At 48.6% G+C, this 134,366-nt stretch overlaps 1 protein-coding gene and 1 long non-coding RNA gene across 4 annotated transcripts; both read right to left on the bottom strand.

Moving 5' to 3' along the window:
- Window positions 1-15,574: 15,574 nt before the first annotated feature.
- On the bottom strand, window positions 15,575-16,111 carry LOC142212723 (uncharacterized). The gene is made up of 4 exons (XR_012717211.1): window positions 16,093-16,111; window positions 16,024-16,058; window positions 15,915-15,965; window positions 15,575-15,846 (listed from the first exon to the last, which is right to left on the bottom strand). It is a non-coding gene; the product is annotated as an uncharacterized LOC142212723 (long non-coding RNA).
- A 521-nt stretch (window positions 16,112-16,632) lies between these two features.
- Window positions 16,633-98,130, bottom strand: SPI1 (Spi-1 proto-oncogene). Of its 3 annotated transcripts, none has more exons than XM_075283337.1 (6): window positions 98,095-98,130; window positions 24,118-24,208; window positions 21,181-21,383; window positions 17,688-17,844; window positions 16,832-17,541; window positions 16,633-16,763 (listed from the first exon to the last, which is right to left on the bottom strand). In XM_075283337.1, exons 1-5 carry the CDS (start codon window positions 98,125-98,127, stop codon window positions 17,225-17,227), a joined length of 801 nt encoding a protein of 266 aa, XP_075139438.1. In that variant the 5' UTR covers window positions 98,128-98,130; the 3' UTR covers window positions 16,633-16,763; window positions 16,832-17,224. The 3 variants fall into 3 exon arrangements, with proteins under 3 accessions (XP_075139438.1, XP_075139437.1, XP_075139435.1); XM_075283336.1 differs by lacking the exon at window positions 98,095-98,130 and adding an exon at window positions 60,338-60,478; XM_075283334.1 differs by lacking the exon at window positions 98,095-98,130 and adding an exon at window positions 60,338-60,478 and having other exon boundaries at window positions 21,181-21,371.
- Window positions 98,131-134,366: the final 36,236 nt, after the last annotated feature.

Raw genomic sequence — 134,366 nt, 5'->3', positions numbered from 1 at the left:
GTATATGGTATAATGGTGCAGTGTATACGGTATAATGGTGCAGTGTATACGGTATAATGGTGCACTGCATTTTGTATAATGGTGCAGTGTATACGTTATAATGGTGCAGTATAAAAACAAACCTAGCACATAAGAGGGAAAAACTAAATATAGTTTTGAGACACATAGTATGTTCCCAAAGTAGGGTCCTACATCCAAAATCGTGTCTATACCACAAACTAATAGACAAAACACAGAAATAGGTATACAGACACTGAGAATAGTGAGGTCACAGATAGATCAAAACTCGTAATAGGAGTATACAAACTCTAATAGTGTCACATGAAAAAGTTATACAAAATAGATGATGATGCGAGTAACACACAGATACATGTACAAGACAGAGCAAAGAGTCCAAGACTGCCCCGGAGAGATATTACATGGAGGTACACGGGAGTGGTATACAGGATATATATATATATATATATATATATATATATATATATATATATATATATATATATACCACAGGGACCAGCAAGGTAAGCTACAGCATAAGGCCGGATTATACAAATGTATCCTATAGTATATACAGTGCAATGAGGTAAGAGCGCAATAAGCTAAAAGTATATGAGCATTGAGAACTTATAGACAAGAAAACATGGCCACAAAGTAGATTGTAAGAGACGGAATCAGCGGCAGCAGCAGCGGATACACAGCAGGTCTATCATAGGAATACATGGAAGTACAGCTTACCCATCATATATACCACGTATATAGGAGTAGGGGGGCAATAAGAGGAACCGCCGGCTCGCACCCAACACGCACGTTTCAGCACGCCTGCCTTCATCTGGGGTGAGGGGAAATCAGCAAAAGTGTGGATTTTATGTCCAGGTAACAACAGAACTCCAACCAATGGGAGCCGCATAACACACCAGACGCTCTAAATGAATGGTGATACAATACACCTGTATAGTCGGCGCATGCGCAGTGATGCACCAAACCCAGTCACATGACTACGGCCGAAAGTGAGGCCTGGGGTACCGAGCCGCCATCTGGTCCGGACATGTGATGTGCTGGTCGCTGGTGAATCAGAGGCATGTGCACACACGTGTAATACACCAGAATGGTAACCTCAATGCAAAGAGGAGATTTAAAGGGGCGGTGTGAGAGGTGTGAGAAAAGGGGGAATGTGACGGGTGTGGCAGAGAAGTGATATAGAGGGAAGGATGTGAAACACAGAGTGTGAATTGTTACATAGAAAAAGGGAACATCTAATATGGAATGTATCAGAGTAATAGATGTGGAATAAAAACTTATAGGAAAATACTGCCCATGAGAAGTGATGTGATCAATTACACAGAACAATGTAACGTGAAACATCTCACCAGCCATAATACAATATATACAGTCTAATCATCTAAGAATGCTCCATCATATATCCCATCACCAACAAAGCGGTGCCGGTATAATATGGCAGAAGGCAATCAGAACCCCAAGCAAGGAGGTGGAAAACGTGAGAGATTTTATTAATGAATGATGGAATAAAGAGAAAAAAATAAAATAAAATTAAAAAATAAAAATGGAAAATTGATCGGAGCGGTCTGGGAAAGTTTCATACTGTGTACAATAAGAACAGCTGGCAACCGCTGATTTTTTTTGGATGTCTCTCTCTTTAGGGATATACTGTAAGGAGACATCCATCAATTCACCACTTCTAGCTTCATCGTCACATCCATCTCAAATCATAAGGGCTATCCCTACAGGGCAATTTTTAAGAATGCGCAGAATTTGTTCAACGGAACAGAGTTTCGAAAAATTTTCGGATGACCTAAGGATGCGGTTTGACAATAGGGGATAAAATACTCCCTGGTCTGACGTAATACATATTACTGCTGTCAAAAAACCTAAAAAATCTGAGCAGGTCAGTGCGCGATGTATAACACAATACCATGGCAGATGGAAGGAGATGGATTCTGCTGTTTCTAAATTTGGGCCCATTTTGCAGGGTGATCCTGTTCTTTCCAAATATATCTCCTCAACACCAAGTATCAGTCCTCGCAGATCCAGGAACCTAAAGGATCTCTCAGTGCAAAGTCACTATATGAGAAAAAACAGGTTTGTGTCTGTGGAGCCTCTCACCCTAAACCGGGCGTCTCTCCCTGTGGACACTGTGTGGCTTGTCCAAATCCGTCCAGGGCAGTGGATTTAGTGAATGCGGCAGCTAATAAAACATTCACAATTAGGCAGCGCATTACCTGCAATACTAAATTAGTAGTTTACCATTTACTTGTCCCTGTGGGAAGATCTATGTAGGCCTAACGCCCCGTGAATGTAAGGGACATCACTGTGGCAGCCACCACTGACTTACATCCAAATAGATGGAAACCCCTGGCCAGACATCTCCTCCAGTCTCGTGATTGTGACGCCTCTCAGTGGAGAGCGCTGGGTATGGACTGTGTCTCTTCTAATATTAGGGGAGGCAACTCGGAGCAGAGGTTGAGTCAGAGTCCAGATGGATTTGGACCTTAGGTACACTGACACCAAATGGACCTCATGAGACCCTGGCATTCAATTCCTTTTTGTAATTTGGTTGGCCCTGAATGCCACAGATTTTGCCGGCTGTTCTTAGTAAGTGCGGTGTTTTTTTCTAGTATTGTCCTTTTTTGTTTCCAGTGTTGTTAGTCCGTATTGTATTTTAATCTCCTCTTTCTTGTTTTCATTTAGTTGTACAGAGTATGAAGCTTTTTGTCTGGATGTGGCAGAATTCCCAGACCGCTCCCATCAATTTTCCATTTTTATTTTTTAATTTTATTTTATTTTTTTCTCTTTATTCCATCATTCATTAATAAAATCTCTCACGTTTTCCACCTCCTTGCTTGGGGTTCTGATTGCCTTCTGCCATATTATACCGGCACCGCTTTGTTGGTGATGGGATATATGATGGAGCATTCTTAGATGATTAGACTGTATATATTGTATTATGGCTGGTGAGATGTTTCACGTTACATTGTTCTGTGTAATTGATCACATCACTTCTCATGGGCAGTATTTTCCTATAAGTTTTTATTCCACATCTATTACTCTGATACATTCCATATTAGATGTTCCCTTTTTCTATGTAACAATTCACACTCTGTGTTTCACATCCTTCCCTCTATATCACTTCTCTGCCACACCCGTCACATTCCCCCTTTTCTCACACCTCTCACACCGCCCCTTTAAATCTCCTCTTTGCATTGAGGTTACCATTCTGGTGTATTACACGTGTGTGCACATGCCTCTGATTCACCAGCGACCAGCACATCACATGTCCGGACCAGATGGAGGCTTGGTACCCCAGGCCTCACTTTCGGCCGTAGTCATGTGACTGGGTTTGGTGCATCACTGCGCATGCGCCGACTATACAGGTGTATTGTATCACCATTCATTTAGAGCGTCTGGTGTGTTATGCGGCTCCCATTGGTTGGAGTTCTGTTGTTACCTGGACATAAAATCCACACTTTTGCTGATTTCCCCTCACCCCAGATGAAGGCAGGCGTGCTGAAACGTGCGTGTTGGGTGCGAGCCGGCGGTTCCTCTTATTGCCCCCCTACTCCTATATACGTGGTATATATGATGGGTAAGCTGTACTTCCATGTATTCCTATGATAGACCTGCTGTGTATCCGCTGCTGCTGCCGCTGATTCCGTCTCTTACAATCTACTTTGTGGCCATGTTTTCTTGTCTATAAGTTCTCAATGCTCATATACTTTTAGCTTATTGCGCTCTTACCTCATTGCACTGTATATACTATAGGATACATTTGTATAATCCGGCCTTATGCTGTAGCTTACCTTGCTGGTCCCTGTGGTGTATGTGTATATATATATATATATATATATATATATATATATATATATATATATATATATATATATATATATCCTGTATACCACTCCCGTGTACCTCCATGTAATATCTCTCCGGGGCAGTCTTGGACTCTTTGCTCTTTCTTGTACATGTATCTGTGTGTTACTCGCATCATCATCTATTTTGTATAACTTTTTAATGTGACACTATTAGAGTTTGTATACTCCTATTACGAGTTTTGGCCTATTTTTGACCTCACTATTCTCAGTGTCTGTATACCTATTTCTGTGTTTTGTCTATAATGGTGCAGTGTATATTGTATAATGGTGCACTGTATATTGTATAATGGTGTAGTGTATACGGTATAATGGTGCACGGTATAATGGAGCAGTGTATACGGTATAATGGAGCAGTGTATACGGTATAATGGTGCACGGTATAATGGTGCAGTGTATACGGTATAATGGTGCACGGTATAATGGTACAGTGTATACGGTATAATGGTGCAGTGTATAGGGAATAATGGTGCACTGCATATTGTATAATGGTACAGTGTATACGGTATAATGGTGCAGTGCATACGGTATAATGGTGCAGTGCATACGGTATAATGGTGCAGTGCATACGGTATAATGGTGCAGTGCATACGGTATAATGGTGCAGTGTATACGGTATAATGGTGCAGTGTATACGGTATAATGGTGCAATGTATATTGCATAATGGTGCAGTGTATATTGTATAATAGTACAGTGTATACGGTATAATGGTGCAGTGTATACGGTATAATGGTGCAGTGTATACGGTATAATGGTGCACTGCATATTGTATAATGGTGCAGTGTATATTGTATAATAGTACAGTGTATACGGTATAATGGTGCAGTGTATACGGTATAATGATGCAGTGCATACGGTATAATGGTGCACTGTATACGGTATAATGGTGCACTGCATATTGTATAATGGTGCACTGCATATTGTATAATGGTGCACTGCATATTGTATAATGGTGCAGTGTATACGGTATAATGGTGCACTGTATACGGTATAATGGTGCACTGTATACGGTATAATGGTGCACTGTATACGGTATAATGGTGCACTGCATATTGTATAATGGTGCACTGCATATTGTATAATGGTGCACTGCATATTGTATAATGGTGCAGTGTATACGGTATAATGGTGCACGGTATAATGGTGCAGTGTATACGGTATAATGGTGCACTGCATATTGTATAATGGTGCACTGCATATTGTATAATGGTGCAGTATATACGGTATAATGGTGCAGTGTATACGGTATAATGGTGCACTGTATACGGTATAATGGTGCACTGTATACGGTATAATGGTGCAGTGTATATTGTATAATGGTGCACTGCATATTGTATAATGGTGCAGTGTATACGGTATAATGGTGCAGTGTATACGGTATAATGGTGCAGTGTATATGGTATAATGGTGCAGTGTATATGGTATAATGGTGCAGTGTATACGGTATAATGGTGCAGTGTATACGGTATAATGGTGCAGTGTATACGGTATAATGGTGTAGTGTATATTGTATAACGGTGCAGTGTATACGGTATAATGGTGCAGTGTATATTGTATAATGGTGCAGTGTATACGGTATAATGGTGCAGTGTATACGGTATAATGGTGCACTGTATACGGTATAATGGTGCAGTGTATACGGTATAATGGTGCAGTGTATATTGTATAATGGTGCAGTGTATACGGTATAATGGTGCACTGTATATTGTATAACGGTGCACTGTATATTGTATAATGGTGCAGTGTATACGGTATAATGGTGCAGTGTATACGGTATAATGGTGCAGTGTATATGGTATAATGGTGCAGTGTATACGGTATAATGGTGCAGTGTATACGGTATAATGGTGCAGTGTATACGGTATAATGGTGTAGTGTATATGGTATAATGGTGCACTGCATATTGTATAATGGTGTAGTGTATACGGTATAATGGTGTTCTATATACAGTATTACTGTGCGTTGTGTGCAGTCTAGTAGAGAACTGTATAACCAGACATTCAGTACGAACTTCTTGGACTTGCCTCTACCATTAACATGGAAGGGAAATTACAGTGCGGGGGCCACAAGAAAGGAAAAATCAACTGCCCATTTTTTAAGATATTCTGTTTTGTTTTTTTTTAACTTGTTTTACTGCAGTGTTTAGTTATCATGTCGCCTTCATGTTACATTGTTTACTTGTGTTAGTTTAGAAATGTATACTCACCTCTCATATATATATATATATATATATATATATATATATTCACCTCTCCTATCTATCTATGTATACTCACCTCTACTGTGTTATATATGTATACTCACCTCTCATATCTATATCTATATATACTCACCTCTACTGTTATATATACTGTATATATACTCACCTCTCCCATCTCTGAGAATTATAATTCCAGGAGAAGGGAAGTAAAAGTCGAATCTGAGAGACTTGGAAATGTCTTAAAACTAAAAATAGAAAAGTTTTGACAACAGTCAGGAAACTGGAGAAGCCGAGGCCATAAAGTGAGGGGGGCGCCGGAGAGAGGGGGATCCATTTTAGACCGGACTGGACCATTATTGTGGCCTAGAGTTACATCCAGAATGTCTTCTCCAGATGATGAGGAGTCTCAGGAGGAGAAATCACAACCAAGAAAATCTCTCAAATCCAAGATGTATAGAGTCTAAGAAGCCGATATAATATAAGGAGCCTACAGTATATAATATAAGGAACCTATATAATATAAGGAGCCAATATAATATTAGGAACCTATATCATATAAGGAGCCAATATAATATAAGGAGCCTATATAGTATAAAGAGCCAATATAATATAAGGAACCTATATAATATACTGTAAGGAGCTAATATAATATAAGGAGCCAATATAATGTAAGGAACCTACATAATATAAAGAGCCTATATAATATAAGGAACCTATATAATATAAGGAGACAGTATAATATAAGGAGCCTATATAATATAATGAGCCAATATAATAGAAGGAGCCAATATAAGGAACCTGTATAATATAAGGAGCCAATATAACATAAGGAACCTATATAATATAAGGAACCCACATCATATAAGGAGCCAATATAATATAAGAAACCCGTGTAATACTGTGTGTATTATCTCTGTACTGTGACATCACTGTGTGTATTATCCTGTACTGTGACATCACTGTGTGTATTATCCTGTACTGTGACATCACTGTGTGTATTATCCTGTACTGTGACATCACTGTGTGTATTATCTCTGTACTGTGACATCACTGTGTGTATTATCTCTGTACTATGACATCACTGTGTGTATTATCCTGTACTGTGACATCACTGTGTGTATTATCTCTGTACTGTGACATCACTGTGTGTATTATCCTGTTCTGTGACATCACTGTGTGTATTATCTCTGTACTGTGACATCACTGTGTGTATTATCCTGTTCTGTGACATCACTGTGTGTATTATCCCTGTACTGTGACATCACTGTGTGTATTATCTCTGTACTGTGACATCACTGTGTGTATTATCCTGTACTGTGACATCACTGTGTGTATTATCTCTGTACTGTGACATCACTGTGTGTATTATCCCTGTACTGTGACATCACTGTGTGTATTATCCTGTTCTGTGACATCACTGTGTGTATTATCCTGTACTGTGACATCACTGTGTGTATTATCTCTGTACTGTGACATCACTGTGTGTATTATCCTGTACTGTGACATCACTGTGTGTATTATCCTGTACTGTGACATCACTGTGTGTATTATCTCTGTACTGTGACATCACTGTGTGTATTATCCTGTTCTGTGACATCACTGTGTGTATTATCCTGTTCTGTGACATCACTGTGTGTATTATCCCTGTACTGTGACATCACTGTGTGTATTATCTCTGTACCGTGACATCACTGTGTGTATTATCTCTGTACCGTGACGTCACTGTGTGTATTATCTCTGTACCGTGACGTCACTGTGTGTATTATCTCTGTACCGTGACGTCACTGTGTGTATTATCTCTGTACCGTGACGTCACTGTGTGTATTATCCCTGTACCGTGACGTCACTGTGTGTATTATCCTGTACCGTGACATCACTGTGTGTATTATCCTGTACCGTGACATCACTGTGTGTATTATCCTGTACCGTGACATCACTGTGTGTATTATCCTGTACCGTGACATCACTGTGTGTATTATCTCTGTACCGTGACATCACTGTGTGTATTATCTCTGTACCGTGACATCACTGTGTGTATTATCTCTGTACCGTGACATCACTGTGTGTATTATCCTGTACCGTGACATCACTGTGTGTATTATCCTGTACCGTGACATCACTGTGTGTATTATCCTGTACCGTGACATCACTGTGTGTAAAGTTTTGACTTCGCACATTTTTGGGACATAACCCGTTCGTGGTGTCATCGGCCCAATTCTTATAATGACCTAAAGAACTGAACCATAATAAAAACCTTAATATAAAAGACATAACACATTTCTGTGGATAAATAAGGCCGCAATGTTTATTAAGGGTTAATTAAAATATTTATTAATCAATTTAAAATAACGAATACACATAATCAACCAGGATTAATAATCAATAACCAAACCAATAAAATAAATCAAATAATTCAAACCATTTCTCTCTAATAAAGCGTCGCGACAATCTCTGTCAAATAGTCCAATTACTGGGAGGGGGCGGAGCTTGAATGTTGATTCGCTTCCTTTCGCCGGCGAACACCCGCCTTATATTCTCCCATTTTCCCGCTGTTTAGACTTCGCTGGACCAATCTGAATAGGGCTGCACCATCACCACGCTGCAGGGGACGCCCATGGTAAGTACCATGGCTATACCTGAGGGACAGAAAAAAGGGGGGAAGGGGGGGAACAAAGAGAAAAACAGCCAAGAAACAACAAAATAGAAACCACTAACACAAACTCACAACGAAATACCAGCCTTCATGGACCCTGACACCATGTGTGCCCAGGCTCGGCGCTCTGGGGCCCTTTGTCAGGATTCTTGTGGGTGTTGGATCTTTGCGGCGGTCTGTGGCTCGTTGCGTTTTCTAGCAGGTGATTTCTTCAGGGCGCCGACGACTCCTGGACCGGAAAGGCAGAAGAGACCAAAACAAAAAGGAAATTTCCTCCGCTTTCTGACGTTCGGTGATAAATAACTTATAAAATAACTTCAAACAGAAATCTATTGGAAAAGGAAAATACAAAACAAAAAACCCCATAACGATGTCTGACGCGTTTCCAGACCATAGCGTGTGATATGGAGGAGGGGCGTGTCCTCGTGTCACTGTGCGTCCCTATAATATGGACTTGTCTCCGTCTGTTCATGGTCACATGTACAGGCCGTGACCGCTGTCTGCGATGGGCTCCGTGTCCGATCATGTGTCATTACACGCCAGCTGGACGACACGGATGACATCGCAGCGAGGCTTCCCCTTGTGGTATCTTCATGGACACCGATAGGCCCCCTGTAGTCAATCCACAAGCACCAACGTGGTCGGGGTGCCGATGAATCCTAAATTCCTGGACAGTCCCTAAATATAGGAGTAATAACCCCCCCCCCCCCCCCCGGAGTGTAATAGAGGTCGTGGTCTCCGTGACCCGGGCTGTAGTGTAAGGGACTGTTCACACCTAGGAAACCCATGAAGTCGTGAGGGTTTGCAGTTGGAGAGGAATCTGAGGCAGAAGACCACCCGGAATCCCTGGGTGTGACCCCCGGTCATTGTCTGACCCCTAGAGGTGGTCGCACCCCCGTTACCATAGTGACTATTGACCCCACTGTAGGGCGGCGCGGGGGCCTCACATTGTAAGTCTGGTCAGTGACAATGAGCGCGGTCACCCCCCCCCCCCCCCCCTGCCATCCCCAGGAGCAGAGACGTGTCCGGACATTTTGGCCCGTTCCTCGCCCCCCGTTGATTTATTTTTCATTATTTGCACTGCAGCAGTAAAAGCCGCAGATAAAATAGTCGCCATTTGTGCTGTAGGTGGATCCACTGCAGGAGGGCCCCGTGCAAGGGCCAAATAGGGGCCCCCGCTGTGCAAGAGCTTCTCATACAGAAAGACATCCGTAGGTGATAGATATAAGGGTGCAGCGGGTCCCCAGTGCTATTACACACAGCAGGCAGCCATGTTTTCAGTCATATAGGTGGGACTGCTTAGCAGACTGGCTCCGCCCCATTGACTAGAATAACAATGGTGAGAGCAGTCAGTGTGCCATCACGTTTCTCCTAGATCTGCGGCAGCTGATCCCCGGGGGGGTCTGTCCCCATCAGCCTTGGACACACTCCACACAGGACTCTCCGGAGCTGCCGATGAGGATTAATGTGGCGGAGCAGCTGTCCCTGGCATCCCGGCTACGAGCTGCCATCTTTCAGTGGCTGCACATGGCTCCCTAAGGATTGAGTTATGGCCTCTATATTTAGGCTCCGGCTCTCACAACTCCAACTGCGGCCTGGAATATTATCAGCCTGCCAAGTAGAGCGCGCCCATCCCCCAATGTGATGACACGAGGATGGCGACCAAATCTGAGCAACCCCCGGGACTCTGTAACATAAACTGACCATTGCTGCCTCATATAGGACCCGGCCGCTGACACCCTCGTAGAGTCTATAGAGCCTTTACCATATATTTTACAGTCTGTACCTGCCGGAGATTATAGAAGCTGCACCTATAGATCTGCGGGGCTGTCCTATAGACCCAATGGCTCAGTCTGTACTCACAGGAGATTATAGAAGCTGCACCTATAGATCTGCGGGGCTGTCCTATAAACCCATTGGCTCAGTCCGTACTCGCAGGAGATTATAGAAGCTGCACCTATAGATCTGTGGGGCTGTCCTATAAACCCATTGGCTCAGTCCGTACCCGCAGGAGATTATAGAAGCTGCACCTATAGATCTGTGGGGCTGTCCTATAGACCCAATGGCTCAGTCCGTACTTGCAGGTTTACATGACGTGTTGTAACTAATAGAGGAATTCTGGGGGGGCACAAGGATGTCTCCTATCACAAGCCCTCACTGATCGTATAGGGGCCCCAACCCAAGTGAAAAGCTCCAGGAGGGTCCAGACTGGGTTACCCCTTACAGAAGAGAAGGGAAACCCAATTGTGTTCCCGACTCCCACCTGGGCTCCCCCTCTACAGTAAAAGAGGGGCCTACACACATACGTCACAGGCAAGGTGAACACTGGACGCCAGGACCAGTTATGGTGGATAAACCAGTTGACAAGTTCTCTTTCAATAAGTGGACGTGACCCATCCTCCCACCATTTCCATCCATGGTGATCTCACACCCCCTGCAATGGCTCTCCAGTCCCACCAGGGGAGTGACAACTGTCCACTGGTAAGAGCTGATACCCCAAAGCCTGTCGCCACTACAAAGAGCGCCTCTCGCTGGAGGAGCCAGTGCATTACATAGATGGCTCATTGACATTAATGGTCACCATGCAATACTTCATTCCACCAGGGGTGGTGCTGTAGGGAATCTGAACCCTTCTTACTTAGTCCCCACAATGGCTCCCGCTGGTTATTGGGGCCGCAGCAGGAGACCCCCTGACCCTTTCTGAGGAGTCTTTGTTTACCATATGCTTTTGTAATAAAGTTTTGGCTTTCAATTAGGAGGAAACAAGAGAATGGCCCCCAAAGTTGTGTCCATCTGTTGTGGATGGGATTGTCTCGGCCCGATATGACTTTTCACTGTTAGGTAACAGCTTGGACTGACCCCCGACAGTCACAACCACCATCAGTGAGGAGGGCACTGGGGGTCCGGGAGCGCAACGTCCTTCAATAAACGCCAACCCCCCCAGGAGCTGATAGAAAGCTGGACGGCCATTTTTTATCCTGGACGTTTTGTCCTGAGATGTTTATGAAGCTGTGGCCTCTCCAGTTGTAGTCTCAGATGTCGTCATCTCCATTTTCTTCGTCATCTCCATTTTCTTCGTCATCTTCATCTTCTTTTGTCCTTTGACAAGTTGTCACAACAAGACGTCTACAAGGTCCTGAGGGATCAGCAAAGGGCAGGCGGAGGGTTAATGGCACAGACACGAGAGGTCACAAGGTCACTCACTAGTGCGAGGACACGACTGCTCTGCACTTCTCACCCTGGGGTGCGAAGCCAAAAACTGTTATAGCGTTACATGAATGGCTACTAAAGGGGCTTTCTGGGCCTATAAGATGGATGCCCAACCCTTAGGAGAAGTCATCGATATCACATGGGTGCGGGTACAACACCACAGCATTGCTTCCCAGGACAGCGCCACACCTTGTATAGTGGATGTGTTTGGTACTGCGGCTCATTCATTTCAATAGGCCACAAGACTCCACAAAACCTCGGCCCGTCAAGTGTTGCCCCTCCATGTCCTGTCCCCTTCATACCGATGACCAATCCACGGTATCCTCAGAGTCCTATCATTTACAATGTTCCAAATCTCCTGCATAGACCCAGATCAGCCCCCACTAGAGGACGCCATCAGCTCGTGCTGCACATGAACGCCGTGAGCGCGCACGTGGAGGGGTCTGCGCTAAAATCTCCATCTGCTCAACCACAGAAATCGAGAAAAAGAAATTGGAGTCAAGGAAGGATCGGGACACCAAGCGCGCCTGACAAACCACGCCTGAGAAACCACGCCTGACAATCCGCGCCTGACAAACCGCGCCTGACAATCCACGCCTGACAAACCGCGCCTGACAAACCGCGCCTGACAAACCGCGCCAGACAAACCACGCCTGATAATCCTTGCCTGACAAACCGCGCCTGACAAACCACGCCTGACAAACCGCGCCTGACAAACCGCGCCTGACATATGGTGCCTAATGGTCGCCACACGAAGCGAATAAATGTCACATGTTAGTCACAAGCGCCATCCGAGGTTCCGGCATAAAACTGACGGTTTTCAGGGCTGTGTGAATACGGCCTTTATTAAAGTCTCGGCTTCTGTCCTGAGTCTCCGCTCTGGGCGGCGTTAGGGTTAGAGGGTGCAGCTTTGGGGCGCAGATTTGGTGGCTCCTGACCTGGTCACATGTTTAATGTCAGATTTTCTTGCCGTCAGTCCGTCGTTGACCACAGATGTCGCCCGTTGGGACAACGTCTTCCTCCTGGGCAGTTTTGGTAGATCTGTGACACGTTGACCCGCACTCACTGTTGCCATGGCAGAGGATAAGGACATGGGGGCGGTGGGGAAATTGCTTAACAGGCTCAAAATTTCCAGATGTCTCAAGAAGGATTGTGAAAGAACAGCTGCGGTGCAAAGACTGAAACCTCGAGCTCTGGTGTCTGCAGAACATAATGTAGGGCCAAGGCAAACCCAAGTCTGGGAGACGAGCCAAGACCAAGGCTTCCCTGTCAGATACTGACTATAGTGGCTATAGGAGTCCTGAGGAGTCCCATATAGCAAAGAAACAGAAAGACGTCCTTCTAGGCATGAGCATGTAGGTACATATAGCTATAAGTACTAGCGCCATATTGGATCAGTGTGCTAAGATTCCCCACATAGTCTTCCTCCTCAGGTAGGCCGTGGCTTCCTCCTCCTTATTGCCGCCTATAGAGTGTACTGACACTTCAAGAACCTTACATCCTGGCTCCAGCCAATTTCCTTCACCTATGGGCTATTGGAAGGTGCCTGAGCAAAAAGGTTCCTACTTTGCTGAAATGTTTCTATGCCTGCCTACCCGTGTTCTGACTTTGGACCTTGTGCCACCTGCCCTGACCCATGCCTATATTCAGACTGTGAATCCATACTGCCTGCTTTGACCTCCCTTACTTACCACCGTGCTGAACATACTCTGCCTGACCTCGGCCTGTCCTCTGACCATTTGACTGTCCCTTCAGCCTCTCCGCCTACAGTTGTCACTGTACATAGATTACTTCTAGAGGTAGTCAGAAGCTGCTGGATCCTCGCAGTGATGGCCAGATCTCTATAAAGGGAACCCCTTAGACTAGTGGAGCATCCCCAAGCCAAATCTCCTCCGCTCCACACTCGCACTCTTAAACTCACATGTTGAGGAAGGACAATGAGAATTTTTAGCCACGGGTTGCCATTTTTTTGCCTTTGTGATCCTGACCATTGACGTCTAGTGGTGTATATTATGCACCTTAGCGGGTTCAGGACCCCATAGAGGATCCCATACAGGACCCCATAGAGGACCCCATAGAGGATCCCATACAGGACCCCATAGAGGACACCATACAGGACCCCACACAGGACCCCACAGAGGACCCCACACAGGACCCCACAGAGGACCCCACACAGGACCCCATACAGGACCCCACACAGGACCCCATAGAGGACACCATACAGGACCCCACACAGGACCCCATAGAGGACCCCACACAGGACCCCATAGAGGACCCCACACAGGACCCCACACAGGACCCCATAGAGGACCCCATAGAGGATCCCATACAGGACCCCATAGAGGACCCCACACAGGACCCCATAGAGGACCCCACAGAGGACCCCATAGAGGATCCCATACAGGACCCCACACAGGACCCCATAGAGGACCCCACACAGGATCCCATAGAGGACCCCATTAAGGACGTTGTGTACTCTTTGTGATTTTACATCTTAAAGACTTACCATCAGACGAGTGGCCAGATGTCAGGGGTGCGCGTGTGGTAATTTCCTCTGGCTTTCTCCGAGTGGTGAAACAGCTATTTTTATGTGAAGATGTTGAAATCTTTTGCTTTAAGCCAAAGATGAAATGTTTTATGAGAAACCTCTCCAGTCTACAGAAATAAGACATGAACGGCCATGGAAATGACCTCACTGAATGTAATAAAAGTATAAGAAGTAGAAATATGGTAGTGGAGTCTGGAGACCAAAGTCCGAGGAACCTCCATGGGATCAGGTCACTGGGCATAAGTGAAGAGACCCGCAAAGAACAGGACAAGTGGGAGCGAACACAAAAGGCTAAATGTCCTACAGTCATCAGATAGGAACTGGAGATGACAGCCATAACAACGTCAAGAAGAAAATCTCATCACGATAGGTAGACTGAAGCCATTTCAGAAGATGACAAAGAATGGAACTAGTGGGAGATCCTCAGTCCATGGGCCGCCCTCCAAAATGTCCAAATATCTAGTCTGAGCATATGGTCATAATAGGCTCAATGAGAAGATCAGTAAGCCTGGTGACCATTACCTGGTGCAAAAGAAGACAAAGACCTAGGGGGAGCCACCAGCACTCCAACCATTGTCCACAAACTGGGAATGATGGGCGAGGAGAAGACTATCCCATGAAATATCCACAGTCCTGGTCTGCACCTTAGTCTGTCTCCTCTGGAGCCCTCGTCAGGGTTCCTTCTGGTGTTACCTGAGTTTAGCGATGGATTGTCGAGATGTTGCAGCATTTTCTAGGCCACCTCTGACATTTTGTATCTATGAGGTCACCGGTCTTATAAGATGATGGACAGATCCTGGAGAGATCCTGCCCATCCCAAGGGAAAGTCACCAACTAAGCAGCAGTCCTGCAGGGATTCATCAGATTGGTGCCGCTGTCATAGTCGTACCTCCAGTGTGCCAGAATATCGGCAAGACCCTGAGGGCACCTCTGAAAACTTTTCTCTAATATAATATTGTTGCATTTTTCAGTCTTAAATCACCAGAAACCAACCAGACGTTGCGAGTGACTTCAGTCTAGAACTTTCCACACAATCTGAAACATTTTATTAACATTGATACAAAAACTCCCACATTTTGGATTTCTCAGTTTGTCATATTGTACAAGGTAACATTTGTGTAATAATGCGCGCTCCGGACCCTGAGACGTCTCGCCTTTTTGCCTCCTTACACCCTCGGTCACTTGTCACCTTTTCACCACCTTACACCCTCGGTCACTTGTCACCTTTTTGCCTCCTTACACCCTCGGTCACTTGTCACCTTTTCACCACCTTACACCCTCGGTCACTTGTCCCCTTTCACCGCCTTACACCCTCGGTCACTTGTCACCTTTTCGCCGCCTTACACCCTCGGTCACTTGTCCCCTTTCACCGCCTTACACCCTCGGTCACTTGTCACCTTTTTGCCTCCTTACACCTCGGTCACTTGTCGCCTTTTCGCCGCCTTACACCCTCGGTCACTTGTCCCCTTACACCCTCGGTCACTTGTCACCTTTCATCGCCTTACACCATCGGTCACTTGTCACCTTTTCGCCGCCTTACACCCTCGGTCACTTGTCCCCTTTCACCGCCTTACACCCTCGGTCACTTGTCACCTTTTCACCACCTTATACCCTCGGTCACTTGTCCCCTTTCGCCGCCTTACACCATCGGTCACTTGTCCCCTTTTCGCCTCCTTACACCCTCGGTCACTTGTCACCGTTCGCCGCCTTACACCCTCGGTCACTTGTCCCCTTTCACCGCCTTACACCCTCGGTCACTTGTCACCTTTTCACCACCTTATACCCTCGGTCACTTGTCCCCTTTCACCGCCTTACACCCTCGGTCACTTGTCACCTTTTCGCCTCCTTACACCCTCGGTCACTTGTCCCCTTTCACCGCCTTACACCCTCGGTCACTTGTCACCTTTCATCGCCTTACACCATCGGTCACTTGTCACCTTTCATCGCCTTACACCATCGGTCACTTGTCCCCTTTTTGCCTCCTTACACCTCGGTCACTTGTCGCCTTTTCGCCGCCTTACACCCTCGGTCACTTGTCCCCTTTCATCGCCTTACACCATCGGTCACTTGTCACCTTTCATCGCCTTACACCATCGGTCACTTGTCCCCTTTTCGCCTCCTTACACCCTCAGTCACTTGTCACCTCTTGCCGCCTTACATCCTCGGTCACTTGTCACCGTTCACCGCCTTACACCCTCGGTCACTTGTCACCGTTCGCCGCCTTACACCCTCGGTCACTTGTCGCCTTTTCGCCGCCTTACACCCTCGGTCACTTGTCACGTTTTCGCCGCCTTACATCCTCGGTCACTTGTCACCGTTCACCGCCTTACACCTCGGTCACTTGTCCCCTTTCGCCGCCTTACACCCTCGGTCACTTGTCCCCTTTCGCCGCCTTACACCCTCGGTCACTTGTCCCCTTTCGCCGCCTTACACCCTCGGTCACTTGTCACCGTTCGCCGCCTTACACCCTCGGTCACTTGTCACCGTTCGCCGCCTTACACCCTCGGTCACTTGTCACCGTTCGCCGCCTTACACCCTCGGTCACTTGTCACCGTTCGCCGCCTTACACCCTTGGTCGCTTATCGCTAACCGCACATCTGCCAAATAAAAATAAAAAAATAAATTCCTATAATATTAATATTTACAATGGAATTTTATCTTCTCACACGAAAGTTTTGGAGTCTTTCGTACCGGAGGTCGGGTGAGATCATACCCAGCCGGAATCTCAGTGATGGAAATGTTTCCTGGCATTGTACATCTTGTGCAGAACTTCTCCACTGAACTGATAGGTCAACTTCTTCTTGACCTTCCGGACTTCTCCGGTCTTTCCGTAGTTGCGCAGCGCCCTAGCCATCTTCTGATAGGTCATCTTCTTACGGTTGCCTTTTTGAATACCCCAACGGTGGGCAAGGGCTTCTTTGTGTTTGGACGAGAACTGGAAGGTTCCTTTGTCTTTATCCACCCACCAAATGCTCTCCTTCATGTCTCCATTATGTAGAAGCTCTAGAAGGAACTGGTACAATCGAATCTTCTTCTTATTTCCTGGAAAATAGAAGATGGAAAGTTCTGAGAAGGTGTCGCCCCGACTCCGAGGACACTAATGGCAGAACATGGCACCTTACATGACCATTAGAAGCCGAGCTCATCTCTGATCTTCTGCTAGCTACACATTCAGGAGACTTTCCTACCTGATTCTCCAAGAAGCAACCCATAACCATTGTCTCGTGGATCCAGTTCTCCATCTGACACCTCTAAAGGGGGACTCCGCCTTTCATGGTCATCGTCCTCTGAGCTGGGCGGTGCAGGAGATGGGTATGGCACACAGACACGGGGGACATAGGACACCTTCAATAGAAAGCAATGACACATGTGGCACCAGGTTTATCATAAGCTATACCAAGCCCACTCTCTATTTGGGGAGATGACCCCCCCACCACTGTTCCAATGTACATGGACCGATCCTATAATACATACACTAAGGGCAAAGAGAAGTGTAAGGTGGAGAATTACAAATATGTGGCCAGATGTGGAATATCCAGCAACAGCGCCATACACATCTACAGGTTGGGCCTGGTATTGCAATTAAAGGGGTTATCCCATCACAAGGATCCTATCTATACTGCTTCTTAAAGGGGTTGTCCCATCACAAGGATCCTATCTATACTGCTTCTTAAAGGGGTTGTCCCATCACAAGGATCCTATCTATACTGCTTGTTAATGTGGATGTAAGACTTTTCCTAAATACACTGCTTCAGCAAAACTGCTTTGTTTGTCCACTATCTTACTTTATTCACTTCATTGTTGACACTGCATTTCTATGGCCCTTGGGATTATCTGCTCATTTCCCAAGTGACGTAGCTGCCTGCTCTCAGGAGGGGGGGGGGGGGGGCTAAGTGCAGGGGAGCGAGCCTGTGTCTGTGGCTGTTCCTGTGTCTGCACCACACGAGATCTAGCTTCCTGCTCTCAGATAAAGGATGGGGGAAGTGATTGCTCCGAGCCGCTTGCATTTCTGAACTCTTTGTCTTAGGGAGGCTTTACATGGAGTTCAGCTCCGCTCGTTGTGAATGTAAAACTCGTTGGGAATGAGCGCATAAAAAGCAGCTCCCGTTCATTTCTATGGGTGCCGGCGTATGCGCGTATCACATTGAAAGCAATAGGTAAAAAAGCCTCCCATTCATTTCAATGTGATACGCGCGAATGCCGACACCCGTAGAAATGAACGGGAGCTGCTTTTTATGCGTTTTACATTCACAATGGGCGGAGCTGAAATTTATACTTGGGAGATATATGAAGGCTGGGAGACTTGTCTCATCATCTTATTAAAGAACTGTAAGTCCGATGCCTAGCTGCGTCGGGAGCGTGCAGGCAAGGCCCACCAATTGATGCCGAAAACCAGGAAGAAAGAAGTCTTTACAGCAGTGAAGAGTGGTGAGCAAGAGACATGGGAATACAAGAGTGCGGTGTGGTGCGGTGTGGTGTAGTGCTGTGCGGTGTGGTGCTGTGCGGTGTGGTGCTGTGCGGTGTGGTGCTGTGCGGTGCGGTGCTGTGCGGTGTAGTGCTGTGCGGTGTGGTGTGTTGCGGTGTGGTGCTGTGCGGTGTAGTGTGTTGCGGTGTGGTGCTGTGCGGTGTAGTGTGTTGCGGTGTGGTGCTGTGCGGTGTGGTGCTGTGCGGTGCGGTGCTGTGCGGTGCGGTGCTGTGCGGTGTAGTGTGTTGCGGTGTGGTGCTGTGCGGTGTGGTGCTGTGCGGTGTGGTGCTGTGCGGTGTGGTGCGGTGCGGTGTGGTGCGGTGCTGTGTGGTGTGGTGCTGTGCGGTGTGGTGTGGAGTAGTGTGTTGCGGTGTGATGCTGTGTGGTGCGGTGCTGTGCGGTGTGGTGATGTGCGGTGTGGTGCTGTGCGGTGTGGTGCGGTGCTGTGTGGTGTGGTGCTGTGCGGTGTGGTGTGGAGTAGTGTGTTGCGGTGTGGTGCTGTGTGGTGCGGTGTGGTGCTGTGTGGTGCTGTGCGGTGTGGTGCGGTGCTGTGCGGTGTGGTGATGTGCGGTGTGGTGCTGTGCGGTGTGGTGCGGTGGTGTGTGTGGTGCGGTGCTGTGCGGTGTGGTGCGGTGCTGTGCGGTGTGGTGATGTGCGGTGTGGTGCTGTGCGGTGTGGTGCTGTGCGGTGTGGTGTGGTGGTGTGTGTGGTGTAGTGCGTTGCGGTGTGGTGCGGTGCGGATTGTTCATCTGGTTTTTATGTTATGGATATAATAATTTTTTTTCATGCGTCCGTGTGAATGATTTAAATGTTTTCATTCAATTAAAAGCTGTTTTAGCAATCCCGGGGGCCGGACTGTGTTTGGTCTCCGTCACTGACATGGGAATACCCCTTTAAGCTCCATTAAAGTGAATGTGGCCATACTAGACAAAAGTGGTGGACAAGTGTGGGTCAGTATGTGGAAGAGGCAGCCATGTCAGCTCATGGACAGGGAGGAGCTTATTGCTTCTGGGGGGAGGAGCTTACTGCTCCTGGACAGGGAGGAGCTTATTGTTTCTGGGGGGAGGAGCTTACTGCTCCTGGATGGGGAGGAGCTTATTGTTTCTGGAGGGGGAGGAGCTTACTGCTCATGGACGGGGAGGAGCTTATTGTTTCTGGAGGGGGAGGAGCTTACTGCTCATGGACGGGGAGGAGCTTATTGCTTCAAAGGGAGGAGCTCAATGCTCTGGAGGAGGAGGATCTTGCTGCTCCTGAATGGGGAGGAGCTTATTGCTTCTGGAGGGGGGGGGGGGCTCAATGCTCTGGAGGAGGAGCTTATTGCTTCTGGAGGGAAGGAGCTTATTGCTTCTGGAGGGGGAGGAGCTTAATGCTCCTGGATGGGGAGGAGCTTATTGCTTCTGGAGGGGGAGGAGCTTGCTGCTCCTGGATGGGGAGGAGCTCAATGCTCTGGAGGAGGAGCTTATTGCTTCTGGAGGGGGAGGAGCTTATTGCTTCTGGAGGGGGAGGAGCTTACTGCTCCTGGATGGGGAGGAGCTCAATGCTCTGGAGGAGGAGGAGCTTATTGCTTCTGGAGGGGGGGAGCTTACTTCTTCTGGAGGGGGAGGAGCTTACTGCCTCTGGAGGGGGAGGAGCTTACTGCTCCTGGATGGGGAGGAGCTCAATGCTCTGGAGGAGGAGGAGGAGGAGCTTATTCCCCAGACGTTTTCTGGTTATAGCATCTGAAGGATGTGACAGATTTACATTAGTCAGAGCTAGAGATGAGCGAACACTATTAGAAACAGCCGTAAAGTCTGCGTGCCGGCCACTTCCATTCATTTCTATGGGAGCGTGCTATTCGAAATGGCTGTTACGAATATTGTTCACTCATCTCTAGTCAGAACCTATTCACACACATTAATACACCACTAAAGGGTTGTACAGGATGATGCCACGCTTGTGCACAGGTTGCGTCTGGTATTACAATTCAGTCTCATTCTCTTTAATGGGACTGAGCAAAACTGCAGAGGCAGCAGAGCAATTTGTGGATAGAAGCAGCCACGTTCCTCTAATCCTGCACCATGTGCTACAACCTGTAGGGGGCGCTCTGAGTCTCTCCTGTACATATTGGGGAGAGTCCACTAAGAAACATTTCCGATGTTGCCTAATAGAAGGTTATAGGGTCAGGTTTGGTCCCCCCTGTACTGCCCACCCCTCACAGAACCCTAAAATCCAAATACCTGATGGGCTAGTGGCAGGTGCGGATGCGGCGCAGACATTGCGGGATCCAGAACGTGCATTTGCTCCAGCTCCATGTGCCGATACAGCTGCTGCAGCTGGGGGGGTTGGACACTTTGCAGTTCTGTGAGCTGGGAATCCGGGAAGCCATCGAGGTCTCCGTGTAAATGTGGGGGGTACTCCCAGTAATGTTCTAGGAGAGAAGCTGAAAGAGGATTAGTAGTCGCCGACTGCTCAGGAAGGAAATATCTGCCCCATGTGGCGGCATCTGGACTTCACACATGGCTGAGGCTTTACGGTTGCTGTGACTACTAGTCAGACTATGGCGGGGTCTGGTCACAGGTCAGAGGCGCAACCAGGGTGAAAAACTGTAACCTAAAAGGTTCCTTACTCAGGTGCCCGAAATTATTGTACTTGTCTCACCCGAGGTATCAGGGGTAAGAATCGCTGCACCGATCCCTATAGGAAACCGGATAGAACCGTCATATCACCCCAGCCCTGCAGATAGATAGGTTACTGTCACCAGACCCAGCACATCACCCCAGCCCTGCAGATAGATAGGTTACTGTCACCAGACCCAGCATATCACCCCAGCCCTGCAGATAGATAGGTTACTGTCACCAGAACCAGCATATCACCCCAGCCCTGCAGATAGATAGGTTACTGTCACCAGACCCAGCATATCACCCCAGCCCTGCAGATAGATAGGTTACTGTCACCAGACCCAGCACATCACCCCGGCCCTGCAGATAGATAGGTTACTGTCACCAGACCCAGCATATCACCCCAGCCCTGCAGATAGATAGGTTACTGTCACCAGAACCAGCATATCACCCCAGTCCTGCAGATACATAGGTTACTGTCACCAGACCCAGCATATCACCCCAGCCCTGCAGATAGATAGGTTACTGTCACCAGACCCAGCACATCACCCCGGCCCTGCAGATAGATAGGTTACTGTCACCATACCCCAGCATATCACCCCGGCCCTGCAGATAGATAGGTTACTGTCACCATACCCCAGCATATCACCCCGGTCCTGCAGATAGATAGGTTACTGTCACCAGAACCAGCATATCACCCCAGTCCTGCAGATACATAGGTTACTGTCACCAGAACCAGCATATCACCCCAGCCCTGCAGATAGATAGGTTACTGTCACCAGACCCAGCATATCACCCCAGCCCTGCAGCTAGATAGGTTACTGTCACTAGACCCAGCATATCACCCCAGCCCTGCAGATAGATAGGTTACTGTCACCAGAACCAGCATATCACCCCAGCCCTGCAGATAGATAGGTTACTGTCACTAGACCCAGCATATCACCCCAGTCCTGCAGATACATAGGTTACTGTCACCAGAACCAGCATATCACCCCAGCCCTGCAGATAGATAGGTTACTGTCACCAGACCCAGCACATCACCCCAGCCCTGCAGATAGATAGGTTACTGTCACCAGACCCAGCATATCCCCCCAGCCCTGCAGATAGATAGGTTACTGTCACCACAACCAGCACATCACCCCAGCCCTGCAGATAGATAGGTTACTGTCACCAGACCCAGCACATCACCCCAGCCCTGCAGATAGATAGGTTAGTGTCACCAGACCCAGCATATCACCCCAGCCCTGCAGATAGATAGGTTACTGTCACCAGAACCAGCGTATCACCCCAGCCCTGCAGATAGATAGGTTACTGTCACCAGGACCAGCACATCATCCCAGCCCTGCAGATAGATAGGTTACTGTCACCAGGACCAGCACATCATCCCAGCCCTGCAGATAGATAGGTTACTGTCACCACAACCAGCACATCACCCCAGCCCTGCAGATAGATAGGTTACTGTCACCACAACCAGCGTATCACCCCAGCCCTGCAGATAGATAGGTTACTGTCACCAGACCCAGCGTATCACCCCAACCCTGCAGATAGATAGGGTACTGTCACCAGAACCAGCGTATCACCCCAACCCTGCAGATAGATAGGGTACTGTCACCAGAACCAGCGTATCACCCCAGCCCTGCAGATAGATAGGTTACTGTCACCAGAACCAGTGTATCACCCCAGCCCTGCAGATAGATAGGTTACTGTCACCAGAACCAGCATATCACTCCAGCCCTGCAGATAGATAGGTTACTGTCACCAGAACCAGCATATCACTCCAGCCCTGCAGATAGATAGGTTACTGTCACCAGAACCAGCATATCACCCCAGCCCTGCAGATAGATAGGTTACTGTCACCAGAACCAGCATATCACCCCAGTCCTGCAGATAGATAGGCTACTGTCACCAGAACCAGCATATCACCCCAGTCCTGCAGATAGATAGGTTACTGTCACCAGAACCAGCATATCACCCCAGCCCTGCAGATAGATAGGTTACTGTCACCAGAACCAGCATATCACCCCAGCCCTGCAGATAGATAGGTTACTGTCACCAGAACCAGCATATCACCCCAGCCCTGCAGCTAGATAGGTTACTGTCACCAGACCCAGCACATCACCCCAGCCCTGCAGCTAGATAGGTTACTGTCACCAGACCCAGCACATCACCCCAGCCCTGCAGCTAGATAGGTTACTGTCACCAGACCCAGCACATCACCCCAGCCCTGCAGCTAGATAGGTTACTGTCACCAGACCCAGCACATCACCCCAGCCCTGCAGCTAGATAGGTTACTGTCACCAGACCCAGCACATCACCCCAGCCCTGCAGATAGATAGGTTACTGTCACCAGACCCAGCACATCACCCCAGCCCTGCAGATAGATAGGTTACTGTCACCAGACCCAGCACATCACCCCAGCCCTGCAGATAGATAGGTTACTGTCTCCCCAGCAGGTCTAGGTTTTCCTGACAGACTCCCTCTCACTAGTGAATTCTGATGTGACCATAGTCCGCTGTACTTGTGTTTGCCCTCCATGTTATTGGCTGTGATAATTACCATGGCTTTCACTGTCGCTGAGATACTGGTAATATTCTGGGGGGGGTCGGTATACCTCCGGCTCATAAGGTACCAGCTCCTCCGGATGAGTCTGAAAAAAAGTGTTAAAATCAGACATACATACCAAACCTCAGGTGTAGACACGCACCAATCTGCCCCTCTATGATGTCATACCCACCAGGCCCCAGGTGTAGACACGCACCAATCTGCCCCCCTATGATGTCATACCCACCAGGCCCCCAGTGTAGACACGCACCAATCTGTCCCTCTATGATGTCATACACACCAGGCCCCAGGTGTAGACACGCACCAATCTGCCCCTCTATGATGTCATACCCACCAGGACTCTAGTGTAGACACGCACCAATCTGCCCCTCTATGATGTCATACACACCAGGCCCCCAGTGTAGACACGCACCAATCTGCCCCTCTATGATGTCATACCCACCAGGCCCCCAGTGTAGACACGCACCAATCTGTCCCTCTATGATGTCATACACACCAGGCCCCCAGTGTAGACACGCACCAATCTGCCCCCCTATGATGTCATACCCACCAGGCCCCCAGTGTAGACACGCACCAATCTGCCCCCCTATGATGTCATACACACCAGGCCCCCAGTGTAGACACGCACCAATCTGCCCCCCTATGATGTCATACCCACCAGGCCCCCAGTGTAGACACGCACCAATCTGCCCCTCTATGATGTCATACCCACCAGGCCCCCGGTGTAGACACGCACCAATCTGCCCCCCTATGATGTCATACCCACCAGGCCCCCAGTGTAGACACGCACTAATCTGCCCTTCTATGATGTCATACCCACCAGGCCCCCGGTGTAGACACGCACCAATCTGCCCATCTATGATGTCATACCCACCAGGCCCCCGGTGTAGACACGCACCAATCTGCCCCCCTATGATGTCATACCCACCAGGCCCCCGGTGTAGACACGCACCAATCTGCCCCTCTATGATGTCATACCCACCAGGCCCCCGGTGTAGACACGCACCAATCTGCCCCTCTATGATGTCATACACACCAGGCCCCCGGTGTAGACACGCACCAATCTGCCCCTCTATGATGTCATACCCACCAGGCCTCTAGTGTAGACACGCACCAATCTGCCCCCCTATGATGTCATACCCACCAGGCCCCCAGTGTAGACACGCACCAATCTGCCCCTCTATGATGTCATACCCACCAGGCCTCTAGTGTAGACACACACCAATCTGCCCCCCTATGATGTCATACCCACCAGGCCCCCAGTGTAGACACGCACCAATCTGCCCCTCTATGATGTCATACCCACCAGGCCTCTAGTGTAGACACACACCAATCTGTCCCTCTATGATGTCATACCCACCAGGCCTCTAGTGTAGACACGCACCAATCTGCCCCCCTATGATGTCATACACACCAGGCCCCCAGTGTAGACACGCACCAATCTGTCCCTCTATGATGTCATACCCACCAGGCCCCCAGTGTAGACACGCACCAATCTGTCCCTCTATGATGTCATACCCACCAGGCCCCCGGTGTAGACACGCACCAATCTGCCCCTCTATGATGTCATACCCACCAGGCCCCCGGTGTAGACACGCACCAATCTGCCCCTCTATGATGTCATACCCACCAGGCCCCCAGTGTAGACACGCACCAATCTGCCCATCTATGATGTCATACCCACCAGGCCCCCAGTGTAGACACGCACCAATCTGCCCCTCTATGATGTCATACCCACCAGGCCCCCGGTGTAGACACGCACCAATCTGCCCCTCTATGATGTCATACCCACCAGGCCTCTAGTGTAGACACGCACCAATCTGCCCCCCTATGATGTCATACCCACCAGGCCCCCAGTGTAGACACGCACCAATCTGCCCTTCTATGATGTCATACCCACCAGGCCCCCAGTGTAGACACGCACCAATCTGCCGCTCTATGATGTCATACCCACCAGGCCCCCAGTGTAGACACGCACCAATCTGCCCCTCTATGATGTCATACCCACCAGGCCTCTAGTGTAGACACGCACCAATCTGCCCCTCTATGATGTCATACCCACCAGGCCTCTAGTGTAGACACGCACCAATCTGCCCCCCTATGATGTCATACCCACCAGGCCCCCAGTGTAGACACGCACCAATCTGCCCCTCTATGATGTCATACCCACCAGGCCCCAGGTGTAGACACGCACCAATCTGCCCCTCTATGATGTCATACCCACCAGGCCTCTAGTGTAGACACGCACCAATCTGCCCTTCTATGATGTCATACCCACCAGGCCCCCAGTGTAGACATGCACCAATTTGCCCCCCTATGATGTCATACCCACCAGGCCCCCAGTGTAGACACGCACCAATCTGCCCCCCTATGATGTCATACCCACCAGGCCCCCAGTGTAGACACGCACCAATCTGCCCCTCTATGATGTCATACCCACCAGGCCCCCGGTGTAGACACGCACCAATCTGCCCCTCTATGATGTCATACCCACCAGGCCTCTAGTGTAGACACGCACCAATCTGCCCCCCTATGATGTCATACCCACCAGGCCCCCAGTGTAGACACGCACCAATCTGTCCCTCTATGATGTCATACCCACCAGGCCCCCGGTGTAGACACGCACCAATCTGCCCCTCTATGATGTCATACCCACCAGGCCTCTAGTGTAGACACACACCAATCTGTCCCTCTATGATGTCATACCCACCAGGCCCCCAGTGTAGACACGCACCAATCTGTCCCTCTATGATGTCATACCCACCAGGCCCCCGGTGTAGACATGCACCAATCTGCCCCTCTATGATGTCATACCCACCAGGCCCCCGGTGTAGACACGCACCAATCTGCCCCTCTATGATGTCATACCCACCAGGCCTCTAGTGTAGACACGCACCAATCTGCCCCTCTATGATGTCATACCCACCAGGCCTCTAGTGTAGACACGCACCAATCTGCCCCCCTATGATGTCATACCCACCAGGCCCCCAGTGTAGACACGCACCAATCTGCCCCTCTATGATGTCATACCCACCAGGCCCCCAGTGTAGACACGCACCAATTTGCCCCCCTATGATGTCATACCCACCAGGCCCCCAGTGTAGACACGCACCAATCTGCCCCCCTATGATGTCATACACACCAGGCCCCCAGTGTAGACACGCACCAATCTGCCCCTCTATGATGTCATACCCACCAGGCCCCCAGTGTAGACACGCACCAATTTGCCCCCCTATGATGTCATACCCACCAGGCCCCCAGTGTAGACACGCACCAATCTGCCCCTCTATGATGTCATACCCACCAGGCCTCTAGTGTAGACACACACCAATCAGTCCCTCTATGATGTCATACCCACCAGGCCCCCGGTGTAGACACGCCCCAATCTGCCCCTCTATGATGTCATACCCACCAGGCCTCTAGTGTAGACACGCACCAATCTCCCCCTCTATGATGTCATACCCACCAGGCCCCCAGTGTAGACACGCACCAATCTGCCCCCCTATGATGTCATACCCACCAGGCCTCTAGTGTAGACACACACCAATCTGTCCCTCTATGATGTCATACCCACCAGGCCTCTAGTGTAGACACGCACCAATCTGCCCCCCTATGATGTCATACCCACCAGGCCCCCAGTGTAGACACGCACCAATCTGCCCCCCTATGATGTCATACCCACCAGGCCCCAGGTGTAGACACGCACCAATCTGCCCCTCTATGATGTCATACCCACCAGGCCCCCAGTGTAGACACGCACCAATCTGCCCCCCTATGATGTCATACCCACCAGGCCCCCAGTGTAGACACGCACCAATCTGCCCCCCTATGATGTCATACCCACCAGGCCTCTAGTGTAGACACGCACCAATCTGCCCCCCTATGATGTCATACCCACCAGGCCTCTAGTGTAGACACGCACCAATCTGCCCCCCTATGATGTCATACCCACCAGGCCTCTAGTGTAGACACGCACCAATCTGTCCCTCTATGATGTCATACCCACCAGGCCTCTAGTGTAGACACGCACCAATCTGCCCCTCTATGATGTCATACCCACCAGGCCTCTAGTGTAGACACGCACCAATCTGTCCCTCTATGATGTCATACCCACCAGGCCCCCAGTGTAGACACGCACCAATCTGCCCCTCTATGATGTCATACCCACCAGGCCTCTAGTGTAGACACGCACCAATCTGTCCCTCTATGATGTCATACCCACCAGGCCCCCAGTGTAGACACGCACCAATCTGCCCCTCTATGATGTCATACCCACCAGGCCTCTAGTGTAGACACACACCAATCTGTCCCTCTATGATGTCATACACACCAGGCCCCCGGTGTAGACACGCACCAATCTGCCCCCCTATGATGTCATACCCACCAGGCCTCTAGTGTAGACACGCACCAATCTGCCCCCCTATGATGTCATACACACCAGGCCCCCGGTGTAGACACGCACCAATCTGCCCCCCTATGATGTCATACCCACCAGGCCCCCAGTGTAGACACGCACCAATCTGCCCCTCTATGATGTCATACCCACCAGGCCCCCAGTGTAGACACGCACCAATCTGCCCCCCTATGATGTCATACCCACCAGGCCCCCGGTGTAGACACGCACCAATCTGCCCCTCTATGATGTCATACCCACCAGGCCCCAGGTGTAGACACGCACCAATCTGCCCCCCTATGATGTCATACCCACCAGGCCTCTAGTGTAGACACGCACCAATCTGCCCCTCTATGATGTCATACCCACCAGGCCCCCGGTGTAGACACGCACCAATCTGCCCATCTATGATGTCAGAATTTGTTATGGAGGTGACTGTAGTCCCAGATTTCATATGATCTGAATAGCTGGACTTTGGAGAAGGATTTTCTAAAGGACGGTGAAGCCCCAACCCCCGAGCCTTATTTATCACTGTTATGCATAGTCCTATAAAGGAATTGTATGTAGCAACAGCGCCACCCTGGTCCATGGTTGTGTCTAGTATTGCAACTTAATCCCATTCAAGTGAATAGAGTGAAGGTGCAATACTAGAAGCAGCCTATGAGCAAGGGGGGCGCACGTTATTATCTCCTTAATGCGACCCCTTTACTGAGCTATAAGAAGACTGCAATGCCTTATAGAGATAAACCCTAATCTTATAGAGGTTTTCCATGACTTAAATATTGATGACCGACCCTATCAGATGTGCGGGGTCCGACACCCCCACTTATCACATGTTTAAGGGCAGCGGAGCAGGGTCAGCACCATTTCTACTTTCACGGGCCATGTGACATCATGTCTGTAGCTCAGTCTGTGAAGCAAATGGGGCTGAGCTGTAATACCAAGCACAGCCACAACACAATGTGAGGCGCACTGTCTGCAGGCCTTGTCTGATCGGCGGGGTCCCGGGTGTCAGACCTACCCAATGATAAGTGATCAGTATTAGAGTCCAGAAAATCCCGTTATTATTGAGGCCCCGAAAGTAATGAACTAAAATAAATCTTTTACTAAATCTTTTTAGTAAAAGATTTAGAAGAAATTTACAGTTCAGAAATCTATAAGGAAGATGTTGTGATGTCACCGGAGCTCCTGATAGCAGCACATTATTAATGCATCACCAGCCAGTGTGACATCACAGCACCCCCTCTATGACATCACCAACCAAACAGAAACCGACCATCCAGTGTGATATCACAGCGCCACCTCTGTGACATCATCAACCAATCAGAAACTGACCATCCAGTGTGACATCACAGCGCCACCTCTATGACATCACCAACCAAACAGAAACCGACCAGCCAGTGTGACATCACAGCGCCACCTCTATGACATCACCAACCAAACAGAAACTGACCATCCAGTGATATCACAGTGCCCCCAGTGCCCCATCAATGACATCACCAACCAAACACCTCCAAGAGCAATACGCTCCTCCCCACCCAGGAACAGTTAGCTCCTCCCCCTCCAGGAGCTAACTGCTCCCCTACACTTGACTACAAGGACACCCCTACTCCTGACTACACTGACTCTCCTACTCCTGACTCCACTGACTCCACTACTCCTTACTATACTGACTCTCCTACTCCTGACTACACTGAATCTCCTACTCCTGACTACACTGACTCTCCTACTCCTGACTCCACTGACTCCACTACTCCTTACTATACTGACTCTCCTACTCCTGACTACACTGAATCTCCTACTCCTGACTACACTGACTCTCCTACTCCTGACTCCACTGACTCCACTACTCCTTACTATACTGACTCTCCTACTCCTGACTACACTGACTCTCCTACTCCTGACTCCACTGACTCCACTACTCCTTACTATACTGACTCTCCTACTCCTGACTACACTGACTCTCCTACTCCTGACTACACTGACTCCACTACTCCTTACTACACTGACTCACCTACTCCTGACTACACTGACTCTCCTACTCCTGACTCCACTGACTCCACTACTCCTTACTATACTGACTCTCCTACTCCTGACTACACTGACTCTCCTACTCCTGACTCCACTGACTCCACTACTCCTTACTATACTGACTCTCCTACTCCTGACTACACTGACTCTCCTACTCCTGACTACACTGACTCCACTACTCCTTACTACACTGACTCACCTACTCCTGACTACACTGACTCTCCTACTCCTGACTCCACTGACTCCACTACTCCTTACTATACTGACTCTCCTACTCCTGACTACACTGACTCCTCTACTCCTTACTACACTGACTCTACTACTCCTGACTACACTGACTCCCCTACACCTTACTAAACTGACTCTCCTACTCCTGACTACACTGACTCCACTACTCCTTACTACACTGACTCCCCTACTCCTGACTACACTGACTCCACTACTCCTTACTACACTGACTCCTCTACTCCTTACTACACTGACTCTACTACTCCTGACTACACTGACTCTCCTACTCCTGACTACACTGACTCCCCTACACCTTACTAAACTGACTCTCCTACTCGTGACTACACTGACTCCCCTACTCCTTACTAAACTGACTCTCCTACTCCTGACTACACTGACTCTCCTACTCCTGACTACACTGACTCTCCTACTCCTGACTACACTGACTCCCCTACCCCTGACTACACTGACTCTCCTACTCCTGACTACACTGACTCCCCTACTCCTTACTAAACTGACTCTCCTACTCCTGACTACACTGACTCCCCTACTCCTGACTACACTGACTCCCCTACCCCTGACTACACTGACTCCCCTACTCCTGACTACACTGACTACACTACTCCTTACTATACTGACTCTCCTACTCCTGACTACACTGACTCCCCTACACCTTACTAAACTGGCTCTCTTACTCCTGACTACACTGACTCCCCTACTCCTTACTAAACTGACTCTCCTACTCATGACTACACTGACTCCTCTACTCCTTACTAAACTGACTCTCCTACTCCTGACTACACTGACTCCCCTACTCCTGACTACACTGACTCCCCTACTCCTTAGTAAACTGACTCTCCTACTCGTGACTACACTGACTCCTCTACTCCTTACTACACTGACTCCTCTACTCCTTAGTAAACTGACTCTCCTACTCCTGACTAAACTGACTCTCCTACTCCTTACTACACTGACTCCCCTACTCCTGACTACACTGACTCCTCTACTCCTTACTACACTGACTCCCCTACTCCTGACTACACTGACTCCCCTACTCCTTAGTAAACTGACTCTACTACTCCTGACTACACTGACTCCCCTACTGCTGACTACACTGATCCTTACTATACTGACTCTCCTACTCCTGACTACACTGACTCCCCTACCCCTGACTACACTGACTCCCCTACACCTTACTAAACTGACTCCCCTACTCCTGACTACACTGACTCCCCTACACCTTACTAAACTGACTCTCTTACTCCTGACTACACTGACTCCTCTACTCCTTACTAAACTGACTCTCCTACTCGTGACTACACTGACTCCCCTACTCCTGACTACACTGACTCCCCTACTCCTTAGTAAACTGACTCTACTACTCCTGACTACACTGACTCCCCTACTGCTGACTACACTGACTCTACTACTGCTGACTACACTGACTCCTCTACTCCTTACTAAACTGACTCCCCTACTCCTTAGTAAACTGACTCTACTACTCCTGAATACACTGACTCCCCTACTGCTGACTACACTGACTCTCCTACTCCTGACTACACTGACTCCTCTACTCCTTACTAAACTGACTCCCCTACTCCTTAGTAAACTGACTCTACTACTCCTGACTACACTGACTCTACTACTCCTGACTACACTGACTCCCCTACTCCTGACTACATTGACTCCTCTACTCCTTACTAAACTGACTCCCCTACTCCTTAGTAAACTGACTCTACTACTCCTGAATACACTGACTCCCCTACTGCTGACTACACTGACTCTACTACTCCTGACTACACTGACTCCTCTACTCCTTACTAAACTGACTCCCCTACTCCTTAGTAAACTGACTCTACTACTTCTGACTACACTGACTCCCCTACTGCTGACTACACTGACTCCTCTACTCCTTACTAAACTGACTCCCCTACTCCTTAGTAAACTGACTCTACTACTCCTGACTACACTGACTCTACTACTCCTGACTACACTGACTCCCCTACTCCTGACTACACTGACTCCTCTACTCCTTACTAAACTGACTCCCCTACTCCTTAGTAAACTGACTCTCCTACTCGTGACTACACTGACTCCTCTACTCCTTACTACACTGACTCCTCTACTCCTTACTAAACTGACTCTCCTACTCGTGACTACACTGACTCCCCTACTCCTGACTACACTGACTCCTCTACTCCTTACTAAACTGACTCCCCTACTCCTGACTACATTGACTCCTCTACTCCTTACTAAACTGACTCCCCTACTCCTTAGTAAACTGACTCTACTACTCCTGAATACACTGACTCCCCTACTGCTGACTACACTGACTCTACTACTCCTGACTACACTGACTCCTCTACTCCTTACTAAACTGACTCCCCTACTCCTTAGTAAACTGACTCTACTACTTCTGACTACACTGACTCCCCTACTGCTGACTACACTGACTCCTCTACTCCTTACTAAACTGACTCCCCTACTCCTTAGTAAACTGACTCTACTACTCCTGACTACACTGACTCTACTACTCCTGACTACACTGACTCTACTACTCCTGACTACACTGACTCCTCTACTCCTTACTAAACTGACTCCCCTACTCCTTAGTAAACTGACTCTCCTACTCGTGACTACACTGACTCCTCTACTCCTTACTACACTGACTCCTCTACTCCTTACTAAACTGACTCTCCTACTCGTGACTACACTGACTCCCCTACTCCTGACTACACTGACTCCTCTACTCCTTACTAAACTGACTCCCCTAATCCTTAGTAAACTGACTCTCCTACTCGTGACTACACTGACTCCTCTACTCCTTACTACACTGACTCCTCTACTCCTTACTAAACTGACTCTCCTACTCGTGACTACACTGACCCCCCTACTCCTGACTACACTGACTCCCCTACTCCTGACTACACTGACTCCCCTACTCCTTAGTAAACTGACTCTACTACTCCTGACTACACTGACTCCCCTACTGCTGACTACACTGATCCTTACTATACTGACTCTCCTACTCCTGACTACACTGACTCCCCTACCCCTGACTACACTGACTCCCCTACACCTTACTAAACTGACTCCCCTACTCCTGACTACACTGACTCCCCTACACCTTACTAAACTGACTCTCTTACTCCTGACTACACTGACTCCTCTACTCCTTACTAAACTGACTCTCCTACTCGTGACTACACTGACTCCCCTACTCCTGACTACACTGACTCCCCTACTCCTTAGTAAACTGACTCTACTACTCGTGACTACACTGACTCCCCTACTCCTGACTACACTGACTCCCCTACTCCTTAGTAAACTGACTCTACTACTCCTGACTACACTGACTCCCCTACTGCTGACTACACTGACTCTACTACTGCTGACTACACTGACTCCTCTACTCCTTACTAAACTGACTCCCCTACTCCTTAGTAAACTGACTCTACTACTCCTGAATACACTGACTCCCCTACTGCTGACTACACTGACTCTCCTACTCCTGACTACACTGACTCCTCTACTCCTTACTAAACTGACTCCCCTACTCCTTAGTAAACTGACTCTACTACTCCTGACTACACTGACTCTACTACTCCTGACTACACTGACTCCCCTACTCCTGACTACATTGACTCCTCTACTCCTTACTAAACTGACTCCCCTACTCCTTAGTAAACTGACTCTACTACTCCTGAATACACTGACTCCCCTACTGCTGACTACACTGACTCTACTACTCCTGACTACACTGACTCCTCTACTCCTTACTAAACTGACTCCCCTACTCCTTAGTAAACTGACTCTACTACTTCTGACTACACTGACTCCCCTACTGCTGACTACACTGACTCCTCTACTCCTTACTAAACTGACTCCCCTACTCCTTAGTAAACTGACTCTACTACTCCTGACTACACTGACTCTACTACTCCTGACTACACTGACTCCCCTACTCCTGACTACACTGACTCTACTACTCCTGACTACACTGACTCCCCTACTCCTGACTACACTGACTCTACTACTCCTGACTACACTGACTCCTCTACTCCTTACTAAACTGACTCCCCTACTCCTTAGTAAACTGACTCTCCTACTCGTGACTACACTGACTCCTCTACTCCTTACTACACTGACTCCTCTACTCCTTACTAAACTGACTCTCCTACTCGTGACTACACTGACTCCCCTACTCCTGACTACACTGACTCCTCTACTCCTTACTACACTGACTCCCCTACTCCTGACTACACTGACTCCCCTACTCCTTAGTAAACTGACTCTACTACTCCTGACTACACTGACTCCCCTACTGCTGACTACACTGATCCTTACTATACTGACTCTCCTACTCCTGACTACACTGACTCCCCTACCCCTGACTACACTGACTCCCCTACACCTTACTAAACTGACTCCCCTACTCCTGACTACACTGACTCCCCTACACCTTACTAAACTGACTCTCTTACTCCTGACTACACTGACTCCTCTACTCCTTACTAAACTGACTCTCCTACTCGTGACTACACTGACTCCCCTACTCCTGACTACACTGACTCCCCTACTCCTTAGTAAACTGACTCTACTACTCCTGACTACACTGACTCCCCTACTGCTGACTACACTGACTCTACTACTGCTGACTACACTGACTCCTCTACTCCTTACTAAACTGACTCCCCTACTCCTTAGTAAACTGACTCTACTACTCCTGACTACACTGACTCCCCTACTGCTGACTACACTGACTCTCCTACTCCTGACTACACTGACTCCTCTACTCCTTACTAAACTGACTCCCCTACTCCTTAGTAAACTGACTCTACTACTCCTGACTACACTGACTCCCCTACTGCTGACTACACTGACTCCTCTACTCCTTACTAAACTGACTCCCCTACTCCTTAGTAAACTGACTCTACTACTCCTGACTACACTGACTCTACTACTCCTGACTACACTGACTCCCCTACTCCTGACTACACTGACTCTACTACTCCTGACTACACTGACTCCCCTACTCCTGACTACACTGACTCTACTACTCCTGACTACACTGACTCCTCTACTCCTTACTAAACTGACTCCCCTACTCCTTAGTAAACTGACTCTACTACTCCTGACTACACTGACTCTACTACTCCTGACTACACTGACTCTACTACTCCTGACTACACTGACTCTACTACTCCTGACTACACTGACTCCCCTACTGCTGACTACACTGACTCCTCTACTCCTTACTAAACTGACCCCCCAACTCCTTAGTAAACTGACTCTACAACTCCTGACTACACTGACTCTCCTACTCCTGACTACACTGACTTCCCTACATTTACTGCACTTTAAACCCTATGCATGACAAATATCTTGTCACTGACCCTACATGTTGATGTCTTGGGGCTCTGCATCCAGCAGGAACCAACTCTAATCTAAAAGAAATGTAATGTTCAATTTCTCTACAGCTCCACCACAGGATAAAGAAGGGATTACACTGTCATCATTCAAAGACATGGTCATGGAGTGAATGAAATTGTAGAAATACTACTTGTAGGTGTCAGGGTAATAGATGGAGCATCTGTATGAATCAGGGTCTGTATGATGGAGCACCTGTATAATGGAGCACCTGTATGATAGAGCACCTGTATGATGGAGCACCTGTATAATGGAGCACCTGTATGATAGAGCACCTGTATGATAGAGCACCTGTATGATGGAGCACCTGCATGATGGAGCATCTTTATAAATATGTAGCTGTATGATGGAGCATCTATATGATAGAGCATCTGCATGATGGAGCACCTGTATGATGGTCTGCATGATGGATTATGTGTATGATGGAGCATCTGCATGATGGAATATCTGTATGATGGAGTATCTGTATGATGTAACATCTGTATGATGAAGAATCTGTATGATGGAGAATCTGTATGATGGAGCACCTGTATGATGGAAAATCTGTATGATGGAGCACCTGTATGATGGAGCACCTGTATGATGGAGAATCTGTATGATGGAGCACCTGTATGATGGAGCACCTGTATGATGGAGCACCTGCATGATGGAGTATCTGTATGTAAGAGTATATGTATGATGGAGTATCTGTATGAAAGAGCACCTGTATGATGGAGCACCTGTATAATGGAGCATCTGTATGAATAAGTAGCTATATGATGGAGCATCTGTATGATGGAGTATCTGTATGATGGAGCACCTGCATGATGGAGCATCTGCATGATGGAGCATCTGCATGATGGAGCATCTTTATGAATGTGTAGCTGCATGATGGAGCATCTATATGATGGAGCATCTGCATGATGGAGCACCTGTATGATGGAGTATCTGTATGATGTAACATCTGTATGATGGAGCACCTGTATGGTGGAGTATCTGTATGATGGAGTATATGTATGATGGAGCATCTGTATGATGGAGTATCTGTATGATGGGGTATCTGTATGATGGAGCATCTGTATGGTGGAGTATCTGTATGATGGGGTATCTGTATGATGGAGTATCTGTATGATGGAGCACCTGTATGATGGAGCACCTGTATAATGGAGCATCTGTATGAATAAGTAGCTATATGATGGAGCATCTGTATGATGGAGTATCTGTATGATGGAGCACCTGTATGATGGAGCACCTGTATAATGGAGCATCTGTATGAATAAGTAGCTATATGATGGAGCATCTGTATGATGGTGTATCTGTATGATGGAGCATCTGTATGATGTAGTATCTGTATGATGGAGCACCTGTATGATGGAGTATCTGTATGATGGAGTATCTGTATGATGTAGTATCTGTATGATGGAGCACCTATATGATGGAGTATCTGTATGATGTAGTATCTGTATGATGGAGCACCTATATGATGGAGCATCTGTATGATGGAGTATCTGTATGATGGAGTATCTGTATGATGTAGTATCTGTATGATGGAGCACCTGTATGATGGAGCACCTGTATGATGGAGTATCCGTATGATGGAGTATCTGTATGATGGAGCACCTGTATAATGGAGCATCTGTATGAATAAATAGCTATATGATGGAGCATCTATATGATGGAACATCTGTATTATGGAGCACTTGTATGATGGAGTATCTGTATGATGGAGTATCTGTATGATGGAGTATATGTATGATGGAGCATCTGTATGATGGAGTATCTGTATGATGGGGTATCTGTATGATGGAGTATCTGTATGATGTAGTATCTGTATGGTGGAGTATCTGTATGATGGGGTATCTGTATGATGGAGTATCTGTATGATGGAGAATCTGTATGATGGAGCACCTGCATGATGGAGGATCTGCATGATGGAGCATCTGTATGATGGAGCATCTGTATGATGGAGCATCTGTATGATGTAGTATCTGTATGATGGAGCACCTGTATGATGGAGTATCTGTATGATGGAGTATCTGTATGATGTAGTATCTGTATGATGGAGAATCTGTATGATGGAGTATCTGTATGAAAGAGCACCTGTATAATGGAGCATCTGTATGAATAAGTAGCTATATGATGGAGCATCTATATGATGGAACATCTGTATTATGGAGCACTTGTATGATGGAGTATCTGTATGATGGAGCACCTGTATAATGGAATATAGGTATGAGAGAGTATCTGTATGATGGAGTATCAGAATGATGGAGTAGCTACATGATGGAGTATCTGTATGATGGAGTATCTGTATGATGGAGTATCTGTATGATGGAGTATCTGTATGATGGAGCAACTATATAATGGACTATCTGTATGATGGAGCACCGGTATGATGGAACACCCGTATGATGGAGCACCTGTATGAAGGAGCACCTGCATGATGGAGCACCTGCATGATGGAGCACCTGCATGATGGAGCACCTGCATGAAGGAGCACCTGCATGATGGAGCACCTGCATGATGGAGTATCTGTATGTAAGAGTATATGTATGATGGAGTATCTGTATGATGGGGTATCTGTATGATGGAGAATCTATATGATGGAACATCTGTATGATGGAGTATCTGTATGAATAAGTAGCTATATGATGGAGCATCTATATGATGGAACATCTGTATGATGGAGCATCTATATGATGGAACATCTGTATTATGGAGCACTTGTATGATGGAGTATCCGTATGATGGAGCACCTGTATAATGGAATATAGGTATGAGAGAGTATCTGTATGATGGAGTATCAGAATGATGTAGCATCTGTATGATGGAGCACCTGTATGATGGAGCATCTGTATGATGGAGAATCTGTATGATGTAGTATCTGTATGATGGAGCACCTGTATGATGGAGCACCTGTATGATGGAGCATCTGTATGATGGAGCACCTGTATGATGGAGCATCTGTATGATGGAGCACCTGTATGATGGAGTATCTGTATGATGTAGTATCTGTATGATGGAGCACCTGTATGATGGAGCATCTGTATGATGGAGCACCTGTATGATGGAGTATCTGTATGATGTAGTATCTGTATGATGGAGCACCTGTATGATGGAGCATCTGTATGATGGAGCACCTGTATGATGGAGCATCTGTATGATGTAGTATCTATATGATGGAGCATCTGTATGACGGAGTATCTGTATGATGTAGTATCTGTATGATGTAGTATCTGTATGATGGAGCACCTGTATGATGGAGCACCTGTATGATGGAGCATCTGTATGATGGAGCACCTGTATGATGGAGCACCTATATGATGGAGCACCTGTATGATGGAGTATCTGTATGATGGAGTATCTGTATGATGGAGCACCTGTATGATGGAGTATCTGTATGATGGAGTATATGTATGATGGAGCATCTGTATGATGGAGTATCTGTATGATGGAGTATCTGTATGATAGAGTATCTGTATGATGGGGTATCTGTATGATGGAGTATCTGTATGATGGGGTATCTGTATGATGGAGAATCTGTATGATGGAGTATCTGTATGATGGAGCATCTGTATGATGGAGTATCTGTATGATGGAGTATCTGTATGATGGAGTATATGTATGATGGAGCACCTGTATGATGGAGCATCTGTATGATGGAGTATATGTATGATGGAGCATCTGTATGATGGAGTATCTGTATGATGGAGTATCTGTATGATGGAGTATCTGTATGATGGAGTATATGTATGATGGAGCATCTGTATGATGGAGTATCTATATGATGAAGTATCTGTATGATGGAGAATCTGTATGATGGAGTATATGTATGATGGAGTATCTGTATGATGGAGAATCTGTATGATGGAGTATATGTATGATGGAGCATCTGTATGATGGAGTATCTGTATGATGGAGCATCTGTATGATGGAGTATCTGTATGATGGAGTATCTGTATGATGGAGTATCTGTATGATGGAGCATCTGTATGATGGAGCATCTGTATGATGGAGTATCTGTATGATGGAGTATCTGTATGATGGAGAATCTGTATGATGGAGTATATGTATGATGGAGCATCTGTATGATGGAGTATCTGTATGATGGAGTATCTGTATGATGGAGTATCTGTATGATGGAGAATCTGTATGATGGAGTATATGTATGATGGAGCATCTGTATGATGGAGTATCTATATGATGAAGTATCTGTATGATGGAGAATCTGTATGATGGAGTATATGTATGATGGAGCATCTGTATGATGGAGAATCTGTATGATGGAGTATATGTATGATGGAGCATCTGTATGATGGAGTATCTATATGATGAAGTATCTGTATGATGGAGAATCTGTATGATGGAGTATATGTATGATGGAGTATCTGTATGATGGAGAATCTGTATGATGGAGTATATGTATGATGGAGCATCTGTATGATGGAGTATCTGTATGATGGAACATCTGTATGATGGAGTATCTGTATGATGGAGTATCTGTATGATGGAGTATCTGTATGATGGAGCATCTGTATGATGGAGTATCTGTATGATGGAGTATCTGTATGATGGAGTATCTGTATGATGGAGTATCTGTATGATGGAGCATCTGTATGATGGAGTATCTGTATGATGGAGTATCTGTATGATGGAGCACCTGTCAGTTTTCCAAAATTGATTAATAAAACGGAGTAATCATGTGATCGGGTTCATACAAGACTGCAGAGACATTACTTGGAGCATTTCTTTCTAGTGTCGGGTCCCTTTAAGTTTTCAGTAAGACAAAAAGTATTTTCTAGATGCGAGAAGATTTGGTGAGGTCAGAAAGATTGCGGAGGTGACTGATATATTGTATGACGCACACATGTGAGGACCCATTAACCCCTCAATCCGCCATATGTGTACGGGGAATGTGTATCTGACAACAGGGTGGAGACTCAGGAGCTGAAGCTGCTCCACAAAGACCCCAATAAGAGTGGAAATAGGAAAAATAAACATTTTATATGTCAGTAAGTCTGAGAGTGACACCTCCCGAATGTCAGAACCGCCCGCTATTGGTCAGGAGGTTGTCAGAAAACTGCGCAGTAAAGAAAAGTCATTTTATACCAAGGGATTAGTTTTTTAAGAAGCAGAATAAAGACAAATGTTTCACATGTTACAAAAACCGTCCGATGTAAGCGAAACACGAAAGCACAGAAACAATCACAGCTCAGCTTCTCTCCTCTATCATATACCCCTATATATCACACAGCTCAGCTTCTCTCCTCTATCATATACCCCTATATATCACACAGCTCAGCTTCTCTCCTCTATCATATACCCCTATATATCACACAGCTCAGCTTCTCTCCTCTATCCTATACCCCTATATATCTCACAGCTCAGCTTCTCTCCTCTATCCTATATATCACACAGCTCAGCTTCTCTCCTATTATATACCCCTATATATCACACAGCTCAGCTTCTCTCCTCTATCCTATACCCCTATATATCACACAGCTCAGCTTCTCTCCTCTATCCTATACCCCTATATATCACACAGCTCAGCTTCTCTCCTCTCTCCTATACCCCTATATATATCACACAGCTCAGCTTCTCTCCTCTATCCTATACCCCTATATATATCACACAGCTCAGCTTCTCTCCTCTATCCTATACCCCTATATATCACACAGCTCAGCTTCTCTCCTCTCTCCTATACCCCTATATATTACACAGCTCAGCTTCTCTCCTCTATCATATACCCCTATATATCACACAGCTCAGCTTCTCTCCTCTATCCTATACCCCTATATATCACACAGCTCAGCTTCTCTCCTCTATCCTATACCCCTATATATCACACAGCTCAGCTTCTCTCCTCTATCCTATACCCCTATATATCACACAGCTCAGCTTCTCTCCTCTATCCTATACCCCTATATATCACACAGCTCAGCTTCTCTCCTCTCTCCTATACCCCTATATATCACACAGCTCAGCTTCTCTCCTCTATCCTATACCCCTATATATATCACACAGCTCAGCTTCTCTCCTCTATCCTATACCCCTATATATTACACAGCTCAGCTTCTCTCCTCTATCATGTACCCCTATATATCACACAGCTCAGCTTCTCTATCCTATACCCCTATATATCACACAGATCAGCTTCTCTCCTCTATCCTATACCCCTATATATCACACAGCTCAGCTTCTCTCCTCTATCCTATACCCCTATATATCACACAGCTCAGCTTCTCTCCTCTATCCTATACCCCTATATATCACACAGCTCAGCTTCTCTCCTCTATCCTATACCCCTATATATCACACAGCTCAGCTTCTCTCCTCTATCCTATACCCCTATATATCACACAGCTCAGCTTCTCTCCTCTATCCTATACCCTATATATTACACAGCTCAGCTTCTCTTCTCTATCATATACCCCTATATATCACACAGCTCAGCTTCTCTATCCTATACCCCTATATATCACACAGATCAGCTTCTCTCCTCTATCCTATACCCCTATATATCACACAGCTCAGCTTCTCTCCTCTATCCTATACCCCTATATATCACACAGCTCAGCTTCTCTCCTCTATCCTATACCCCTATATATCACACAGCTCAGCTTCTCTCCTCTATCCTATACCCCTATATATCACACAGCTCAGCTTCTCTATCCTATACCCCTATATATCACACAGATCAGCTTCTCTCCTCTATCATATACCCCTATATATCACACAGCTCAGCTTCTCTCCTCTCTCCTATACCCCTATATATCACACAGCTCAGCTTCTCTCCTCTCTCCTATACCCCTATATATCACACAGCTCAGCTTCTCTCCTCTATCCTATACCCCTATATATCACACAGCTCAGCTTCTCTCCTCTATCCTATACCCCTATATATCACACAGCTCAGCTTCTCTATCCTATACCCCTATATATCGCACAGCTCAGCTTCTCTCCTCTATCATATACCCCTATATATCACACAGCTCAGCTTCTCTCCTCTCTCCTATACCCCTATATATCACACAGCTCAGCTTCTCTCCTCTCTCCTATACCCCTATATATCACACAGCTCAGCTTCTCTGCTCTATCCTTTACCCCTATATATCACACAGCTCAGCTTCTCTCCTATCCTATACCCCTATATATCACACAGCTCAGCTTCTCTCCTCTATCCTATACCCCTATATATCACACAGCTCAGCTTCTCTCCTCTATCCTATACCCCTATATATATCACACAGCTCAGCTTCTCTCCTCTATCCTATACCCCTATATATCGCACAGCTCAGCTTCTCTCCTCTATCCTATACCCCTATATATCGCACAGCTCAGCTTCTCTCCTCTATCCTATACCCCTATATATATCACACAGCTCAGCTTCTCTCCTCTATCCTATACCCCTATATATCACACAGCTCAGCTTCTCTCCTCTATCCTATACCCATATATATCACACAGCTCAGCTTCTCTCCTATCCTATACCCCTATATATCACACAGCTCAGCTTCTCTCCTATCCTATACCCCTATATATCACACAGCTCAGCTTCTCTCCTCTATCATATACCCCTATATATCACACAGCTCAGCTTCTCTCCTCTATCCAATAACCCTATATATCACACAGCTCAGCTTATCTCCTCTATCATATACCCCTATATATCACACAGCTCAGCTTCTCTCCTCTATCCTATACCCCTATATATCACACAGCTCAGCTTCTCTCCTCTATCATATACCCCTATATATCACACAGCTCAGCTTCTCTCCTCTATCCTATACCCCTATATATCACACAGCTCAGCTTCTCTCCTCTATCCTTTACCCCTATATATCACACAGCTCAGCTTCTCTCCTCTATCATATACCCCTATATATCACACAGCTCAGCTTCTCTCCTCTATCCTATACCCCTATATATCACACAGCTCAGCTTCTCTCCTCTATCCTTTACCCCTATATATCACACAGCTCAGCTTCTCTCCTCTATCATATACCCCTATATATCACACAGCTCAGCTTCTCTCCTCTATCCCTATATATCACACAGCTCAGCTTCTCTCCTCTATCCTATACCCCTATATATCACACAGCTCAGCTTCTCTCCTCTATCCTATACCCCTATATATCACACAGCTCAGCTTCTCTCCTCTCTCCTATACCCCTATATATCACACAGCTCAGCTTCTCTCCTCTATCCTATACCCCTATATATCACACAGCTCAGCTTCTCTCCTCTATCCTATACCCCTATATATCACACAGCTCAGCTTCTCTCCTCTATCCTTTACCCCTATATATCACACAGCTCAGCTTCTCTCCTCTATCCTATACCCCTATATATCACACAGATCAGCTTCTCTCCTCTATCCTATACCCCTATATATCACACAGCTCAGCTTCTCTCCTATCCTATACCCCTATATATCACACAGCTCAGCTTCTCTCCTCTATCCTATACCCCTATATATCACACAGCTCAGCTTCTCTCCTATCCTATACCCCTATATATCACACAGCTCAGCTTCTCTCCTCTATCATATACCCCTATATATCACACAGCTCAGCTTCTCTCCTCTATCCAATAACCCTATATATCACACAGCTCAGCTTATCTCCTCTATCATATACCCCTATATATCACACAGCTCAGCTTCTCTCCTCTATCCTATACCCCTATATATCACACAGCTCAGCTTCTCTCCTCTATCCTATACCCCTATATATCACACAGCTCAGCTTCTCTCCTCTATCCTATACCCCTATATATCACACAGCTCAGCTTCTCTCCTCTATCCTATACCCCTATATATCACACAGCTCAGCTTCTCTTCTCTATCCTATCCCCCTATATATCACACAGCTCAGCTTCTCTCCTCTATCATATACCCCTATATATCACACAGCTCAGCTTCTCTTCTCTATCCTATCCCCCTATATATCACACAGCTCAGCTTCTCTCCTCTATCCTATACCCCTATATATCACACAGCTCAGCTTCTCTCCTCTATCCTATACCCCTATATATCACACAGCTCAGCTTCTCTCCTCTATCCTATCCCCCTATATATCACACAGCTCAGCTTCTCTCCTCTATCCTATACCCCTATATATCACACAGATCAGCTTCTCTCCTCTATCCTATACCCCTATATATCACACAGCTCAGCTTCTCTCCTATCCTATACCCCTATATATCACACAGCTCAGCTTCTCTCCTCTATCCTATACCCCTATATATCACACAGCTCAGCTTCTCTCCTATCCTATACCCCTATATATCACACAGCTCAGCTTCTCTCCTCTATCATATACCCCTATATATCACACAGCTCAGCTTCTCTCCTCTATCCAATAACCCTATATATCACACAGCTCAGCTTATCTCCTCTATCATATACCCCTATATATCACACAGCTCAGCTTCTCTCCTCTATCCTATACCCCTATATATCACACAGCTCAGCTTCTCTCCTCTATCCTATACCCCTATATATCACACAGCTCAGCTTCTCTCCTCTATCCTATACCCCTATATATCACACAGCTCAGCTTCTCTCCTCTATCCTATACCCCTATATATCACACAGCTCAGCTTCTCTTCTCTATCCTATCCCCCTATATATCACACAGCTCAGCTTCTCTCCTCTATCCTATCCCCCTATATATCACACAGCTCAGCTTCTCTCCTCTATCCTATACCCCTATATATCACAGAGCTCAGCTTCTCTCCTCTATCATATAACCATATATATATATTCTTGCACTCAGGTCAGGATTAAGTAAAATATCTCAGGCTCTGTTCACACCTGCCTCCATGCACTGTAAACCATATAACTTGTGAATTACAACTCGATGGTGGAAGGAAGCAGAAGTTTGACAGGGCATGAAATAACTCCAGGTACATCTACTTCACGCCTGGCTATATGGGATGATTTCATTTCCTTGTAACTTTATGGACTATCTATGAGCATCCTGCCAACTTGTCAGGTCACAGAATCCATTACGGACAGTATTGATCTGACAGAGCTCTCAGGGAACTGTATATATAATACTGTATATATTACACTGTATACTGTATATAGTACTGTATATATTAAAATGTATACTGTATATAGTACTGTATATATTACACTGTATACTGTATATAGTACTGTATATATTACACTGTATACTGTATATAGTACTGTATATATTAAAATGTATACTGTATATAGTACTGTATATATTACACTGTATATCTGGTACTGTATATATTACACTGTATACTGTATATAGTACTGTATATATTACACTGTATACTGTATATAGTACTGTATATATTACACTGTATACTGTATATAGTACTGTATATATTACACTGTATACTGTATATAGTACTGTATATATTACACTGTATATCTGGTACTGTATATATTACACTGTATACTGTATATAGTACTGTATATATTACACTGTATATCTGGTACTGTATATATTACACTGTATATCTGGAACTGTATATATTACACTGTATATCTGGTACTGTATATATTACACTGTATATCTGGTACTGTATATATTACACTGTATACTGTATATAATACTGTATATATTACACTGTATATCTGGTACTGTATATATTACACTGTATATCTGGTACTGTATATATTACACTGTATACTGTATATAGTACTGTATATATTACACTGTATACTGTATATAGTACTGTATATATTACACTGCATATCTGGTACTGTATATATTACACTGTATACTGTATATAATACTGTATATATTACACTGTATACTGTATATAGTACTGTATATATTACACTGTATACTGTATATGGTACTGTATATATTACACTGTATATCTGGTACTGTATATATTACACTGTATACTGTATATAGTACTGTATATATTACACTGTATACTGTATATAGTACTGTATATATTACACTGTATACTGTATATAGTACTGTATATATTACACTGTATACTGTATATAGTACTGTATATATTACACTGTATACTGTATATAGTACTGTATATATTACACTGTATACTGTATATAGTACTGTATATATTACACTGTATACTGTATATAGTACTGTATATATTACACTGTATACTGTATATAGTACTGTATATATTACACTGTATATCTGGTACTGTATATATTACACTGTATACTGTATATAATACTGTATATATTACACTGTATACTGTATATAGTACTGTATATATTACACTGTATACTGTATATAGTACTGTATATATTACACTGTATGCCACTGTCTTTATAGAACGGTCTATATGCCACTGTATATATGGCACTGTATATATGGCATTATACATATGACACTATATATGGTACTGTATATATGGCTAATGTACACAGATATATAATGGTATACTGTCAGGTGGTAACTATGGAGATTATATAGGCGCTCCATGCTATGTCCCAGCTGTGCAGCCTCTGCCACAATTCACATGGACACTTATACGATACCTGAGAAAACTTTGTTAGTTTGTGTTCTGGGAATAAAATCTACAGAACAAGGTGAGTGATCCAAGGCCGGAACGTGTCCCGAGACTACTGACTAAGATTAGAGAAGCCGAAGACTCTCTCATTCCATACTGAGAGGGGACCAGACACTCCAGCTCTCTCATTCCATACAGAGTGGGTACCAGACACTCCAGCTCTCTCATTCCATACAGAGAGGGTACCAGACACTCCAGCTGTCTCATTCCTTACTGAGAGGGTACCAGACACTCCAGCTCTCTCATTCCATACAGAGTGGGTACCAGACACTCCAGCTGTCTCATTCCTTACTGAGAGGGGACCAGACACTCCATCTGTCTCATTCCTTACTGAGAGGGTACCAGACAATCCAGCTGTCTCATTCCATACAGAGTGGGTACCAGACACTCCAGCTGTCTCATTCCTTACTGAGAGGGTACCAGACACTCCAGCTCTCTCATTCCATACAGAGAGGGGACCAGACACTCCAGCTGTCTCATTCCATACAGAGAGGGTACCAGACACTCCAGCTCTCTCATTCCTTACTGAGAGGGTACCAGACAATCCAGCTGTCTCATTCCATACAGAGAGGGTACCAGACACTCCAGCTGTCTCATTCCATACAGAGAGGGTACCAGACACTCCAGCTCTCTCATTCCTTACTGAGAGGGTACCAGACAATCCAGCTGTCTCATTCCATACAGAGAGGGGACCAGACACTCCAGCTGTCTCATTCCATACAGAGAGGGTACCAGACACTCCAGCTCTCTCATTCCATACAGAGTGGGTACCAGACACTCCAGCTGTCTCATTCCTTACTGAGAGGGGACCAGACACTCCAGCTGTCTCATTCCATACAGAGAGGGTACCAGACACTCCAGCTGTCTCATTCCTTACTGAGAGGGTACCAGACACTCCAGCTGTCTCATTCCATACAGAGAGGGTACCAGACACTCCAGCTCTCTCATTCCTTACTGAGAGGGTGCCAGACACTCCAGCTGTCTCATTCCATACAGAGAGGGTACCAGACACTCCAGCTCTCTCATTCCATACAGAGAGGGTACCAGACAATCCAGCTGTCTCATTCCTTACTGAGAGGGGACCAGACACTCCAGCTGTCTCATTCCTTACTGAGAGGGTACCAGACACTCCAGCTCTCTCATTCCATACCGAGAGGGTACCAGACACTCCAGCTGTCTCATTCCTTACTGAGAGGGGACCAGACACTCCAGCTGTTTCATTCCATACAGAGAGGGTACCAGACAATCCAGCTGTCTCATTCCATACAGAGAGGGGACCAGACACTCCAGCTGTCTCATTCCATACAGAGAGGGGACCAGACACTCCAGCTGTCTCATTCCATACAGAGAGGGTACCAGACACTCCAGCTGTCTCATTCCTTACTGAGAGGGTACCAGACACTCCAGCTGTCTCATTCCTTACTGAGAGGGGACCAGACACTCCAGCTGTCTCATTCCTTACTGAGAGGGGACCAGACACTCCAGCTGTCTCATTCCTTACTGAGAGGGGACCAGACACTCCAGCTGTCTCATTCCTTACTGAGAGGGGACCAGACACTCCAGCTGTCTCATTCCTTACTGAGAGGGGACCAGACACTCCAGCTCTCTCATTCCATACAGAGAGGGTACCAGACACTCCAGCTCTCTCATTCCTTACTGAGAGGGGACCAGACACTCCAGCTCTCTCATTCCTTACTGAGAGGGGACCAGACACTCCAGCTCTCTCATTCCTTACCGAGAGGGTACCAGACACTCCAGCTCTCTCATTCCATACCGAGAGGGTACCAGACACTCCAGCTGTCTCATTCCATACAGAGAGGGTACCAGACACTCCAGCTCTCTCATTCCTTACTGAGAGGGTACCAGACACTCCAGCTGTCTCATTCCATACAGAGAGGGTACCAGACACTCCAGCTCTCTCATTCCATACTGAGAGGGTACCAGACACTCCAGCTGTCTCATTCCTTACTGAGAGGGGACCAGACACTCCATCTGTCTCATTCCTTACTGAGAGGGTACCAGACACTCCAGCTCTCTCATTCCATACAGAGTGGGTACCAGACACTCCAGCTGTCTCATTCCTTACTGAGAGGGTACCAGACACTCCAGCTCTCTCATTCCATACAGAGAGGGGACCAGACACTCCAGCTGTTTCATTCCATACAGAGAGGGTACCAGACACTCCAGCTGTCTCATTCCATACAGAGAGGGTACCAGACACTCCAGCTCTCTCATTCCTTACTGAGAGGGTACCAGACAATCCAGCTGTCTCATTCCATACAGAGAGGGGACCAGACACTCCAGCTCTCTCATTCCTTACTGAGAGGGTACCAGACACTCCAGCTCTCTCATTCCATACAGAGAGGGGACCAGACACTCCAGCTGTTTCATTCCATACAGAGAGGGTACCAGACACTCCAGCTGTCTCATTCCATACAGAGAGGGTACCAGACACTCCAGCTCTCTCATTCCTTACTGAGAGGGTACCAGACAATCCAGCTGTCTCATTCCATACAGAGAGGGTACCAGACACTCCAGCTCTCTCATTCCATACAGAGTGGGTACCAGACACTCCAGCTGTCTCATTCCTTACTGAGAGGGGACCAGACACTCCAGCTGTCTCATTCCATACAGAGAGGGTACCAGACACTCCAGCTGTCTCATTCCTTACTGAGAGGGTACCAGACACTCCAGCTGTCTCATTCCATACAGAGAGGGTACCAGACACTCCAGCTCTCTCATTCCTTACTGAGAGGGTGCCAGACACTCCAGCTGTCTCATTCCATACAGAGAGGGTACCAGACACTCCAGCTCTCTCATTCCATACAGAGAGGGTACCAGACAATCCAGCTGTCTCATTCCTTACTGAGAGGGGACCAGACACTCCAGCTGTCTCATTCCTTACTGAGAGGGTACCAGACACTCCAGCTCTCTCATTCCATACCGAGAGGGTACCAGACACTCCAGCTGTCTCATTCCTTACTGAGAGGGGACCAGACACTCCAGCTGTTTCATTCCATACAGAGAGGGTACCAGACAATCCAGCTGTCTCATTCCATACAGAGAGGGGACCAGACACTCCAGCTGTCTCATTCCATACAGAGAGGGGACCAGACACTCCAGCTGTCTCATTCCATACAGAGAGGGTACCAGACACTCCAGCTGTCTCATTCCTTACTGAGAGGGTACCAGACACTCCAGCTGTCTCATTCCTTACTGAGAGGGGACCAGACACTCCAGCTGTCTCATTCCTTACTGAGAGGGGACCAGACACTCCAGCTGTCTCATTCCTTACTGAGAGGGGACCAGACACTCCAGCTGTCTCATTCCTTACTGAGAGGGGACCAGACACTCCAGCTGTCTCATTCCTTACTGAGAGGGGACCAGACACTCCAGCTCTCTCATTCCATACAGAGAGGGTACCAGACACTCCAGCTCTCTCATTCCTTACTGAGAGGGGACCAGACACTCCAGCTCTCTCATTCCATACAGAGAGGGTACCAGACACTCCAGCTCTCTCATTCCTTACTGAGAGGGGACCAGACACTCCAGCTCTCTCATTCCTTACCGAGAGGGTACCAGACACTCCAGCTCTCTCATTCCATACCGAGAGGGTACCAGACACTCCAGCTCTCTCATTCCATACCGAGAGGGGACCAGACACTCCAGCTGTCTCATTCCATACAGAGAGGGTACCAGACACTCCAGCTGTCTCATTCCATACAGAGAGGGTACCAGACACTCCAGCTCTCTCATTCCTTACTGAGAGGGTACCAGACACTCCAGCTGTCTCATTCCATACAGAGAGGGTACCAGACACTCCAGCTCTCTCATTCCATACTGAGAGGGTACCAGACACTCCAGCTCTCTCATTCCTTACTGAGAGGGTACCAGACACTCCAGCTCTCTCATTCCATACAGAGAGGGTACCAGACACTCCAGCAGTCTCATTCCTTACTGAGAGGGTACCAGACACTCCAGCTGTCTCATTCCTTACTGAGAGGGTACCAGACACTCCAGCTGTCTCATTCCTTACTGAGAGGGTACCAGACACTCCAGCTCTCTCATTCCTTACTGAGAGGGTACCAGACACTCCAGCTGTCTCATTCCTTACTGAGAGGGTACCAGACACTCCAGCTGTCTCATTCCTTACTGAGAGGGGACCAGACACTCCAGCTCTCTCATTCCATACCGAGAGGGTACCAGACAATCCAGCTGTCTCATTCCTTACTGAGAGGGGACCAGACACTCCAGCTCTCTCATTCCTTACCGAGAGGGTACCAGACAATCCAGCTGTTTCATTCCATACTGAGAGGGTACCAGACACTCCAGCTCTCATTCCATACCGAGAGGGTGCCAGACACTCCAGCTCTCTCATTCCATACAGAGAGGGTACCAGACACTCCAGCTCTCTCATTCCTTACTGAGAGGGTACCAGACAATCCAGCTGTCTCATTCCTTACTGAGAGGGTACCAGACAATCCAGCTGTCTCATTCCTTACTGAGAGGGTGCCAGACAATCCAGCTGTCTCATTCCATACAGAGAGGGTACCAGACACTCCAGCTCTCTCATTCCTTACTGAGAGGGTACCAGACACTCCAGCTCTCTCATTTCTTACTGAGAGGGTACCAGACAATCCAGCTGTCTCATTCCTTACTGAGAGGGTGCCAGACAATCCAGCTGTCTCATTCCATACTGAGAGGGTACCAGACACTCCAGCTCTCTCATTCCTTACTGAGAGGGTACCAGACAATCCAGCTCTCTCATTCCATACAGAGAGGGTACCAGACACTCCAGCTCTCTCATTCCATACAGAGAGGGTACCAGACACTCCAGCTCTCTCATTCCTTACTGAGAGGGTACCAGACAATCCAGCTGTCTCATTCCTTACTAAGAGGGTGCCAGACAATCCAGCTGTCTCATTCCATACTGAGAGGGTACCAGACACTCCAGCTCTCTCATTCCATACCGAGAGGATACCAGACACTCCAGCTCTCTCATTCCTTACCGAGAGGGTACCAGACACTCCAGCTCTCTCATTCCATACCGAGAGGGTTCCAGACAATCCAGCTCTCTCATTCCATACCGAGAGGGTACCAGACAATCCAGCTCTCTCATTCCATACCGAGAGGGTACCAGACAATCCAGTTGTCTCATTCCATACCGAGTGGGTACCAGACACTCCAGCTCTCTCATTCCATACAGAGAGGGTATCAGACAATCCAGCTCTCTCATTCCTTGCCGAGAGGGTATCAGACACTCCAGCTCTCTCATTCCATACTGAGAGGGTATCAGACAATCCAGTTGTCTCATTCCATACCGAGTGGGTACCAGACACTCCAGCTCTCTCATTCCATACCGAGTGGGTACCAGACACTCCAGCTCTCTCATTCCTTACCGAGAGGGTACCAGACACTCCAGCTCTCTCATTCCTTACCGAGAGGGTACCAGACACTCCAGCTCTCTCATTCCATACCGAGAGGGTGCCAGACACTCCAGCTCTCTCATTCCATACAGAGAGGGTATCAGACAATCCAGCTGTCTCATTCCTTACTGAGAGGGTACCAGACACTCCAGCTCTCTCATTCCTTACTGAGAGGGTACCAGACACTCCAGCTCTCTCATTCCTTACTGAGAGGGTGCCAGACAATCCAGCTGTCTCATTCCATACTGAGAGGGGACCAGACACTCCAGCTCTCTCATTCCTTGCCGAGAGGGTACCAGACACTCCAGCTCTCTCATTCCTTACAGAGAGGGTACCAGACAATCCAGCTGTCTCATTCCATACTGAGAGGGTACCAGACACTCCAGCTCTCTCATTCCATACAGAGAGGGTACCAGACAATCCAGTTGTCTCATTCCATACTGAGAGGATACCAGACAATCCAGCTCTCTCATTCCATACCGAGAGGGTACCAGACAATCCAGCTCTCTCATTCCATACAGAGAGGGTACCAGACAATCCTGTTGTCTCATTCCATACCGAGTGGGTACCAGACACTCCAGCTCTCTCATTCCATACAGAGAGGGTACCAGACAATCCAGTTGTCTCATTCCATACCGAGTGGGTATCAGACACTCCAGCTCTCTCATTCCTTACCGAGAGGGTAACAGACACTCCAGCTCTCTCATTCCATACCGAGAGGGGACCAGACACTCCAGCTCTCTCATTCCATACAGAGAGGGTACCAGACAATCCAGCTGTCTCATTCCATACCGAGAGGGGACCAGACACTCCAGCTCTCTCATTCCATACAGAGAGGGTACCAGACAATCCAGCTCTCTCATTCCATACAGAGAGGGTACCAGACAATCCAGTTGTCTCATTCCATACCGAGTGGGTATCAGACACTCCAGCTCTCTCATTCCTTACCGAGAGGGTAACAGACACTCCAGCTCTCTCATTCCATACCGAGAGGGGACCAGACACTCCAGCTCTCTCATTCCATACAGAGAGGGTACCAGACAATCCAGCTGTCTCATTCCATACCGAGAGGGGACCAGACACTCCAGCTCTCTCATTCCTTACAGAGAGGGTACCAGACACTCCAGCTCTCTCATTCCATACTGAGAGGGTACCAGACACTCCAGCTCTCTCATTCCTTACTGAGAGGGTACCAGACAATCCAGCTCTCTCATTCCATACAGAGAGGGTACCAGACACTCCAGCTCTCTCATTCCATACAGAGAGGGTACCAGACACTCCAGCTCTCTCATTCCTTACTGAGAGGGTACCAGACAATCCAGCTGTCTCATTCCTTACTGAGAGGGTACCAGACACTCCAGCTCTCTCATTCCATACCGAGAGGATACCAGACACTCCAGCTCTCTCATTCCTTACCGAGAGGGTACCAGACACTCCAGCTCTCTCATTCCATACCGAGAGGGTTCCAGACAATCCAGCTCTCTCATTCCATACCGAGAGGGTACCAGACAATCCAGCTCTCTCATTCCATACAGAGAGGGTACCAGACAATCCAGTTGTCTCATTCCATACCGAGTGGGTACCAGACACTCCAGCTCTCTCATTCCATACAGAGTGGGTATCAGACAATCCAGCTCTCTCATTCCTTGCCGAGAGGGTATCAGACACTCCAGCTCTCTCATTCCATACAGAGAGGGTATCAGACAATCCAGTTGTCTCATTCCATACCGAGTGGGTACCAGACACTCCAGCTCTCTCATTCCTTACCGAGAGGGTACCAGACACTCCAGCTCTCTCATTCCATACCGAGAGGGGACCAGACAATCCAGCTGTCTCATTCCTTACTGGGAGGGTACCAGACACTCCAGCTCTCTCATTCCTTACTGAGAGGGTACCAGACACTCCAGCTCTCTCATTCCTTACTGAGAGGGTGCCAGACAATCCAGATGTCTCATTCCATACTGAGAGGGGACCAGACACTCCAGCTCTCTCATTCCTTGCCGAGAGGGTATCAGACACTCCAGCTCTCTCATTCCTTACAGAGAGGGTACCAGACAATCCAGCTGTCTCATTCCATACTGAGAGGGTACCAGACACTCCAGCTCTCTCATTCCTTACTGAGAGGGTACCAGACAATCCAGCTGTCTCATTCCATACAGAGAGGGTACCAGACAATCCAGCTCTCTCATTCCATACCGAGAGGGTACCAGACAATCCAGCTCTCTCATTCCATACAGAGAGGGTACCAGACAATCCAGTTGTCTCATTCCATACCGAGTGGGTACCAGACACTCCAGCTCTCTCATTCCATACAGAGTGGGTATCAGACAATCCAGCTCTCTCATTCCTTACAGAGAGGGTACCAGACAATCCAGCTGTCTCATTCCATACTGAGAGGGTACCAGACACTCCAGCTCTCTCATTCCATACCGAGAGGGTACCAGACACTCCAGCTCTCTCATTCCATACCGAGAGGGTTCCAGACAATCCAGCTCTCTCATTCCATACCGAGAGGGTACCAGACAATCCAGCTCTCTCATTCCAGACAGAGAGGGTACCAGACAATCCAGTTGTCTCATTCCATACCGAGTGGGTACCAGACACTCCAGCTCTCTCATTCCATACAGAGTGGGTACCAGACACTCCAGCTCTCTCATTCCATACAGAGAGGGTATCAGACAATCCAGCTCTCTCATTCCTTACTGAGAGGGTACCAGACAATCCAGTTGTCTCATTCCATACCGAGAGGGTACCAGACACTCCAGCTCTCTCATTCCATACAGAGAGGGTATCAGACAATCCAGTTGTCTCATTCCATACCGAGAGGGTACCAGACACTCCAGCTCTCTCATTCCATACAGAGAGGGTATCAGACAATCCAGCTGTCTCATTCCTTACCGAGAGGGTACCAGACACTCCAGCTCTCTCATTCCTTACCGAGAGGGTACCAGACACTCCAGCTCTCTCATTCCTTACCGAGAGGGTACCAGACACTCCAGCTCTCTCATTCCATACAGAGAGGGTACCAGACACTCCAGCTCTCTCATTCCATACAGAGAGGGTATCAGACAATCCAGCTCTCTCATTCCTTACAGAGAGGGTACCAGACACTCCAGCTGTCTCATTCCTTACTGAGAGGGTACCAGACACTCCAGCTCTCTCATTCCATACAGAGAGGGTACCAGACATTCCAGCTCTCTCATTCCATACTGAAAGGGTACCAGGCAATCCAGCTCTCTCATTCCATAACGAGATGGTACCAGATAATCCAGCTGTCTCATTCCTTACCGAGAGGGGACCAGACAATCCAGCTCTCTCATTCCTTACCGAGAGGGTACCAGACACTCCAGCTCTCTCATTCCTTACCGAGAGGGTACCAGACACTCCAGTTGTCTCATTCCTTACCGAGAGGGTACCAGACACTCCAGCTCTCTCATTCCTTACTGAGAGGGTACCAGACACTCCAGCTCTCTCATTCCTTTACTGATAGGGTACCAGACACTCCAGCTCTCTCATTCCTTACCGAGAGGGTACCAGACAATCCAGCTGTCTCATTCCATACCGAGAGGGTACCAGACACTCCAGCTCTCTCATTCCTTACTGAGAGGGTACCAGACACTCCAGCTCTCTCATTCCTTACCGAGAGGGTACCAGACAATCCAGTTGTCTCATTCCATACCGAGAGGGTACCAGACACTCCAGCTCTCTCATTCCATACAGAGAGGGTATCAGACAATCCAGCTCTCTCATTCCTTACTGAGAGGGGACCAGACACTCCAGCTCTCTCATTCCATGCAGAGAGGGTACCAGACACTCCAGCTGTCTCATTCCTTACTGAGAGGGGACCAGACACTCCAGCTCTCTCATTCCTTACCGAGTGGGTACCAGAGAATCCAGTTGTCTCATTCCATACCGAGAGGATACCAGACAATCCAGCTGTCTCATTCCATACCGAGAGGGTGCCAGACAATCCAGCTCTCTCATTCCATACCGAGAGGGTACCAGACACTTCAGCTCTCTCATTCCATACCGAGAGGGTACCAGACAATCCAGCTCTCTCATTCCTTACCGAAAGGGTACCAGACACTCCAGCTCTCTCATTCCATACAGAGTGGGTACCAGACACTCCAGCTCTCTCATTCCATACTGAGAGGGTGCCAGACAATCCAGGTCTCTCATTCCATACCGAGAGGATACCAGGCAATCCAGCTCTCTCATTCCATACCGAGATGGTACCAGATAATCCAGCTGTCTCATTCCTTACCGAGAGGGTACCAGACACTCCAGCTCCCATTCCTTACCGAGAGGGTACCAGATAATCCAGCTGTGTAATTCCTTACTGAGAGGGTACCAGACACTCCAGTTGTCTCATTCCTTACCGAGTGGGTACCAGACACTCCAGCTCTCTCATTCCTTACCGAGAGGGTTCCAGAAAATCCAGCTCTCTCATTCCTTACCGAGAGGGTACCAGACAATCCAGCTCTCTCATTCCTTACCGAAAGGGTACCAGACACTCCAGCTCTCTCATTCCATAACGAGAGGGTACCAGACAATCCAGCTCTCTCATTCTATACTGAGAGGGTGCCAGACAATCCAGGTCTCTCATTCCTTACCGAGAGGGTACCAGACAGTCCAGCTCTCTCATTCCATACCGAGAGGATATCAGACAATCCAGCTGTCTCATTCCATACCGAGAGGGTACCAGACACTCCAGTTGTCTCATTCCTTACCGAGTGGGTACCAGACACTCCAGCTCTCTCATTCCTTACCGAGAGGGTTTCAGACAATCCAGCTCTCTCATTCCATACCGAGAGGGTACCAGACATTCCAGCTCTCTCATTCCATACCGAGAGTGTACTAGACACTCCAGCTCTCTCATTCCATACCTAGAGGGTACCAGACACTCCATCTGTCTCATTCCATACCGAGAGGGTGCCAGACATTCCAGATCTCTCATTCCATACCGAGAGAGTACCAGATAATCCAGCTGTCTCATTCCTTACCGAGAGGGTACCACACATTTCAGCTATCTCATTACATGCCGAGAGAGTGCCAGACACTCCAGCTCTCTCATTCCATACCTAGAGGGTACCAGACACTCCATCTGTCTCATTCCATACCGAGAGGGTGCCAGACAATCCAGATCTCTCATTCCATACCGAGAGGGTACCAGACATTCCAGCTCTCTCATTCCATACCGAGAGTGTACTAGACACTCCAGCTCTCTCATTCCATACCAAGAGGATACCAGACAATCCAGCTGTCTCATTCCATACCGAGAGGGTGCCAGACAATCCAGATCTCTCATTCCATACCGAGAGAGTACCAGATAATCCAGCTGTCTCATTCCTTACCGAGAGGGTACCACACATTTCAGCTGTCTCATTCCATGCCGAGAGAGTGCCAGACACTCCAGCTCTCTCATTCCATACCGAGAGGGTACCAGACACTCCAGCTCTCTCATTCCTTACCGAAAGGGTACCAGACACTCCAGCTCTCTCATTCCATACAGAGTGGGTACCAGACACTCCAGCTCTCTCATTCCATAACGAGAGGGTGCCAGACAATCCAGGTCTCTCATTCCTTACCGAGAGGGTACCAGACACTCCAGCTGTCTCATTCCATACAGAGTGGGTACCAGACACTCCAGCTCTCTCATTCCATAACGAGAGGGTGCCAGACAATCCAGGTCTCTCATTCCTTACCGAGAGGGTACCAGACACTCCAGCTCTCTCATTCCATACCGAGAGGGTACCAGACACTCCAGCTCTCTCATTCCTTACCGAAAGGGTACCAGACACTCCAGCTCTCTCATTCCATACAGAGTGGGTACCAGACAATCCAGCTCTCTCATTCCATACCGAGAGGGTACCAGACAATCCAGCTCTCTCATTCCATACCGAGAGGGTACTAGACACTCCAGCTCTCTCATTCCATACCTAGAGGGTACCAGACACTCCATCTGTCTCATTCCTTACCGAGAGGGTACTAGACACTCCAGCTCTCTCATTTCATACCAAGAGGATACCAGACAATCCAGCTGTCTTATTCCATACCGAGAGGGTGCCAGACAATCCATATCTCTCATTCCATACCGAGAGAGTACCAGACACTCCAGCTGTCTCATTCCATGCCGAGAGAGTGCCAGACACTCCAGCTCTCTCATTCCTTACCGAGAGGGTACCAGACAATCCAGCTCTCATTCCTTACCGAGAGGGTACCAGACAATCCAGCTGTCTCATTCCTTACCTAGAGGGTACCAGACACTCCAGCTGTCTCATTCCATGCCGAGAGAGTGCCAGACACTCCAGCTCTCTCATTCCATACCGAGAGGGTACCAGACAATCCAGCTCTCTCATTCCATACCGAGAGGGTACGAGACAATCCAGCTCTCTCATTTCATAGCAAAAGGATACCAGACATTCCAGCTCTCTCATTCCATACCGAGAGGGTACCAGGCAATCCAGCTCTCTCATTCCTTACCTAGAGGGTACCAGACACTCCAGCTGTCTCATTCCATGCCGAGAGAGTGCCAGACACTCCAGCTCTCTCATTCCATACCGAGAGGATACCAGACAATCCAGCTCTCTCATTTCACAGCAAGAGGATACCAGACAATCCAGCTTTCTCATTCCATACAGAGAGGGTACCAGACACTCCAGCTCTCTCATTCCTTACCGAGAGGATACCAGACAATCCAGCTCTCTCATTCCTTACCGAGAGGGTACCAGACACTCCAGCTCTCTCATTCCATACCGAGAGGGTACCAGACACTCCAGCTCTCTCATTCCATACCGAGAGGGTACCAGACAATCCAGCTCTCTCATTCCATACCGAGAGGGTACCAGACAATTCAACTGTCTCATTTCATAGCAAGAGGATACCAGACAATCCAGCTCTCTTTTTCCATACCAAGAGCGTACCAGACAATCCAGCTCTCTCATTCCTTACCGAGAGGGTACCAGACAATCCAGCTCTCTAATTTCATAGCAAGAGCGTACCAGACACTCCAGCTCTCTCATTCCATACAGAGAGGGTACCAGACACTCCAGCTCTCTCATTCCTTACCGAGAGGGTACCAGACAATCCAGCTGTCTCATTCCTTACTACACAGATATAAGTTCTACAGAACCAAGCCCATGACTAGTCCACCAAGATGTCTGGACATCTGGACATGGCGTAGCCGACTCACCGTGACAAGGGTGTACCCCTCCATCCTGCTGGCCGGCACCATCCACAGATCTGGGAGCCAGTACCTCCTTCTAGACTTAATGGCCCTTTAAGGTGACTCTTGACAACCCAGAGAGTGACACAGTGGCCAAAGGAGAAGTGTAAGGTTAGTCCCCCCACCCCCGCTGTGTGTGACTGCGCACCAACTATGAAGTTTTTCTTTCTTTCTCAATACAAGTTCCTGATTTGAAGTGAGCGATGCAAGGAGTCCTATATACGTCACCCCTACTATATACGACTTCATCAATCTTACGGGACGTCACAGGAAACATGTCCTTTCTGTTTGTGGGCGACCAATCCTTCCCCCAGACCTTGGCCATATAAAGAAGAAATCCCGGCCTCAATTTACTCTTGGCTCATATAGACAGTCCGTACGTGACGGCCACCCTGAGACCATATAGATTTGTAGGGGTTGTGCACTTAAAAGGTTGGTGGCCGGTTCTAGCCGTGTCTGGTATGAACATGGCCTTAGATATCGTCCTTGTATAATAAATGTCATCTCTAATACCTGGAAGGAAAGTCTCATCTTACATACCTGCTGTATATATCTATAGTGTATATAGTGCCCAGGCTATAGTGTATATATACCTGCTGTATATATCTATAGTGTATATAGTGCCCAAGCTATAGTGTATATATACCTGCTGTATATATCTATAGTGTATATAGTGCCCAAGCTATAGTGTATATATACCTGCTGTATATATCTATAGTGTATATAGTGCCCAGGCTATAGTGTATACATACCTGCTGTATATATCTATAGTGTATATAGTGCCCAAGCTATAGTGTATATATACCTGCTGTATATATCTATAGTGTATATAGTGCCCAGGCTATAGTGTATATATATATACCTGCTGTATATATCTATAGTGTATATAGTGCCCAGGCTATAGTGTATATATACCTGCTGTATATATCTATAGTGTATATAGTGCCCAAGCTTTAGTGTATATATACCTGCTGTATATATCTATAGTGTATATAGTGCCCAGGCTATAGTGTATATATATATACCTGCTGTATATATCTATAGTGTATATAGTGCCCAGGCTATAGTGTATATATACCTGCTGTATATATCTATAGTGTATATAGTGCCCAAGCTATAGTGTATATATACCTGCTGTATATATCTATAGTGTATATAGTGCCCAGGCTATAGTGTATATATACCTGCTGTATATATCTATAGTGTATATAGTGCCCAGGCTATAGTGTATATATACCTGCTGTATATATCTATAGTGTATATAGTGCCCAGGCTATAGTGTATATATACCTGCTGTATATATCTATAGTGTATATAGTGCCCAGGCTATAGTGTATATATACCTGCTGTATATATCTATAGTGTATATAGTGCCCAAGCTATAGTGTATATATACCTGCTGTATATATCTATAGTGTATATAGTGCCCAGGCTATAGTGTATATATACCTGCTGTATATATCTATAGTGTATATAGTGCCCAGGCTATAGTGTATATATACCTGCTGTATATATCTATAGTGTATATAGTGCCCAGGCTATAGTGTATATATACCTGCTGTATATATCTATAGTGTATATAGTGCCCAGGCTATAGTGTATATATACCTGCTGTATATATCTATAGTGTATGTAGTGCCCAGGCTATAGTGTATATATACCTGCTGTATATATCTATAGTGTATATAGTGCCCAAGCTATAGTGTATATATACCTGCTGTATATATCTATAGTGTATATAGTGCCCAGGTTATAGTGTATATATACCTGCTGTATATATCTATAGTGTATGTAGTGCCCAGGCTATAGTGTATATATACCTGCCGTATATATCTATAGTGTATATAGTGCCCAAGCTATAGTGTATATATACCTGCCGTATATATCTATAGTGTATATAGTGCCCAGGCTATAGTGTATATATACCTGCCGTATATATCTATAGTGTATATAGTGCCCAGGCTATAGTGTATATATACCTGCCGTATATATCTATAGTGTATATAGTGCCCAGGCTATAGTGTATATATACCTGCCGTATATATCTATAGTGTATATAGTGCCCAGGCTATAGTGTATATATACCTGCCGTATATATCTATAGTGTATATAGTGCCCAGGCTATAGTGTATATATACCTGTCGTATATATCTATAGTGTATATAGTGCCCAGGCTATAGTGTATATATACCTGCCGTATATATCTATAGTGTATATAGTGCCCAGGCTATAGTGTATATATACCTGCCGTATATATCTATAGTGTATATAGTGCCCAGGCTATAGTGTATATATACCTGCCGTATATATCTATAGTGTATGTAGTGCCCAGGCTATAGTGTATATATACCTGCCGTATATATCTATAGTGTATGTAGTGCCCAGGCTATAGTGTATATATACCTGCTGTATATATCTATAGTGTATGTAGTGCCCAGGCTATAGTGTATATATACCTGCCGTATATATCTATAGTGTATGTAGTGCCCAAACTATAGTGCATATATACCTGCCGTATATATCTATAGTGTATATAGTGCCCAGGCTATAGTGTATATATACCTGCCGTATATATCTATAGTGTATATAGTGCCCAAGCTATAGTGTATATATACCTGCTGTATATATCTATAGTGTATATAGTGCCCAAGCTATAGTGTATATATACCTGCTGTATATATCTATAGTGTATATAGTGCCCAGGCTATAGTGTATATATACCTGCTGTATATATCTATAGTGTATATAGTGCCCAGGTTGGATTTGGATGAGATTTGTCCCATAGATACTCTGTAACCTGGAGTAACACATCGGCTACTTTGTATCCCGGTAAATGACATGGCTTCACTACTGTTCTGGATTGATGGTCACATACTATATTACACTGCTCCTGCAGCCGCTTATCTCAGGTCCCAGGTCTGTTATCTCTCTATGTAACACTCAGCTAACCCTCAGTCCATTGTGTACAAGCTTCTGCATATTATCTGATCTGCTCCAGGCAGTGCTGACACACTGGAGGGGAAAACACCTTTACTCCACATTGGCAGTTTGCTAATATTAAACATGGCGGGAAAAAGAAAATCTAATTTGTCACAAACAATGAGAGCTATGAAGGAGCCAGAAGTCACAGAGTTCTCCTCAAGCGGAGCGCAGGAGGATTGAGCCAGCTAGACATCAAGCAGCTCTTAGAGTAGTCGAAACGTTGTAGCACATGAATCATCGATGCCAACAACATGCTCATTATATGGCGTCCCAGCGAGCTGCTGAGATACCGGAACAATCACAGGCAGGGTGCAAGGAACAAGTACATCACATCACCATATACATCACATCACTAAATACATTACCAGATACATTACATCACCATATACATCACATCACCATATACATCACATCACCATATACATCACATCACCATATACATCACATCACCATATACATCACATCACCATATACATCACCATATACATACATCACATCACCTCCATATACATCACCATATACATCACATCACCATATACATCACATCACCATATACATCACCATATACATCACATCACATCACCTCCATATACATCACCATATACATCCATCACATCACATTATACATCACATCACCATATACATCACCATATACATCACATCACCATATACATCACATCACCATATACATCACCATATACATCACATCACCATATACATCACATCACCATATACATCACATCACCATATACATCACATCACCATATACATCACATCACCTCCATATACATCACCATATACATCCATCACATCACATTATACATCACATCACCATATACATCACCATATACATCCATCACATCACCTCCCTATACTCACATATACATCATATCCCATTGGACCCTCTGAAGTGCCGTATATGGGAGAAGTGACTATATGGCAATGTTTCTCTATACGTTGCTCACATATGCACAGTACGCAGTCCTGGGGTGTTATAGGACGCACCATTGCCCATTGTTTGCATCCACGTTGCCATACTGGAATTAACCCATTAGTGTAACATATAGGTGTAGGAAGGGGTTAAACTAGGGGTTGGACTGGGCAATGGGATGGATTTTGTGTAGGCGAATCTTTCTGTTTATAGCCGGGAGGGGATTCCCATGAATCTGATGAGTAACCGGAGCCCGACATCAAACCATTGTCAGCCGGAAAATAACTGGAAACCTTTCTGAAACATGTGGAAAAACCTTTTATTGTTGCTCCATCTACTGTATGGCAATAGGAGCGGGGGAAGGGAAGTGACAACTGCTCTGAGCATATCTGCGCCTGCAGGACGGGTTGTCATCTGGATATTATAGATGGATAATTCTGGACTTGAAGACGTCGGCCAAGTAGAATTTCAAGGTCACATTCAAACTGGCAAATCGAGACCAAAGATCAGTCTGCAGAACCGGCCTGATGATGTCATAGTGACCTCCCCGCAGCCCTGCTGTCCTATATACAGTCTATACTCCCCGTATAATGTGAGCTATAATCCCAGGAGTCCGTATACTATATACAGTCTATACTCCCCGTATAATGTGAGCTATAATCCCAGGAGTCCGTATACTATATACAGTCTATACTCCCCGTATAATGTGAGCTATAATCCCAGGAGTCCGTATACTATATACAGTCTATACTCCCCTGTCACGGGATGGTTAGAGTCCGGCAATAGGCAATGTGTAATATATATTTCATGTGGAATGTATTCTCTAACCTGTTGTAAACATCAGTGTGTAGTTGGCTGATTCGGGTCTAGTGTGTTAGCACATTGTATGCAAATACATCTAACTAGTGAGGACGATGGGTGGAGATAATCTGATCAGTGTCTCCAAGAAAATGTTGGATGGTGCATTGTCCATAGTAGACAGGGAGTCTGCTCTCCTTGGTATAGGTGAGGGGGGAAGGATCTGTGACTCAGCCCTTCCCACCCACAGATATAGGTGTAACAGTCTTAGTATATAGTATATAGCTAGCAGTTAGTATGTGTTAGCCGGCCTGTGCACAGCTCTGCAGAGAGCCAGGATTTAGTTACAGGACCAAGGAACCAAAGCTATCATTGAGTTGTGACTTCTGTGGACTTATTGTTATTACGGTTGATGTGACCGCCGCCGGCTACTAACTTTGTGGATTACAATAAATTGCTGTTGTCTCCCGACCTCTTGCGTCCGTGTTGATTCAAAAGACCTTCCGGAGGAAGACGTATACCTTTGCTCCGTGACAACTGGTTGGCAGCAGTGGGATCAACAGCGGACAGCGAGATGGACTACAGCAGCCCAGCGATTAATGGAGCCACAACCTCAGAATACAGGAACTGGACTATGGCAAGTCTACAAGTAAGGGCCCAGGAACTAAACCTGAGTTACCAGGGAAGAACGAAAGATCAACTGATCGAGGCACTGGAGGAGATGACCCTGCAAAGCGACCATGAGGAGGGCTGCCCCCAGGAGACAGGAGAGATACGGGAGTGGCAGGTACAGACCCAAAAGAGCAGATGGGTTGTTTTGTATGAGGAGGAATTGGCAGTGCTGGGGCTAGGAGCAACTGCAGAGCAAAGGAGTAGAGCATTACAGAGGGCTCAGGAAACGGAGAAGGAGGAACAGAGAATGGCGCATGAAAAGGAAAGAATGGCGCATGAAATGCGAATGGCTGAGATAACTACGCGGAATTATAATCAAACGCCGACCCCCAGCCCAACAGTGAGAGAACCACCATATGTCTCCCATAAACACTTCAAGACCTTTGAGGAAGCGGCTGGGGATGTTGATGGATATTTTCAGGACTTCGAACACCAGTGCCGCCTGATGGAAGTCCCAGAGAAGGATTGGGTCCGGTATCTGGTGGGGCACCTACGAGATGGGGCTGCGGAAGCTCTCAGAGCCATGGACCCTAGTGATCAGCGGGACTATGAGGCCATTAAAAGAGCGGTGCAGAAGTATTATGCAGTCACTCCAGAGACCTACCGAGTTCAATTCCGCTCTTTGTCTTACAATGGGGGAAGCTCCTTCCACATGTTCGCCCACAAGTTGAAGCAAGCATGCAAGCGCTGGCTAGAAGGAGAGGAGGCTGTCACAGTCGATAAGATCCTCCAAGTCATACTTAAGGAACAGTTCTTTTCCCAGTGCCCCGCTGAGATCCGTGAGTGGGTGCTGGAACGGAACCCAGCCACAGTTGAGCAAGCTGCTTCTCTTGCAGATGAGGGCCTGACCATCAAGCCGCAGTGGAAGAGGTTGTTTGCAGAGGAGCGGAAAACTACCACAGTCCGCCAGACACCCTTCAGCCAGCCACCCACCTTTCGTGCCCGGCCTCAGGATTACAATTTCCCCTCTACCCTTGCCCCAGCCCATCGGCCTCCAGCTATGAACAACCCTGTCCCTAGACAACGACCTACTGGAAGAATGCTAGAGCGCAGATGTTTTGGTTGCGGGCGGCCTGGACATTTGCAAGCTAGTTGCCCTGTTAACATGGGGGCACGGGCCACCGTGGCATCTCGGCCTATTCACTACCTGGGAACCACCCCTAGGACAGAAAGTTTGGCCCCATGTCCAGATGACTCCATGAATGACCCATCTGTTCCACCTCCAGGGGTCTATGGGATTCAGCCTTCCGCCACACATCCTGCAAACCTTCAGCGGAAGCACTTGCAGGAGGTCCTCCTGGATGGCCGAACAGTTGTTGGATTCCGGGACTCGGGAGCTTTCCTAACGGTAGCGGACCCCCGAGTTGTGCGACCCGAGGCCCTAGAGGAGGGCCCTGGCATTTCTATCGAGTTGGCAGAGGGTACTCGGAGACGTATTCCTAAAGCTACCGTGGAACTTGACTATGGTTATGGACCAAAACGATGCACAATTGGTGTGATGAGCGGGCTGCCGGCCGATGTTCTGTTAGGCAACGATGTTGGAAATCTACAGTGCCATTTTGTGGGAGCAGTGACCCGAAGCCAAGCTCAGAGAGAAGCCAACATGGATCGACCGGATTTGCTGCCAGATTCCAGCCCAGCGGCCCCAACTTCCCAACTGGTGAGTGACTCTTTCCTCGGGGCTAATAATCCTGCAATTTGGGACAAGGCACAGTTTAGGAGGGAGGTAGAGACGGACCCTACATTGGATAGTTTCCGAGCACGGGCTGAGATTGGACAGATAGGAGAAAGTGGTGAGAAGATTATTAAGGAAGATGGACTCCTCTACCGGGTTACAGAGGCTTGCTCTCCAGATAAACCCTGGACTTATTGTAGACAGCTTGTTGTGCCCCAGCGATACCGGGCCTCCCTACTGCACCTTGCCCATGACATTCCCATGGCTGGCCATCAAGGGAAAACTCGCACAGAACGGAGGCTTACTCACTTGTTTTATTGGCCTGGGATCTCTCAGGCTGTTGCGCAGTTCTGTCGGACTTGTGATGTATGTCAGCGTAGAGGCCGACCAGGGGACCACCCAAGAGCCCCCTTACAGCCTTTGCCCGTCATCGATGAACCCTTCCAACGAGTGGCTGTTGATATCATCGGGCCTTTGGCTAGACCTAGTAAATCTGGGAAACAATATATATTGACAGTAGTCGACTATGCCACCCGATACCCGGAAGCTGTGGCACTATCCTGTATCTCTGCCACCAAAGTAGCCGAGGCCCTTGTGACTGTCTTCACCAGAGTTGGATTCCCAAGTGAGATCTTGTCAGACCAGGGTACCCAATTTATGTCCGAACTGGTACAGTGTCTATGGCGTACCTGCGGGGTGCGGGCGATCCGGACCACCCCATACCACCCCCAGACCAATGGACTATGTGAGCGTTTTAATGGTACTCTAAAGAACATGTTAAAAGCCTTTACTGAGACTGATCCAGACTGGGAAAGGTACCTACCACATCTCCTGTTTGCATATCGGGAAGTGCCCCAGGAATCTACTGGATTTTCCCCCTTTGAACTGCTGTATGGCCGGAAAGTTCGTGGTCCGTTAACCTTAGTCAAGGAGCACTGGGAGGGGACAGTGGAGGATACCGGAATTCCTGTTGTCCCTTATGTTCTGAAGCTTCGAGACACGCTGGCCCAGTTGTCCCATTTTGCTAAAGAGCAGGTCCAGAGGGCGCAGACTCGACAAAAGACTTGGTACGACCGCAAAGCACGCTATCGGGAATTTACTGAGGGGCAACAAGTTCTTATGATTGTCCCACATCCCCAAAATAAGCTACAGACCACCTGGGAAGGGCCTTTTAGAGTCCTCCGAAAGCTCAATGACACCAACTACCTCTTAGCACTAGATGAGCAGGGGCTCCGACAAAAGACTGTCCATATTAATATGATTAAGGAGTATCACGATCGGGCTCCACCTATGATTGCCATGTGCCAACTTGCCTCTGAGGAGCGCTCAGAAGGAGACTCCCTCCCGGATCTCCTAGAAACGGCCCAACGCATCACCACTGTAGAAGATGTCCCTCTAAAGGACCACCTGCACCCAGCACAGCGAGAGGAAGTGTCCAATATACTTCATCAGCACAGGGCTGCGTTCTCCTCCCGACCAGGGCAAACCAGGCTGACCCAACACAATGTGGACACCCCCGGTGTCCCACCAATGCAACAAGCACCTTACCGGGTCCCTGAATCTGTCAAAAACACCATGTGCAAAGAGCTGGAGGATATGCTAGCCCTAGGGGTTATCCAAGCCTCGCACAGTCCCTGGGCTTCTCCAGTGGTGCTTGTACCCAAAAAGGATGGCAGTACGAGATTTTGTGTGGACTACAGGCGACTGAATGACCATACTATGAGTGACCCCTACCCTATGCCACGCATTGATGAGCTTCTGGACAAACTCGCTGCAGCTGAGTATGTCACCACCTTGGATCTCAGCAAGGGGTACTGGCAGATTCCCCTGACCGCTGCAGGGAGGGAAAGGTCAGCGTTCATAACCCCTTTCGGACTGTTTGAATTCCTAAGCATGCCTTTTGGAATGAAGAATGCCCCAGCAACCTTCCAGAGGATGGTGGACCAGCTACTTCAAGGATGCAGAGACTTTGCCTGTGCTTACTTGGATGATATCGCAATCTTTAGCCACACGTGGGAGGACCACTTGCATCATGTTGAGGCTGTTCTAGATCGGATACAGGAGGCCGGCCTGACAATTAGACCAGACAAATGCCAGATAGGTCTGGGCGAGGTGCAATACTTGGGACATAGAGTGGGAGGGGGAAAACTGCGACCAGAGCCCGCTAAGATACAGGCTATTAGAGACTGGCCCATACCACAGACCAAGAAACAGGTCATGGCGTTCTTAGGTACTGCTAGTTATTACCGAAAATTTGTCTCTAACTTCAGCTCCGTGGCCAAGCCCCTGACGGACCTGACGAAGAAGAACCTGCCCAGAGTGGTGAGCTGGACCCCGGCCTGCGACAGAGCTTTTAACCAACTGAAGGACGCCCTTGCCTGCTCACCTGTCCTTGCTGCCCCGGATTATAAACGAAGGTTTATTGTTCAGACAGACGCCTCCACATATGGACTGGGAGCCGTCCTCAGCCAAGTAAATGCCGCGGGGGAGGAGCACCCCATTGCCTACCTCAGCCGGAAGCTGCAGGACCGGGAAGTAGCATATGCCACTATAGAGAAGGAATGCTTGGCAGTAGTTTGGGCCCTCAAGAAGTTACAGCCGTACCTGTATGGTCGGGAGTTCACCGTAGTGACCGACCACAACCCCCTCACTTGGCTGCAGAGAGTCTCTGGGGACAATGGACGACTGTTGAGGTGGAGTCTGGCCCTTCAACCCTACAACTTTACCATTCAGTACCGCCGAGGGAGCCAACACCAGAACGCGGATGGGTTATCCCGGCAGGAGGACATATGAGCTATAGAGACTGTTGTGCATTCCCCAATTTACCTGTGTAGGCCAATTGTGTCATGCACATGTTTTGAGAGGGGGAGGGGTTGTCACGGGATGGTTAGAGTCCGGCAATAGGCAATGTGTAATATATATTTCATGTGGAATGTATTCTCTAACCTGTTGTAAACATCAGTGTGTAGTTGGCTGATTCGGGTCTAGTGTGTTAGCACATTGTATGCAAATACATCTAACTAGTGAGGACAATGGGTGGAGATAATCTGATCAGTGTCTCCAAGAAAATGTTGGATGGTGCATTGTCCATAGTAGACAGGGAGTCTGCTCTCCTTGGTATAGGTGAGGGGGGAAGGATCTGTGACTCAGCCCTTCCCACCCACAGATATAGGTGTAACAGTTTTAGTATATAGTATATAGCTGCAGTTAGTATGTGTTAGCCGGCCTGTGCACAGCTCTGCAGAGAGCCAGGATTTAGTTACAGGACCAAGGAACCAAAGCTATCATTGAGTTGTGACTTCTGTGGACTTATTGTTATTACGGTTGATGTGACCGCCGCCGGCTACTAACTTTGTGGATTACAATAAATTGCTGTTGTCTCCCGACCTCTTGCGTCCGTGTTGATTCAAAAGACCTTCCGGAGGAAGACGTATACCTTTGCTCCGTGACATCCCCGTATAATGTGAGCTATAATCCCAGGAGTCCTTACACTATATACAGTCTATACTCCCCGTATAATGTGAGCTACGATCCCCGCAGCCCTGCTGTCCTATATACAGTCTATACTCCCCGTATAATGTGAGCTATAATCCCAGGAGTCCTTACACTATATACAGTCTATACTCCCCGTATAATGTGAGCTATAATCCCAGGAGTCCGTATACTATATACAGTCTATACTCCCCGTATAATGTGAGCTATAATCCCAGGAGTCCGTATACTATATACAGTCTATACTCCCCGTATAATGTGAGCTATAATCCCAGGAGTCCGTATACTATATACAGTCTATACTCCCCGTATAATGTGAGCTATAATCCCAGGAGTCCGTATACTATATACAGTCTATATTCCCCATATAATGTGAGCTATAATCCCAGGAGTCCTTACACTATATACAGTCTATACTCCCCGTATAATGTGAGCTATAATCCCAGGAGTCCGTATATTATATACAGTCTATACTCCCCATATAATGTGAGCTACGATCCCCGCAGCCCTGCTGTCCTATATACAGTCTATACTCCCCGTATAATGTGAGCTATAATCCCAGGAGTCCGTATACTATATACAGTCTATATTCCCCGTATAATGTGAGCTATAATCCCAGGAGTCCATATACTATATACAGTCTATATTCCCCGTATAATGTGAGCTATAATCCCAGGAGTCCGTATACTATATACAGTCTATACTCCCCGTATAATGTGAGCTATAATCCCAGGAGTCCTTACACTATATACAGTCTATACTCCCCGTATAATGTGAGCTATAATCCCAGGAGTCCGTATACTATATACAGTCTATACTCCCCGTATAATGTGAGCTATAATCCCAGGAGTCCGTATACTATATACAGTCTATACTCCCCGTATAATGTAAGCTATAATCCCAGGAGTCCGTATACTATATACAGTCTATACTCCCCGTATAATGTGAGCTATAATCCCAGGAGTCCGTATACTATATACAGTCTATATTCCCCATATAATGTGAGCTATAATCCCAGGAGTCCTTACACTATATACAGTCTATACTCCCCGTATAATGTGAGCTATAATCCCAGGAGTCCGTATATTATATACAGTCTATACTCCCCATATAATGTGAGCTACGATCCCCGCAGCCCTGCTGTCCTATATACAGTCTATACTCCCCGTATAATGTGAGCTATAAACCCAGGAGTCCGTATACTATATACAGTCTATATTCCCCGTATAATGTGAGCTATAATCCCAGGAGTCCATATACTATATACAGTCTATATTCCCCGTATAATGTGAGCTATAATCCCAGGAGTCCGTATACTATATACAGTCTATACTCCCCGTATAATGTGAGCTATAATCCCAGGAGTCCTTACACTATATACAGTCTATACTCCCCGTATAATGTGAGCTATAATCCCAGGAGTCCGTATACTATATACAGTCTATACTCCCCGTATAATGTGAGCTATAATCCCAGGAGTCCGTATACTTTATACAGTCTATACTCCCCGTATAATGTGAGCTATAATCCCAGGAGTCCGTATACTATATACAGTCTATATTCCCCGTATAATGTGAGCTATAATCCCAGGAGTCCTTACACTATATACAGTCTATACTCCCCGTATAATGTGAGCTATAATCCCAGGAGTCCGTATACTATATACAGTCTATATTCCCCGTATAATGTGAGCTATAATCCCAGGAGTCCATATACTATATACAGTCTATATTCCCCGTATAATGTGAGCTATAATCCCAGGAGTCCGTATACTATATACAGTCTATACTCCCCGTATAATGTGAGCTATAATCCCAGGAGTCCTTACACTATATACAGTCTATACTCCCCGTATAATGTGAGCTATAATCCCAGGAGTCCGTATACTATATACAGTCTATACTCCCCGTATAATGTGAGCTATAATCCCAGGAGTCCGTATACTTTATACAGTCTATACTCCCCGTATAATGTGAGCTATAATCCCAGGAGTCCGTATACTATATACAGTCTATATTCCCCGTATAATGTGAGCTATAATCCCAGGAGTCCTTACACTATATACAGTCTATACTCCCCGTATAATGTGAGCTATAATCCCAGGAGTCCGTATACTATATACAGTCTATATTCCCCGTATAATGTGAGCTATAATCCCAGGAGTCCGTATACTATATACAGTCTATACTCCCCGTATAATGTGAGCTATAATCCCAGGAGTCCGTATACTATATACAGTCTATATTCCCCGTATAATGTGAGCTATAATCCCAGGAGTCCTTACACTATATACAGTCTATACTCCCCGTATAATGTGAGCTATAATCCCAGGAGTCCGTATACTATATACAGTCTATACTCCCCGTATAATGTGAGCTATAATCCCAGGAGTCCGTATACTATATACAGTCTATATTCCCCGTATAATGTGAGCTATAATCCCAGGAGTCCTTACACTATATACAGTCTATATTCCCCGTATAATGTGAGCTATAATCCCAGGAGTCCGTATACTATATACAGTCTATACTCCCCGTATAATGTGAGCTATAATCCCAGGAGTCCTTACACTATATACAGTCTATACTCCCCGTATAATGTGAGCTATGATCCCAGGAGTCCGTATACTATATACAGTCTATACTCCCCGTATTATGTGAGCTATAATCCCAGGAGTCCGTATACTATATACAGTCTATACTCCCCGTATTATGTGAGCTATAATCCCAGGAGTCCGTATATTATATACAGTCTATATTCCCCGTATAATGTGAGCTATAATCCCAGGAGTCCATATACTATATACAGTCTATACTCCCCGTATAATGTGAGCTATAATCCCAGGAGTCCGTATACTATATACAGTCTATACTCCCCGTATAATGTGAGCTATAATCCCAGGAGTCCGTATATTATGTACAGTCTATACTCCCCGTATAATGTGAGCTATGATCCCAGGAGTCCGTATACTATATACAGTCTATACTCCCCGTATAATGTGAGCTATAATCCCAGGAGTCCGTATATTATATACAGTCTATACTCCCCGTATAATGTGAGCTATGATCCCAGGAGTCCGTATACTATATACAGTCTATACTCCCCGTATAATGTGAGCTATAATCCCAGGAGTCCGTATACTATATACAGTCTATACTCCCCGTATAATGTGAGCTATAATCCCAGGGGTCCGTATACTATATACAGTCTATACTCCCCGTATAATGTGAGCTATAATCCCAGGAGTCCGTATACTATATACAGTCTATACTCCCCGTATAATGTGAGCTATAATCCCAGGAGTCCGTATACTATATACAGTCTATACTCCCCGTATAATGTGAGCTATAATCCCAGGAGTCCGTGTACTATATACAGTCTATACTCCCCGTATAATGTGAGCTATAATCCCAGGAGTCCGTATATTATGTACAGTCTATACTCCCCGTATAATGTGAGCTATAATCCCAGGAGTCCGTATATTATATACAGTCTATACTCCCCGTATAATGTGAGCTATAATCCCAGGAGTCCGTATACTATATACAGTCTATACTCCCCGTACAATGTGAGCTATAATCCCAGGAGTCCGTATACTATATACAGTCTATACTCCCCGTACAATGTGAGCTATGATCCCAGGAGTCCGTATACTATATACAGTCTATACTCCCCGTATAATGTGAGCTATAATCCCAGGAGTCTGTATATTATATACAGTCTATACTCCCCGTATAATGTGAGCTATAATCCCAGGAGTCCGTATACTATATACAGTCTATACTCCCCGTACAATGTGAGCTATGATCCCAGGAGTCCGTATACTATATACAGTCTATACTCCCCGTATTATGTGAGCTATAATCCCAGGAGTCCGTATACTATATACAGTCTATACTCCCCGTATAATGTGAGCTATAATCCCAGGAGTCCGTATACTATATACAGTCTATACTCCCCGTATTATGTGAGCTATAATCCCAGGAGTCCGTATACTATATACAGTCTATACTCCCCGTATTATGTGAGCTATAATCCCAGGAGTCCGTATACTATATACAGTCTATACTCCCCGTATAATGTGAGCTATAATCCCAGGAGTCCGTATACTATATACAGTCTATACTCCCCGTATTATGTGAGCTATAATCCCAGGAGTCCGTATACTATATACAGTCTATATTCCCCGTATAATGTGAGCTATAATCCCAGGAGTCCGTATACTATATACAGTCTATACTCCCCGTATAATGTGAGCTATAATCCCAGGAGTCCGTATACTATATACAGTCTATACTCCCCGTATAATGTGAGCTATAATCCCAGGAGTCCTTACACTATATACAGTCTATACGTCCCATATAATAGTGATCTATGATACCAGAGATCCCTGCATTGTAGGTAAAGCTGTGACTGTACATACCTGCTATACTGACATATAGAATAGTGAGCGCAGCTCTGGAGTATAATACAGGATAAGTAATGTAATGCATGTACACAGTGACCAGCAGAATAGTGAGCGCAGCTCTGGAGTATAATACAGGATAAGTAATGTAATGTATGTACACAGTGACTGCACCAGCAGAATAGTGAGCGCAGCTCTGGAGTATAATACAGGATAAGTAATGTAATGTATGTACACAGTGACTGTACCAGCAGAATAGTGAGCGCAGCTCTGGGGTATAATACAGGATAAGTAATGTAATGTATGTACACAGTGACTGCACCAGCAGAATAGTGAGCGCAGCTCTGGAGTATAATACAGGATAAGTAATGTAATGTATGTACACAGTGACTGCACCAGCAGAATAGTGAGCGCAGCTCTGGAGTATAATACAGGATAAGTAATGTAATGTATGTACACAGAGACTTCACCAGCAGAATAGTGAGCGCAGCTCTGGAGTATAATACAGGATAAGTAATGTAATGTATATACACAGTGACTGTACCAGCAGAATAGTGAGCGCAGCTCTGGAGTATAATACAGGATAAGTAATGTAATGTATGTACACAGTGACTGTACCAGCAGAATAGTGAGCGCAGCTCTGGAGTATAATACAGGATAAGTAATGTAATGTATGTACACAGTGACTGCACCAGCAGAATAGTGAGCGCAGCTCTGGAGTATAATACAGGATAAGTAATGTAATGCATGTACACAGTGACTGCACCAGCAGAATAGTGAGCGCAGCTCTGGAGTATAATACAGGATAAGTAATGTAATGTATGTACACAGTGACTGCACCAGCAGAATAGTGAGCGCAGCTCTGGAGTATAATACAGGATAAGTAATGTAATGTATGTACACAGAGACTTCACCAGCAGAATAGTGAGCGCAGCTCTGGAGTATAATACAGGATAAGTAATGTAATGTATATACACAGTGACTGTACCAGCAGAATAGTGAGCGCAGCTCTGGAGTATAATACAGGATAAGTAATGTAATGTATGTACACAGTGACTGTACCAGCAGAATAGTGAGCGCAGCTCTGGAGTATAATACAGGATAAGTAATGTAATGTATGTACACAGTGACTGCACCAGCAGAATAGTGAGCGCCCCTGCACACAGTATTATGTCCCATAGTGTCCCCTGCACACAGTATTATCCCCCATAGTGGCCCCTGCACACAGTATTATCCCCCATAGTGGCCCCTGCACACATTATTATGTCCCATAGTGGCCCCTGCACTCAATATTATCCCCCATAGTGGCCCCTGCACACAGTATTATCCCCCATAGTGGCCCCTGCACACAGTATTATGTCCCATAGTCGCCCCTGCACACAGTATTATGTCCCATAGTGGCCCCTGCACACAGTATTATCCCCCATAGTGGCCCCTGCACACAGTATGATCCCCCATAGTGGCCCCTGCACACAGTATTATGTCCCATAGTGGTCCCTGCACACAGTATTATCCCCCATAGTGGCCCCTGCACACAGTATTATGTCCCATAGTGGCCCCTGCACACAGTATTATCCCCCATAGTGGCCCCTGCACACAGTATTGTGTCCCATAGTGGCCCCTGCACACAGTATTATGTTCCATAGTGACCCCTGCACACAGTATTATCCCCCATAGTGGCCCCTGCACACAGTATTATGTCCCATAGTGGCCCCTGCACACAGTATTATGTTCCATAGTGGCCCCTGCACACAGTATTATGTCCCATAGTGACCCCTGCACACAGTATTATGTCCCATAGTGACCCCTGCACACAGTATTATGTCCCATAGTGGCCCCTGCACACAGTATTATGTCCCATAGTGGCCCCTGCACACAGTATTATCCCCCATAGTGGCCCCTGCACACAGTATTATGTCCCATAGTGGTCCCTGCACACAGTATTATCCCCCATAGTGGCCCCTGCACACAGTATTATGTCCCATAGTGGCCCCTGCACACAGTATTATCCCCCATAGTGGCCCCTGCACACAGTATTATACCCCATAGTGGCCCCTGCACACAGTATTATCCCCCATAGTGGCCCCTGCACACAGTATTATGTCCCATAGTGGCCCCTGCACACAGTATTATCCCCCATAGTGGCCCCTGCACACAGTATTATGTCCCATAGTGGCCCCTGCACACAGTATTGTGTCCCATAGTGGCCCCTGCACACAGTATTATCCCCCATAGTGGCCCCTGCACACAGTATTATCCCCCATAGTGGCCCCTGCACACAGTATTATCCCCCATAGTGGCCCCTGCACACAGTATTATGTCCCATAGTGGCCCCTGCACACAGTATTATCCCCCATAGTGGCCCCTGCACACAGTATTATCCCCCATAGTGGCCCCTGCACACAGTATTATGTCCCATAGTGGCCCCTGCACACAGTATTATGTCCCATAGTGGCCCCTGCACACAGTATTATCACCCATAGTGGCCCCTGCACACAGTATTATGTCCCATAGTGGCCCCCTGCACACAGTATTATGTCCCATAGTGGCCCCTGCACACAGTATTATGTCCCATAGTGGCCCCTGCACACAGTATTATGTCCCACAGTGGTCCCTGCACACAGTATTATCCCCCATAGTGACCCCTGCACACAGTATTATGTCCCATAGTGACCCCTGCACACAGTATTATGCCCCATAGTGACCCCTGCACACAGTATTATGCCCCATAGTGACCCCTGCACACAGTATTATGCCCCATAGTGGCCCCTGCACACAGTATTATGTCCCATAGTGGCCCCTGCACACAGTATTATCCCCCATAGTCGCCCCTGCACACAGTATTATCCCCCATAGTCGCCCCTGAACACAGTATTATCCTCCATAGTGGCCCCTGCACACAGTATTATGTCCCATAGTGGCTCCTGCACACAGTATTATCCCCCATAGTCGCCCCTGCACACAGTATTATCCCCCATAGTCGCCCCTGAACACAGTATTATCCTCCATAGTGGCCCCTGCACACAGTATTATGTCCCATAGTGGCTCCTGCACACAGTATTATGTCCCATAGTGGCCCCTGCACACAGTATTATCCCCCATAGTCGCCCCTGCACACAGTATTATCCTCCATAGTGGCCCCTGCACACAGTATTATGTCCCATAGTGGCCTCTGCACACAGTATTATCCCCCATAGTCGCCCCTGCACACAGTATTATCCTCCATAGTGGCCCCTGCACACAGTATTATTTCCCATAGTGGCCCCTGCACACAGTATTATCCCCCATAGTCGCCCCTGCACACAGTATTATCCTCCATAGTGGCCCCTGCACACAGTATTATGTCCCATAGTGGCCTCTGCACACAGAATTATGTCCCATAGTGGCCCCTGCACACAGTATTATGTCACATAGTGGCCCCTGCACACAGTATTATGTCCCATAGTGGCCCCTGCACACAGTATTATGTCCCATAGTGGCCCCTGCACACAGTATTATGTCCCATAGTGGCCCCTGCACACAGTATTATCCCCCATAGTGGCCCCTGCACACAGTATTATGTCCCATAGTGACCCCTGCACACAGTATTATGTCCCATAGTGGCCCCTGCATACAGTATTATGTCCCATAGTGGCCCCTGCACACAGTATTATCCCCCATAGTGGCCCCTGCACACAGTATTATGTCCCATAGTGGCCCCTGCATACAGTATTATGTCCCATAGTGGCCCCTGCACACAGTATTATGTCCCATAGTGGCCTCTGCACACAGTATTATCCCCCATAGTCGCCCCTGCACACAGTATTATCCTCCATAGTGGCCCCTGCACACAGTATTATTTCCCATAGTGGCCCCTGCACACAGTATTATTTCCCATAGTGGCCCCTGCACACAGTATTATCCCCCATAGTCGCCCCTGCACACAGTATTATCCTCCATAGTGGCCCCTGCACACAGTATTATGTCCCATAGTGGCCTCTGCACACAGTATTATACCCCATAGTGGCCCCTGCACACAGTATTATGTCCCATAGTGGTCCCTGCACACAGTATTATCCCCCATAGTGGCCCCTGCACACAGTATTATGTCCCATAGTGGCCCCTGCACACAGTATTATGTCCCATAGTGGTCCCTGCACACAGTATTATCCCCCATAGTGGCCCCTGCACACAGTATTATGTCCCATAGTGGCCCCTGCACACAGTATTATGTCCCATAGTGGCCCCTGCACACAGTATTATGTCCCATAGTGGCCCCTGCACACAGTATTATCCCCCATAGTGGCCCCTGCACACAGTATTATGTCCCATAGTGACCCCTGCACACAGTATTATGTCCCATAGTGGCCCCTGCATACAGTATTATGTCCCATAGTGGCCCCTGCACACAGTATTATCCCCCATAGTGGCCCCTGCACACAGTATTATGTCCCATAGTGGCCCCTGCATACAGTATTATGTCCCATAGTGGCCCCTGCACACAGTATTATCCCCCATAGTGGCCCCTGCACACAGTATTATCCCCAATAGTGGCCCCTGCACACAGTATTATCCCCCATAGTGGCCCCTGCACACAGTATTATCCCCCATAGTCGCCCCTGCACACAGTATTATCCCCCATAGTGGCCCCTGCACACAGTATTATGTCCCATAGTGGCCCCTGCACACAGTATTATGTCCCATAGTGGCCCCTGCACACAGTATTATCCCCCATAGTGGCCCCTGCACACAGTATTATGTCCCATAGTGGCCCCTGCACACAGTATTATGTCCCATAGTGACCCCTGCACACAGTATTATGTCCCATAGTGGCCCCTGCACACAGTATTATGTCCCATAGTGGCCCCTGCATACAGTATTATGTCCCATAGTGGCCCCTGCACACAGTATTATGTCCCATAGTGGCCCCTGCATACAGTATTATGTCCCATAGTGGCCCCTGCACACAGTATTATCCCCCATAGTGGCCCCTGCACACAGTATTATCCCCCATAGTGGCCCCTGCACACAGTATTATGTCCCATAGTGGCCCCTGCACACAGTATTATCCCCCATAGTGGCCCCTGCACACAGTATTATCCCCCATAGTGGCCCCTGCACACAGTATTATGTCCCATAGTGGCCCCTGCACACAGTATTATGTCCCATAGTGGCCCCTGCACACAGTATTATCCCCCATAGTGGCCCCTGCACACAGTATTATGTCCCATAGTGGCCCCCTGCACACAGTATTATGTCCCATAGTGGCCCCTGCACACAGTATTATGTCCCATAGTGGCCCCTGCACACAGTATTATCCCCCATAGTGGCCCCTGCACACAGTATTATGTCCCATAGTGGCCCCCTGCACACAGTATTATGTCCCATAGTGGCCCCTGCACACAGTATTATGTCCCATAGTGGCCCCTGCACACAGTATTATCCCCCATAGTGGCCCCTGCACACAGTATTATGTCCCATAGTGGCCCCCTGCACACAGTATTATGTCCCATAGTGGCCCCTGCACACAGTATTATGTCCCATAGTGGCCCCTGCACACAGTATTATACCCCATAGTGACCCCTGCACACAGTATTATGTCCCATAGTGGCCCCTGCATACAGTATTATGTCCCATAGTGGCCCCTGCACACAGTATTATCCCCCATAGTGGCCCCTGCACACAGTATTATGTCCCATAGTGGCCCCTGCATACAGTATTATGTCCCATAGTGGCCCCTGCACACAGTATTATCCCCCATAGTGGCCCCTGCACACAGTATTATCCCCCATAGTGGCCCCTGCACACAGTATTATCCCCCATAGTGGCCCCTGCACACAGTATTATCCCCCATAGTCGCCCCTGCACACAGTATTATCCCCCATAGTGGCCCCTGCACACAGTATTATGTCCCATAGTGGCCCCTGCACACAGTATTATGTCCCATAGTGGCCCCTGCACACAGTATTATCCCCCATAGTGGCCCCTGCACACAGTATTATGTCCCATAGTGGCCCCTGCACACAGTATTATGTCCCATAGTGACCCCTGCACACAGTATTATGTCCCATAGTGGCCCCTGCACACAGTATTATGTCCCATAGTGGCCCCTGCATACAGTATTATGTCCCATAGTGGCCCCTGCACACAGTATATGTCCCATAGTGGCCCCTGCATACAGTATTATGTCCCATAGTGGCCTGCACACAGTATTATCCCCATAGTGGCCCCTGCACACAGTATTATCCCCCATAGTGGCCCCTGCACACAGTATTATGTCCCATAGTGGCCCCTGCACACAGTATTATCCCTAGGCCTGCACAAGTATTAACCCATAGTGGCCCCTGCACACAGTATTATGTCCCATAGTGGCCCCTGCACACAGTATTATGTCCCATAGTGGCCCCTGCACACAGTATTATCCCCCATAGTGGCCCCTGCACACAGTATTATGTCCCATAGTGGCCCCCTGCACACAGTATTATGTCCCATAGTGGCCCCTGCACACAGTATTATGTCCCATAGTGGCCCCTGCACACAGTATTATGTCCCACAGTGGTCCCTGCACACAGTATTATCCCCCATAGTGACCCCTGCACACAGTATTATGTCCCATAGTGACCCCTGCACACAGTATTATGCCCCATAGTGACCCCTGCACACAGTATTATGCCCCATAGTGACCCCTGCACACAGTATTATGCCCCATAGTGGCCCCTGCACACAGTATTATGTCCCATAGTGGCCCCTGCACACAGTATTATCCCCCATAGTCGCCCCTGCACACAGTATTATCCCCCATAGTCGCCCCTGCACACAGTATTATCCTCCATAGTGGCCCCTGCACACAGTATTATGTCCCATAGTGGCCCCTGCACACAGTATTATGTCCCATAGTGGCTCCTGCACACAGTATTATGTCCCATAGTGGCCCCTGCACACAGTATTATCCCCCATAGTCGCCCCTGCACACAGTATTATCCTCCATAGTGGCCCCTGCACACAGTATTATGTCCCATAGTGGCCTCTGCACACAGTATTATCCCCCATAGTCGCCCCTGCACACAGTATTATCCTCCATAGTGGCCCCTGCACACAGTATTATGCACACAGTATTATGTCCCATAGTGGCCCCTGCACACAGTATTATGTCACATAGTGGCCCCTGCACACAGTATTATGTCCCATAGTGGCCCCTGCACACAGTATTATCCCCCATAGTGGCCCCTGCACACAGTATTATGTCCCATAGTGGCCCCTGCATACAGTATTATGTCCCATAGTGGCCCCTGCACACAGTATTATCCCCCATAGTGGCCCCTGCACACAGTATTATCCCCCATAGTGGCCCCTGCACACAGTATTATCCCCCATAGTGGCCCCTGCACACAGTATTATCCCCCATAGTCGCCCCTGCACACAGTATTATCCCCCATAGTGGCCCCTGCACACAGTATTATGTCCCATAGTGGCCCCTGCACACAGTATTATGTCCCATAGTAGCCCCTGCACACAGTATTATCCCCCATAGTGGCCCCTGCACACAGTATTATCCCCCATAGTGGCCCCTGCACACAGTATTATCCCCCATAGTGGCCCCTGCACACAGTATTATGTCCCATAGTGGCCCCTGCATACAGTATTATGTCCCATATTGGCCCCTGCACACAGTATTATGTCCCATAGTGGCCCCTGCACACAGTATTATGTCCCATAGTGGCCCCTGCACACAGTATTATGTCCCATAGTGACCCCTGCACACAGTATTATGTCCCATAGTGGCCCCTGCACACAGTATTATGTCCCATAGTGGCCCCTGCATACAGTATTATGTCCCATAGTGGCCCCTGCACACAGTATTATGTCCCATAGTGGCCCCTGCATACAGTATTATGTCCCATAGTGGCCCCTGCATACAGTATTATGTCCCATAGTGGCCCCTGCACACAGTATTATGTCCCATAGTGGCCCCTGCATACAGTATTATGTCCCATAGTGGCCCCTGCACACAGTATTATGTCCCATAGTGGCCCCTGCACACAGTATTATGTCCCATAGTGGCCCCTGCACACAGTATTATCCCCCATAGTGACCCTGCACACAGTATTATGTCCCATAGTGGCCCCTGCACACAGTATTATGTCCCATAGTGACCCCTGCACACAGTATTATGTCCCATAGTGGCCCCTGCACACAGTATTATGTCACATAGTGGCCCCTGCAAACAGTATTATGTCCCATAGTGGCCCCTGCACACAGTATTATGTCCCATAGTGGCCCCTGCATACAGTATTATGTCCCATAGTGGCCCCTGCACACAGTATTATGTCCCATAGTGGCCCCTGCACACAGTATTATCCCCCATAGTGGCCCCTGCACACAGTATTATCCCCCATAGTCGCCCTTGCACACAGTATTATCCCCCATAGTGACCCCTGCACACAGTATTATGTCCCATAGTGGCCCCTGCACACAGTATTATGTCCCATAGTGGCCCCTGCACACAGTATTATGTCCCATAGTGGCCCCTGTACACAGTATTATCCCCCATAGTGGCCCCTGCACACAGTATTATCCCCCATAGTCGCCCCTGCACACAGTATTATCCCCCATAGTGGCCCCTGCACACAGTATTATGTCCCATAGTGACCCCTGCACACAGTATTATGTCCCATAGTGGCCCCTGCACACAGTATTATGTCCCATAGTGGCCCCTGCACACAGTATTATGTCCCATAGTGACCCCTGCACACAGTATTATGTCCCATAGTGACCCCTGCACACAGTATTATGTCACATAGTGGCCCCTGCACACAGTATTATGTCACATAGTGGCCCCTGCACACAGTATTATGTCCCATAGTGGCCCCTACACACAGTATTATCCCCCATAGTGGCCCCTGCACACAGTATTATGTCCCATAGTTGCCCCTGCACACAGTATTATGTCACATAGTGGCCCCTGCACACAGTATTATGTCCCATAGTGACTCCTGCACACAGTATTATCCCCCATAGTGGCCCCTGCACACAGTATTATGTCCCATAGTGACCCCTGCACACAGTATTATGTCCCATAGTGGCCCCTGCACACAGTATTATCCTCCATAGTGGCCCCTGCACACAGTATTATGTCCCATAGTGGCCTCTGCACACAGTATTATGTCCTATAGTGACCCCTGCACACAGTATTATGTCCCATAGTGACTCCTGCACACAGTATTATCCCCCATAGTGGCCCCTGCACACAGTATTATGTCCCATAGTGACCCCTGCACACAGTATTATGTCCCATAGTGACCCCTGCACACAGTATTATGTCCCATAGGGACCCCTGCATACAGTATTATGTCCCATAGTGGCCCCTGCACACAGTATTATGTCCCATAGTGGTCCCTGCACACAGTATTATATCCCATAGTGACCCCTGCACACAGTATTATGTCCCATAGTGGCTCCTGCACACAGTATTATGTCCCATAGTGACCCCTGCACACAGTATTATGTCCCATAGTGGCCCCTGCATACAGTATTATGTCCCATAGTGGCCCCTGCACACAGTATTATGTCCCATAGTGGCCCCTGCACACAGTATTATACCCCATAGTGGCCCCTGCACACAGTATTATCCCCCATAGTGGCCCCTGCACACAGTATTATCCCCCATAGTGGCCCCTGCACACAGTATTATGTCCCATAGTGACCCCTGCACACAGTATTATCCCCCATAGTGGCCCCTGCACACAGTATTATGTCCCATAGTGGCTCCTGCACACAGTATTATGTCCCATAGTGGCCCCTGCACACAGTATTATGTCCCATAGTGACCCCTGCACACAGTATTATCCCCCATAGTGGCCCCTGCACACAGTATTATGTCCCATAGTGGCTCCTGCACACAGTATTATGTCCCATAGTGACCCCTGCACACAGTATTATGTCCCATAGTGGCCTCTGCACACAGTATTATGTCCCATAGTGGCCCCTGCACACAGTATTATGTCCCATAGTGGCCCCTGCACACAGTATTATGTCCCATAGTGGCCCCTGCACACAGTATTATGTCCCATAGTGGCCCCTGCACACAGTATTATGTCCCATAGTGACCCCTGCACACAGTATTATCCCCCATAGTGGCCCCTGCACACAGTATTTTCCCCCATAGTGGCCCCTGCACACAGTATTATCCCCCATAGTGGCCCCTGCACACAGTATTATCCCCCATAGTGGCCTTTGCACACAGTATTATCCCCCATAGTGGCCCCTGCACACAGTATTATGTCCCATAGTGACCCCTGCACACAGTATTATCCCCCATAGTGGCCCCTGCACACAGTATTTTCCCCCATAGTGGCCCCTGCACACAGTATTATCCCCCATAGTGGCCCCTGCACACAGTATTATCCCCCATAGTGGCCTTTGCACACAGTATTATCCCCCATAGTGGCCCCTGCACACAGTATTATGTCCCATAGTAGCCCCTGCACACAGTATTATGTCCCATAGTGACCCCTGCACACAGTATTATGTCCCATAGTGACCCCTGCACACAGTATTATGTCCCATAGTGGCCCCATCACCCAGTATTATGTCCCATAGTGGCCCCTGCACACAGTATTATGTCCCATAGTGGCCCCTGCACACAGTATTATGTCCCATAGTGACCCCTGCACACAGTATTATGTCCCATAGTGGCCCCTGCACACAGTATTATGTCCCATAGTGACCCCTGCACACAGTATTATGTCCCATAGTGGCCCCATCACCCAGTATTATGTCGCACTGTGGACATCATAAACAATTATTATCTCCCTATATTATAAAAATGAATTTCTGTCTGTCTGTCTGTGTGTTCTCTAATGCGAACCAAACGACTGGATCGATCTTCACCAAATTTTGTACAGAGATACTTCAGATATCCGGGAAGGTTTAAGACGAGACTCCAACTCACTCGGATGTACCGTTGCTGAGATACAGCATTCCAAACATAGTGCCCCCCCCTTAGCCAATACAGACCTGCAAGACTTTCACTCATATTCCAACTGCAATACACACGGTCACTCCACATGCACAATACAACACTGATATCCAAACTGAGATACACGCATCAGAGGATTAGATACACAGATCAGCACACAGTATCACATGCCACAGGATTAGATACACGGGTCTGCACACAGTCCCACACACCAGAGGATTAAATACGCACTTCTGCACACAGTTCCACACACTGAAGGATTAGATACACGCGTCTGCACACGGTTCCACATGCCGAAGGATTAGATACAGGTGTCTACACACAGGCCCACACTCCAGAGGATTAGATACACGCGTCTGCACACATTTGTACACGCCATAGGATTAGATACATGCGTCTGCACAGAGTACCACATGCCGTAGGATTAGATACACGCGTCTGCAACAGAGTACCACACTCCAGAGGATTAGATACGCGCGTCTGCACACAGTACCACACGGGTGAGGATTAGATACGCGCGTCTACACACAGTACCACATGCCATAGGATTAGATACGTGCATCTGCACACAGTACCACACGCCAGAGTATTAGATACACACATCTGCACACAGTACCACACGCCAGAGTCATTAGATACGCGCGTCTGCACACAGTTTCACTTACTGGAGGATTAGATACGCGCCTCTTCACACAATACCACACGGGGAGGATTAGATATGTGCATCTGCACACAGTACCACACCAACAAGGATTGGATACTTGCATCTAAACACAGTACTACACGGGGAAGGATTAGATACAGCTTTACTCCAGGTATCCATAACTAATCACAGATTTTTCACTGACATCCAAAATGAGATCCACATAATCACATGACGCTTATGGACATACACACAAACCACATACACAATACACCAGTGCAAAATTGGACAATGTGAGAGCCCAGGACTGTGTGTCTGACACTGTGATCTGTAGTACGGGGGCACCACAAGGTACAGTTCTTGCCCCATTTCTCTTCACACTGTACACTGCTGACTTCAGGCACAACTTCTCCAGCTGTTACTTACAGAAGTACTCCGATGTCTCTGCTATAGTCGGCCTTATCACTGATGGCGATGATAGGGAATACAGAGACTTAAACCGGGATTTTGTTGAATGGTGCCAGCAGAACCAGCTCAGGATTAATGCTGGGAAGACCAAGGAGATGGTGGTGGACTTTGGGAAACGGAGGAGTGCTCCGACCCCGGTGGAGATCCAGGGGACATGCATTGAGATAGTCAGGACCTATAAGTACCTGGGCGTGCTCCTCAATAATAAACTAGACTGGGCCGATCACCTGGAGGCGCTGCACAGAAAGGGCCACAGCAGACTCTACCTGCTCAGGAGGCCGAGGGGCTGCGGGGTACAGGGGACACTTCTTAGGGCCTTCGGAGTCCAGGGGACACTTCTTAGGGCCTTCTTCAACTCTGTGGTTGCTTCAGCCATCTTTTTCGGTGTGGCCTGCTGGGGGAGCCGTATATCAACCAGGGACAGAAATAGACTTGTCAGGCTGGTTAGAAGGGCTGGCTCTGTCCTGGGGAGCCCCTTGGACCCAGTACAGGTGGTGGGTGACAGAAGGATACTGTCTGTGGTGACCTCCATGCGGGAGAACAAATCCCACCCCATGTATGGGACCCTGATGGGACTTGGCAGCACTGTAAGTGACCGTCTGCTTCACCCCCAAGTGTGAGAAGGAGCGCTATCGCAGGTCCTTCCTTCCAACCGCGACCAGGCTGTATAATCTACATCAGACCGAGCGCAGACACTCCGCACAGAGAACTAATGGCTATGACTATGAAGTCTGCCTTCTTTCTTCTTCTCCTCCTTAGCTGCTATGGCCTCCTAGTATATCTTCTCTCCTCAGTCTGTGTGTCCTGTAATATATTACTCTGTATTATCCTGTATCTGTATTACTAGGCTGCTGTAACATACTGAGTATCCGCACTGTGCGACTAGTAAAGGATTATCTTATCTTATCTCCCGACTCCTACGCTGTACAAACATGTTATAATGGCTGCGCCTGGTACTGCAGTCCTCACCAGCTCAGGCCCATCCAAGTCCATAGGACCGTATTACAATACCAGTCCTGACCACTACACCATGTATGGACTCTCTGGAGGACTGAGGCCGGGGGATGCCGGAGGTTGGACCTCCAGTGATCTGACATTGATGGCCTCAGGTTCCCCCTTTATAGGGATCTTTTCTGTTATTTTTGATAACTTTAAACATGAAATACTTTGTCCAGTAAAGTCGCCTCCCGTATCGCGGTCTCAGACGACGAACTAACCCTTGGTAGCTGTTCAGACACATGACTGCTGTGGATTTTATAGGAGTGACAGCAATGAAGGGACTACAGTGCTGCGGCCCCCTCCGGACAGACATGACAGGGGGTGCTCAGGGGCCCCAATCCATTCATGATGTCATTGTAAGATGGAGGTGTCAGTCCCTGGTCCTCTGCAGACACTCGCACCGTTGCAGGATCTCACCGCGTGGCTGGAGCGCTTCCTTATTTTTGTATTATTTTTTGCCCTCAACTTCTCGTTTTCCTTTTCTCACCTTGAGTGGAGTCAGAACAAGGAACACAGGTAGCGCCCGAAAATGTCGCACTTCCCCTATAACGCAGAACCGTTATAGGAACAACCACCTAATAATAGTCAACTATGAAACCAGGAGTCCTTATACTATATACAGTCTATACGTCCCATATAATAGTGATCTATGATCCCAGGAGTCCTTATACTATATACAGTCTATACGTCCCATATAATAGTGATCTGTGATCCCAGGAGTCCTTATACTATATACAGTCTATACGTCCCATATAATAGTGATCTATGATACCAGGGGTCCTTATACTATATACAGTCTATACGTCCCATATAATAGTGATCTGTGATCCCAGGGGTCCTTATACTATATACAGTCTATACGTCCCATATAATAGTGATCTATGATACCAGGCGTCCTTATACTATATACAGTCTATACGTCCCATATAATAGTGATCTGTGATCCCAGGAGTCCTTATACTATATACAGTCTATACGTCCCATATAATAGTGATCTATGATCCCAGGAGTCCTTATACTATATACAGTCTATACGTCCCATATAATAGTGATCTATGATCCCAGGAGTCCTTATACTATATACAGTCTATACGTCCCATATAATAGTGATCTGTGATCCCAGGAGTCCTTATACTATATACAGTCTATACGTCCCATATAATAGTGATCTGTGATCCCAGGGGTCCTTATACTATATACAGTCTATACGTCCCATATAATAGTGATCTGTGATCCCAGGGGTCCTTATACTATATACAGTCTATACGTCCCATATAATAGTGATCTATGATACCAGGCGTCCTTATACTATATACAGTCTATACGTCCCATATAATAGTGATCTGTGATCCCAGGAGTCCTTATACTATATACAGTCTATACGTCCCATATAATAGTGATCTATGATCCCAGGAGTCCTTATACTATATACAGTCTATACGTCCCATATAATAGTGATCTATGATCCCAGGAGTCCTTATACTATATACAGTCTATACGTCCCATATAATAGTGATCTGTGATCCCAGGAGTCCTTATACTATATACAGTCTATACGTCCCATATAATAGTGATCTGTGATCCCAGGGGTCCTTATACTATATACAGTCTATACGTCCCATATAATAGTGATCTGTGATCCCAGGAGTCCTTATACTATATACAGTCTATACGTCCCATATAATAGTGATCTGTGATCCCAGGGGTCCTTATACTATATACAGTCTATACGTCCCATATAATAGTGATCTGTGATCCCAGGGGTCCTTATACTATATACAGTCTATACGTCCCATATAATAGTGATCTGTGATCCCAGGGGTCCTTATACTATATACAGTCTATACGTCCCATATAATAGTGATCTATGATCCCAGGAGTCTCATAGATCACGATTATATGGGGAGTATAGACGGTATATAGTATAAGGCAGGAACTTGTATGGGGTGCTCTCCATAGACTTCCTATACATGGAGAACATTATTTTACTAGGTGCAGCAGAGCCTAGCATCTGTAGTATATATGTGTCCTCTTCTCTCCATAGACTTCTCATACACGTACAATGAAGCAATATTATTGGTGACGGGCACACACTGCAATGGGATTGCTGGAGAAAATCCTCCAAGAAGTCTCACACACCTGAATGGGGCAGTGACTGAGCACTTGCACCCTGATCTATGGACATCGGGGACCTGGGACCGTCATCAGAACAGGGGTGAAGTGTCAGGAATAAGAAGACCCTTTATTGTTGTCATGTTCAGCATCTTGTTCACAGTCACATTGTCTGGGATTTCCCGACCTAAACTTGTCCTTGATGTGTAGATGCAAAACCACAAATCTATTATATACAGGACACCCTATAGAATTGTGCGGACGCTCCCCTGTAATACAGGGGATATTCTGACCAAACCAGTCACCTCAACCAAAGGTTCCTCAAAAGGTTGTCAGAAGATTACGCTGACCGATGTCAGAAGGGTATAAGAAGGGTGTCAGTACATCGGTAGGGTGTCAGTCAGTGGCGTAACAAGGAATGGCGGGGCCCCATGGCAAACTTTTGACAAGGGCCTCCACCCCACCAAACCGACGCGGAAGACCTCGACCGACCCCCTCCTCCGCACTCTATTATGTCCCATAGTGACCCCTGCACACAGTATTATCCCCCATAGTGGCCCCTGCACACAGTATTATCCCCCATAGTGGTCCCTGCACACAGTATTATCCTCCATAGTGGCCCCTGCACACAGTATTATCCCCCATAGTGGCCCCTGCACACAGTATTATCCCCCATAGTGGCCCCTGCACACAGTATTATCCCCCATAGTGGTCCCTGCACACAGTATTATGCCCCATACTGGCCCCTGCACACAGTATTATGTCCCATAGTGGCCCCTGCACACAGTATTATGTCCCATAGTGGCCCCTGCACACAGTATTATCCCCCATAGTGGCCCCTGCACACAGTATTATCCCCCATAGTGGCCCCTGCACACAGTATTATGTCCCATAGTGGCCCCTGCACACAGTATTATGTCCCATAGTGGCCCCTGCACACAGTATTATGTCCCATAGTGGCCCCTGCACACAGTATTATCCCCCATAGTGGCCCCTGCACACAGTATTATACCCCATAGTGGCCCCTGCACACAGTATTATACCCCATAGTGGCCCCTGCACACAGTATTATGTCCCATAGTAGCCCCTGCACACAGTATTATGTCCCATAGTGGCCCCTGCACACAGTATTATCCCCCATACTGGCCCCTGCACACAGTATTATCCCCCATAGTGACCCCTGCACACAGTATTATGTCCCATAGTGACCCCTGCACACAGTATTATGTCCCATAGTGGCCCCTGCACACAGTATTATGTCCCATAGTGACCCCTGCACACAGTATTATCCCCCATAGTGACCCCTGCACACAGTATTATGTCCCATAGTGGCCCCTGCACACAGTATTATGTCCCATAGTGGTCCCTGCACACAGTATTATGTCCCATAGTGACCCCTGCACACAGTATTATGTCCCATAGTGGCCCCTGCACACAGTATTATCCCCCATAGTGGCCCCTGCACACAGTATTATCCCCCATAGTGGTCCCTGCACACAGTATTATGTCCCATAGTGACCCCTGTACACAGTATTATGTCCCACAGTGGTCCCTGCACACAGTATTATGTCCCATAGTGGTCCCTGCACACAGTATTATGTCCCATAGTGGTCCCTGCACACAGTATTATGTCCCATAGTGGCCCCTGCACACAGTATTATCCCCCATAGTGACCCCTGCACACAGTATTATGTCCCATAGTGGCCCCTGCACACAGTATTATCCCCCATAGTGGTCCCTGCACACAGTATTATCCTCCATAGTGTCCCCTGCACACAGTATTATGTCCCATAGTGACCCCTGCACACAGTATTATGTCCCATAGTGGCCCCTGCACACAGTATTATGTCCCATAGTGGCCCCTGCACACAGTATTATGTCCCATAGTGGCCCCTGCACACAGAATTATCCCCCATAGTGGCCCCTGCACACAGTATTATGTCCTATAGTGGCTCCTGCACACAGTATTATACCACATAGTGGCCCCTGCACACAGTATTATGTCCCATAGTGGCCCCTGCACACAGTATTATCCCCCATAGTGGTCCCTGCACACAGTATTATCCCCCATAGTGGTCCCTGCACACAGTATTATCCTCCATAGTGGCCCCTGCACACAGTATTATGTCCCATAGTGGTCCCTGCACACAGTATTATGTCCCATAGTGGCCCCTGCACACAGTATTATCCCCCATAGTGGCCCCTGCACACAGTATTATACCCCATAGTGGCCCCTGCACACAGTATTATCCCCCATAGTGGCCCCTGCACACAGTATTATGTGCCATAGTGGCCCCTGCACACAGTATTATGTCCCATAGTGGCCCCTGCACACAGTATTATGTCCCATAGTGACCCCTGCACACAGAATTATCCCCCATAGTGGCCCCTGCACACAGTATTATGTCCCATAGTGGCCCCTGTACACAGTATTATGTCCCATAGTGGCCCCTGTACACAGTATTATGTCCCATAGTGGCCTCTGCACACAGTATTATCCCCCATAGTGGCCCCTGCACACAGTATTATCCCCCATAGTGGCCCCTGCACACAGTATTATGTCCCATAGTGACCCCTGCACGCAGTATTATGTCCCATAGTGGCCCCTGCACACAGTATTATGTCCCATAGTGGCCCCTGCACACAGTATTATGTCCCATAGTGGCCCCTGCACACAGTATTATACCCCATAGTGACCCCTGCACACAGTATTATGCCCCATAGTGACCCCTGCACACAGTATTATGTCCCATATTGGCCCCTGCACACAGTATTATCCCCCACAGTGGTCCCTGCACACAGTATTATGTCCCATAGTGACCCCTGCACACAGTATTATACCCCATAGTGACCCCTGCACACAGTATTATACCCCATAGTGGCCCCTGCATACAGTATTATGTCCCATAGTGGTCCCTGCACACAGTATTATGTCCCATAGTGGCCCCTGCACACAGTATTATCCCCCATAGTGGCCCCTGCACACAGTATTATGTCCCATAGTGACTCCTGCACACAGTATTATCCCCCATAGTGGTCCCTGCACACAGTATTATGTCCCATAGTGGCCCCTGCACACAGTATTATCCCCCATAGTCGCCCCTGCACACAGTATTATCCCCCATTGTGACCCCTGCACACAGTATTATCCCCCATAGTGGCCCCTGCACACAGTATTATGTCCCATAGTGGCCCCTGCACACAGTATTATGTCCCATAGTGGCCCCTGCACACAGTATTATCCCCCATAGTGGCCCCTGCACACAGTATTATCCCCCATAGTGGCCCCTGCACACAGTATTATCCCCCATAGTGGCCCCTGCACACAGTATTATCCCCCATAGTGGCCCCTGCACACAGTATTATGTCCCATAGTGGCCCCTGCATACAGTATTATCCCCCATAGTCGCCCCTGCACACAGTATTATGTCCCATAGTGGCCTCTGCACACAGTATTATGTCCCATAGTGGTCCCTGCACACAGTATTATGTCCCATAGTGGCCCCTGCACACAGTATTATGTCCCATAGTGGTCCCTGCACACAGTATTATCCCCCATAGTGGCCCCTGTACACAGTATTATGTCCCATAGTGGCTCCTGCACACAGTATTATGTCCCATAGTGGCCCCTGCACACAGTATTATACCCCATAGTGACCCCTGCACACAGTATTATGTCCCATAGTGGCTCCTGCACACAGTATTATCCCCCATAGTGGCCCCTGCACACAGTATTATACCCCATAGTGACCCCTGCACACAGTATTATGTCCCATAGTGGCTCCTGCACACAGTATTATCCCCCATAGTGGTCCCTGCACACAGTATTATCCCCCATAGTGACCCCTGCACACAGTATTATGTCCCATAGTGGCTCCTGCACACAGTATTATCCCCCATAGTGGTCCCTGCACACAGTATTATCCCCCATAGTGACCCCTGCACACAGTATTATGTCCCATAGTGGCTCCTGCACACAGTATTATGTCCCATAGTGGCCCCTGCACACAGTATTATGTCCCATAGTGACCCCTGCACACAGTATTATGTCCCATAGTGGCCCCTGCACACAGTATTATGTCCCATAGTGGTCCCTGCACACAGTATTATCCCCCATAGTGGCCCCTGCACACAGTATTATGTCCCATAGTGGCCCCTGCACACAGTATTATGTCCCATAGTGGCCCCTGCACACAGTATTATCCCCCATAGTGGCCCCTGCACACAGTATTATGTCCCATAGTGGCCCCTGCACACAGTATTATCCCCCATAGTGGCCCCTGCACACAGTATTATCCCCCATAGTGGCCCCTGCACACAGTATTATCCCCCATAGTGGCTCCTGCACACAGTATTATGTCTCATAGTGGCCCCTGCACACAGTATTATCCCCCATAGTGACCCCTGCACACAGTATTATGTCTCATAGTGGCCCCTGCACACAGTATTATCCCCCATAGTGACCCCTGCACACAGTATTATGTCCCATAGTGGCCCCTGCACACAGTATTATGTCCCATAGTGGCCCCTGCACACAGTATTATGTCCCATAGTGGCCCCTGCACACAGTATTATGTCCCATAGTGGCCCCTGCACACAGTATTATGTCCCATAGTGACCCCTGCACACAGTATTATCCCCCATAGTGGCCCCTGCACACAGTATTATGTCCCATAGTGACCCCTGCACACAGTATTATGTCCCATAGTGGCCCCTGCACACAGTATTATCCCCCATAGTGGCCCCTGCACACAGTATTATGTCCCATAGTGGCCCCTGCACACAGTATTATGTCCCATAGTGGCCCCTGCATACAGTATTATGTCCCATAGTGGCCCCTGCACACAGTATTATCCCCCATAGTGGCCCCTGCACACAGTATTATGCCCCATAGTGGCCCCTGCACACAGTATTATCCCCCATAGTGGCCCCTGCACACAGTATTATGTCCCATAGTGGCCCCTGCACACAGTATTATCCCCCATAGTGGCCCCTGCACACAGTATTATGTCCCATAGTGACCCCTGCACACAGTATTATGTCCCATAGTGGCCCCTGCACACAGTATTATGTCCCATAGTGGCCCCTGCACACAGTATTATGTCCCATAGTGGCCCCTGCACACAGTATTATCCCCCATAGTGGCCCCTGCACACAGTATTATCCCCCATAGTGGCCCCTGCACACAGTATTATCCCCCATAGTGGCCCCTGCACACAGTATTATGTCCCATAGTGGCCCCTGCACACAGTATTATGCCCCATAGTGGCCCCTGCACACAGTATTATCCCCCATAGTGGCCCCTGCACACAGTATTATGCCCCATAGTGGCCCCTGCACACAGTATTATCCCCCATAGTGGCCCCTGCACACAGTATTATCCCCCATAGTGGCCCCTGCACACAGTATTATCCCCATAGTGGCCCCTGCACACAGTATTATGTCCCATAGTGGCCCCTGCACACAGTATTATGCCCCATAGTGGCCCCTGCACACAGTATTATCCCCCATAGTGGCCCCTGCACACAGTATTATCCCCCATAGTGGCCCCTGCACACAGTATTATCCCCCATAGTGACTCCTGCACACAGTATTATGTCCCATAGTGGCTCCTGCACACAGTATTATGTCCCATAGTGGCCCCTGCACACAGTATTATGCCCCATAGTGGCCCCTGCACACAGTATTATGTCCCATAGTGGCCCCTGTACACAGTATTATGTCCCATAGTGACCCCTGCACACAGTATTATGTCCCATAGTGGCCCCTGCACACAGTATTATGTCCCATAGTGGCCCCTGCACACAGTATTATGCCCCATAGTGGCCCCTGCACACAGTATTATGTCCCATAGTGGCCCCTGCACACAGTATTATGTCCCATAGTGGCCCCTGCACACAGTATTATGTCCCATAGTGGCCCCTGCACACAGTATTATGTCCCATAGTGGCCCCTGCACACAGTATTATGTCCCATAGTGGCCCCTGCACACAGTATTATGTCCCATAGTGGCTCCTGCACACAGTATTATGTCCCATAGTGGCCCCTGCACACAGTATTATGCCCCATAGTGGCCCCTGCACACAGTATTATGTCCCATAGTGGCCCCTGTACACAGTATTATGTCCCATAGTGGCCCCTGTACACAGTATTATCCCCTATTTCTCGGTAGGGTGTCAGTAGATTTCTCGATAGGGTGTCAGTAGATTTCTCGGTAGGGTGTCAGTATATTTCTCGGTAGGGTGTCAGTATATTTCTCGGTAGGGTGTCAGTATATTTCTCGGTAGGGTGTCAGTAGATTTCTCGGTAGGGTGTCAGTAGATTTCTCGATAGGGTGTCAGTGGGCTACCCAGAAGGGTTCGCTTCTAGTCTCATATATGGTGGGGGGGGGGGCTATTGAACTATTACTCTCACCCCGGGATATGACAGATAGAGAGAGCCTTTCTCCACCTCCTTCATCTTCAGCTCTTCCCATCCTTTACTATCCCCTCCACCCCCTCCTCTTATTCTGCAACAATTGTCACTTTCTCTCTCGTCCCCACCATTCCCGAGCTACCAATGCTGTTAGTTTTGGTGCCTGATATGCTATTTAGAATCTGTACTGTCAGGAGGGCGGGACCAGACAGGAACAGACAAGGGGGTGTGGCTGAGCTCTGATCCTGGCTGCCTCTGAATGGAGCTCTGAATCACACACCCTTGTCTGCTCCAGCCTGACTCCACCCACTTGACACTAGAATCTAATTATCATATCAATACCAAAAATAAAGCACTGGTTGGTCGGTAGAAAAAACTCGACCTGTGCCAGGATCAGAGGGAGGAGCTTGTTGTGGCATGTTGGGGGAGGGGAGGAGAGGTCCCGTATCCTGTACATCAGATAGTCAGAATGTTCCACCAGCAGGTTCAGACAACTTATACCCAGTATATGGCGGCCTTCAGCACGTATAACCGGAGTCTGCCCACCATAGGGTTAACAAATCCCCCAATTACATGTGAATATTCAAGTGTCCTGGAAATGTACAATGGACCCAGGCAAAGGGCTGACGGACCCGCGCCCAAAGAGGACCCCCAATACTACAAACATGACCTCCGCCTGCACTCGTGTAGGATGATAGGAGTCAGAGTCAAACAGAGCAAAGCCAAGAGGACAAAGGGACAGGGGTGTCTGAGCCCAAAATCAGGACCTTGGGGATATTTTCAAGTCATCCTTTTGGGGTAACTGGAATCCGAATGAAACTCAAAGTAAACTGCATAATCGGGTCCTCAACAACGGGGCATTTCTTACTGTCCGCTGCTATAGACTGGGGGGCTGTTTGGGCCCCCTAAGGTCCCAGGGCCTGGGTATATGAGATTATCTCACATACTTTTTACTAGAGAGGTAACTTGAACCCCAGTGGGCCCCAGAGCACAGCCTGGAATAGGGCCCTCAGTGATCACACATGGCTCATAGTTCTGGTGTTCTCACATAGGATTGGGGACCTTCTGGGCCCCCTCAGTCTCCAGTCCTGGGGATTATCTCAGACCCCGCACCCCTATAGTTCGGCCCGTCTTGTCTTCTTACAATGTCCTGCAGTAAGATATCAGTGACCTTACCTTACAGGATACGACGTTCCAGGGGCCATTCATCCTATGGCCACACACCTGCTGAGCAACCTCCACGCACAAGTCAAGGCCCTGCCCAGGTCTGCAGCTACATCTCGGGGACACAAACGCTTTCATTTGATTTAAAGGGGGAAGTGTGCGGAGTTCCTTTATAGCGTCCGACTACAGAGCCCAGATCACTTCTCCATGCTGCGAGTTCTGCTAATGTGGAGGGAACTTCTGGCAGACGCCATGCACAGGCCCGACTAGTGGGAGATCTCACCCGACTGTTCACACTGGGATCCCAGAACAGGCTCTACTAGTGGGAGATCCATCACTATAGAGGATTCAGATCACATATCCATCACTACAGACGATACAGATCCCAGATCCATCACTATAGAGAATACAGATCCATCACTATAGACGATACAGATCCATCACTATAGAAGATACAGATCCCGGATCCATCACTATAGACTATACAGATCCATCACTATAGAGGATACAGATCCCGGATCCATCACTATAGAGGATACAGATCCCGGATCCATCACTATAGAGGATACAGATCCCGGATCCATCACTATAGAGGATACAGATCACATATCCATCACTACAGACGATACAGATCCCAGATCCATCACTATAGAGAATACAGATCCATCACTATAGAGGATACAGATCCCGGATCCATCACTATAGAGGATACCGATCCCGGATCCATCACTATAGAGGATACAGATCCCGGATCCATCACTATAGAGGATACAGATCACATATCCATCACTACAGACGATACAGATCCCAGATCCATCACTATAGAGAATACAGATCCATCACTATAGACTATACAGATCCATCACTACAGACGATACCGATCCCGGATCCATCACTATAGAGGATACAGATCCCGGATCCATCACTATAGAGGATACAGATCCCGGATCCATCACTATAGAGAATACAGATCACATATCCATCACTACAGACGATACAGATCCCAGATCCATCACTATAGAGAATACAGATCCATCACTATAGACTATACAGATCCATCACTACAGACGATACCGATCCCGGATCCATCACTATAGAGGATACAGATCCCGGATCCATCACTATAGAGGATACAGATCCCGGATCCATCACTATAGAGGATACAGATCACATATCCACCACTACAGACGATACAGATCCCAGATCCATCACTATAGAGAATACAGATCCATCACTATAGACTATACAGATCCATCACTACAGACGATACCGATCCCGGATCCATCACTATAGAGGATACAGATCCCGGATCCATCACTATAGAGGATACAGATCCCGGATCCATCACTACAGACGATACCGATCCCGGATCCATCACTATAGAGGATACAGATCCCGGATCCATCACTATAGAGGATACAGATCCCAGATCCATCACTATAGAGAATACAGATCCATCACTATAGACTATACAGATCCATCACTACAGACGATACCGATCCCGGATCCATCACTATAGAGGATACAGATCCCGGATCCATCACTATAGAGGATACAGATCCATCACTATAGAGGATACAGATCCCGGATCCATCACTATAGAGGATACAGATCACATATCCATCACTACAGACGATACCGATCCCGGATCCATCACTATAGAGGATACAGATCCCGGATCCATCACTATAGAGGATACAGATCCATCACTATAGAGGATACAGATCCCGGATCCATCACTATAGAGGATACAGATCACATATCCATCACTACAGACGATACAGATCCCAGATCCATCACTATAGAGAATACAGATCCATCACTATAGACTATACAGATCCATCACTACAGACGATACCGATCCCGGATCCATCACTACAGACGATACCGATCCCGGATCCATCACTATAGAGGATACAGATCCCGGATCCATCACTATAGAGGATACAGATCCTGGATACATGTCTGTGGTCTTCTGAACCCTCAGTTATGGTTTTGTAAATCACTGACAAAAGAGTGGAACGAGAAGGGGTTAAGTGGCCTCTGACGGTGATGACATTTTAGGATTGCTGTGGCCCCCCAATGCTCCTTCACCCTATTTGTAGCCACCCCCATGATATGCAGGTAGATGATGTTAGTTGGGCCTTGACTGCCTCCATCTTGTTTTGTCAGTGTATGATCCTCTGAGGACCCCCAATATGGTAGAAGGGCTAGCCCCATAAATAGGGGGTACTGATAACGTGAATCCATTCTCCGCATACTCTGCGCGGGGTCCGGTATTCTCGAGGATCCTCCGACATCTGACTAGGAGTAAATTCCAGGCCTTGTGGTTTTCTGGTCAGACAAAGGAGTTGGAGCAGAACCTGCAATGTCTTATCTTATGTAGGCAGCTTCCTGCCATGTCAACCTGACCGCGACAACCGCAGCCACTGTCAGCCACACATACGGTGTGCATAGTGTGTGATACACCTGACTGCGCACCGACAACAACATCAAGCTCAACGCACATACAAAGCAGACATAGCTCTATGATATGGAATCTGCAGAGGACATGTAGGACGCTCTAGACCTCTGTTCAGACTGGGCCACAATGACTGAGAGATAAGAACAATCCAAACATCATTTTCGCTGACCAGACGCCTTGTATAGTTTTGGGACATGGCTATTCCTTCGGCTATACACGCACACTTGGTTGGGCCGAGCATGTATATGGGGAGAGTAATAAGTGGCTACAGCTGGGGGGACATTTTTTTGTGTTATTGCAATAAGCAGGGGCCGATGATTTTTCTGACCTGTCCAGGCCCCGTCTCCGTCACTCCCTCTAGGTGGCGCTGCACTTATGTCCCACACTGGAGGACACCAGGATGCTATATACAGCGCCCCACGGTTTGGACAGAGGCCTTGGCAGGTGAGTCAAAATTATAAGTTGCTATCTAAAATAATACAATAGGGAGCTATAGGGGCCATATACTGTGTGTGGGGGAAAATGGGTCCACCCCTGGTTATGGGACCAACATTCTAGTAGTCGCAGGTCATGCCGGCGCCCCCAGATGTCCCTCCTCATCACTCATGTCCTACCTGATGCAATGATGAGCTTGACCTTGTCTGACAACTTCACTCCTAAACACTCTATATAGTTCTTGTCTGACTACCTAATAAGATAAAACAGTGCCTGCCGCTGTCTCTCCTACTGGCGGTCATGGCCACCACCTCACTGCCATGCTCTGCTTCCTCCTCATCCACTGCTATACTCGGCTTCTGTTTCTTGTGTCATAGTGACCACGCGTGGTCCTTGCTCTCTGACCGTCCCCATCCCAGCTGCCCTCGCACACAATGTTACTCAGTCCACCAGAGTCCCTTCACCTGCCAGCTGTCACCTACCCTAGGACTACTCCTGGACTAGTGGTCGTCCATTGCGGTGAAGTCCAGATCCTCTATAGAGCTGAAACCAGGGAACAAGAAGTAGCCCATAGTCCACCCACTCGTATGACCAGATGGGTCGGTGGGGACCTTTATACACAGAAAAGGAAAAAGGTTTACAGGGTTTTCTTATTTCGACAACCCCCTTCCATATGGCCTTGGATGCCCCAAGTCAACATGAGTAAGGGGGAATCAGGAGACACGGCTGATAGCCGGCAGTCTTAGGTGTATGGACCTGAACAACCAACCCGCTGCCATATAAAACCCCTACAGTTTCCGGCAGCCCCCATTGGCTTATTATAGGGTGGGTCAGAGTTTGGCTTCCAAGTGTCGTTCCACACACTGTGCTATTCTTGCTATGAAAGGTGACGGAGCAGGTGATGAAGACTCTGAACTTTATTTGCCCCACCCTAATTGTGTCCTTTAGGGTCAGATTGACACCTATGGATCCACCAAACAGACGTCTCTTGTATATTTATAAACTCTTTATGTGATGAGTAAGAATAAAATTCCAGGGCTCAAACTCTTCCAGCCTTTCTGCGCTATGACAAAAGATCGCTTCCTCTTTTGGCACAGACCCGATTGCATAACTGGGTAGTGAAATGAGTCAGAAAGCCTCAATCCCCCTCCCCCAACCCATGACACCCCCCCACTTCCTACCCCCTAGAGAACTCTACATATGGATGCACAGACACCAAGTAAAAATAGATTCCATATAAATCAGCAGATTAGATTTGGGCCAAAGTGTTCTCAGAATTATTAATCCAGCCCAGAACCATTGCAGGAGCAAACAGCAGGGACGGTGCGGACCAATGCCCACCAGGCCATGAGGACATCTAGGATTACACAGAGTCAGTACAAGAAACATCTCAGACCTTGCTGCTTGCAGCTCCAAACTGTTTGGTAGTGGTGACTAGAATGTGTCGTCTAAGCATTACCCGAGTCTTCTCCCTTTATTCTAAAAAGACAGATTTGGGGGAAGACCCCAGAATGTGCCCCGGAATCACCAACAGACACAGCAGCGATGGCAGAATGAGAATCAAACCAAATAAGGAGCATGGAACAGAACTCAGACACCAGGAACAGCCCAGAATCTAGAATGAAGAACAGAAACACCAGGAATAAACCTGGAACTGAAACCAGGAGCATAGAGACTGGGAACAGACCAGAACTAATCCAGGAGCATAGAGACTGGGAACAGACCAGAACTAATCCAGGAGCATAGAGACCGGGAACAGACCAGAACTAATCCAGGAGCATAGAGACCGGGAACAGACCAGGACTAATCCAGGAGCATAGAGACTGGGAACAGACCAGAACTAATCCAGGAGAATAGAGACTGGGAACAGACCAGAACTAATCCAGGAGCATAGAGACTGGGAACAGACCAGAACTAATCCAGGAGCATAGAGACTGGGAACAGACCAGAACTAATCCAGGAGCATGGAGACCGGGAACAGACCAGAACTAATCCAGGAGAATAGAGACTGGGAACAGACCAGAACTAATCCAGGAGCATAGAGACTGGGAACAGACCAGAACTAATCCAGGAGCATAGAGACTGGGAACAGACCAGAACTAATCCAGGAGCATAGAGACTGGGAACAGACCAGAACTAATCCAGGAGCATAGAGACTGGGAACAGACCAGAACTAATCCAGGAGCATAGAGACCAGGAACAGACCAGAACTAATCCAGGAGCATGGAGACCGGGAACAGACTAGAACTAATCCAGGAGCATAGAGACCAGGAACAGACCAGAACTAATCCAGGAGCATAGAGACTGGGAACAGACCAGAACTAATCCAGGAGCATAGAGACTGGGAACAGACCAGAACTAATCCAGGAGCATAGAGACCAGGAACAGACCAGAACTAATCCAGGAGCATATAGACCGGGAACAGACCAGAACTAATCCAGGAGCATAGAGACCAGGAACAGACCAGAACTAATCCAGGAGCATAGAGAACAGACCAGAGCTAATCCAGGAGCATAGAGACCGGGAACAGACCAGAACTAATCCAGGAGCATAGAGACTGGGAACAGACCAGAGCTAATCCAGGAGCATAGAGACTGGGAACAGACCAGAACTAATCCAGGAGCATAGAGACTGGGAACAGACCAGAACTAATCCAGGAGCATAGAGACCAGGAACAGACCAGAACTAATCCAGGAGCATAGAGACCAGGAACAGACCAGAACTAATCCAGGAGCATAGAGACCGGGAACAGACCAGAACTAATCCAGGAGAATGGAGACCAGGAACAGACCAGAACTAATCCAGGAGCATAGAGACTGGGAACAGACCAGAACTAATCCAGGAGCATAGAGATCGGGCACAGACCAGAACTAAACCAGGAGCATAGAGACCAGGAACAGACCAGAACTAATCCAGGAGCATAGAGAGCAGGAACAGACCAGAACTAATCCAGGAGCATAGAGACCGGGAACAGACCAGAACTAATCCAGGAGCATAGAGACTGGGAACAGACCAGAACTAATCCAGGAGCATAGAGAGCAGGAACAGACCAGAACTAATCCAGGAGCATAGAGACCGGGCACAGACCAGAACTAAACCAGGAGCATAGAGACCAGGAACAGACCAGAACTAATCCAGGAGCATAGAGAGCAGGAACAGACCATAACTAATCCAGGAGCATAGAGACCGGGAACAGACCAGAACTAATCCAGGAGAATAGAGACTGGGAACAGACCAGAACTAATCCAGGAGCATAGAGAGCAGGAACAGACCTGAACTAATCCAGGAGCATAGAGACCAGGAACAGACTAGAACTAATCCAGGAGCATAGAGACCGGGAACAGACCAGAACTAATCCAGGAGCATAGAGACCAGGAACAGACCAGAACTAATCCAGGAGCATAGAGACCGGGCACAGACCAGAACTAATCCAGGAGCATGGAGACCGGGAACAGACCAGAACTAATCCAGGAGCATAGAGACCAGGAACAGACCAGAACTAATCCAGGAGCATGGAGACCGGGAACAGACCAGAACTAATCCAGGGCATAGAGACCGGGAACAGACCAGGGCTAATACAGGAGCATAGAGACTGGGAACAGACCAGAACTAATCCAGGAGCATAGAGAGCAGGAACAGACCTGAACTAATCCAGGAGCATAGAGACAAGGAACAGACTAGAACTAATCCAGGAGCATAGAGACCGGGAACAGACCAGAACTAATCCAAGAGCATAGAGACCAGGAACAGACCAGAACTAATCCAGGAGCATGTAGACCGGGAACAGACCAGAACTAATCCAGGAGCATAGAGACCAGGAACAGACCAGAACTAATCCAGGAGCATAGAGACCAGGAACAGACCAGAACTAATCCAGGAGCATAGAGACCAGGAACAGACCAGAACTAATCCAGGAGCATAGACACTGGGAACAGACCAGAACTAATCCAGGAGCATGGACACCAGGAACAGACCAGAATTAATCCAGGAGCATAGAGACCGGGAACAGACCAGAACTAATCCAGGAGCATAGAGACCAGGAACAGACCAGAACTAATCCAGGAGCATAGAGACTGGGAACAGACCAGAACTAATCCAGGAGAATGGAAACCAGGAACAGACCAGAACTAATCCAGGAGCATAGAGACCAGGAACAGACCAGAACTAATCCAGGAGCATAGAGACTGGGAACAGACCAGAACTAATCCAGGAGCATAGAGACCGGGCACAGACCAGAACTAAACCAGGAGCATAGAGACCAGGAACAGACCAGAACTAATCCAGGAGCATAGAGACTGGGAACAGACCAGAACTAATCCAGGAGCATAGAGACTGGGAACAGACCAGAGCTAATCCAGGAGCATAGAGACCAGGAACAGACCAGAACTAATCCAGGAGCATATAGACCGGGAACAGACCAGAACTAATCCAGGAGCATAGAGACCAGGAACAGACCAGAACTAATCCAGGAGCAAAGAGACCAGGAACAGACCAGAACTAATCCAGGAGCATAGAGACTGGGAACAGACCAGAACTAATCCAGGAGCATAGAGACCAGGAACAGACTAGAACTAATCCAGGAGCATAGAGACCGGGCACAGACCAGAACTAATCCAGGAGCATAGAGACCGGGAACAGACCAGAGCTAATACAGGAGCATAGAGACCAGGAACAGACCAGAACTAATCCAGGAGCATATAGACCGGGAACAGACCAGAACTAATCCAGGAGCATAGAGACCAGGAACAGACCAGAACTAATCCAGGAGCATAGAGACCAGGAACAGACCATAACTAATCCAGGAGCATAGAGACCAGGAACAGACCAGAACTAATCCAGGAGCATAGACACTGGGAACAGACCAGAACTAATCCAGGAGCATGGACACCAGGAACAGACCAGAACTAATCCAGGAGCATAGAGACCGGGAACAGACCAGAACTAATCCAGGAGCATAGAGACCAGGAACAGACCAGAACTAATCCAGGAGCATAGAGACCGGGAACAGACCAGAACTAATCCAGGAGAATGGAGACCAGGAACAGACCAGAACTAATCCAGGAGCATAGAGACTGGGAACAGACCAGAACTAATCCAGGAGCATAGAGACCGGGCACAGACCAGAACTAAACCAGGAGCATAGAGACCAGGAACAGACCAGAACTAATCCAGGAGCATAGAGAGCAGGAACAGACCAGAACTAATCCAGGAGCATAGAGACCGGGAACAGACCAGAACTAATCCAGGAGCATAGAGACTGGGAACAGACCAGAACTAATCCAGGAGCATAGAGAGCAGGAACAGACCAGAACTAATCCAGGAGCATAGAGACCGGGCACAGACCAGAACTAAACCAGGAGCATAGAGACCAGGAACAGACCAGAACTAATCCAGGAGCATAGAGACTGGGAACAGACCAGAACTAATCCAGGAGCATAGAGACCGGGAACAGACCAGGACTAATCCAGGAGCATAGAGACCAGGAACAGACCATAACTAATCCAGGAGCATAGAGACCAGGAACAGACCAGAACTAATCCAGGAGCATAGACACTGGGAACAGACCAGAACTAATCCAGGAGCATGGACACCAGGAACAGACCAGAACTAATCCAGGAGCATAGAGACCGGGAACAGACCAGAACTAATCCAGGAGCATAGAGACCAGGAACAGACCAGAACTAATCCAGGAGCATAGAGACCGGGAACAGACCAGAACTAATCCAGGAGCATAGAGACCGGGAACAGACCAGAACTAATCCAGGAGAATGGAGACCAGGAACAGACCAGAACTAATCCAGGAGCATAGAGACTGGGAACAGACCAGAACTAATCCAGGAGCATAGAGACCGGGCACAGACCAGAACTAAACCAGGAGCATAGAGACCAGGAACAGACCAGAACTAATCCAGGAGCATAGAGAGCAGGAACAGACCATAACTAATCCAGGAGCATAGAGACCGGGAACAGACCAGAACTAATCCAGGAGCATAGAGACTGGGAACAGACCAGAACTAATCCAGGAGCATAGAGAGCAGGAACAGACCTGAACTAATCCAGGAGCATAGAGACCAGGAACAGACAAGAACTAATCCAGGAGCATGGAGACCGGGAACAGACCAGAACTAATCCAGGAGCATGGAGACCAGGAACAGACCAGAACTAATCCAGGGCATAGAGACCGGGAACAGACCAGAGCTAATACAGGAGCATAGAGACTGGGAACAGACCAGAACTAATCCAGGAGCATAGAGAGCAGGAACAGACCAGAACTAATCCAGGAGCATAGAGACCAGGAACAGACCAGAGCTAATCCAGGAGCATAGACACTGGGAACAGACCAGAGCTAATCCAGGAGCATAGAGACCAGGAACAGACCAGAACTAACACAGGAGCATAGAGTCCGGGCACAGACATGAACTAATCCAGGTACATAGAGACCGGAAACAGACCAGAGCTAATCCAGGAGCATAGAGACGGGGAACAGACCAGAACTAATCCAGGAGCATAGAGACCAGGAACAGACCAGAACTAATCCAGGAGCATAGAGACCAGGAACAGACCAGAACTAATCCAGGAGCATAGAGACCGGGAACAGACCAGAACTAATCCAGGAGCATAGAGACTGGGAACAGACCAGAACTAATCCAGGAGCATAGAGACTGGGAACAGAGCAGAACTAATCCAGGAGCATAGAGACCGGGAACAGACCAGAACTAATCCAGGAGCATAGAGACTGGGAACAGACCAGAGCTAATCCAGGAGCATAGAGACCAGGAACAGACCAGAACTAATCCAGAAGCATAGAGACCAGGAACAGACCAGAACTAATCCAGGAGCATAGAGTCCAGGAACAGACCAGAACTAATCCAGGAGCATAGAGACTGGGAACACACCAGAACTAATCCAGGAGCATAGAGTCCAGGAACAGACCAGGACTAATCCAGGAGCATAGAGACTGGGAACAGACCAGAACTAATCCAGGAGCATAGAGACTGGGAACAGACCAGAGCTAATCCAGGAGCATAGAGACCAGGAACAGACCAGAACTAACACAGGAGCATAGAGTCCGGGCACAGACATGAAATAATCCAGGAGCATAGAGACCGGGAACAGACCAGAGCTAATCCAGGAGCATAGAGACCGGGAACAGACCAGAACTAATCCAGGAGCATAGAGACCAGGAACAGACCAGAACTAATCCAGGAGCATAGAGACTGAGAACAGACCAGAACTAATCCAGGAGCATAGAGACCAGGAACAGACCAGAACTAATCCAGGAGCATAGAGACTGGGAACAGACCAGAACTAATCCAGGAGCATAGAGACCAGGAACAGACCAGAACTAATCCAGGAGCATAGAGACCAGGAACAGACCTGAACTAATCCAGGAGCATAGAGACCGGGAACAGACCAGAGCTAATCCAGGAGCATAGGGCCCGGGCACAGACAAGAACTAATACAGGAGAATAGAGACCGGGCACAGACAAGAACTAATACAGGAGCATATAGACCGGGAACAGACCAGAACTAATCCAGGAGCATATAGACCGGGAACAGACCAGAACTAATCCAGGAGCATAGAGACCAGGAACAGACCAGAACTAATCCAGGAGCATAGAGACTGGGAACAGACCAGAACTAATCCAGGAGCATAGAGACCAGGAACAGACCAGAACTAATCCAGGAGCATAGAGACTGGGAACAGACCAGAACTAATCCAGGGCATAGAGACCAGGAACAGACCAGAACTAATCCAGGAGCATAGAGAGCAGGAACAGACCAGAACTAATCCAGGAGCATAGAGACCGGGAACAGACCAGAACTAATCCAGGAGCATAGAGACTGGGAACAGACCAGAACTAATCCAGGAGCATAGAGAGCAGGAACAGACCTGAACTAATCCAGGAGCATAGAGACCAGGAACAGACTAGAACTAATCCAGGAGCATAGAGACCGGGAACAGACCAGAACTAATCCAGGAGCATGGAGACCGGGAACAGACCAGAACTAATCCAGGAGCATAGAGACCGGGAACAGACCAGAACTAATCCAGGAGCATAGAGACCGGGAACAGACCAGAACTAATCCAGGAGCATAGAGATCGGGAACAGACCAGAACTAATCCAGGAGCATAGAGACCGGGAACAGACCAGAACTAATCCAGGAGCATAGAGACCGGGAACAGACCAGAGCTAATCCAGGAGCATAGAGAGCAGGAACAGACCTGAACTAATCCAGGAGCATAGAGACCAGGAACAGACAAGAACTAATCCAGGAGCATAGAGACTGGGAACAGACCAGAACTAATCCAGGAGCATAGAGACCGGGAACAGACCAGAACTAATCCAGGAGCATAGAGACTGGGAACAGACCAGAGCTAATCCAGGAGCATAGAGACCGGGAACAGACCAGAACTAATCCAGGAGCATAGAGACCGGGAACAGACCAGAACTAATCCAGGAGCATAGAGATCGGGAACAGACCAGAACTAATCCAGGAGCATAGAGACCGGGAACAGACCAGAACTAATCCAGGAGCATAGAGACCGGGAACAGACCAGAGCTAATACAGGAGCATAGAGACTGGGAACAGACCAGAACTAATCTAGGAGCATAGAGGCCGGGAACAGACCAGAGCTAATACAGGAGCATAGAGACTGGGAACAGACCAGAACTAATCCAGGAGCATGGAGACCAGGAATAAACCTGGAACTGAAACCAGGAGCACAGAGACCAGGAACAAACCAGAACTAAATCAGGAGCATGGAGACCAGGAACAGACCAGAACTAATACAGGAGCATAGAGGCCGGGAACAGACCAGAGCTAATACAGGAGCATAGAGACCGGGAACAGACCAGAACTAATCCAGGAGCATAGAGGCCGGGAACAGCCCAGAGCTAATACAGGAGCATAGAGACTGGGAACAGACCAGAACTAATCCAGGAGCATGGAGACCAGGAATAAACCAGAACTAAACCAGGAGCATGGAGACCAGGAACAGACTGAAACTAATCCAGAAGCATGAAGACCAAGAACAAGCTGAAACTAATCCAGAAGAATGGACACCAGGAACAGACCAGAACTAAACCAGGAGCATGGAGACCATAAACAGACCAGAATTAAACCAGGAGCATGGACACGAGGAACAGATCAGAACTAACCCAGGAGCATGGACAGCAGGAAAAAACTTGAAACTGGAACCAGCAGTATGGAGACCAAGAACAGAGCAGAACTAATCAAGTAGCATGGACACCAGGAATAACATGGACACCAGGAACAGAGCAGAACTAGTCCAGGAGCATGGACACCAGGAACAGACCAGAACTAAACCAGATGATGCCAACAGGGTCCAGGAACTCGTAAGAGTCATATCCAGAAGATACCAGGAACATCATCCTGTTGTAGAAACTTGAGGACCAATTTATCATCCCTTTTACTCCACTTTCTGGTGTACATGGCATGTCAAAAAGTCACAAATTTTGGCGCACAATTTGCAACTGAAATGGAATCTTTGCAGTCAACTCTTCTCTTATAACATATTGTTACAAGCCAGACCAGAACCTCTGCTATAGTGCATGGAGATTGCTGACTCGCTCCTCTGTTGGCACTGGATTCTGTGCTTCCGGGTCCTCCTGGGACCAGAACATGGACTTCTGGGGTCAGGGGCTCTGGCGGTGAGCTGGAGTCTATTTAATTTTAACGCTGGTTATTCATTTCCCTGACATCAGCTCCACTTTGCGCTATCCTGTTTGCCCCTGACTTTGTTTCTTGGCCCCTTGTTGTGTATCTTTCATTTGTCTCCTGTGTATGACCCTGCTTGCCATTCAGACCACCTCTCCCTGACCTGTGACTCTGTACCTCGTGACCGCCTATGTATGACTCGGCTTACCTGACTACCCATTTGCTCCATCCTTCTGTACTATGTGGCCTCCTGTGTATGGCCCGGCTTGCCTGACTACGTCTTGTCTCATCCCTGGAAATTGTGTGACTTCCTGATTACCGACCCGGCCTGTACGACTACTCTGCGGTGCTTCCGCCATCTTCGGGCGAACTCCTGTTACTGTACTCTACTCTGCTGACCAGCTTCATGTTTCTTCCCCCACCTAGTTGAGGGGTTTGGGGGTTTCTGGGTCCTGCTGTGACTTGGGGTGTGCTGTGCATGTGACACCCTCTGGACAGCTGCGGTTCTAGGTCCCAGAAATTACCAGTCCATCTCCACCATCAGGAGCTCTGGCAAAGACCTTTGGGGCCTGGTTCTGCTCCGGTTTGGAAGACGTTGGATGCTCGGTGCTGTTTTGCCTCGGTGTGAGGGAGAGTCTGGTTGCCTGGGACTTACTGTCCACTCTATACTGTACTGGGTTCCTAACACATATATATAATATATTACCAGCTATACAATAGGGTGAAGGGGATATCGTCACTCCATAGGGAGAGAACCACCATTTAGGTGTGTGGAGTCTTATTAAGCCATGAGCGCTCCACTGTGCAAAGGAACATGGGAAGAATATGCAATCTGACTTCCATGACGTAATTAAGATGCCAGTGCCTCAAGTATGCACACCAATAGAGGGCGCTGAGACTGTAACTGGTAAACTCTGAGAAGGTCGGCATGATGTTAAAGGGAGCACTCTCTATTGGATGTATTGACTGAGACTCTATCTTCCTAATTACATCATGGAAGATAGACTTGCACATTCTCAGTCAGCGCCCTCTATTGGTGTGCACACTTGAGGCACTGGCATCCTAATTACATCATGGAAGTCAGATTTGCATATTCTTCCCAAGCAGCTATACAATACTGAGCGATATCTGCTGGTCAGGGGACACTTGTACTGAGCTGATTTCCATCTTATCCAGCAGGGCAAAGGAAGTTTTTAGGTTGTTTGACTGGTTGGAGAATGAAGGAGAAAGTCATGAGAGAGAACCCAAGAAGAGCAGAGACATGAGAAGGAATCCAAGAAGAGCAGAGACATGAGATGGAACCCAAGAAGAGCAGAGATATGAGATGGAATCCAAGAAGAGCAGAGACATGAGATGGAACCCAAGAAGAGCAGAGATATGAGATGGAATCCAAGAAGAGCAGAGACATGAGATGTAACCCAAGAAGAGCAGAGGCATGAGAGAGAACCCAAGAAGAGCAGAGATATGAGATGGAATCCAAGAAGAGCAGAGACATGAGATGGAACCCAAGAAGAGCAGAGATATGAGATGGAACCCAAGAAGAGCAGAGATTTGAGATGGGACCCAAGAAGAGCAGAGACATGAGATGTAACCCAAGAAGAGCAGAGATATGAGATGGAACCCAAGAAGAGCAGAGATTTGAGATGGGACCCAAGAAGAGCAGAGATTTGAGATGGGACCCAAGAAGAGCAGAGACATGAGATGGAACCCAAGAAGAGCAGAGATATGACATGGGACCCAAGAAGAGCAGAGACATGTGAGAGAACCCAGGAAGAGCAGAGACATGAGATGGAACCCAAGAAGAGCAGAGACATGAGATGGAACCCAAGAAGAGCAGAGACATGAGATGGAACCCAAGAAGAGCAGAGACATGAGAGAGAACCCAAGAAGAGCAGAGACATGAGATGGAATCCAAGAAGAGCAGAGATATGAGATGGAACCCAAGAAGAGCAGAGACATGAGATGGAACCCAAGAAGAGCAGAGATATGAGATGGAAACCAAGAAGAGCAGAGACATGAGATGGAACCCAAGAAGAGCAGAGATATGAGATGGAACCCAAGAAGAGCAGAGACATGAGATGGAACCCAAGAAGAGCAGAGATATGAGATGGAAACCAAGAAGAGCAGAGACATGAGATGGAACCCAAGAAGAGCAGAGACATGAGAGAGAACCCAAGAAGAGAAGAGACATGAGAGAGATGGAACGGGAAAGACCGAAACACATGGCATGTCACCTAGAATTTCAATGGTTGTATATTGGTGTAGCTGGGAACCATTATAGAGGGGAGAACATCAGACCCCGGAACCACACTCTAAGACTGTCTAAGGCTGCCTGCCACACTCTAAGACTGTCTACCACCTCTATGACTGTCTAAAACTGTCTACCACACTCTAAGACTGTCTCCTACACTTTACGACTGTCTATGTGTGAGCTATTTATAGGAAATTTATTTTATATTAACCCCCCAGTGACATCCAGGACTTTATTCTAATCTGTTTTTATTTTCTGATTGTAAATTTTTTTTGGTTCTCTTTTCTGTCCATGACTATGGGGGCGGCCATCTTGTCTCCATCTTGTCTCCATCTTGCCTCCATCTTGTCTCCGTCTTGTCTCCATATTGCCTCCATCTTGTCTCCATCTTGTTTGAGCTTCTTCTCTGCTCTGTTAAAGGGTATCTGAGTTTTCATGAAGCTCCTGCTGGTCCATCTGTCTGTATAAGCCTCACACATGGTGTCCTATCAGGGTTTCGGCAGGTGATATCCCCATTATAGCTGCAGCACATTTTACATTTGGCTCTGAGGCTGTGAGTGTGTACAGTAAGGAGCAATCCCTATTCCTTATCCATTACTACTACTACTGGTTTATTTACATGTAATTCTGCCAGGAGTAACTGTACGATAGCAAACAAGTGACTGATAACAAAGCCCAAGTGACTGCTGTCTGAATAACATCCCATCTGTAACACAAGCAGCCAAATGTAGATACAAGTATAGAGAAGACTTTTCTTGCATTATAAGCTATGATACTTACAGAATCTTCAGTCCATTGCACAGAGAAAGCAGTTTACAGATGTGTATGTAGGTTGTGAGGAGAATCAGTCCCTCCCCTCTGTATTCACTGTGTGAAGACAGAACAGACCCTCCCCTCCCCCTCCACTCTCTGTGAAGTCTATTTACATCTATGGACGGACCTTCCCTAGTAACTGATAATTATCTAGAAGGGAGACGCCTAGTGGCAGGAACGGTACAGAGGTTTTTCAGGCAGAAAGCAGCCACGTTTAGTTAAAGTACATGACACCCCAAATCCAGAGCACAGAGTCACATGATCTATGAAATGAGACTCCATGTAACAGCATTTAGTGATCTGCTTTACAGCATAGTCATGGTCCTATATAGGAATAACGTGGACGGACTCATGGAGGTCCGGCATTATACGCCACGGCTAAGATGTGCGCAGCCGTCCGTACAATTGTCTGCAACGTATGAGAGTGTTTCAGGGACTTGGAGAAGTGAAGCTGAGGCCGAGTTTATAGTCAAACTAAAGTTATAACCATGGGGTGGAAAAAGGGGAACTGCAGCCAGGTCTGAACATCGCTCAATGACTCCTCGCTTTCCAGAATGGAATTTTACTACAAGACATTATGTCATGTGTTGTGTGTGTAATATATATATATATATATATATGTATATATACAGTGCTGTGCAGGTGCGGAGACAATGCTGCGCAGTAAGAATGCTTCCAGAACTAGAAGGGTTAATAGAAGGTAAATGGGTTTTCATGTATTTCAGGTTCTGGTCTGGGCTCAGAGTTACTGGGGCTAGAGCGGCTGGTCCCCATTTATTATCCGGGGATGCAAATCATAACATGCCCTTTAAGGGAGAGCGGATATGTGGTATAGGGTCAGCTATAGGGGTTCTGATATCCAGTATATGCGATTCTTGAAGCACCTAGAAGGGCTGCTGTAACTTGTGACCCGGCTCCTCCGTCTTCTTGAGAACAGGCCGTTAAGTAGTTGCCAAACAGGAAGCAGATTTTCGCTCAGTCCCGGTTACACAAGTTGGCTTTTGCTCAAGGACTTGGTTATATTGCACAGTGAGCAGATCTCAGCGCTGAGCAAACATCACGCGGCTGCAGGGGATCCAGGGGAGAGCTGCACGGCCCGCTCATCTTCCTGACCCCCGCCCCACTTGTGGTCTGACACCACATACACCATATACTTGGTGGGGTCCAGAAGTCTACGGGCCCATCTTTATCCTCGGACACTCAGTGGATTGCAGCTGATCGGCACAGTCCTGAGATTTTGGCTCTTTTCCTCTTTCCTTAAGGGTTCTTGTAGTTTTTTACACCAAGACCAGCGCAGTAAAGATATAATGGCGGCCAAAAACAGCGAAACATTGGGCAGAGTTCAGATTTCTCCATAGCAGTCACTGAGCTCCTTTAGTAATGTCAGTGTGAACAGAGCCGACAGAAGACCCCCCTCCCCCATCCCTTCAGCTCTGTTCATCATTAAATACGTTTCTCCCCATTGGAATTGGTTCTCTCTCCCCCCGCCATCCCGGAGCAATCGGTATCTGGGCAGAGTCACTAATGTTGTCAGGCAGGAGCAGGCAAGGAGGCAACACAGTGAAGGGGGGGGCTATTAAAGGAAGATGGAGATGGCGTTGCTGGTCTTTGTTACTGCAGGCACTGGTTCAGCAAGGTATTCTGGGAAATCCCAGCATTGTAAACCTGAAGAAACAGTTCAGAGAAGCGGGGTACCCCCAGTCAGGAGAACCCCCATCTGAATCCAGGGCTGGGCACACAGAGACCTCCCCCTTCGTTTCTATTGCACGAGACCCCAGAGCTCTGCACTTTCCTGCCAGTCCCATAGAAATGAATGGAGCAGCAGCTGTATGACCAGCGATCCATCCGGACAGGGGTACCCCGACCCACAATCTGCAAGTTATCACCCATCCTCATCAGCAAACCCCTTTAAGATTGTCTAAATCCTAAAGGAACAAGACAAAATATAAAGGAATAATGGAACAATTGTACAGTCAGACATATCTGGAAACACTCCGGCAACATCTGCGGCCTCAGAGGACGATGGCACGAACCGTAATGTGGAACATTCGCTGAATCATCCAGTAGTCGCCGTGTCCGGGGCTGGGGTCAGTGACTCAGAGACTGCACTGATGTCTAAGAAGTGATGGGCTATGACATATGTAGGACCTGTATAGTGCGGGACCTCATCCTGTCAGCCGTGACATACGTAGGACCTGTGTAGTGCGGGACCTCATCCTGTCAGCCGTGACATACGTAGGACCTGTGTAGTGCGGGACCTCATCCTGTCAGCCGTGACATACGTAGGACCTGTGTAGTGCGGGACCTCATCCTGTCGTCAGCCGTGACATACGTAGGACCTGTGTAGTGCGGGACCTCATCCTGTCAGCCGTGACATACGTAGGACCTGTGTAGTGCGGGACCTCATCCTGTCGTCAGCCGTGACATACGTAGGACCTGTGTAGTGCGGGACCTCATCCTGTCGTCAGCCGTGACATACGTAGGACCTGTGTAGTGCGGGACCTCATCCTGTCGTCAGCCGTGACATACGTAGGACCTGTGTAGTGCGGGACCTCATCCTGTCAGCCGTGACATACGTAGGACCTGTGTAGTGCGGGACCTCATCCTGTCAGCCGTGACATACGTAGGACCTGTGTAGTGCGGGACCTCATCCTGTCGTCAGCCGTGACATACGTAGGACCTGTGTAGTGCGGGACCTCATCCTGTCAGCCGTGACATACGTAGGACCTGTGTAGTGCGGGACCTCATCCTGTCGTCAGCCGTGACATACGTAGGACCTGTGTAGTGCGGGACCTCATCCTGTCGTCAGCCGTGACATACGTAGGACCTGTGTAGTGCGGGACCTCATCCTGTCGTCAGCCGTGACATACGTAGGACCTGTGTAGTGCGGGACCTCATCCTGTCGTCAGCCGTGACATACGTAGGACCTGTGTAGTGCGGGACCTCATCCTGTCGTCAGCCGTGACATACGTAGGACCTGTGTAGTGCGGGACCTCATCCTGTCGTCAGCCGTGACATACGTAGGACCTGTGTAGTGCGGGACCTCATCCTGTCAGCCGTGACATACGTAGGACCTGTGTAGTGCGGGACCTCATCCTGTCAGCCGTGACATACGTAGGACCTGTGTAGTGCGGGACCTCATCCTGTCAGCCGTGACATACGTAGGACCTGTGTAGTGCGGGACCTCATCCTGTCAGCCGTGACATACGTAGGACCTGTGTAGTGCGGGACCTCATCCTGTCAGCCGTGACATACGTAGGACCTGTGTAGTGCGGGACCTCATCCTGTCAGCCGTGACATACGTAGGACCTGTGTAGTGCGGGACCTCATCCTGTCAGCCGTGACATACGTAGGACCTGTGTAGTGCGGGACCTCATCCTGTCAGCCGTGACATACGTAGGACCTGTGTAGTGCGGGAATTCATCCTGTCAGCCGTGACATACGTAGGACCTGTGTAGTGCGGGACCTCATCCTGTCAGCCGTGACATACGTAGGACCTGTGTAGTGCGGGACCTCATCCTGTCAGCCGTGACATACGTAGGACCTGTGTAGTGCGGGACCTCATCCTGTCAGCCGTGACATACGTAGGACCTGTGTAGTGCGGGACCTCATCCTGTCAGCCGTGACATACGTAGGACCTGTGTAGTGCGGGACCTCATCCTGTCAGCCGTGACATACGTAGGACCTGTGTAGTGCGGGACCTCATCCTGTCAGCCGTGACATACGTAGGACCTGTGTAGTGCGGGACCTCATCCTGTCAGCCGTGACATACGTAGGACCTGTGTAGTGCGGGACCTCATCCTGTCAGCCGTGACATACGTAGGACCTGTGTAGTGCGGGACCTCATCCTGTCAGCCGTGACATACGTAGGACCTGTGTAGTGCGGGAATTCATCCTGTCAGCCGTGACATACGTAGGACCTGTGTAGTGCGGGACCTCATCCTGTCAGCCGTGACATACGTAGGACCTGTGTAGTGCGGGACCTCATCCTGTCAGCCGTGACATACGTAGGACCTGTGTAGTGCGGGACCTCATCCTGTCAGCCGTGACATACGTAGGACCTGTGTAGTGCGGGAATTCATCCTGTCAGCCGTGACATACGTAGGACCTGTGTAGTGCGGGACCTCATCCTGTCAGCCGTGACATACGTAGGACCTGTGTAGTGCGGGACCTCATCCTGTCAGCCGTGACATACGTAGGACCTGTGTAGTGCGGGACCTCATCCTGTCAGCCGTGACATACGTAGGACCTGTGTAGTGCGGGACCTCATCCTGTCAGCCGTGACATACGTAGGACCTGTGTAGTGCGGGACCTCATCCTGTCAGCCGTGACATACGTAGGACCTGTGTAGTGCGGGACCTCATCCTGTCAGCCGTGACATACGTAGGACCTGTGTAGTGCGGGACCTCATCCTGTCAGCCGTGACATACGTAGGACCTGTGTAGTGCGGGACCTCATCCTGTCAGCCGTGACATACGTAGGACCTGTGTAGTGCGGGACCTCATCCTGTCAGCCGTGACATACGTAGGACCTGTGTAGTGCGGGACCTCATCCTGTCAGCCGTGACATACGTAGGACCTGTGTAGTGCGGGACCTCATCCTGTCAGCCGTGACATACGTAGGACCTGTGTAGTGCGGGACCTCATCCTGTCAGCCGTGACATACGTAGGACCTGTGTAGTGCGGGACCTCATCCTGTCAGCCGTGACATACGTAGGACCTGTGTAGTGCGGGACCTCATCCTGTCAGCCGTGACATACGTAGGACCTGTGTAGTGCGGGACCTCATCCTGTCAGCCGTGACATACGTAGGACCTGTGTAGTGCGGGACCTCATCCTGTCAGCCGTGACATACGTAGGACCTGTGTAGTGCGGGACCTCATCCTGTCAGCCGTGACATACGTAGGACCTGTGTAGTGCGGGACCTCATCCTGTCAGCCGTGACATACGTAGGACCTGTGTAGTGCGGGACCTCATCCTGTCAGCCGTGACATACGTAGGACCTGTGTAGTGCGGGACCTCATCCTGTCAGCCGTGACATACGTAGGACCTGTGTAGTGCGGGACCTCATCCTGTCAGCCGTGACATACGTAGGACCTGTGTAGTGCGGGACCTCATCCTGTCAGCCGTGACATACGTAGGACCTGTGTAGTGCGGGACCTCATCCTGTCAGCCGTGACATACGTAGGACCTGTGTAGTGCGGGACCTCATCCTGTCAGCCGTGACATACGTAGGACCTGTGTAGTGCGGGACCTCATCCTGTCAGCCGTGACATACGTAGGACCTGTATAGTGCGGGACCTCATCCTGTCAGCCGTGACATACGTAGGACCTGTATAGTGCGGGACCTCATCCTGTCAGCCGTGACATACGTAGGACCTGTATAGTTTGGGACCTCATCACGTCAGCCATGACACGCCACAATTATCAGGACTATCACGGCTCTTCTGGATCTCTGCCTGGATTCAGACTCTGGACCTTCTGTATTGGAGAAAGAAACACGAGTGAACCACAGGCCGCGTGGTTGTCTATAGAGTCATCTCTCTGATCACTAAATTATACATAGATATAGATATAGATAGAGAGAGAGAGGAGGTGACGGGCGGAGTGCTGGAGTCACGGTATATCAGTCCCACATTCCTGCACTTTATGGCAGATCCCGGGAGGAGAGGAGGCGCCGGGTCTGTCCTGTATCCCTGAGGTCGGTGACACTATATTGCTCCTGTGTTGTTGCTGTGGCTGGCAGTAAGCCACACGTATAGTTAGGTTATCCCTTCTGTCTAGTTAGTGGCTCGGACGAGCAGGATTTATTTTGTTTTTGCCTGAAGTTCAGGCTGGATTTTGTTTTGCTGATTTTGTGCCTGAAGTAAAGGTTTCCTTCTTGTCCTGTTCACTGCACATTTCGTGTCTCTGTCCCTGACTCTTTGGGTCCGCACCACTGCTGCTACCGAGCTGCAATCCCCACAGTATACAGATACATATATACATTATAGGTGGCAAAAAGTCAAGATCATTTTGTTAAAAAAACGTATAGAAAAGACAATAAATAAATTATATTACGCAGAAATGTCAATTCATTCTAGTCATCGGCTTCTGTGTATGGCCCAGCCAGGGTCCGGACCTCAATCCCATAGAAAACTTATGGAGGAGCCCAGCCAGTGTCTAGTACAGGACAGCACAGCACAGGACAGCACAGGACAGGACAGCACAGGACAGCACAGGACAGGACAGCACAGCACAAGACAGCACAGCACAGGACAGCACAGCACAGGACAGCACAGCACAGGACAAGACAGCACAGCACAGGACAGCACAGCACAGCACAGGACAGCACAGCACAGGACAGCACAGGACAGCACAGGACAGGACAGGACAGCACAGGACAGCACAGCACAGGACAGCACAGCACAAGACAGGACAGCACAGCACAGGACAGCACAGGACAGCACAGCACAGGACAGCACAGCACAAGACAGCACAGCACAGGACAGCACAGGACAGCACAGGACAGGACAGCACAGCACAGGACAGCACAGGACAGCACAGGACAGGACAGCACAGCACAAGACAGGACAGCACAGCACAGGACAGCACAGGACAGCACAGCACAGGACAGCACAGCACAAGACAGCACAGCACAGGACAGCACAGCACAGCACAGGACAGCACAGCACAGCACAGGACAGCACAGCACAGGACAGGACAGCACAGGACAGCACAGGACAGGACAGCACAGGACAGGACAGCACAAGACAGCACAGCACAGGACAGCACAGCACAGCACAGGACAGCACAGCACAGGACAGGACAGGACAGCACAGCACAGCACAAGACAGCACAGCACAGGACAGCACAGGACAGGACAGCACAGCACAAGACAGCACAGCACAGGACAGCACAGCACAGGACAGGACAGCACAGGACAGCACAGCACAGGACAGCACAGCACAGGACAGCACAGCACAGCACAGGACAGCACAGCACAGCACAGGACAGCACAGCACAGGACAGCACAGGACAGCACAGGACAGGACAGCACAGGACAGCACAGGACAGCACAGCACAAGACAGCACAGCACAGGACAGCACAGCACAAGACAGCACAGCACAGGACAGCACAGCACAGGACAGCACAGCACAGCACAGGACAGCACAGCACAGCACAGGACAGCACAGCACAGCACAGGACAGGACAGCACAGGACAGGACAGCACAGGACAGCACAGCACAGGACAGCACAGCACAGGACAGCACAGGACAGGACAGCACAGGACAGGACAGCACAGGACAGCACAGCACAAGACAGCACAGCACAGGACAGCACAGCACAGCACAGGACAGCACAGCACAGCACAGGACAGGACAGCACAGGACAGGACAGCACAGCACAAGACAGCACAGGACAGCACAGGACAGGACAGCACAGGACAGGACAGCACAAGACAGCACAGGACAGCACAGGACAGCACAGCACAGGACAGCACAGGACAGCACAGGACAGCACAGCACAAGACAGCACAGGACAGCACAGGACAGGACAGCACAGGACAGGACAGCACAGGGCAGGACAGCACAGGACAGGTCAGCACAGGACAGGACAGCACAGCACAGCACAGGACAGGTCAGCACAGGACAGGTCAGGACAGGATAGCACAGGAAAACACAGGACAGCACAGCACAGGTCAGGACAGGACAGGACAGCACAGGACAGCACAGGACAACACAGTACAGGACAACACAGCACAGGACAGCACAGGACAGGACAGCACAGGACAGCACAGCACAGGACAACACAGCACAGGACAGCACAGGACAGGACAGCACAGGACAGCACAGCACAGGACAACACAGCACAGCTGAGCTCTGGGGCTTGGTATGAAGGCATTGTGGATGGTAGTGTTATGGGGGTTTGTCACGGGATGGTTAGAGTCTATACTATAGGCAATGTGTAATATATATTTCATGTGGAATGTATTCTCTAACCTGTTATATACATCAATGTGTAGTTGGCTGATTAGGGTCTAGTGTGTTAGCACATTGTATGCAAATACCTCTAACTAGTGAGGACCAGTGAGGACAATGGGTGGAGATAATCTGATCAGTGTCTCCAAGAAGATGTTGGATGGTGCATTGTCCATAGTAGACAGGGAGTCTGCTCTCCTTGGTATAGGTGAGGGGGGAAGGATCTGTGACTCAGCCCTTCCCACCCACAGATATAGGTGTAACAGTCTTAGTATATAGTTGTAGCTGGAGTTAGTATGTGTTAGCCGGCCTGTGCACAGCTCTACAGAGAGCCAGGATTTAGTTACAGGACCAAGGAACCAAAGTTATCATTGGATTGTGACTTCTGTGGACTTATTGTTATTACGGTTGATGTGACCGCCGCCGGCTACTAACTTTGTGGATTACAATAAATTGCTGTTGTCTCCCGACCTCTTGCGTCCGTGTTGATTCAAAAGACCATCCGGAGGAAGACGTATACCTTTGCTCCGTGACAGGGTTGTACAGCCAGTACTATTAGGGGGAGTTCACATGGAGTAACGTGCCGCGTGACCTGGCACGTATATGCCGTGTGAGAGTTTGTGGACCATATACGCTCCCATGGATTTCAATGGGAGCGTGGATCGTAAACGCCGTGTTATTTTGCGGCCGTGATTTTGCGGCAAAATCAATGTGAGCGTATACGGCCCACAAAGTCTCACACGGCGTACACGTGCCACATCATGCGGCACGTTACTCCGTGTGAACTCCCCTTATGAGGAATGCAGACACCTGTCTCCTATCCCCAGTGGTTTCAAGTACAAGTAGGGCTGTGTTCACCTCTGCAGACTCTATAGGTAATTTTGTCCACTGTTTTAGCGGTCTGACTCTCCATTGTTTGGGAAGCTTTAGGGATCCCACAGACTCTCACAAGAAGACGACACTGAATAGAATTTAATCAATCCGTTTGAGGTCGGGGCCTGTAAAGTCCCAACTTTTACAGGAGGTCATTGAAGGCCTCGCCTAGTCTTCTCAAGGAGGGAACAGAAACCAAGGAGTCTTATTTTGCACTAGTCTTCTTAAAAGGAAATGCAAGTGTACACCAGGGAGCGAGAGCACAGGGGTATTTTTTACTAGTATAACCCCTTAAGGACCTCAAGCAGACAGAGCACCTTGCTGTAGTATTACACCATGACAATCACCTGGGCACTGCCAATGACCCAGCACAATCAATAGGGGGGGGGGGGGGGGGGGCACAATGAGTGTAATACACAGCTACAGAGCCGGTGCAGAACATTACTGGAAGCATGGTCAACAAAGGGTTAATCAGGTCCAGTGGAAGTATGACCAACTGTCCTATGTGATGGCCCCCATATCATCTCACCAGCAGGGGGCAGTGTGTCCTATACATATCACTACTAGGGGGGACTGACTGTCCTATGTGATGGCCCCCACATCAGGGCAGTGTGTCCTGTACATATCACTACTAGGGGGGACTGACTGTCCTATGTGATGGCCCCCACATCATCACACCAGCAGGGGGCAGTGTGTCCTGTACATATCACTACTAGGGAGGACTGACTGTCCTATGTGATGGCCCCCACATCACCACACTAGCAGGGGGCAGTGTGTTCTGTACATATCACTACCAGGGGGGACCAACTGTCCTATGTGATGGCCCCCACATCATCACACCAGCAGGGGGAATAGTGTCCTGTACATATCACTACTAGGGGGGACTAACTGTCCTATGTGATGGCCCCCCACATCATCACACCAGCAGGGGGCAGTGTGTCCTGCACATATCACTACTAGGGGGGACTGACTGTCCTATGTGATGGCCCCCACATCACCACACTAGCAGGGGGCAGTGTGTCCTGTACATATCACTACCAGGGGGGACCGACTGTCCTATGTGATGGCCCCCACATCATCTCACCAGCAGGGGGTAGTGTGTCCTATACATATCACTACTAGGGGGGACTGACTGTCCAATGTGACACCCCACACATCATCTCACCAGCAGGGGGCAGTGTGTCCTGCACATATCACTACTAGGGGGGACTGACTGTCCTATGTGATGGCCCCCACATCATCTCACCAGCAGGGGGCAGTGTATCATGTACATATCACTACTAGGGGGGACCGACTTTCCTATGTGAGGGCCCCCATATCATCACACCAGCAGGGGGCAGTGTGTCCTGTACATATCACTACTAGGGGGGACCGACTGTCCTATGTGAAGGCCCCCACATCATCACACCAGCAGGGGGCAGTGTGTCCTGTACATATCACTACTAGGGGGGACTAACTGTCCTATGTGATGGCCCCCCACATCATCACACCAGCAGGGGGCAGTGTGTCCTGTACATATCACTACTAGGGGGGACTGACTGTCCTATGTGATGGCCCCCCACATCATCACACCAGCAGGGGGCAGTGTGTCCTGTACATATCACTACTAGGGGGGACCGACTGTCCTATGTGATGGCCCCCACATCATCTCACCAGCAGGGGGTAGTGTGTCCTATACATATCACTACTAGGGGGGACTGACTGTCCTATTTGACACCCCCACATCATCTCACCAGCAGGGGGCAGTGTGTCCTGTACATATCACTACTAGGGGGGACTGACTGTCCTATGTGATGGCCCCCACATCATCTCACCAGCAGGGGGCAGTGTATCATGTACATATCACTACTAGGGGGGACCGACTGTCCTATGTGAGGGCCCCCATATCATCACACCAGCAGGGGGCAGTGTGTCCTGTACATATCACTACTAGGGGGGACCGACTGTCCTATGTGAGGGCCCCCACATCATCACACCAGCAGGGGGCAGTGTGTCCTGTACATATCACTACTAGGGGGGACTAACTGTCCTATGTGATGGCCCCCCACATCATCACACCAGCAGGGGGCAGTGTGTCCTGTACATATCACTACTAGGGGGGACTGACTGTCCTATGTGATGGCCCCCACATCATCTCACCAGCAGGGGGCAGTGTATCATGTACATATCACTACTAGCGGGGACCGACTGTCCTATGTGAGGGCCCCCATATCATCACACCAGCAGGGGGCAGTGTGTCCTGTACATATCACTACTAGGGGGGACCGACTGTCCTATGTGAAGGCCCCCACATCATCACACCAGCAGGGGGCAGTGTGTCCTGTACATATCACTACTAGGGGGGACTAACTGTCCTATGTGATGGCCCCCCACATCATCACACCAGCAGGGGGCAGTGTGTCCTGTACATATCACTACTAGGGGGGACTGACTGTCCTATGTGATGGCCCCCCACATCATCACACCAGCAGGGGGCAGTGTGTCCTGTACATATCACTACTAGGGGGGACCGACTGTCCTATGTGATGGCCCCCACATCATCTCACCAGCAGGGGGCAGTGTGTCCTGTACATATCACTACTAGGGGGGACCGACTGTCCTATGTGATGGCCCCCACATCATCTCACCAGCAGGGGGCAGTGTGTCCTGTACATATCACTACTAGGGGGGGACTGACTGTCCAATGTGACACCCCCCACATCATCTCACCAGCAGGGGGTAGTGTGTCCTATACATATCACTACTAGGGGGGACTGACTGTCCAATGTGACACCCCACACATCATCTCACCAGCAGGGGGCAGTGTGTCCTGTACATATCACTACTAGGGGGGACTGACTCTCCTATGTGAAGGCCCCACATCATCTCACCAGCAGGGGGCAGTGTGCTCTGTACATATCACTACCAGGGGGGACCGACTGTCCTATGTGATGGCCCCCCACATCATCACACCAGCAGGGAGCAGTGTGTCCTGTACATATCACTACTAGGGGGGACCGACTGTCCTATGTGACACCCCCCACATCACCACACCAGCAGGGAGCAGTGTGTCCTGTACATATCACTACTAGGGGGGACCGACTGTCCTATGTGAGGGCCCCCATATCATAACACCAGCAGGGGGCAGTGTATCCTGTACATATCACTACTAGGGGGGACAGACTGTCCTATGTGATGGCCCCCACATCATCTCACCAGAAGGGGGTAGTGTGTCCTGTACATATCACTACTAGGAGGGACTGACTGTCCTATGTGATGGCCCTCACATCATCACACCAGCAGAGGGCAGTGTGTCCTGTACATATCACTACTAGGGGGGACTGACTGTCCTATGTGATGGCCCCCACATCAGGGCAGTGTGTCCTGTACATATCACTACTAGGGAGGACTGACTGTCCTATGTGATGGCCCCCACATCATCTCACCAGCAGGCGGCAGTGTGTCCTTTACATATCACTACTAGGGGGGACTGACTGTCCTATGTGATGGCCCCCACATCATCTCACCAGCAGGGGGCAGTGTGTCCTGTACATATCACTACTAGGGGGGACCGACTGTCCTATGTGAGGGCCCCCACATCATCTCACCAGCAGGGGGCAGTGTGTCCTGTACATAACACTACTAGGGAGGACTGACTGTCCTATGTGATGGCCCCCACATCATCTCACCAGCAGGGGGCAGTGTGTCCTGTACATATCACTACTAGGGGGGACTGACTGTCCTATGTGATGGCCCCCACATCATCTCACCAGCAGGGGGCAGTGTGTCCTGTACATATCACTACTAGGGGGGACCGACTGTCCTATGTGAGGGCCCCCACATCATCTCACCAGCAGGGGGCAGTGTGTCCTGTACATATCACTACTAGGGAGGACTGACTGTCCTATGTGATGGCCCCCACATCATCTCACCAGCAGGGGGCAGTGTGTCCTGTACATATCACTACTAGGGGGGACCGACTGTCCTATGTGACACCCCCCACATCACCACACAAGCAGGGAGCAGTGTGTCCTGTACATATCACTACTAGGGGGGACTGACTGTCCTATGTGATGCCCCCCACATCATCACCCCAGCAGGGGGCAGTGTGTCCTGTACATATCACTACTAGGGGGGACCGACTGTCCTATGTGATGGCCCCCACATCATCTCACCAGCAGGGGGCAGTGTGTCCTGTACATATCACTACTAGGGGGGACTGACTTTCCTATGTGATGGCCCCCACATCATCTCCCCAGCAGGGGGCAGTGTGTCTTATACATATCACTACTAGGGGGGACCGACTGTCCTATGTGATGGTCCCCACATCATCACACCAGCAGGGGGCAGTGTGTCCTGTACATATCTCTACTAGGGGGGACTAACTGTCCTATGTGATGGCCCCCCACATCATCACACCAGCAGGGAGCAGTGTGTCCTGTACATATCACTACTAGGGGGGACCGACTGTCCTATGTGACACCCCCCACATCACCACACCAGCAGGGAGCAGTGTGTCCTGTACATATCACTACTAGGGGGGACTGACTGTCCTATGTGATGCCCCCCACATCATCACCCCAGCAGGGGGCAGTGTGTCCTGTACATATCACTACTAGGGGGGACCGACTGTCCTATGTGATGGCCCCCACATCATCTCACCAGCAGGGGGCAGTGTGTCCTGTACATATCACTACTAGGGGGGACTGACTTTCCTATGTGATGGCCCCCACATCATCTCCCCAGCAGGGGGCAGTGTGTCCTGTACATATCACTACTAGGGGGGACCGACTGTCCTATGTGATGGTCCCCACATCATCACACCAGCAGGGGGCAGTGTGTCTTATACATATCACTACTAGGGGGGACCGACTGTCCTATGTGATGGTCCCCACATCATCACACCAGCAGGGGGCAGTGTGTCCTGTACATATCACTACTAGGGGGGACCGACTGTCCTATGTGATGGTCCCCACATCATCACACCAGCAGAGGGCAGTGTGTCCTGTACATATCACTACTAGGGAGGACTGACTGTCCTATGTGATGGTCCCCACATCATCTCCCCAGCAGGGGGGAGTGTGTCCTGTACATATCACTACTAGGGGGGACCGACTGTCCTATGTGATGGCCCCCGCATCATCTCCCCAGCAGGGGGCAGTGTGCCCTGTACATATCACTACTAGGGAGGACTGACTGTCCTATGTGATGGTCCCCACATCATCTCCCCAGCAGGGGGCAGTGTGTCCTGTACATATCACTACTGGGGGGGACCGACTGTCCTATGTGATGTCCCCCGTATCATCTCTCCAGCAGGGGGCAGTGTGCCCTGTACATATCACTACAGACTGGTGGTTTGTCTGGTCCGTGCTGTTCACCATGTGTTCGTCCTCAGGTAACCTTTATCTCCTCCTGATCTCAGAACGGTCTAAATGGCGACAATTCATGGTGATGACCCTCCTACTGCTCTCAGCACAATGATCTGACCTCTCCGGACTCTGAGAGCCTTTATATAGTCTGGATCATTACGTACCTACAGGGCGAGGGTCACAGCAGAAGGACATTTCTGTTTTACGTGTTATTGTCACTCCACACCCCATGAAACACAGTCCTGCCCCATCTATACTGCTCCAAAACCTAAAGGGAACACTTACACAACACAATGTAACTCCAACAACACTGACTGACAATCACTGTCCCCTGCTGTTGTGCAAATGGAATAGACAACAGATGGAAATTATTGGCCATTATGGAGACACTCAATAAAGAAGGGCTCTGCAGACGGGGACCACAGACCACATCTCAGTACCAAGGCTTTCTGGCTGATGTTTTGGTCACGTTCACACTGGTGGTAGCAGGAGACGGACTCTACACCCCACACAAGTGGCTCCGGTAGTGCCGCTCATCCAGGATGGCACATCAATGTGAGCTGTGGCAAGAAGGCTTGCTGTGTCTGTTAGCGTAGTGTCCAGAGGCTGGAGGGGCTACCAGGAGACATGGAGGGGGCCATAGGAGGGCAACAACCCAACAGCAGGACCATTACCTCCGCCTTTGTGCAAGGAGGAACAGGAGGAGCACTGCCAGAGCCCTGCAAAATGACCTCCAGCAGGCCACAAATGTGCATGTGTCTGCACAAACGGTTAGAAACCGACTCCATGAGGATGGTATGAGGGTCCAATGTCCACAGATAGGGGTTGTGCTCACAGCCCAACACCGTGCAGGACACTTGGCATTTGCCACAGAACACCAGGATTGGCAGCTTGGCCACTGGCACCCTGTGCACTTCACAGATGAAAGCAGGTTCACACTGAGCACGTGACAGAATCTGGCGATGCCGTGGAGAGTGATCTGCTGCCAGCAACATCCTTCAGCATGACTGGCAGTGGCTCAGTAATGGTGTGGGGTCACAGCCCTCCATGTGCTGGCCAGAGGTAGCCTGACTGCCATTAGGTACTGAGATGAGACCCTCAGACCCCTTGTGAGACCATATGCTGGTGCGGTTGGCCCTGGGTTCCTCCTAATGCAGGACAATGCCAGACCTCATGTGGCCGGAGTGTGTCAGCAGTTCCTACAAGATGAAGACATTGAAGCTATGGACTGGCCGCCCGTTCCCCAGACCTGAATCCCATGGAGCACATCTGGGACATCATGTCTCGCTCCATGCACCAATGTCACGTTGCAGCACAGACTGTCCAGGAGTTGTCAGATGCTTTAGTCCAGGTCTGGGAGGAGATCCCTCAGGAGACCATCCACAACCTCATCAGGAGCATGGCCAGGCGTTGTAGGGAGGTCATACAGACACGTGAAGGTCACACACACTACTCAGTCTCATCAGGAGCATGCCCAGGTGTTGTAGGGAGGTCATACAGACACGTGGAGGCCACACACACTACTCAGCCTCATCAGGAGCATGCCCAGGTGTTGTAGGGAGGTCATACAGACACGTGGAGGTCACACACACTACTCAGCCTCATCAGGAGCATGTCCAGGCGTTGTAGGGAGGTCATACAGGCACGTGGAGGTCACACACACTACTCAGCCTCATCAGGAGCATGTCCAGGTGTTGTAGGGAGGTCATACAGGCACGTGGAGGTCACACACACTACTCAGCCTCATCAGGAGCATGCCCAGGTGTTGTAGGGAGGCCATACAGGCCCGGGGAGGTCACACACACTACTCAGCCTCATCAGGAGCATGCCCAGGTGTTGTAGGGAGGTCATACAGACACGTGGAGGCCACACACACTACTCAGCCTCATCAGGAGCATGTCCAGGTGTTGTAGGGAGGTCATACAGGCCCGTGAAGGTCACACACACTACTCAGCCTCATCAGGAGCATGCCCAGGTGTTGTAGGGAGGTCATACAGGCCCGTGAAGGTCACACACACTACTCAGTCTCATCAGGAGCATGTCCAGGTGTTGTAGGGAGGTCATACAGGCACGTGGAGGTCACAAACACTACTCAGCCTCATCAGGAGCATGTCCAGGTGTTGTAGAGAGGTCATACAGGCCCGTGGAGGTCACACACACTACTCAGCCTCATCAGGAGCATGTCCAGGTGTTGTAGAGAGGTCATACAGGCCCGTGGAGGTCACACACACTACTCAGCCTCATCAGGAGCATGCCCAGGTGTTGTAGGGAGGTCATACAGGCCCGTGGAGGTCACACACACTACTCAGTCTCATCAGGAGCATGTCCAGGTGTTGTAGGGAGGTCATACAGGCACGTGAAGGTCACACACACTACTCAGTCTCATCAGGAGCATGTCCAGGTGTTGTAGAGAGGTCATACAGGCCCGTGGAGGTCACACACACTACTCAGCCTCATCAGGAGCATGTCCAGGTGTTGTAGGGAGGTTATACAGACACGTGGAGGTCACACACACTACTCAGCCTCATCAGGAGCATGCCCAGGTGTTGTAGGGAGGTCATACAGGCCCGTGGCTGTCACACACACTACTCAGCCTCATCAGGAGCATGTCCAGGTGTTGTAGGGAGGTCATACAGGCCCGTGGAGGCCGCACACACTACTCAGCCTCATCAGGAGCATGTCCAGGTGTTGTAGGGAGGTCATACAGGCCCGTGGAGGTCACACACACTACTCAGCCTCATCAGGAGCATGTCCAGGTGTTGTAGAGAGGTCATACAGGCCCGTGGAGGTCACACACACTACTCAGCCTCATCAGGAGCATGTCCAGGTGTTATAGGGAGGTCATACAGGCCCGGGGAGGCCACACACACTACTCAGCCTCATCAGGAGCATGTCCAGGTGTTTTAGGGAGGTCATACAGACACGTGGAGGCCACACACACTACTCAGCCTCATCAGGAGCATGTCCAGGTGTTGTAGGGAGGTCATACAGGTCCGTGGAGGTCACACACACTACTCAGCCTCATTAGGAGCATGCCCAGGTGTTGTAGGGAGGTCATACAGGCCCGGGGAGGTCACACACACTACTCAGCCTCATCAGGAGCATGTCCAGGTGTTGTAGGGAGGTCATACAGACACGTGGAGGTCAGACACTATACTCAGCCTCATCAGGAGCATGGCCAGGTGATGTAGGGAGGTCATACAGGCCCGTGGAGGCCACACACACTACTCAGCCTCATCAGGAGCATGCCCAGGTGTTGTAGGGAGGTCATACAGGCCCGTGGCTGTCACACACACTACTCAGCCTCATCAGGAGCATGCCCAGGTGTTGTAGGGAGGTTATACAGGCCCGTGGAGGTCACACACACTACTCAGCCTCATCCGGAGCATGTCCAGGTGTTGTAGGGAGGCCATACAGGCCCGGGGAGGTCACACACACTACTCAGCCTCATCAGGAGCATGGCCAGGTGTTGTAGGGAGGTCATACAGACACGTGGAGGTCACACACACTACTCAGCCTCATCAGGAGCATGTCCAAGTGTTGTAGGGAGGTCATACAGGCCCGTGGAGGCCGCACACACTACTCAGCCTCATCAGGAGCATGTCCAGGTGTTGTAGGGAGGTCATACAGGCCCGTGGAGGTCACACACACTACTCAGCCTCATCAGGAGCATGTCCAGGTGTTGTAGAGAGGTCATACAGGCCTGTGGAGGTCACACACACTACTCAGCCTCATCAGGAGCATGTCCAGGTGTTGTAGGGAGGTCATACAGGCCCGGGGAGGCCACACACACTACTCAGCCTCATCAGGAGCATGTCCAGGTGTTTTAGGGAGGTCATACAGACACGTGGAGGCCACACACACTACTCAGCCTCATCAGGAGCATGTCCAGGTGTTGTAGGGAGGTCATACAGGTCCGTGGAGGTCACACACACTACTCAGCCTCATCAGGAGCATGCCCAGGTGTTGTAGGGAGGTCATACAGGCCCGGGGAGGTCACACACACTACTCAGCCTCATCAGGAGCATGTCCAGGTGTTGTAGGGAGGTCATACAGACACGTGGAGGTCAGACACACTACTCAGCCTCATCAGGAGCATGGCCAGGTGATGTAGGGAGGTCATACAGGCGCGAGGAGGCCACACACACTACTCAGCCTCATCAGGAGCATGCGCAGGTGTTGTAGGGAGGTCATACAGGCCCGTGGCTGTCACACACACTACTCAGCCTCATCAGGAGCATGTCCAAGTGTTGTAGGGAGGTCATACAGGCCCGTGGAGGCCGCACACACTACTCAGCCTCATCAGGAGCATGTCCAGGTGTTGTAGGGAGGTCATACAGGCCCGTGGAGGTCACACACACTACTCAGCCTCATCAGGAGCATGTCCAGGTGTTGTAGGGAGGTCATACAGGCCCGTGGAGGTCACACACACTACTCAGCCTCATCAGGAGCATGTCCAGGTGTTGTAGAGAGGTCATACAGGCCCGTGGAGGTCACACACACTACTCAGCCTCATCAGGAGCATGTCCAGGTGTTATAGGGAGGTCATACAGGCCCGGGGAGGCCACACACACTACTCAGCCTCATCAGGAGCATGTCCAGGTGTTTTAGGGAGGTCATACAGACACGTGGAGGCCACACACACTACTCAGCCTCATCAGGAGCATGTCCAGGTGTTGTAGGGAGGTCATACAGGTCCGTGGAGGTCACACACACTACTCAGCCTCATTAGGAGCATGCCCAGGTGTTGTGGGGAGGTCATACAGGCCCGGGGAGGTCACACACACTACTCAGCCTCATCTGGAGCATGTCCAGGTGTTGTAGGGAGGTCATACAGACACGTGGAGGTCAGACACACTACTCAGCCTCATCAGGAGCATGTCCAGGTGTTGTAGGGAGGCCATACAGGCCCGGGGAGGTCACACACACTACTCAGCCTCATCAGGAGCATGTCCAGGTGTTGTAGGGAGGTCATACAGGCCTGTGGAGGCCACACACACTACTCAGCCTCATCAGGAGCATGTCCAGGTGTTGTAGGGAGGTCATACAGGCCTGTGGAGGTCACACACACTACTCAGCCTCATCAGGAGCATGCCCAGGTGTTGTAGGGAGGTCATACAGGCCTGTGGAGGTCACACACACTACTCAGCCTCATCAGGAGCATGTCCAGGTGTTGTAGGGAGGTCATACAGACACGTGGAGGTCACACACACTACTCAGCCTCATCAGGAGCATGTCCAGGTGTTGTAGGGAGGTCATACAGGCCTGTGGAGGTCACACACACTACTCAGCCTCATCAGGAGCATGTCCAAGTGTTGTAGGGAGGTCATACAGGCCCGTGGAGGCCGCACACACTACTCAGCCTCATCAGGAGCATGTCCAGGTGTTGTAGAGAGGTCATACAGGCCCGTGGAGGTCACACACACTACTCAGCCTCATCAGGAGCATGTCCAGGTGTTGTAGGGAGGTCATACAGGCCTGGGGAGGCCACACACACTACTCAGCCTCATCAGGAGCATGTCCAGGTGTTTTAGGGAGGTCATACAGACACGTGGAGGCCACACACACTACTCAGCCTCATCAGGAGCATGTCCAGGTGTTGTAGGGAGGTCATACAGGTCCATGGAGGTCACACACACTACTCAGCCTCATCAGCAGCATGTCCAGGTGTTGTAGAGGTGTTGTAGGGAGGTCATACAGCCACGTGGAGGTCACACACACTACTCAGCCTCATCAGGAGCATGGCCAGGTGTTGTAGGGAGATCATACAGGCCCGGGGAGGCCGCACACACTACTCAGCCTCATCAGGAGCATGGCCAGGCGTTGTAGGGAGGTCATACAGACACGTGGAGGTCACACACACTACTCAGCCTCATCAGGAGCATGTCCAGGTGTTGTAGGGAGGTCATACAGACACGTGGAGGTCACACATACTACTCAGCCTCATCAGGAGCATGTCCAGGTGTTGTAGGGAGGTCATACAGACACGTGGAGGTCACACACACTACTCAGCCTCATCAGGAGCATGTCCAGGTGTTGTAGGGAGGTCATACAGACACGTGGAGGTCACACACACTACTCAGCCTCATCAGGAGCATGCCCAGGTGTTGTAGGGAGGTCATACAGACACGTGGAGGTCACACACACTACTCAGCCTCATCAGGAGCATGCCCAGGTGTTATAGGGAGGTCATACAGGCCTGTGGAGGTCACACACACTACTCAGCCTCATCAGGAGCATGTCCAGGTGTTGTAGGGAGGTCATACAGACACATGGAGGTTATACACACTACTCAGCCTCATCAGGAGCATGCCCAGGTGTTGTAGGGAGGTCATACAGACACGTGGAGGTCACACACACTACTCAGCCTCATCAGGAGCATGTCCAGGTGTTGTAGGGAGGTCATACAGACACGTGGAGGTCACACACACTACTCCGCCTCATCAGGAGCATGTC

This window comes from Leptodactylus fuscus, chromosome 7 (genome assembly GCF_031893055.1).
Source record: "Leptodactylus fuscus isolate aLepFus1 chromosome 7, aLepFus1.hap2, whole genome shotgun sequence".
In the NCBI taxonomy this organism is placed as follows: Eukaryota; Metazoa; Chordata; class Amphibia; order Anura; family Leptodactylidae; genus Leptodactylus; species Leptodactylus fuscus.
This window is presented reverse-complemented; position numbering and strand designations above follow the sequence as displayed.

Excerpts from the sequence above, each read along its gene's own strand:
- SPI1 (XM_075283336.1), bottom strand. The coding sequence starts at position 60,379 with ATGGTGCCGGCCAGCAGGATGGAGGGGTACACCCTTGTCACG. Across the intron at positions 24,209-60,337 it reads AGGGGTACACCCTTGTCACG|ACTCATCCGGAGGAGCTGGT; the intron begins GTGAGTCGGCTA and ends ACTTTTTTTCAG. Across the intron at positions 17,845-21,180 it reads ACCTGCCACTAGCCCATCAG|GTGTCCTATGTCCCCCGTGT; the intron begins GTATTTGGATTT and ends TTTCTATTGAAG.